The 144,179-nt window shown below is 40.8% G+C and overlaps 1 protein-coding gene and 1 long non-coding RNA gene across 17 annotated transcripts, besides 2 other annotated features; one reads left to right on the forward strand and one right to left on the reverse strand.

The window, feature by feature from the left end:
- Positions 12,080–97,757, reverse strand: ST6GAL2 (ST6 beta-galactoside alpha-2,6-sialyltransferase 2). 16 transcript variants are annotated; one of them, XM_011511999.3, is made up of 6 exons: positions 97,647–97,757; positions 53,515–54,514; positions 44,529–44,626; positions 43,045–43,146; positions 40,546–40,720; positions 12,080–17,429 (listed from the first exon to the last, which is right to left on the reverse strand). In XM_011511999.3, exons 2-6 carry the CDS (start codon positions 54,455–54,457, stop codon positions 17,158–17,160), a joined length of 1,590 nt encoding a protein of 529 aa, XP_011510301.1. In that variant the 5' UTR covers positions 54,458–54,514; positions 97,647–97,757; the 3' UTR covers positions 12,080–17,157. The 16 variants fall into 16 exon arrangements, 15 of the variants coding, with proteins under 15 accessions (XP_011510301.1, NP_115917.1, NP_001309291.1 ...); NM_032528.3 differs by lacking the exon at positions 97,647–97,757 and adding an exon at positions 97,456–97,589; NM_001322362.2 differs by lacking the exon at positions 97,647–97,757 and adding an exon at positions 97,211–97,349.
- Positions 62,299–62,904: an enhancer, noted in NCBI's record as "OCT4-NANOG-H3K4me1 hESC enhancer chr2:107468275-107468880 (GRCh37/hg19 assembly coordinates)". NCBI's record gives its function as "activates a minimal SCP1, AML or CMV promoter by ChIP-STARR-seq in primed H9 embryonic stem cells {active_cell/tissue: H9 hESC(primed)}" and the evidence as "EXISTENCE:reporter gene assay evidence [ECO:0000049][PMID:30033119]".
- Positions 97,013–105,877, forward strand: LOC124907864 (uncharacterized). The gene is made up of 2 exons (XR_007087169.1): positions 97,013–97,587; positions 103,529–105,877. It is a non-coding gene; the product is annotated as an uncharacterized LOC124907864 (long non-coding RNA).
- Positions 129,689–130,223: an enhancer, noted in NCBI's record as "OCT4-NANOG hESC enhancer chr2:107535665-107536199 (GRCh37/hg19 assembly coordinates)". NCBI's record gives its function as "activates a minimal SCP1, AML or CMV promoter by ChIP-STARR-seq in primed H9 embryonic stem cells {active_cell/tissue: H9 hESC(primed)}" and the evidence as "EXISTENCE:reporter gene assay evidence [ECO:0000049][PMID:30033119]".

Below are 144,179 nucleotides of genomic sequence, written 5' to 3' on the forward strand. Positions count from 1 at the left end.
CCCACTCACTCTTGTAAAACCCGAGGCTGACTGCTTTTTAGCCCCAGGAACACATCCTTCTATTGGAGGATTCTCTCCATCCTTGCCCATTCCCCAGTCTGAATATCTCATACTGACCTACTTGCTGGCCTCAGACATGTGAAACTGTATGAGAGCTCTGAGGTCTCACAACCCAGATTACCCAAAGTTCCCATACAATCCCCTCCACCCAGCATTTTCCTTCCTGTAGGATGTAACACCTTGCAAATAAAGACTGACACATATGTTTTAGCCTCAGAATAAAATTATTTTGTACTCCGAAAGAAAATAACCTGGATTTTGCAGAGCACTAACAATGCTGACCACAATTAGAAAGAGAAGCTTGTTCTCAACACTTTTGGGTAGGGCACAGGATATCAAAGAAGATATTTTTGATCTCCTGTAGCCTTGGAGTTTTGCTTTTGTTATTTTTCTTTGTGGGGTAAGGACTGGGAAGGGGAGGCTTTTCTCCATCAAGGCTGTTCACATATATCCAGGTATTCCTCTCTGCCATTGAAGTACTGCCTGCAAATAAAGCTTGGGGAATATAATACACTATCTTCTCACTCCTTTGGGAAAGGAATTATAGACTTGACATTTGGGCTCATGAAGTTTTTAATTTCAAATGCTGCCTTTTAGAAACTCCAGGGTCAGCTGTCCATGTCACTATTATGCTAAGTCCCCCAGGAGCTGTAGCAGTAGATTAACTCTTAACCTTCCCAGAGCTCCTTTCCACTGCCACTAGCTAGCAAAGATATAAATCAAAATGTCAAGGCTTGATCCTGCATACACATCCCATTAGCACCTGCATCCTTCTTGATAAGCATTTAATTGAGCACAATAAATGGTTTAGCACTGAATCATGGCAGATTGTACACTTGGGGTCTCCTGTAAGGTATCTGAGGAGGGAAGGAGCATGGGCAAGGCATGGGTAGTGGTTACAAGCCTGAAAGATCTTCAGTCACTTCTCAGTAATGTGCTAGAATCCACTGCCAGACTCTCACTTAAGGAGGAAACATCAAATCCAAATGGAGATTTGGGTGAATCATCTAGGCTTCTTTTGGTTGTAAGAATAAAGCTTCAGTAACAAAAAATTAATTTGTGGCCTTTCCTTTAAATGCAAAATGTCTTTCATCAACAAAAAAATAAGGTTAGAAAAATGCATGACTTGGACATAGGCACAACTATTCATGCTCCATTGGCATCAGGAGTCCCATAACCAACGTCCAAGGTCAATGAGGTGGAAATGGGGAGCCAATATTTTGTTGGCGGTTTATGGGAGGTTCCTTGATCCATGTATTCTAGTTACAGGCAAAAATGACAATATATATTGGTCTCTGGTCACATTGCTGTTAGCTTGTTGATGCTACAATTTGTAGTGATAAGGTGTATGGTAAAACCAGTGGATTCCATAGGTATAAGCTCATCACACACTTCCTGCATTATAAAATGAGTTACCTGGTCAGACTTGTCCTGTGGATGGATGAGGATGAGGCCTTCTAAAAGTCCAATAGAGGCACCAGCAGAGGTATTTCAGGCAGGGAATGTGAATCCATATTCAGAGGAAGTGATAATTCCAGGGAAGGCACATACCTTCTTCTGCCCCTACCTCTTGTGATGGGGGAGGGGGTCCAATATATCCAACCAGCTGGCCAGCTGACTGCCAGAAAGAAAGCTGCTAAATTAGAGGGCTTGGTGTCACCCTCTGCTGTGGTCAGGGTCAGCACTCAGTAGATGCTATGGCCAGGTCAGCCTTGGTGGAGGAAAGCTCGTATTTTTGAGCTCACACTTGACCATCAAACCTGCCAGTATGATCACTTCGCATGCAAGTCTAGTGGGCCCACTTTGGGGAGGTGGCAAAAAGAGTGACTGATAGCCACTCATCAGGCTACCTTATTCTGCTGTTTGATAAGAGCCACCTCTACCATAGTTGGGAAGAATTTCCGAGGTTCCCAAGTCCTCATGCTCTGACTTCAGAAAGGTCCATTCAAACACTGTTTTCCCAGAGCATTGATTTTTCACTTCCAAGTCCCTGAACATCCAGTGATGCCATTGGGCGTGACCTCTCACTCAATGTGGTTCCATACCTCTGGCCCCTCTCCTTGCAGGTATAGTGAACAAACCTGGGAGGACCCCCCTTTCCACTGCCCTTGAGGTCACTCCCCTGTGGTGCTGTAGAGCTGCAGCTGCTGGCTTTCAAAGATGCCAGCAGAACCATATGAAAATGAAGTCAAGGTTTCTTCTTCTTCTTCTTCTTCTTCTTGTTCTTCTTCTTCTTCTTCTTCTTTTCTTCTTCTTCTTCTTCTTCTTCTTCTTCTTCTTCTTCTTCTTCTTCTTCTTCTTCTTCTTCTTCTTCTTCTTTTCTTCTTCTTTCTTCTTCTTTCTTCTTCTTTCTTCTTCTTCTTTCTTCTTCTTTCTTCTTCTTTCTTCTTCTTCTTTCTTCTTCTTTCTTCTTCTTCTTCTTCTTTCCCCTGGTCACTGGGAACTTCCTGTTGGGCCACAGGTGTGAGTTGTGGTAAAGGTATCAGTGCAAGAGAAGGAGGTGCACAGAAGTTGAAGCCACTTGTTTAAGCAACTTACTTGTGCCTTTAAGCCCAATTTCCCACATAGCAGTTCAACTTGATGATGGACAGCAGCTACCATGCCCAGCTTTGTGGCTCAGTGACTTACAGCAGGGCTTCCCAATCCCTGGGCCATGGACTGGTACTGGTCTGTGGCCTGTTAGGAACCAGGTCTCACAGCAGGAGGTGAGTGGTGGGTGAGTGAGCATTATCACCTGAGCTCTGCCTCCTGTCAGACCAGCATCATCACTAAATTCTCATAGGAGCAGGAACCCTATTGTGAACCATGCAAGCGAGGGATCTAGGTTGTGCGCCCCTTACGAGAATCTAATGCCTGATGATCTGAGGTGAAACAGTTTGATCCTGAAACCATCCTACCCCCTCTCAACCACTGTTTGTGGGAAAATTGTTCAACAAAACCAGTCCCTGGTGCCAAAAATGTTGGGGACCACTGACTTAGGCAAGACGCAACTCTCAATGTGCATCTTGAGCTACATAGATGCTACCAGGGCCCAGAAGCAAGTTAGGAGCTATTTCTTAAAAGGAGAGGAGTTATATGAAGGAGTGGATGATCTTATTCCAAAATTTTAAGGGATTTCCCATATGTAATCTTCTATCAGGATCTGCTAATGCCCACCGTGGACCTGCTAGACATATGGCTCCTATGTAAGGCATCTTGCCCAGTAGGCTAGATCAGCTACAGAGCCTTCTGTAACTATGGCACCCATTCATATCTGGCAACCTGATGGGTAACTCGGGAAACAGGTTGGAACAGTATGGTCAAATAGAAATTTGACCAGGAATCTATTTCACAATCTATTTCTATACATAGTCCTCAGGTTACACTCAGTGTAAACCAATAAAATTTTGCAATTATTTTGTTGCATATTGTATTAGTCCATTCTCACACTGCTATAAAGAACTATATGAGACTGAGTAATTCATAAAGCAAAGAGGCTTAATTGACTCACAGTTCCACACACTGCACAGGAAGCATGGCTGGGGAAACCTCAGGAAACTTACAATCGTGGTGGCAGGTTGAAGGGGAAGCAAGCACATTTTCACATGGTGGCAGGAGACAGAAAGAGTGAAGAGGGGAGGGCTACACACTTCAACGACATGAGATTTGGGTGGGGACACAGAGCCAAACCATATCACATAGAGAATCTCTTTTGAGATCACATTTTATACTCCTCCCCTTAAAGTCCACAGTGAATCCATAGCTGTTATTAGACTCTAATTACAGATGTGAAAGTATTAAGAGTTGGTGAGGTGGGTCTGAGGGAGAATCGTCACCCCTTGCAAGCTAACTACTTCAGATGCAGTTATTATACAGTCTTCAAGTAAGAGGAGGCTCACCTACTCTGCTTGGGGAGAAAGGGCTACTCTGGCAGGTGGAGCTTGCTGGGACGTGGGATTCAAGGTCCTCAGAATGATAGGAACAGGATCATACTGATCCCATTCTAATCTCAGGGATGTTCTTTCCTGATTAACACTTTAACTTTACGTAAGATACCAGAAAACACTGCAATTTCAATTTGTATTATAATTTGGCTACTCGCAGGATTCAATTTTGGCCTGGTTAGTTTCCCTGAGTCCTGGTTGTTCAGCTATGAGAAATAAGGGATTTCCTGAGGACAGCCATTGAACCTCTGTATGCCTGCCTTAAGATAAGAATTTAAAGTGACAAGCATGTCACTGCCTTTTCCCCAAATCTTCGTTCCAGTGAGAAATAACCATTAAGCCCCACATTAAACCTTGGACTGTTCATTTCCGTCAGAACATTCCATGTAGCAGCTGCTCAATTTCCCGTATTTGGCCTTCTATAGGCACTTGGTTCCAGGCAACTAACTGCATTTGGGAACTTCAGTGGCTTTGCCACAACATGTCATGGGTGGTAAACATCCCATTTTCCACTGGCAATAAGGTCTCCACTACGTTCATATTTGGTCAGATCTGAGGAATCCTCTGGTAAGAAAAACTGTATCCTTCAACATTCAGATAGGGAACAGAAGCCACGCTATGCTCTCAAGGTTTAGAGGTTTTAATGTAAGGAAATAGTGGCGTGCACAAACAGTTGGAAGAACTATGAGTGAAGGCTGGGGAAGCTGCCACCAGCGATCTCAAGCTGGCACACCCGAGGGCGGTTCTTAAGTGCACCCCAGGAAGCCCCATAATTCTCCAGAACTTCTAGCAAGCTCCTGCCATTCTCCGCGTAAGAGCAATGAAGTAGGGGGGTCTCCAGAAGTTGCTGTGAAGCCACTGTGAATCACGCATCTGCTCACACCTTTGCCACCAGTTGCCTCTAGAAACTCATGGCCCTTCACTCTCTTTTATCTTTGAAATCTCCTCTGAGTGCCTCTGATTGACAGTCTTACCCAGACCCACATGGAGTGAGGATTCTGGGGAGATGGGGTGCACAGCTTCTTTACTGCAGAGTAGAGGGGACCCCAGGGTGCAGCATTGGCAACAGCTAGACAACTGCAGACTGTCATGTGTGAGAACATCTCTGCTTTTCTATGGGTGGGGAATCTTGCTCCCAATTTGGATAAAGTCATGGGAAAATGGAAATACAGTGACTTGGGCAAGGAGCAATTGGCTTGCAACGGAAGAACTGAGGGCTCACACTCAAGTGTGGTGAGCTGCTCTACAGCCACAGATCATTCCGTCCTGACGCATGTCTCTTTTCCAGGGTCACTTTGCCACCTTCTCCCTTTTACCCTCTTAGGGCTCTACCTCGAGGTCTGCTGGAAGGGAGCCACTCTGGCTCACTGGAGCCTGGGCGGCTCCATGGAGGAGAAAGGAGGGAACCCAGGCGATGGCCAGTGCCACCTGTTGGACATGTGAATGTGACCATCTTGAACCGTCCAGCCCAGCTGCCTTTCCAGCTGAACATAGCTCCTGGAGTGTGCCAGGAGAAGCAAGCAGAGAAACTGCCCAGCAAAACCTTGTGGAAGCATGAGGAATGATACATCATTCTTTTTTTGAGCCACTATGGTCTGTTGTGCCGCAAGATAACCAATATACCACAGTGGGAAAGCTCCAATACAGTGCGAAGCTGGAAAGAAGAGAATGCAGAGGGTAGCTGTACTGTTTACAACGCTCCCTCTGTTTGCTAGCTTCATTTTGTTTAGTGAGTGTGCAGATTCTGACAAGGATCATTTAGATATGTTTGACCTCGTCCTTGGAGCCATGAATCGGAGACCTCTTGACGGCAGGCACAGATCCTCTATATGGAAAAAACAAAACAAAACAGAACGAAATAAACAAAAAAAACAGGACAAGAAAAAATGTTGAAAAACATATTTACCTATATTTCTCATTTCATGAAAAAGGATTCCTGCAGTTTTCTTTAGAGAGCCTTGAAAACAAATCATCACCACAAAGACTTGGTTTTATTTCACTTCTAAAATTTAAGGAGATGAAACTTCCCTGAAAAAGCAACCATCTGCAACGTCTAGCATTCATCAGTGTTCTCCTCTATTAATTATTTAGATATACTGGGCTGGGGAGATTGAAATATAATAATAATACCACCAACAATTCATATTCACTAGGTGTCAGACTGTGTTAGATAATTTACATGCTGTGTCTAAATTAATAATTGCAATAATTCAGTGAGTAGGTACTGTCATTATCTCTACTTTACACATGAGGAAACCAAACTCAGAGAAAGTAGGTAATATACACAAGGTCACATAGCTAGTTTGGGAGGCAGGGACTGACCCATGACTTTCAAATCAATAATGTGATCCCAGGTGCTTGCCCCAAGGGCTTGGATATAGATGCAATTCTGGTCACTGGGTGCTATGCAGCCTGTGTTGCTGTGGACATTTGGGGCTCTGGCCCTCATCACACTTAGATTAAAACAATGAATAAACAAAAATCAGGATGTAGATTTTCCTTTCTGATCACTCACACCATTTATCAGAGCCCAGTTTCTTTTCACTAGACCCAAAGTCTTCCCTAATATTTTTTAAACTTGCTTTTTAAAATTTGTGATTATATTTACTGTCCTTTTAAAAATATATGTAATATAAGGTATTAGGACAAGACAGAAAGTACCCTTTTTCCCCACTGCCCAAAGATAATTATGGTTACAATTATTTTGGCATCTTTAAAGATTTTGTTTTTTTGTTTGTTTGTTTTGAGACGGAGTCTAGCTCTGTCGCCCAGGCTGGAGTTCAGTGGCCCGAGCTCGGCTCACTGCAACCTCTGCCTCCTGGGTTCAAGCGATTCTCCTGCCTCAGCCTCCTGAGTAGCTGGGACTACAGGCGCCTGCCACCACGCCTGGCTAATTTTGTATTTTTAGTAGAGACAGGTTTCACCGTGTCGCCCAGGCTGGTCTCGAACTCCTGACCTCAGGTGATCTGCCTGTCTTGGCCTCCCAAAGTGCTGGGATTACAGGCATGAGCCACTGCACCTGGCCATCTTTAAAGATTTTTAAGTCATAGAAGTATATAGGTATGACATGTACGTATATCTGTGTATAAATTTATAAGAAATATGTGTGTCTATATGAATAAGAAAGAGACTACAACATAGATACAGTTTTCTATCCTACTTGTTTCCCTTAACATTACATCATATTAGTTCCCGCATCATGCACTTTTGTTTAGACATGGCTTTAACGGCTGCATGGAACTCCCCAAGGCTTTGTTGCAGTCATTCTATGATGTTTTCTCTGAGTTAGGACATAAAAGAGCTAGAGTCTAAGACAATCTTCTTGGAAATCCCATTCATGGTGGATGTCCCCATGTTTTTGACACAGGCAAGCCTCCATCTTTATACCTGTATTCACTTTGTTCCTTACGCAAAGAAGTGGGGGGTGAACAGATTACAGACTTTGAGAAAAAGGACCTGGGCTCATATCCTGCCCTGCCACAGTGACCTTGATCAAGGAGGAGAGCCTCCTAGAGCCTCTATTTCCTTGTATATCAAATGGGGGTGATTATATCTATCTTCCAAGGATGTTGTGAGAATCAGGTAATGTTGGTGCAGCATCTGCTACATAGTGGGTGTTCAGTCTCAACATGTATGTTATTTTCTACTTTCCAGGCTTATTTTCCTTGGAGAAGGGAGACGGAGGCTAATTTTTGAAAGCGAATTATTTGTCTCGTATTGTCCATAAGTATGGCTGTTTAGTATGTCTGGTGGCTAATAGGGCTTTGTGGCAGGCTCCTTTTAACAGTCGATAACACAGTAATAGCACAACAAAGGGATCAAGGGCTACAGAGCCAGCTACCTGGATTGGCTCTACCCCTTACCAGCTCTGTAACATAGGTTATTTCTCCATGTCTCAGTTTTCTCATTTGTCAAATGCAAAATCAATGGTACTTTGTCTATAAGATTAAATACATCATTTCATGTGGTGTGATATGGCAGGACATTGGGCAGCATGAAGTGCTTAATAAATATTAGCTCTTACTATTCAACATCATCTTCCAAATCCGGTAATATACACAAGGTCACATAGCTACCATGTGTTGATTTCAGCACAGTGTGCAGAAGTCCTGCATACCATCCCAGGCTAGGCCCGAAAGTGTCCACGAGGTCCTGCTGCTCTCTCCCCATCTGGTGGCTCATGCAGAGGCTGCAGTGGGGGGCGCTGCAGCCCTCAGGCAGGGGGAAGAGCCTCAAGGTGTAGAACCTGTATCCGCATTCCCCATGTGGAAGAATGTTGGCCAAACACCCTATTGAACTATCATGGATGCACAACCCAAATCTTATATTTGGGAGTTGTTACAACAACAACTTGCTTTATTAATATAGCAATCATTTCCTCATTTGCAGGGGTAAAAACTATGATAATTGCTAAATTTTTCTCAATGTAAAGTATACCGTCCATATTTTTCTCTTAAGCGATTGGCCCCTACTGTTGTCTGCTAATGATGCCAGCAAATGACAAAACTATTAAGTCATGAATGAAGATAAATTATAAACTTGAGGAATTAATTATCATTCTTAGCTCAGAAATTTGCTTTGTTGATCTTCAGGCATACTCATGGTTATAATTACAGAATGTACCAGTACCTTAGAAGAAAATCCTGGAAACAGTCGTGGAGTGCTCTTTAAAACTAGTGCATTGCCATTGCTTCTGATGGTGCAGAAGACAATTTGGGATAGAAAAAAAATCATAGAAATTGGCCAGGCGCAGTGTCTCACACCCGTAATCCCAGCACTTTGAGAGGCTGAGGTAGGTGGATCACTTGAGGTCAGGAGTTCAAGACCAGCCTGACCAACATGGTGAAACCCCGTTTCTACTAAAAATACAAAATTAGCCAGGCGTGGTGGCACAAGCCTGTAATCCCAGCTACTTAGCAGGCTGAGGCAGGAGAATCGCTTGAACCCGGGAGGCGGAGGTTGTACTGAGCCAAGATCGCACCATTGCCCTCCAGCCTGGGAAACAAGAGTGAAACTCTGACTCAAACAAAAAAAAGAAAAAAAGGAAAAAAATCATAGAAATTAATGACTCATTCAAAAAGTGATTCGAAAGAGAATTACTGTTAAGTATAAATGTTTTGAGAATAATTTAAATGGTCAGTTTCACACATATTGTGCTTTCCTTTATATCCCTTGGTGATATGTAATGAAAAATCTATGCCTAAATAAGTCTAAAGTGCTTTTTTTTACAAACTTCGAAGTTACTATTGTTTACTGGAAATATAATGTGAGCAGACAATTTTAAATCTTCTAGTAAGCATGTTCAAAGATATAAAAAGGAATGTCAAAATTAATCTCAGTAACATGTTTTTATTTGAAGAAATATATTGAAAATATCAGTTCAACATGTACTCAATATAACAAAGTTATTGAGGTATTTTACATTCACCTTTTCATATTAAGTCTTGGAAGTCCAGCCTGTATTTTCCACTTCACACTTCAATTCAGGACTGGCCACATTTCAACTATGCCAAATTCACACGTGGCTCATGGCTACTGTGCTTCACAGTGCACACCTAAGTGGGACAGGAGACTCATGTTCTAGTTTGATTACGTTTTTATTTGTACTGGGGTGCAAAAGAATGGTGCATTTTATGCTTAGTGATGTCTTAGATTAGATGAAATAGGGTAGTTTTTACCTTGCATTGAAAAGGGGATTTAAGGTAAGAAATAAATTTAGGGAAAAATATTTGTTTCTCACACATACCTACTATGTAGTTTTTGGAAGAAAGTTGTGTGAGAATGCAATTTCTTGCACAATATTCCTAAAAATGAGTTCAGTGAGTCACCATCACTGCTAGCTCTCCGTCTACTTGGGCCCACGTGGGTGGCTGAGGTCCCTGAAATGTCTTCTTCTAGGTTTTCTAGCACCCTCCTGGGCTCTCCCATACCCCCTTTAACCTCTTCATGCCAGCGTTGTTTTAAAAACTAAAGGGCATATTGCTGTTTCTATCTCCTTTTTTTCCCATCCTTGGGATGGTAAGCCAGCAATAACAAGAAAAGACATATTTTCCAAAGTCATTGATTTTTCTTTTGCTTTGACTTTTCTGATCAGCTTCTCACGGGGTTCCTCATTCTTAAGTACTGCTTGTTTCTCCAACATGATACAATGAGCTAGGAGAGTGGCTGGGCATAGAGCTTGTGGAATGTCAATCCTTCCTGGCTGCTTTCTCTATACCACATCAGAGGCACTCTTTATATTGGGCCGTGACAATCACAGAGGCTGCCTTCTTATAACAAAATAATTGTACTTGACTGACACATACAGTTCAGAAAGACTCCGGGGCTCTGGGGATTTAGAGGACTGGAAAAGCCTCTGGAAAAGCCCAATGTTAGTCTCCATAAATTTGAAAGCACAGTTTCTCACAATATTCAAAGTGCAATGATCCTCTGTAGAATTTTTTAGTGTTAGGTCAGCATCCCAGGGCAAGGCTGCTATTAGAAGACTAACACAATGCTCCTGACCAAACGCTTTGAAGCCAGTCAGAGATTGCATGTCTGGCTCTGTCATTTCCTGGCTGTGTGTCACAGGCTGACACCTAACTGCTCTGACTTCAACTTTCCTTGGCTAATATAATACCTATTTTAGAAGGTGGTCTTATGAGGATTACATGTACATCGTCTACCACAAGACCAGCCCAAAGAGTTTTCCACAGATTGTATTCATGATCAGGAGTCAGCAAACTGTTTCTGTAAAAGGCCAGGTAGGCATGGTGGCTGCAAAGTCTCTGTTGCAACTACTCAACTCTACCCTTGTAGGGTGAAAGCAACCATAGACATGTGAATGAATGAGCATGGCTGTGTTCCAATAAAACTTTATTTACAAAAGTAGGCTGTGGGCCAGCCCGTGCTCTAGGCAATGAGGGGCTTGCAAAGATCTAGTGCAGGAGGGCGTTCTCCCTGCCACATTTTGTGCACCAGGGTCTCTTGAACATAGCACTTCAGCGCATTCAGTGGGGTTGACTGGGTATGCCTTTGGTTGTGAGGTAGTTCTGTTTCTGAGTTGATGATTTTGATACGCAAATGGTATCTGGGACCCCTGGACTTACTTTTCACTCCCTCTCACTTTAGCCTTCTCTCTCTCTCTGCTGTTCACTTCACCTCCTTCCCCTAGCTCCTGCTGTCTCTGAGTGCAACGTATCTTATACAATTCCTTTCTCTTCCTCTGAATCCTCCCGGCAGCATCTAGTGCTAATGGACACCAAGTCTTCTGTGTGTGCCCCTCAGAGTCCCTGGAGTATGCGCATGCCTGGCTTCTCCGAGAGCATGGAACAATATCCTTCCAGTGATCCACTCCAGCCCTTCCCGATCAGGGCTGGTGCAGCCATGTCTACCTTTTAATTAGCTGGAAGAAAGTGGTCATCTTGTGGGGAAAGAAACACAACAACAGCATGAAGGTGGTGAGAGTCCTCTCTGATTCAGCACAGCTGTTTGAGGTGATGGATGACTCTGAATTTCCTACCTGCTCACACTGTCCTCGCATCAAAAACCCCAAAGACTTTCTTGATTTGAGGATTTCCTCACATTCTAAACAGAAAGCGCAAATGACCGAGAATTTCTTTCCAGGAGCCTAATTAACTGATTTTCTCTTCATGTCACAAGTATGAAAATACCAAGGCCAATTTGACATTGTGGTGGGTTGTAGGTGACTCAGCTGTCTTTAGGCTTTCCTCGAATAACTTATTTATGTTTTCCAAGACTTAATGCCCTGTCAAGCTGAGGAAGAGTCTCCCAAAGCCATGCATTCATCAAAATCTTGGGTTATTAAGTCAACATCAAGATTTGTTAGCCTAAATATATGCCTTTTCCACTTGATTTCGCCACTTTCATTCTCCGGCATGTGGCCATTAATCCCTGGAAGAAAGAAACCCGCCCACCTGTGGTTTTAGGCCCAGGCTGCGTCCATATTCATGGCTGAAGGCCTGCTGCTGTTCCTTCTGTCGCCACTCAGTCTTCTAATTAGATTTCAGCTTTGCCATTTGTTTTCCTAGGGATGGATTGTTATTTTGCCACTTGCTCATTTGTATGTGTAACTTCTACGAATTAAAACAAGAAACTTCTAGACAAATGAAAACATGTTTTATTTACAAGAAAAAAGTCTGTACATTGTGTATACATAAAAATATACAAAACCAAAATAGAAAATATCCAAGTGTTAAAATGTGTACAAACACTTTTAAAATGCGACTCCTGGAAAACTTCAAGCTTTAATTAGTTTGAAGAGTACACATTTCATTTTAAAAATTATCATACAAAAGAATTCCCAAAGCTGTTAAAAAAGTTCACTGGTTTCCACTGGAAGAATTGTCTAAGTATTTCATCTAGAATAAAACAGGATTTGTTATAAATGTTAGATTTTAACACCACCAATGCAATTTCTTTGTTTCCAATCTACCTAGCAAGAAGACTATTTTCCATAGAACCAGTAAATGTTTCTTCTAATCTTTGAAAGCCATGAGCTACAGCTAAGCTTCCCTTCAAAGTTCAGTGTTAAATCAGGCTTCTGACTAGGATAAAATATTAAGGTAGTGTTCTACCTTCATAGTGCCTTTTAAATAATTCTGTCAGTCCATTTTAATGTAGCCAAGATGTGCAGAGTATGAGTGTGTGGGAAGCGGTTGGCGGAGGACTGAATTTTTTTTCTTTTAACAGAAGGACATATAACATTTGCTTCCTTCTCTCAAAATATTAGTGGTTACATAATTAAAATAAAATTTATTGTAAAGGTTTCAGTCAAAAATATTGATGAAAAAGCAATATAAAACCAACCATGTGTGTAGATATGTATATACACAATTATATAACTATATCTACATGTACACTTTTCATACTAAGAACTAGATCAATGTCTTTAATTCCTTAAATGTCATTAGCTCAAGTTTGAACAGAAACATATTACATTACTTTTTTTTTAACCAAAAGGCTTCATTCATTTAATAAAACAAGAACTTACATTTTATTTCCTTGAACGGACAGAGAAATACCTTTCATTTATCAAGTGTGTAAATAATGCCCATGTGACAGAAACATGCATAATAATCTCATAAGAGAATATCCAGAGATAAAAGACAAGTTGAAACTCAGGGACATTTTACCCAAGCAATTAATTTCCAGATGGAGTTGCCTTGATCAGTCATGTAACCACTGGGTAAGAGTTCTAAACTATCAGAAAGAGTTCTAAACTATCAGAATCAAAACAGACAATACAATAGAACATACTTGGAAGCTACCTGGCCAATAGGTTCACTCATGTCTTTCTGATAATTCCCCTGGTCCCACCTCACTCCCTTTCTCTGTCTCTTACCACAGCTAAGCAGAAATTCAACCAAGTAACTGACCACATGTACTGTGTGTTGATCTATAAGAAAAACTGGAGAGAGAACTTGAATCATGGCATTTGTGCGTATGAAATTCAATCACATACTGGCACTCATCTAAGACTGATCCCACTTAAAGCACCCAAACGGGACCTACCTAATTAATTCAGGAGATGTGTTACTGCTCAGAAGAGTCAATCAGCAGCGTAAGTATGATCTGTCCAGCAGAATTAACTGGCTCATACACATGTAAGAGAGTGACCCAGCTACTTTGATTTCCTAATTTTGAAAACGCTAATGATTATTTTAGCATTTCTTTTTTTGCAGATGCTATGGCTACAATGACTGAGGACTACTGGAGAGTCCAGGATTGATTAAGTGTCTGGCTGAGAGACCAAGAGGACCAGACACATGGGAAGTGCTGTTTCTCGAAGCTCTGCCTTCAGGCAGACAAGGAAAGACCTGGTCGTTCAAAGATGTATAAAAGCCCTCCCTTGCCCATCCAAGCCTGATGCTTACATGCAACTTTTAATTGACCATCCCTTGGTCCTGAGCACAAAGTTCTCTGTAAGAGCAGCTCTATAAGGACATAGTGAGAAAGGTCAGCTCCCTGGGACGAGCATCGGTATTCCATGAGAACACCAGGTCTGTTAAAGGTTACCCGTCTGCCTGGTGTGACTGGCTGGAGAAATAAGGTAGGGAGAATCTAGATATGGTTGAATTGTCATTGCTGCTCAAAATTTGTTTCTTTGTAACAACAACAACAACAACAACAACAACAACAACAACAACAACAACAGGTGAAATTATCTTGAAATACAAAAGAACGTCTGTTGGTCCTGAGAGTGAAAAAAGGAATCCTTAACAGCTTCAGCTTGCACCAAGAGGATTTTTTTTTATCAGCTTCCCTTCATAAGAGAGGATGGAGGATTTTGGAAGAGACAGAACCTGGGAGAAATTCAGTGAGCTGCCACTTACTGTTAACTACTCCACAGAAGAACTATATGTTTATTGGAATTCAGTAAATGTGGCATGTAAGGATTTAGTCAATGTCTGGCAAAATGCTGCCACTTAGGACCCATTTGGCTAATACTAGAAGTAGTCATCAAGTTAACTGTAACTGCCCAACATTTTCTTAGAAGCCAAAGAACTTAAACTTTTATAGAAGAACGCCCAGTCAGTACTATATTAATGTGTGTATTACATTTATTGACTGTTGAACAGAGCCTGATTCCCAAGAGTCTTTAAGGCCATAATAAATGCAAAAATTGTAACTAAATTTCCTTTGTACTCTTCAGTCTTTCTTGTAACCTCAATGAAACTGAAAGTACTATTTTAAAAGTACAATGACTACGACAAAATTCCATTTAAAAATCTTTAAAGTGTTGGGTTCTGAGGCTTTTGAACTTGAATATTTACACTGACCCCAATAAATTCTCCTCTAACCAAGTTCTCATGTCAGCCAAGGGGGATTATGCTGGATAGTAAGGATGTCTACAAGTAAATCCACTTGCAAAACTATAAAAGGAGCTTCAGGGGCATTTAATGGTCTGGAAGATCTAGAAAGATCCAAGGAGGGTAGGGAGTAATATTCATCCACCACAGCCACCTCACCCACATTCCAGAGTTGCTGAAATTATTACACACATGTAAACATAAGGACAAGACAAAGTTTTTTCAAGAAATTAGAAAGGAATGACCGGGCGCGGTGGTGGCTCACGCCTATAATCCCATCACTTTGGGAGGCCGAGGCAGGCAGATCACAAGGTCAGGAGATCGAGACCACCCTGGCTAACACGGTGAAACCCTGTCTCTACTAAAAATACAAAAAATTAGCTGGGCGTGGTGGCGGGTGCCTGTAGTCCCCAGCTACTCAGGAGGCTGAGGCAGGAGAATGGTGTGAACGTGGGAGGCAGAGCTGGCAGTGAACCAAGATCGCACCACTGCACTCTAGCCTGGGCGACAGAGCGAGAGACTGTCTCAAAAAAAAAAAAAAAAAAGAAAAGAAAAGAAATTAGAAAGGAACATGGCTTAACCATGTCTATTTAGACATAAGTTAATATATAGGACAAAGTTACCTATCCCTTCTCATTGACTTAATAACAAAACTCTCAAAATGGGCTTTTATTGGATATTATTGTGATTAAAACTTTCCAATTTCTCCTTCACTATTATAGCAAGCTATAGGAGATGTCTTGTTTTCCAGCTCCATATCTGCTGAATAGACTAACCAAACAGAAGCCTTCAGTCTCTGTAAGCCATTCTTGCTCAAGAAAGTAGTCCTGAGAACAGTCTAGAAGAAACCAATCCTGAAACAAAGAAAACTTTTCCACTAAACTCTCCTGACATTCATACATTTTGCAAGGGAGAACGCATTTAATTAAGCTGCTATTGTCATTGCAACAAGTCTTAACTGTACCATGGAGATATGTTTTGGTTATACATTGAAATAATAGCATGTTTAATTAAGGTATTACAGAATGTTTCTGTTTCACTATATTCATAGCAAAAATTTTTCAATGTATCAGTGACAGTTGAGATTAAAGAAAAAATCAACCCTGAATATAGCTAACATATTGGGATGAAAATTTCCCTCTAGCTGCCTTTCCCTCTGAAGCATCTACATATTTTCCTTGTTAATAAGCAATGCTTTCACATAAATTATTTAATTATATGGCTTTGTCATGCTGCTGACATAAAACATATCTGCAAAAGCAAGGACTGGATTCCTAAATGTCTGTAGGAAGATTTAGTGAAGATTCAGTGCTCATCACTGTGGAGTTCCCACTGGCTGATAAAAACCTGCAAGAAACCTGTATAATAAAGACAGGCGTGCATCCCTAGAAGCACAGGGTGATGGCTCCAAAATCTTTCCTTCTAGTTTGGAAGGAGCAAGGTGTCTCCCGTCTTCCCCAGCACAGCTGTGCCAATTGTCAAGTGTGTCACTGACTATGCAAAAGCTGCAGGGTAGATCTGCAGGTGAGGAGGTACAAGGCAGAAAAGCCAGAACCGGGGAGTGTCCAGGGGCACCTGCAGCCCTGTGATTCTATGTTACTTGCCAGTGATGTGCCTCCTGGTGGATGTGATACTAATGTTCCTGGTTGAAATACTGCAGGGAAACAAAGGGCCTCCTCTGTGGTGCTATATGGAATTTGGCTTTTTCTTGGACCTTTCAAGATGGATGTTTTCTGGTTTTAGAACTCTGTCTTGATGCACAGAAAGCAAAGCATTCAGTGGGCAATGGGAGGCAGAGATGAAGAATGCAACGGTTGGAAATAAAAGCCTTTGCCAGGATGTGCTGGGAATTTTTTGCTGTTAAACACATCTGAGTGATAATTTCAATGTCTGTCATAAAACCTAGGATATTTAATGATGAATGCATGTATAACTGACACACTCGATGCTGTAAATGATGTCCCTCAATTTGAATGTTTCTAAACATAAACCACTTCATATGGTCAGGAACATCACCAAAACCTGTCATTGAAACCAACCCTGATGAGGGGTACTCATGGCAGAAGAATAAGTTGTTAACATTTCTGGAGGTATCATACCCATGGTCATACATGTGTTTTCTTTCTAGCTATCCTTGGTTTTGCATCTTTCTTGAGCCTTATTTTTTTAAAAAAACCATTTCTATGTTCAAAGCAGTAATACATACTCAATGGCTTAGAAAGAGAAGGATTATCATGACCACCACTAAATTACTGTTTAAAGACTCAAAACTACACTGTCTAAAATCTATCTTCAAGTATTCTTTTGTGACTTTGAGTACAACAGTAGTACCTTATTGCACATTGATTCCCAAGAAACCCTTTTTAAGAGTGTGGAATGACTGGACTTGGTGCAGGGCAGTGCACCGCCTGGAAGCCGGGAAGAACCACCTTGCCCTTGCGATGCAAATCCCCCTGCGTGCCCATGTTCAGGCGCTGCACCAGGAGCTTCTCATAGAGTAGTGGGTGGTACGCCCCGAGGGTGCAGGCTGCGTCGTAGTACAGCTCGTGGTAGTGGCACAGCTCCGTCTGCCGCACGGATGGGATATATTCATACACGTGCACCTCTCTGCACATGGACATCATTATGAGGATTCCTGACATGAAAACCAAAAATTAGAACCTAATGAACAACTCCATGTGAGAGGGATGAGTTTTTTGGGGGAGGGGTGGTGGTGATGGGATATGACTGTGGCAAGAGACACTTACTTTTTTGTTGTTGTTGCATTTGCAATGTTATAACTTCCATTAAGTGGTGTGTATGCAGTTCATGGAGTATGGGGGCATATTAAAATGTAACACTATATATATATATATCTATTCGCTCATTTAATTTATCACTGTGGGCCTGGTAAGGAGAGATGAAAAGAAGTCAGTGAACTTGAGGGAACCACACGCTAGTGAAGGACAGATTTGCAACCCCCCAAATCAGAGTTTCCTGTATCACATTCTATACACATGTCCCATCTGGTTTGCAATGATGGGACAGTTATGTTCCAAAGAAACAAATGCCATAAAAACTAAATTATAAAATAGTTGCTTGATTATAAATTGACTATAATACAGTTGTTTGAAAACTTGTAACATAAAACTGTACAATGGATCAGCTCTTATACTATAGTTGTCTGAATGGAAAGAAATGGAGTTAAAGCGACAGAGTTTAAGATTCATATTAACAAAATTATTTTTCTCACTGAACTATCAGTGTTAAACTTTTAATTTTTTAATGTTTCAAATAATCAGCTATAACAGCTAATCATCACTGAGTACATTTTATTCTTTTTTTTTTTTTTTGAGACGGAGTCTCACTGTGTTGCTCAAGCTGGAGTGCAGTGGCGCGATCTCACTGCAAGCTCCCCCTTCCCCGATTCACGCCATTCTCCTGCCTCAGCCTCCCAAGTAGCCGGGACTACAGGCGCCCACCACCACGCCCGGCTAATATTTTGTATTTTTAGTAGAGACAGGGTTTCATTGTGTTAGCCAGGATGGTCTCAATCTCCTGACCTCCTGCTCCCCCCACCTCGGCCTCTCAAAGTGCTGGGATTACAGGCATGAGCCACCGCGCCAGGCCTGAGTACATTTTATTCTTTATCTAGACTAATGGCTTTCTTTCTTTTCTCAACACCACCATGCCACTATTAACTTGAAAGTTAAAAAAAAAGACATCTCTTTTCTGAAAGGGATGTCCCTTGTTATAAAAAACATAAAGCAGCACAGTTATTCTTGTTATAGCCAATATTTATCTGAAGATGACAGTAATATTCCCTAATTAACCAACCATGTGTGCAACACAAAAATCCCATACCAGAGGAGTCCTGTATAAGGGACACTGGGAGAGAAGAGAGAAAGGGCCTAATTTTGCTGAGGGGTTCCAGAAAGGCTGCCCAAAGGTGGAGAAGTGTGAAGCTCAAGGGGCTGCCTGGTGGACAAGGGGTAGAAGGAAACAGGAGAGGGGATACTGCTCCAGAGTCAGCAAGGATAGCTTGTGTAGTAGATGTCAGAGTCATGATATGGTATCATAGTTGAGAGTAAAACACACTCCTAACAAAGACAAGGGGATTATGCACTTCAAATTCTATGCAGTCAAGTTGCTCTCAAGAGCGATGGTCAGAACCTCAAGTTACTGGGTCAATTCCTCTTGTTTTTCTCCCAGGTCCCTCTACCAGTTTCCTTCCTTCTTCCATGGCTGCCTGGCTGCTGCCCCTCCCTTAGATCAGCCTAAAGCACTGTGATTCAGGCATTCGGGTGGCACCAATTGAGGAAAAGGAAGCAGTACCCCCCAGATGCTCGAAATGTCTGCACCCATGGAGAAACATGAGTGCAGTGGTCAAAAGTCTGCCTCCTGATTAGTAATGACTGCTCTCAAACATTTTTTCTCCCCTGTATAAAATCATATACAAGGAATTCACATGGTGAATGACATCTGCCCATGGAGAATTAAATTCTTTTATTTCCAGTCACTTGCCGACATGGTGAAATCCCATCTCTACTAAAAATACAAAAAACTAGCTGGGCATGGTGGCATGTGCCTGTAATCTTAGCTACTTGAGAGACTGAGGCAGGAGAATCACTTGAGCCTGGGAGTTGGAGGATGCAGTGAGCCAAGATTGCACCACTGGACTCCAGCCTGGGCAACAGAGCAAGACTCTGTCTCAAAACAAAACAAAACAACCCACAAAAAAACCTTAAACAAACAAGAAGTGCTCTGGTGTGAATGTTCTCTGGTGGCTGAAGTTTTCCCAGAGCCTGTGTCTGTGGAGCTGAGGACGGCTTCATGTTTTCTAATCAGGGGCTACAGACCAAGTTGCTGTGCACTGCCCAGCATTGGGGGCTCCCCATCTCCTGGGCATGACATCTGCTCTGCCAGCTCTGCACAAGGAATCACGCTGAAGGGGGTGGACTTCATCACGGGCATCATTAATCAATATATTTATTACAACACTTTGCTTGCACATGGCAGGGGGGTGGCTTCAAGAGTGTCTTTTACACAAAGTCACTGTATAACCTAGCAGTGGAACTGTACCCAGAAACCACAGTTCTTTGCTACTTGGGCATTTCTATGAGCTAATAACACAATGGCGTCCGTAAGGACTGGAGTCAGTTGTGTTGGAGTTGTGACCTTTGCAACTCTGGTTCTTAAACTGGATGGTTTTCAAAAGCCAATCTTATACTTAGGGGAGTATGTTAGCTGTGCAGTTGGTCCTCCCCATAAAGCAGTAGTCCTCAAAGTTCAGCATGGAAAAGAATGACACAGGCAGCTTGATCAAATGCAGGTTCCTGGGACTTGTCTTCATTTCCAGAAATTCAGGTTCTATTGGTTTGTGCTGGGGTCCAGGAATCTGAACTTTTAACAAGCGTTCCCTTTAGGTGAAAGGCCAGTTAGAGAAAAGTTCCAACCTATCACAGACCAATGCTTTTGTAAAATACCATAATGAGGAACTACGAGAAAAATGATCAACTATTTGGATGCCATGGCTATGTGAAATTGCTATAAGGTGTCTAAATCCTTCCATTTTCTACACGAATCTAGTTGTAGACCAGTAACACACGTTCCTGGACCAGTGCTGGTCTACTCTCCATGCTTTAAGGACCAGGTTGTTTTAACACACATATTTTTTGAAAACTGCTGAGGAATCCCTAAGTTCTCTCATAGGTAGCAAGACATTCTGCATGTTGACAGCTGATCTAGATTTGAACTGCTACCAAATCCAAGTAACTCTGGGGAGCTTCCCTATACATCCTTGCTATCCTCTTAGACTCAAAGAGCTATCAGATGCTTGAATCTGATTGTTTTTCCAGAGAAAAATTTTATCCTTGCTGCTAGTTAACCGTTAAATCGTGTTATCTGCTAAATATACAATATAGATTTTGTCATAGACTATGCAAATAGTTATGCTTTCAATATATGTAAATAGGCACACTTTTAGTATTTTCTTATATAAGTACTCTATATTTAAAAAGAACTTCTTCAGCTTCAGAAATAGAGGGATTTGTCAGTTAGCTCATGGCAGTCCAAATTGAAAGCCAATAGATCCTATGAAAGTGGGTGTTTGTCCTGAGTTTTCTGCACAGTTCTTCCTGATCTTTGCCTATCAGATAGAGATTTAGCAACAATGATTTCTCCATCTTGTTTTGTAGTCTCATGAATTGGTGGCTTCCTGAAACTATGAACCATGGCTTGGAGCATCCTAAAATTAAACAGTAGAATCTACCCTGAGTGTTTAGGCGGCAGCCAGCTGCAGCCACTGATACGGAATTGGTATGGAGGCATCTTCCAAAAAAAAGGAAAAAAATAATTTAAAACTCACTGTGGAGTAGGGCGTGCAGTGGCTCACGCCTGGAATCCCAGTACTTTGGGAGGTCAAGGCAGGTGGATCACTCAAACCCAGGAGTTTGACACCAGCCTGGACAACATGGTGAAACCCCGTCTCTACAAAAATATACAAAATATCAGCCAGGCATGGTGGCTCGTGCCTGTGGTCGCAGCTACTCAAGAGGCTGAGGTGGCAGGATCACCTTAGCCCAGAGGTTGAGGCTGCAGTGAGCCATGATTGTGCCACTGCACTCTCATGCTCACTGAGCGACAGAGTGGCATCCTGTCAAAATAAATAAATAAATAATAAAACTAGTAATAATAAAACTGTGTAATGTGAAAGGCAGACAAGGAGGTTTATGGTGCCAAAGACGTAGAATATTCTTTAACATTTTAACTTTTTTTTTCAGGCAGCATGATCAATTCATTTAGCATATGCATACTTAGTCTTTTAATTTTCTTTAAGGCTGTTGTTATACATAAATTTGAGTTTAGATTCAGACTCTGTCATATAATAAATAGTGAAAATTATTAGTATTAAATTTGATTCCATCTACATATCAATTTTCCTAAGAGTTAATAATAGTACTTAGCAATACACAAACACCTGAAGAATAAATTTCTTCATACTTTGCAAAAGAGAACTAGGTAGATGTCAATGTTTGGACATACATAACAATAGCTCTTACATGGTTCAGAATGGGGTAGGTGGGGAGTAGATACTGCAGGCAGACAGGACGGGGACAGGATTAGGGAAGAATAGAGTCTTTAAGTGCTGTTTGAGGCCTCCTCAATTAAATTCAACATCTATCAAGCTGACCACGGTACTAATCATTGGCAATTTAGAGCACCTTTCTTTAAAAAGGTAAAGATATTAAATAAAACTAAAGATTTCACCTTTAAATTTAAAGACAGTAGAAGGCCCATGACCATTCTTAGGATGGCTTGAAGAAAGTATCCTAAACGTCATACTGAGAAAAATGTTTATGAACTACCACCAGATCTCTTCTGCAATGCCCCAATGCTGAGCCTTGTCATTCACAAATGACTACCAACAGCACACAGCTCTCAAATGAACTCTGAGTCACCACCATTAAGGTCCTGTGTCAGTTCCCAACACACCCCTAGGTTCAATGATTCAATAGGAAGACCCAGAATCTAGCATAGGGTTTTACTCACGATGATGATTTATACAAAATGATACGAAGCAAAATCACCACAAGGAAGAAGTGTACAGGGTAAAAAGTCCAGGGGAACCAGGTGCGAGCTTCAAGAATCCACTCCCAGGGAGTGGCACAGGGACTGAATTCCCCCAGCAATGAGTTGTGACCACTGCTACGAACTGAATGTGTCTCCATCCCCACTCACAGGTTGAGATCCTTCCTAATCCTTAATGTGATGGTATTAGGAAGTGAGGCCTTGGGAAGTGATTAGGTCACGTGAGTGGAGCCCTCATGAATGGGATTAGCGCCTTTGTAAGAAGAGATGTTGTGGAGATGATTTCTCTCTGCAATAACACCATGTGTGGAACCAGCAAGAAGGCTCCGTCTCTGAATCAGGAAGAGAGGCCAAACTGACCAGCGCCTGCTCTCTAACGTCTCACCTCCAGAACCATGAGAGAGAAATTTCTGTTGTTTAACACATCCAGTCTATGGTATTTCTTATAGCAGCCAGAAATAATGGAGACAACAACACAAATGAAATTTTGCCAACCAGGGAAGCTTTTGAGAGACTCAGTACTCAGTGTTTCTATTTGAAACTGGTCATGTCAGCAGTCTCTGCCTGGCATGTACTAAAATTCCAGACTCTCGGAAGGAAAGCAAGTATCCAGCATAAACCACATTTCTTGCATAAACAGCACACACATAGTGAACCACGCTTATCAGTTAGAGGGGTGGGAACCTTCCCAAAAAATCCAAGTTCCCAGACATCAGCCAAGGGCCAGTCTTATAAGCAGGCCTTCCTGAGGATAAGCAGTCAAGCTGGCGGTGTTGTCTTTTCTGCCCGGATACCATATATGCACAAATTCAAAGTATCACATTACTTTGTAATCATTTCCCCATGCCAGACTGATGTGGGGAATTTACATCTGGTTATGCTAAAAATGTTATTGATTCTTTTTTTATTTCCTCTCTTATGTCTGCTCAGGACTACATAAAATGCAAGAAGAATACAAATCATCTAATAACATGCAATTCAGTAAAGGACAGCTTTTAAAAAGCATTTAAGAAACTTTTATGTTAAGTAATTTTGTTTAAGAACTACAAAAAATTAACAACTTTATCACTAATGAAAGTTTTACTGCTTTCAACATGAGGCTGGACTTTTTGATAGGCAGATCAAGATTTAGACACGTTTTAATGTATTTTTTCAAGCCAATCAAATGGGTATGGGGCCAGCTGTTTTGAATCTTTAAACAGTATGAATGTTAAGTTTCTTATATGGCCAGTTTTTTTTTTTTTTTTGAGATGGAGTCTCACTCTGTCGTCCAGGCTGGAGTGCAGTCGCGTGATCTCGGCTCACTGCAAGCTCTGATATGGCCAATTTTTACAAATGAGCCTATATGAGGGATTCATTTGAAGAAAATAAGTATTAGTATTTTCTAGGCAATTGTGACTCAAGAGGCATTCATTTGCTGAACTGTATGCTTTTAAACATCATATAACGCAAGATAATTATCAAACCATTTAAAAAGCATTTCTACTGGTTTTGATAAAATGTCATGTTATATGATTCAGCATAATAAGCAGAATGGGCACTTATTTATTTGCTCCAAAACCTGAATAAAAGGCAAACTTTAACACATGTTCAGATTATCACAAATTCTAGATGACTGAGGTTTCCTTTATACATCTTTAATTGGCATATATAGATATATTTGATGTGTTATCAGAGTCTAGTATAATCATTTAGCATTTAGCTTAATTGTGGTTATGCCAAAACTATCTTGTTTTCCACTTGGCAGAATATTTAAAATAACATCCCAAATCATTGAGAAAAACAAAATTTTCTCCTTGATGAAAATAGCCTTTCATTAAATAGCAAAATGAGCTCTGGATATAAAACAGAACATAATACAAGTAACAGGAAAACTACCAGTTTAAATCAATTCTAATAAACACTTGAACATAACTCACACATGAAGTAAATTAGCAGTTTCTAAGAGTCACCAATAGAACACTGCAGAACACTTTTCCGAATGAGGGGTGAGGGTGAAAGGCTAAGTGTATTAAATATGCCAGACTAACAGAACTCTAGGAGCTGTTTTGTGGTTTCTCCTTAAATTCAATCATAAAATGGAAAATAATGACAGCTACACTTGAGATTCTTAAAGAGATAAAAGTGACTTTTTAAGTGGTAGTTCTAGAAAATATTTGTAACTAAAAGATGGTTTGGAAATTTGAACCTGATGTAATTTAAGAAGACTCTACCACCCTAAACAAAATAGTATAATGCAAGAATAATACTGGAAGGTCAATTTTTAGCTCATTTACACTGCATTATTTGTTGTTATCACACACTCAGGATTCATTATTTACAGGAAAATACAAAAAGTTGTTCCTAACCAACAAAACTGTGACACATTTGACACGATCCTAAATATAGATGTTAAGTAGCTTATTATTTTGTGTTAATGTTCTGAGTTTGGGTGACACATTAAAAAATGAGATTCCAAAAGCCAATATAAAATGGAAAAGAAAGAAGTTATGATGTGTTTTTAAGCCTATTATTCTTGTGCATCTATAAATTGGCCTGAAATTACAGTGTTTGCACCTGTAAGCTTCAGAAATATTAGTTACAATATTACGAGTAGTGTTTGCGTTCAAAAAAAAAAAAAAGGCAAGGTGGGGGTGTTGCTGGCTTCTGCAATAAAAAGAATTGGCAATTGTACCTTAAAAAGGAGTTCCACGTCTATGTGTATGTTGGGCAGAGGCCCTGGCTACAAGGCCTGTCTGCCTGTTAACACTCAGGCTGGGAGCCGGGGTGGGTGAGGCTGGTGCCTGCTGGTGTGCCTGGATGCCCTACTGCATGCAGGTGGCAAACCCATCCAGCTGTGCATGAAGACCCCAGGTGAGATCACTCACCTATAAAAATATGTCATTACGTGGGCAAAATAGAAGCTACAGGACTCCAAGTAAATTATTCCTTATCCTCAGTCAGGCACAGTCAAAATGACTTCATTGCACTGAATAACAAGATAAAATCTCTAGTATCTGACTAGGGATGAAAGAGAGAAATGCTCTTCATATGTGAACAAGTAGCTCCCAATGGGCTGAGTGTAAGGAAGCTAATGAGATGGAGAAGTTGTTCCAAAGAAACGAGTCCTTATGGATCATCTAAATTACCCTGATTCATGTTACATCTTTTTAGTTTTAAAAATACATGTGCAGTCCAATAATAGGTGTATGAATTCCTTTATTGCTTCTCTAGAGAAGGAGATAGTACATGTAACACAATCCAATATATCTACTAGTGTACTTTCTTCTGTGAACCCAGAGGACAAATATGGAGTCTAATTAGAAACTCAACTACATAATTCTTGGGAAAGCAATATGTCAGCTCTTATCAATAATCACCAGAATGCCATACCCTTTGCACTGGCACTAATACTCCTGGGAATTTATCTTAAGGAAATAGTTTAAAGAAAAGTCTATATAGTCACTTACTGCACATAATTTGTATGAGTACATACATAGAGTAATGACTTGTCAACATAATTGTTTGATAATATCAAGCACTCTGAAACAACCAGAATATCAACAACTAAACAAAGGCATATATTATGATACACCTGTTTGATGTAATTATATGATCTCTGTAATAGCAAGGAAAACAAAAGTCTATTTTCACCTTGATTATAGGTCTTAATGAAAGAACAGTCCTTTTCTGTTTGGGAAAGAGTCTTATTTGACCTATTATACATTTTCAGATGACACGCATTACAATAACAGCAAATAGTAAACATTAGTTATTGTGTTTAGGCACATGATAATTCAAAGCTAAAGGTACTATCAGTATCTTCATTTTACAGATGAAGGAACTGGGGTTTGGAGATGCTAAGTAACTTGTTCAAGGTCATATAGCTACTCAGTGGTAGGGCCAAGACTTGATTCTGGTCTCTGTAGAATCTAAGGTCTTAGCCACAGTGCACACATAAAGTGACAGGCCAGGAGGGTGGCCACCCTTCTACATATGAGACCAGTTAAATCAAAGGTGAGAGTCTATAAGATGACATCAATCACAGCCTCCCATTCATTCATTTGTTTTTTCAATCAGGGAACACCATGCACTGTGCTGTGCTGCTTCACAGTGAGGGAGCCTTGTTCATTACAACAACGTTAAAATCTGGATGTGCTCAAGATTTGGAAGGGTATACACTAAAATAAAGTCAGGATGGCAGTACCAGAAAAGGAGGTGGAGTTATTTGGTGTTTTTAAAATTGTATAAACATTTAGTTATATTACTATTTTGCTTCTTTTTATAAGGACTGCAAAGTTCTAGGAGATTATCCCAAAAGTTGCAAAGAAAAACTAATAAAGTAAGGCAGAGTCATTCTCTTCCTTAAGGTTTGGTGAAAGCTTTGGACACATACTTATGTGAGGATAAATAGTAATTCTAAACCTCCTCAGCCTTACATACGTTAATAAAATGGGATTTGTTAAAAAGCTAGTCAGGTTTTTACTGAATTCCAAGAAATAATCTTGATACTAAAAGTCAAAACATATTTGCAAAGTTATGGTTTAAGTGTTTTGAAAAATAATTATCAATAATTGATATGCAACTTTGACTCAGGTTTCCATGATTAATTGCAGTAAATAGTCAACTCTAATAATGATTCTTCAGAATATTTTGTGAGGTGGAGTTGCTCAGTAATAACAAAAACCTGATGTTAAAAACACAGAAAACAAGATTTAAAAATATTAATTTAGAAATTTGAGAGGGCTAACTTCAGTACACATTAGTTTTAAAACCTTAATAAGGATATAGGGAGGCAGAGCAAGATGGCCGAATAGAAGCCTCCACCAATTAATTGTCCTGCCAGCAGGAACACCAAAGTCAACAACTATCCACACAAAAAAAGCATCTTCGTAAGAACCAAAAACCAGGCGAGTGATCACAGTACCTGGTTTTAATTTTCTATCACTGAAAGGAGCACTGAAGAGAGTCGGAAACTCAGTCTTACCTTGCCAACACCGTGCCTCCTCCATCCCCCAGCAGGGAGGAGAATCTGTGCACTTGTGGGGAGGGAAAGTGCAGTGACTGGGAGACTTTGCAATGGAACTCGGGGCTGCCCTGTTACAGCAGAAAGCAACACCGGGCAGAACTCAGCCAGAACCTATGGAAGGAGCATTTAGACCAGCCCTGGCCAAAGGCAAATCATCCATCCCAGTGGTCACAACCTGAGTTCTGGCAAGCCTCGCCACCAGGGGCTAAAGTGCTCCTGTGTCCTAAATAAACATCAACGGCAGTCTAGGCCACAAGGACTTCCATTCCTGGGCATGTCCTAGTGCTGTGCTGGGCTCAGAGCCAGTGGACTTGGAGGCATGTGACCTGGCGAGACACAAGCTAGGGCAGCCAAGGGAGTGCTTGCACCACTCTTCCCCCAACTCCAGGCAGCACAGGCTGCACCTCTGGAAGAGACTCCTTCCTTCCTTATCAGGAGAGGAGAGAGAAGAGTAAAGAGAACTTTGTCTTGCAACTTGGATACCAGCTCAGCCACAGTAGGATAGGGCACCAGATAGAGTCCTGAGGCCCCCATTCCAGGCCCTAGCTCCTGGCTGACATTTCTAGACACATCTGAGCCAGAAGGGAACCTGCTTCATGGAGAGAAGGACTCAGTCCTGGCAGGATCCATCATCTGCTGACTAAAGAGCTGCTGGGTCTTGAATAATTAGCAGTGGTACTCAGGCAGTACTCACTGTGGGCCTTGGGTGAGACTCAGAGCCATGTTGGCTTCAGGTGACACTCAGCATTTTCCCAGTGGTGGTGGCTACAGGGAGGGACTCCCGCTTGAAAAAAGGAAAAGGAGGAGTAAAGGGCACTTTGTCTTGCAGCAAAGGTACCAGCTTGGGCAAAGTGGGTTAGAGCACCAAGCAGGCTCCTGGGGTGCCAGATTCCAGGCGTTGGCTCTCACACAGCACTTCTTGACCTGCCCTGGGCCAGAGGGGAGCCCCCTGCCTTGAAAGGAGAATCCCAGGTCTGGTAGCATTTACCATAAGCTGACTGAAGAGTCCTTGGGCCTTAAATGTACATTGGTGGAAGCCAGGCAATACTCACTGTGAGCCTGGGCTAGTAGTGGCCATGGGAGACACCCCTCTGCTGTGAAAAGGGGAAAGAACAGTGGGGAGGACTCTGTCTTGTGCCTTGGGTGCCAGGTCAGCTGCACTAAATACAATACCAGGTAGAATCCTAAGTTTCCGACTCTAGGCCCTGGCTCCCAGATGGCATCTCAAGACCCACCTGGGGCCAGGGGGAACTCACTAGCCTGAAGGGAAGGACACAAGCTGGCTGGCTTCATCATTTGCTGATTGTAGAGCCCTAGGACATTGAGTGAACATAGGCAGTAGCCAGGCAGTGGTTACCATGGTCCTTAGGTGAGAGCCAGTGCTATGCTGGCTTCAAAACTTATCCAGTACAGTCCCAGTGATGGTGGTCACAGAGGTGCTTTTGTCCCCCCTTCCCCACTCTAGGCAGCTCAGCACAGAGGGAAAGACTCTGTTTGTTTGAGAGAAAGTGAGGGAAGAGAACAAGTCTCTGACTGGCAATCCAGAGAATTCATCTGGATCTTATCCAAGACCACCAAGGCAGTACCTCTACAAGTCTGCAAGGGCCACAGTGTTACTGGGCTTGGGGTGCCCCTTAATGCAGATACAGCTGAAGTGACCAAAAACTTAGATCATAATACCATACTCAACTCCTTTCAAAAACCTAGAAAGCCTTCTCAAAAAGGTTAGATACAAACAAGCCCAGACTGTGAAGACTACAATAATACCTAACACTTGAATGCCCAGACACCAGAAAACATCCACAAGCCTCAAAACCATCCAGGAAAATGACCTCATCAAACAAATTAAATAGGGCATCAGTGACCAATCCCACAGAGACAGAGATATGTGACCTTTGAACAGAAAATTCAAAATAGCTGTTTTGAAGAAACTCAGTGAAATTCAAGATAACAGAAAGAAGAAATTCAGAATCCTATCAGATAAATTTAACAAAGAGATTGAAATAATCAAATACAATCAGGCAGAAATTCCAGAGTTGAAAAATGCAATTGACATACCAAGGAATGCATCAGGGTCTCTTAATAGCAAAATTATTCAAGCAGAAGAAAGAATTCGTGAGCTTGAAGACAAGCTATTTGAAAATATATAGTCAGAAGGGACAAAAGTAAAAAGAATAAGAAAGAATAAAGTACACCTGCAGGATCTAGAAAATAGCCTCAAAAGGACAAACCTAAGAGCTATTTGTCTTAAAGAGGAGGTAGAGCAAGATATAGGGGTAGAAGGTTTATTCAAAGGGATAATAACAGAAAACTTCCAAAACCTAGAGAAATATACCAATATTCAAGTACAAGATTATAGAACACCAAGCAGATTTAACTTGAAAAAGAATACCTCAAGAAATTTAATAACCAAACTACCAAAGGTCAAGGATAAAGAAAGGATCCTAAAAGCAGCAAGAGAAAAAAAAAACAAATATTAATAACATACAATGGAGCTCCAATATGTTTGGTAGCAGACTTCTCAGTGGAAACCTTACAGGCCAGGAGAGAGTGGCATGACATATTTAAAGTGCAGAAGGAAAAACAAATACACTTTTATCCTAGAATAGTATATCCAGCAAAAATATCCTTCAAACATAAAGGAGAAATGAAGACTTTCCAAGACACACAAAAACTGAGCGATTTCAACAAAACTAGATATATCCAACAAGAAATGATAAAGGGAATTCTTCAATCTGAAAGAAAAGAATGTTAATGAGCAATAAGAAATCTGAAGGTACAAAAGGTACTCACTATATTAAGTACATAGAATATTATAATAATTATAGCCTGTAAACTATTCATATCTTGAGTAGAAAGACTGAAAAATGATCAAACATAATAACTATAACAACTTTTCAAGATACAGACATTAAAAAAAGATATAAAGAGAAACAACAAAAACTTAAAAAGTGGGAGGACGACACAAATGTAGAATTTTTATTGGTTTTCTCTTTATTTATGCAATTGGTTTAAAATAATGAATTGAAGATATTATTTGCCAACCTCATGGTAACCTCAAATTGAAAAACACACAACAGGTACACAAAAAGTAAAAAGCAAGAAATTAAAATACCACCAGAGAAAATCACTTTCACTAAAAGGAAGACAAGAAGGAAGGAAAGAAGAAAGAGGAGACTGCAAAAGAATCAGAAAACAACAAAATGGCAGGAGTAAGTCCTTACTTATCAATAGTAACACTGAATGTAAATGGCCTGAACTCTCCAGTCAAAAGACACAGAGTGGCTGAATGGATAACAAAACAAGACCCAATGATCTATTGCCTACAAGAAACACACTTCACCAATAAAGAGACACATAGACTGAAAATAAGGAGATAGAAAAAGACATTCCATGCTAATGGAACCCACCTCCCAACTAAAAGCAGGGGTAGCTACACTTGTATCAGATAAAATAGACTTCCAGCCAAAAACCTATAAAAAAAAGACAAAGTAGGTCATTATATAATGATAAAGGGGTCAATTTAGCAAGAAGATATAGCAATTGTAAATATATTTTGGACCCAACACTGGAGAACTCAGATCCATAAAGCAAATATTACTAGAGCTAAAGAGAGAGCTAGACCCCAAAATAATAAAGGCTGGAGACTTTAACACCCCACTTTCAGCATTGGACAGGTCATACAGACAGAAAATCAACAAAGAAACATTAGACTTAATCTGTATCACAGACCAAATGGACCTATAATTATTTACAAAACATTTCATCCAATGGCTGCAGAATACACATTCTTTTCCTCAGCACCTGGGTAATTCTCAAGGGTAGACCATATGTTAGGCCACAAAACAAGTCTTAAAAAATTTGAAAAAACTGAAATTGTATCAAGTGTATTCTCTGACTACCATGGAATAAAACTAGAATTAACAAGAGGAATTTTGGAATTAAAAAGATGAATTTTGGAAACTATATAAACACATGAAAATAAAATGGTATGTTCCTGAATGACCAGTGGTCCAGTGAAAAAATTTAGAAAAAAAATTTAAAAGTTCCTTGAAACAAATGATAGTGAAAACACAACATACCAAAACCTATGAGATAAAGCAAAAGTAGTACCAAGAGGAAAGTTTATAGCTATAAGCATCTACATAAAAAAGTAGAACAACTTCAAGTAAACAACCAAATGATGTATCTTTAAAAAGCAGAAAAGCAAGAGCAAACCAAAACCAAAATTAGTAGAAACAATAGAGATCAAGCAAAATAAATGAAATTGAAATGAAGAAAATGATACAAAGGTCAATGGAACATAAAGTTGGCTTTTTGAAAAGATAAACAAAATTGAAAAATATTTAGCCAGATAAAGATAAAAAGAAAGAAGACCCAGATAAATAAAGTTAGAGATGAAAAAGGAGACATAATACAACTGATGTCACAAAAATCCAAAGGGTCATTAGAGGCTACTATGAGCAACTATAATAGTATATATTAAATTGTATATATATTAATAGTATATAATAAATTGGAAAACCTAGAAAAAATTAATACATTCCTAGACACATACAATCTAGTAAGATTGAGTTATAAAGAAATCCAAAACCTGAACAGACCAGTAACAATTAATGAGATCAAAACTGTAATAAAGTTTCCCAGCAAAGAAAAGTCCAGGATTCAATGGCTTTACTGCTGAATTTTACCAAACATTTAAAGAAGAACTAATACCAATCTTACTCAAACCATTCTGAAAAATAAAGGAGGAGGGAATACTTCCAACCTCATTCTACAAGCCGTCCTGATACCAAAACCAGACAAAGACACATCAAAAAAGAAAACTATGGGCCAATATCTTTGATGAATATTGATTTTAAAAAATCCTCAATAAAATACTAGTAAATTGAATTCAACGACACATTAAAAAACCATTCATCACAACCAAGTGGGATTTATCCCTGGGATGCAACGATGGTTCAACATATGCAAATCAATCAATGTGATACATTAACAAAATGAAGGACAAAAAACATATAATCATTTCAACCGATGCTGAAAAAGCATTTGAAAAAATTCAACATCATTTCATGATAAAAACCTTCAAAATAGTGGGAATAAAAGGAACATAATTCAACACAATAAAAGCCATATATGACAGACCCATAGCTAGTTTCATACTGAATGGAGAAAAATTGAAAACTTTTCCTCTAAGATCTGGAATATGGCAAGGATGCCCACTTTCATCACTGTTATTCAACATAGCACTGAAAGTCCTAGCTAGAGCAATCAGAGAAGAGAAAGAAGTAAAGGGCATCTAAATTCGAATGGAAGCAGTCAAATGATCCTTGTTTGCAGACAACATGATCTTATATTTGAAAAAACCTAAAGACTCCGCCAAAAAACTATTAGAACTGATAAACATTCAGTAAAGTTGCAGGATACAAAATCAACATACAAAAATCAGTAGCATTTCTATATGCCAACAATGAACAATCTGAAAAAGAAATCAAGAAGGTAATCCCATTTACAATAACTACAAATAAAATACATGGGAATTAACCAAAGAAGTGAAAGATCTCGATAATGAAAATTATAAAACATCCATGAAAGAAGTTGAAGAGGCCACAAAAATATGGAAATATATTCCATGTTCATGGATTGGAAGAATCAATACTGTTCAAATGTCCATACTACTCAAAGCAATCCACAGATTAAATACAATCCCTATCAAAATACCAATGACATTCTTCACAGAAACAGAAAAAAAATCTTAAAATTTATATGTAATCACAAAAGACCCATTCAATAGAATGACCCAGAGTAGCCAAAACTATCCTGAGTGAAAAGAACAAAACTGGGGAAATCACATGACCTGACTTCAAATTATACTAGGTTGGTACAAAAGTAATTGTGGTTTTTGCCATTTTTGCCATGCAGTTTCTCCATTAATAAGAATCTTATTAATATTGAAGTAAGCTTGTAATGAAAGCATAGTTTAATTTCATATTAAAATGTATTTATATTATGTCAATAATGTAATTGTTCGCATGTTTTAGAATTCATTTATTGTAAGGAAAACAGAATCATTGTTATCTTTGATAAACTTTCTATGTACGTAAATTGCAAACTTCTGAAATCAGGTGTTTTTCCAACAATAAAATACTTTTGGTGAAGAGGTTCTTAGAGTTTGCTTTCTTCAATGCTAGGTCAATGTGTTCTTCAAATTTTGAAACTTATTGTTCTTTCTCTTGAAGTGGAAAAGGAAGCCCTGTTATTTTCAGATAAAACAGGAAGAATTTATTTGGTTGCAAACTAAGTATTTCTGTCCAAATCTGATTTTACTAGGAAATCTGATTTTCTTCTCCATAGGAAATAATGCACAGATCTTACAGCACCAAAGAAAAAGCTCAGCCGTGCCTATGGGGTACTAGATCAATGACAATTCTGATGTCACAATATCTCCAGGCCTACTAACCAAGAAACATTCAGACTGGTGCACTGAACAGAAGTTGTTTCTATACTCCTTTTCCCTTTAACATTTATTGCTTTCCTTTTCCCAGCAGAAAACACACACACACACACACACACACACACACACACACACACACACAGAGAGAGAGAGAGAGAGATCGAGAGAGAGAGAGAGAGAAAGATTTCCTAATCCAATAAGGCAAGAACACACGATGTATGAGCCATCAAAGAGACTACTGGTACTGGGCTAGGGGTTGCTAATGAAAGTGCAAAAAGTATGTTATGCTTTTTGAGAGGAAGGTGTTGGCTGAATGTCTTATTCCATTTGGGCTGCTGTTCCAAAATGCAATAAACTGGGTGGCTTATAAATGACAAGAATTTATTTCTCATAGTTTTAGGGGCCTGAAATTCCAAGAACAATATGCAGCAGATTCAATGTCTCGTGAGGACCCACTTACTGGTTCATTGATGGCCATCTTTCTGCTGTGTCTTCACACAGTGGAAGAGGCAAATGAGCTGTCTGGGGTCTCTTTTATAAGGGCACTAATCCTGTCCATGAGGGCAGCTCCACCTTCATGACCTAATCACCTCCCAATGGTCCCACCTCCTAATAACATCACCTTGAGGGTTAGAATTTCAACATACAAATTTTACAGGGAGAAACATTCAAGTCGACCACACCAAATTGCATCTGCCCAAATGTTAGTGAGAGAATGCCTTCCTGCAATCAATGACAGTTGGAACTTTGCTTGCTTTTTGCAAACTTATACCCCACTAATCAGTATATTCAAGAATCTGGGTCCCCACTTGATAGGAACAAACACAAATGCACTTTTAAGAAAAGGATTTACAGTTCACATTGTAATGTATGTCATTTCACAAGAAGTTTTAAGGACAAAAACTGAGTTCATTAGTAAAGCAAGTAAATTTTATAGTTATGTCTTCCAAAGAAACAAAAAGAATAATTGTATTTGTAGTTAAAACATCCAATAATGCTGGAATAGGCCAGGCAAGGTGACTCATGCCTGTAATCCCAGCACTTTGGGAGGCCAAGGTAGGCTGTTCAGGAGGTCAGGAGATCGAGACCATCCTGGCTAACATGGTGAAACCCCGTCTCTACTAAGAATACAAAAAATTAGCTGGGCACGGTGGCACGCGCCTGTAGTCCCAGCCACTCGGGGGACTGAGGCAGGAGAATTGCTTGAACCCAGGAGGCAGAGGTTGCAGTGAGCCGAGAAGGCTCCACTGCACTCCAGCCTGGATGACAGAGTGAGAGTCCGTCTCAAAACAAACAAACAAACAGAAACATCCAATACTGCTGGAATATAGGATTTAATGTTACGGAATTTCAAAAGATGAAAATATACAAAAATGTTATATTTTTAGTAATACATTACATTGTTTTAACTAAATACAAATAAAAATAATTATCCCACTTGGGATTAAAGATTGCAATAAGTACATGATTAGTAGTTATTCAAGATTCCTGTGTCCTCTACTGAGCCAAATGCATATCACCTTGCTGGTACCTCCATCAGTACGGAGCCTGTGGACTAGACTTCTAAAGTTCTTAAGATTCCAAAAAGCTGAAAGAATGGTTCTCAAAGCGTGGCCCCAGGACCAACAGTGTCAGTATCACTTGAGAACTTGTTCCAAATGCAAATTCTCACAACCTCCGGCAACTCAAAAACACTAGGGGTGGGCCCGGTAATCTGGTTTACAAAACTGTGACAGCCACCCTCCAAACTGACTCCATAATGATTCGTGCCTGCTATTCATGCCTTTGTATAGTTTCCTCCCATAACAATGGTGCTGACTTGTGTATAACAAAGATAATGTAGCAGATGTGTTAGCTTATGACATCATAAAAACATTGGGCCTTCCTCCTTGCTCTTTCTCAGATCCCCCGTTCTCTGGAAGCCAGCTGCCATGTTGTGAGGATGCCCAAGCAGTGCTATGGAGAGAGGTTCATGCAGTAAGGTCTCTTGTGCTCAGCTATGCAAGTGAGTCATCTTGGAAACACATTATCCAGCCTGAATCCAGACAGTTTCATTGTAACCTTATGAGACACTGTGAGCCAGAATCATCCAACCAATCTTCTCCCAGATTACTGACCCATGGAAATTGTGTGAGAGAATAAATGCTTATTAATCTTTTTAGTATCTAACTTTTGCTTTGCAGCAATGGTTTACTAGCATACAAACCTTTTGTTTGACTCTGACACATGCTAAATTTTGAAAAACATTGAGCTAAAACATTCATTCATTCACCAAGTAATTATTATTTGTATCTGCTATGTACCAGGCTAACAGCAGAAATACAATGATGAGCAGAACAGACACTGACCATTCCTTGATGCATCCTTTTCTTTTCCTTCGTTGGACTTATCATACTTTATAATGATTTTATTTATGTCTGTCCTGCAAATTTTGGGTGGGCAGGACCCTTGTCTGGTTTCTTCACCACCAGGTTTCTGGGGTCCAGTCCTGTGTCTGGCACACAGGAAGTGTGCAATTAATATCCACATGACAGTGACCCTTACCTTCCTTTTTCACCACCTTTCGCCTATATGAAGGATTCAGGCGCCAGTAACAAGGCCTTGAATTGCACTAATAGCACTACATTTAAGGGGCTCAGTAACTTCTCCCTGGGAATCTAACTGCCGCTGGATAATCTCCATACAAAGAAATGTCTTTCGTGTTCAAAAGAGTCAACTTTTAGAGTCTCTCTATTTCAAACATGCAGATTCCTAAGCATGTATAAAGAAAATGTATGCAGTGGATGTGTTAGCCTGTTAAATGTATGCAGTGGATGTGTTAGTCTGTTCTTGCACTGCTATAATAAAATACCTGAGACTGCGTAAATTATAAAGGAAAGAGATTTAATTGGCTCATAGTTCTGCAAGCTGTACAGGAAGCACAGTGCTGGCATCTGCTTCTGAAGAGGCCTCAGGAAGCTTTTACTCATGGTGGAAGGCAAAGTCAGAGTTGGCACTTCACATGTTGAAAGCAGGGGCAAGAGACAGAGTGGGCGGGAGGTGGTGCCACATGCTCTCAAATAACCAAATCTGTAGTCCCAGCTACTTGGGAGGCTGAGGCAGGAGAATTGCTTGAACCTGGGAGGCAGAGGTTGCAGTGAGCTGAGATCGTGCCACTGCACTCCAGCCTGAGTAACACAGCGAGACTCCGTCTCAAAAAAAAAAAAAAAAAAATCAGAAAACAACCAAATCTCACAAGAACTCACTATCATGAAGATAGCCCCAAGCCATGAAGGATCTGTCCCCATGATCCAAACACCTCCCACCAGGCCCAGGTGAATTGGGAATTACAATTCAACATGAGATCTAGGTGGGGACAAATATCCAAACTATGTCAGAGGGTTTAGAAATATAAGTAATGGCATGGGAGACTATAAGGATGAACATATCAGTAAAGGTTTCAGCCAAAAATATTGGAAAACAAAAGCACTATGAAGCCAACCATGTGTGCAGCTATGTGTATATACATGTATCTAATGAGCATATCAGTATAGGAAGTGGGGCACACTGTTTCACCTCCAGTGCAGCCCTTTGTGGATCAGAACAATCGGAGGCCAGGGACACTGCCAGGGTGATCTTTTGCGATGGTGACCGTCCTGCTGACCGGTGTACCCAGAGCTGAAGATGGGACTGTGCAAACTGAAATGATCTAATCCCTTCTAACAGCTCTTCGATGAGTTCTTTCATTCAGGAGCTGACGTTAGAGGTTAGAGCACTTGGAAACAATGAGGTGCTGAGACAACAAGTCAATACCTTCTTAACATGACCTCAGAGCATGAAGGGGGCATTTGGAGAACACTTTTTGATAGCAGAAAAAAAACCAGTCATTGATTTTTAAAATTCTTACAGCAGACAGATTGAGATATGGGTGACATCATTTTACTGCTATTTAAGGATGTTGGATAAGTTATAAAACAGATTCTGGCTCTCAGCCTATTTATGATCAAGATCAAAGAAGAGGGGCAAAGACTACTGCAGTCTCGTGAGTCATCAGAAGGTGCTGGAGTTTTTCTGAGCAGAACTCATCCAAGCTGTCTCCACTGCCCATCCTTGGTGAGGGTTCTCACATGCTTCACCATGACAAGGCACAAGGGCCACAAATAAATTTAACAACGCCAGACCACATCTTCTGTTGCCTCTTCTATCCTCGCCCACCCCCAACCCTTACCCACAGAGCACAGCCTGCCCAGTGGGAACTGAGGGATTTCTTATCAACTTGCTGTTTTTCTTTCTTTTGTGACTAGCAAAACATAACAGTGCTGTCTACATAACGTTCTGGGACAATGGAATTGTTCTCTCTCTGCACTGTCCAATATGGCAGCCATCAGGAGCACACGGTGACTCAGAATTTGAGATTGGGCTAGTGAGATTGAGAAACAAAAGGTTTCCTCTTATTCAGTTTGACATAATTGAAACATAAGTAGCCATATTGGTCAGTACAGTGTTAGAAAATAATAATGCTTATTAGTATTTCCATTTCTCATCTGTGGATATTCAGGGTCAGAGGATTAACTAACTTGCCCAAGGTCAGAAAGCTAGGAAACAGCAGAGGGGAATTCAAACTCAACCCACCCTGCACAACCTCAACTTCTTGCATCAAACTGCAGCCCCTTCTTCAGGTCAAAGAAGGCTTAAAGATAATCTTCAGCTTCTGAAACTTTAAATTCTCAGTAAATAGCTTTAAAAGGAAGCTGGCTATATATGGCATGATTTCTTTTAACAAAAACAACATAGGAAAGTACTTTTTTTCAGTTATGACTATCTAACTTGAATTTTTTAAACCCCATGTTGATAATAAGTGTATCTGACAGGCCCCTCTAACTGTGCTTTAAAACTTTTGCTCTAATCAAATATTAGCCACATGAATTCATGAGAGGGTGACAATATGAAAAAGACTTTATTAAACTTCTGTCACATCCTATTATGCTGTCTAGGCATTATTCTATCCTGTTTATCCTTTGCTGACAAACTAGATTATACTTTCTTTCCTAAATCAACAAGATCCTATGAAACCACACAAAAGATAAAGAACTTAGGATTTCAAAAGAGTGATTTGGAAACAAAGAGTGTCAAAGGCATGAGTTTAAAAGGGAGAAAAAAAGCTGAGCTTAAGGAAAATAATATGCAGTCATATTGTAAATTTTGTTTTTAAATTATATGTAAAATATTTCACATTATTACAATACCAAAACCCACTCTAAAATCTGCAAGCTTCAATTCAGGATACCTGTGTGTCCTGAATTCATAACCAAACCAATGTTATCTCCACAAATCTTTCCTTTATTCATGGGGAACTACTGTGCAGCCCAAGAAAGGAAAAGGGGTGTAAATTCATTAAAACTGGGGAAGAGAACATTACAGTTCTTTAAAGACAAAACCAATATCCTTTGGTTCTTGTATAGGTTTTAATATTGCCAAAAGGGTCTAGGATATTCCTTAATATTACCCACTCGGGTAATATCAAAGAAACAATGGGGTGATAAGCTAAAACACAGATAAAGAAATGGGGTAAAACCCAAAAACTCTGAGGATCAAAGCTAGACTGGAAAACAATGTAGGCCCAGTGTGATGCTCTTGTTATATAAAACCCATCTGTAGATGAAAGATGGCATACTCTTCGGTTAAGAGAGCTAAATGAGGTACTGGAACTAGTCTCATCAAAGCCCGCACCTACTCATAATCTTGAAACACAACACACTATCCTGTGGTCACAGATTCAGCTCCACAACCAAGCATGGCATAAGCTATGTGAACAGGCATGGGTGGTGGATTCACGATGCTGCACATTCCTGGACATGCCTCCCTCACTTCCCTCAAGAGGCGGGGGTCTATGTTTTGTCCCCTGGAATCAAGTGAGCCCTGCAGTAACTCTGGCCAATAGAATTGCACATGTGATGCTGTACCAGTTACTAGGTGTTGGCCTTAAGAAACTGGCAGTGGCAGAGAAGAATTCAAATTCTTGATTTTCTGTGTTTTCAGACATTCTCCCTAGGATCCATAAGCTGCCATTTAAGAAGTCTAATTACTTTGAGACCACCATGCAAGAAAGACTATGTGCAGGCACATGGTCAACTGTCCCAGCTGAGCTGGGCCTTTAGCCATCCCTGCAAAGGGACTGGATGGATGTGGGAGTGAAGTAATCCCACAAAGCAGCTGAATACACCAGATAACCCCCATGGATGCCATATAGAACAGAAAGAACTGCCCAGCCAGGCCTGTCCTGACCCATAAAACCATGAGAAAAATAAAACGGTTCTTGCTTTTACACCTTGGAATTTCAGAGTAGTCTGTTACACGAGTGTTTTTTTTTTCCTTAGTTAACCTACCTTCCCTCCAAAGCCACCTGTTAATGGCTCTTACTATACAGGTGGAACATGCCTAATCTGAATAACCAAAAGTTTAAATGCTCCAAAATCCAAAACTTTTTGTGTGCCTACATGGCACTCAAAGCAAAGGCTCATTGAAGCATTTTGGATTTTTGGATTAGAGATGCTCAATCGGTTAAATATCTGCAAATATTCTGAAATCTGAAAAAAAAAAATCCAAAATCAGAAATACTTCTGGTTCCAGGCATTTCAGATAAGGTATTTTCAACCTGTATAACACGACTGTATATTTGTTAAATATTAGATATCATCCTGTCTGCCCCCCAATCATTCCAATTTTTAACATAACACCTACCAATGAAACCAGAAGATGGTGGGTTTGGTTGAATCTTCTCTTTAGTGTTCTCCTGGATAATATCCCAGAGCTGCCATATAAATTTAGGATGAAGAATGTAAAATGGCTGATTTGGGTTTCTCTGACGATGCTGAATATATGGAGTGAACAGGTTGTAATCCGGTTTTTTGTACCACTAAGGAAAAAAAAATCAATGCAGTCAAGTAGAAAGAACTAAACTATGAAAGGAGACAGGGCATGGCTGGTTGATTTGAGGCAGAGGGGCCAGGCTGGGGCTAGAGGATGGGGAAAGATCATGACTCATGACATCTACAGACACTTCCTCATTGGGATGAGGGGACAAGAACAAAGACAGACCAGGGCGCTAGCCCTAGCAGATATAATGCTTTGTGCTTAAGTAAAATGAGGAAAAGGGACTAGATCACGGATCAGCATACTTCTTCCACAAAGGGCCAGATAATCAACACCTTGGGCTTTGCAGGCCATAGAGTCAGTCGTCTCTACTCAACGGTACCATCGTAGCACGGAAGCAGTCATGGACAATAAATACTGAATGGGCGTGCTGTGTTCTAAAAAAACACTATTTATTAAAACAGGTGGTGGCTAGATTTCGCCCATGGGTGTAGTTTGTTGACCCCTGGGAACTGGATCAGTGTATTTCAAATATGAGTTTTCCAAATTTCATCTACAGTAACAGAAATTGTATCGTTGCTGCTTGGGCCTGAGTTGGGGCTGGGAAGATTAACTAGGATTGATTAACAAAGGAACTTTCTAGGGTGATGGAAATATTCCAGTTTTTCATTGTGGTGGTAGATACATGAGTGTATAAATTTATCATTCATCAAAAGGTACATTTATATTTGCTTACACCATGTATGTTATTGTATGAAAAATCAATAAAGATGTTTTCTAAAAAGGAAGTTTTCAGAAGCATCTCAGCTGTAACCATGACATGGATTTGGAGAGAGTAGGGAGAAGTTCAACTCATCAAACTCCCTTTAAACAGACATCAGGGGTATATAATGGGTATATATTAAGATCACAGGAAATATTCCACTAGTGAAATGGCACTGTCACTTTAAAAGCTTTGAGAATGACTGGACCAGAGTATCTTTCATAAATGAAGCCCCAAGCCATGTGGCACTGGCAAGGGAGCAAGAGGAATGTGGGGCCAGAGGGAGAGTCGCTCCTTTACCCTCCCTCCTCTTGGGGCCTCACATGGCAGCAAAGGCCTTACAGAAAGCGGCCTTGTCACTGGGATTTTAGCACTGCTGGGTGGCCAGCTCTGTGCCCTGGGCTGAGCTGCTTCTAACAGAGGAAGAAATAAGGTCCAATAGCTAGAAACTCTCAAGTCTGTTCACAAATAGCAAGAGAGCTGTGAGAGCTTAAAACCAGGGAACCTCAGGCTGGAAAGGAAGTTGAAAAGTTCAAACACCCATCTGATGCTTGATTCTCAGCGGAGGGTACATATGAGAATCAAAGAGCCCTCTCAAAAAATATACATTGAGGCTATATATATCCTCCATTTCTGGAGATGGGGCTCTGACAGATTTTGAAAAATACTCTCCAGGTGATTTTGACTTGCACTCCTGGTCAAGAATTGTAAGTAATCATATGAGGTAAATGTCCAGCCTCAGTCTCAAGGTCAACAGTGACCAAAATGCTCCTTCTCCAGGAGCCGCTTTTATCTTGGGAGGTTACCTCTCACAGAAGCAAAGATCTTTCCCTGACACTCATCTTAAGAAGGTTGCATCCTCTCTGGTCTTGACTAAACAAGTCAAAGACGCTCATTTACAGAACTGACAGCATCTCTTACTAGGCTAAATACTATCCATCTTTTCCAGCCCTCACTGATAAACAAGCATGCTGGCTTTTCATGAAAGGTTTCACCAAAAGTAGCTGGCTGCTTGTTTAGACAGGCAATGATTTACCAGAATGTCCCAAATATAACCTGTTTGTGTTTTTATGGCTAGCAATAAACTTGTTTCAGCCCTATTGCATAAAATTCAACAGATTTAGAAGCAGAGGCCAAAGAGGAACACACTCAAGAAGAGCCTGGAACAGGCCCCATTTAAATAAAAATGAGCTGTGGATTCACAAAGTTGAGATTTTCGTGCCATCACCTTCAATTTATTTCAAAAGGTCTTCCAACTACTTGAAAGGTAATGTAGCCCTATCACAATGAAACAATTCTGAGTTTAATCAGTCAACCCTTTAGTGTAACTAGAAATTTCTGAATATTTAGATATTCTACATTTCCCCCACCCGGCTGCCCTGCCCACCGATTCTGCACAAAAGCACTTTGGCATTAGATGACTAATGCTCACAAGTGTGCTATTGTAACTGGGTATCAACGTGGTGTTCACAAACATGCATTAAATTGATATTGATGGGTACTTTCATTGTCTGTCAAAGCTTAATCCTTGCCTTGCTCTTATGATTAATTAGTCAAAGCCATTGTCTGACCGTTGGGGTGGGCAAATCCAGGGAAACACTTACCAGGTTAAGATTTGCGGAATATGGGGCAGGGTCCCAGGCCACCAAAATGACGTCTTTATACAGTGAACTGTCAATGAAGTGATGGCTGGGGTTGGTCAGAATCTGCAAACACACAGAAAAACCATTTCAAAGCCAGGGTTTGGTTTTTAAAAATTGCATTTTAAAAAGAGGTGAAAATTAAAAAGAACTGGGGCAAAAAAACAGGTGGCTCAGACGTTGTATTTTCTTCTGGGGGAGGGAGAGAGGCAGGCGTTGCATGCAGAAGCACTTAAAGAATGTTTGAGGAAATTACTTTTTTTTAAAAAAAAGCACAAGTTCTGACATTTTCACCAGCAATGTACTCATGTCTAGTGGTATTGAATCCAGATCCTGAACGATGCAACTCCCTAGCTAATTCAAGCCGCACAACCTCTTCTACAATTGCCTTCACATGTAATTTGGAGACAGAGTTGCAGGTGTGGATGAAGTGAGTTCAGAAGGAGCCTCCAGGGTGCCAGCCACAGCCTTCCCTCTGTGGCCCTACCTAGTTCTAAATGAGTTCTTCAATCTCAGCTGCCAATCATCTTTTTAAAATTATTATTTCAGGAAAAAACAACATATTATTTTCCCTCAGTTTTAAGATACTTTTTTTTTTTAACCATTATTACGATGTACTTTTTTCCTTCTCATGTTAAAGTTTCTTAGTTAGAATGTATGTTACAGATGATATGTATTCTAATTTGGTGGCATTTACCTCCTCCTTTGTAAAAAGTTGTTATTAAATGAATGGCAGATTTTACAGTCAAATGACATCTCTGAATTAAGGAAATATGGTAATTGTTTCTTACCTTGCGGCAGGCTGCCTGGTGCAGTGAACTGTGCAGAAAGCTAATCTTTTGTTCTGTAAGCAACTCACCATAAATCACTCATCACCTCACTTTTTTCTACATATTTTGAAACTCCAGAAATTGTTGTGGTTTGTTCTGAGGATAACTTTGCTATAAATTTTCAAGGCATTCTCATTAAGAACGTGAAGAAACGAGGTATTTTCATTTCCAATTAAACAATTCCTTTCCATTTTTTCAAATTTCCAAATGGCAGACTAAAGTTGCAAAGATCTCCTATGAACTCAGATTTTATACTTTGCTTTTCTCCCCTTTATCCTCTGCTTTCTTTATTGCCATTTCTTCTAAATTTAACTTTTGTCAGTTCACAAAATGCAACATGCTAAGTCTATGATTATAAATATATATATTTCTATTTCTACTGATTTTTCCTTTTAATTTTATTCATTTCCTCCTATTCATGTCATGTCTAAATTCCCATTTCTCTGCAGTTTTCTTCATTAATTTCTATTAATTATAAGATTGATAGAAATAAACAAGTACCACGGTCATAATTAACCAGGTAACTTCTCTTCACTCATCCGGTTAAACTCATTTCTCTTCACTCATCCAGTTAAACCTAAGAAACATACATCCATGAAAACACTCCATCTGTCTTACCTGCGAATTAATGATGCGTATGGTGGTTTTATTCCCAACATCTTTCTCATAACCACGTGTAGGAGCAGAGTTAAATCTCAAAACCGCATCATGAGAATCTAAGGGCACATAAGTGACAAGCTTACTTTTGTTCTCTGTAGAATCACATAATCTAGGAAAAAATGTTAAAGCAAATCTTTCAATACCTGAAGCTAATTATACATCACCAATAAAGTTAAGATATGCCCACATGATTTTCAGAGAATTTACTCTTCACTGAGAATGAGATCTTGGCTGGAGGAAACATCAATATGGATATATATAGATGTAAAATCTGTTCAATTATGGGCGAGACTGTATGATCTAAGTGATATTTAGATACTTGCTACCTTTTCAACATTCTTACAAGTGACATGCTTGATGCAGCCATTCTCCCAAAGCTTCCAATACATCTTGAGGGAGACTGTACTGGAGCAGATAAAGACACTAGAAAGCAAGGGCTGCTTTTTGGTGCTGGTGTATGCTTAAAAAGAAAGCCAGCCCTGCAAGGGCTGCTTTTTGGTGCTGGTGTATGCTTAAAAAGAAAGCCAGTCCTTAAGCAGAGATTCTGCATGTAATGTTGAAGAAAGAAAGAAAGTCAGCCCTGACTTCGACGCAGCCTTACATACTGCTGCCGATGGCAAGAAGACCTGTGTGAGAGCAACCTTAAGAGCATTCTGCATTAGCAGCAATAGCCTGCCAGACCACCATAGCCCCTGAGGATGGGTGAGATGGAGAGACCACCAATGCCACCAGCTGCCAGGGCTCTTATGTTCTATAACCACACACCGTGCTTCACCAAACTTGAACTATGAATGCAACGTAAATCTACATCTCACTTCGTTCAACTTGACAGCCCGACTTGCCCAAGTTCTCTGAATGCTGGGCTGGAAGGTCCTGGATGAAAACAAGGTACCCCTATCCTGGAGGCTGACAAGGAGGTGAACAGTGGGAGGCACAGGAAAGTGGGTTCACCTGATTTAGCATTGGGACTAGGGGATATGTTCCCTTTACAGAAGGCAGCCTATAAACATACATGCGTCTTGAAATTCCTAGAAACCAGCCTGAAGCCAGAGTCAGTGAGCAAGAAAGCAATTTTCTAAGGGCCATCTTTAGCTTTAAATATCTCATGCAGATTCCAAGCTCGGCCTGGAGCAAGGACAGTGCCTGTCTGTGAGGGAGAGGTGAAAAGAAGTATTTCTGTCATGCCCAAGGGGAGCTGCATTTATAGTCCCCGAGCCCGCACAAGTGCCTAAGGCAGCCGCCTTCTTCCCTGAGTTCCTGCTATCTGCTCCTTTGGAGTTGTCTTCTTGCTCCCCAAATAGCAGAAACTCACCATGCATGCCCCCACTAAAACAATGTTTAAAAAGGTGCCTTCACTGACAAACCCTAAACTTAAAAAAATTCAAATTCCAGCTTTAGCACCAAAATTAATTCACTTTTGGAACATGTGAATGCATAAAGCGTAGGTGGCTGTGTCATCAAAACCCTGCAATGTTCTTTTAGGGGAAATTTTGCAGGAGTTGGCAAACTATGACCTTCTGGCCAAATCTGACCTGCCACTTGTTTTAGTAAATCAAGTTCCACCATAACACAGACACACTCACTGTACATGCTGTCTATAACTGCAGAGTTGAGTTGTTGAGACAGAGACAGAGATACAGTTCACAAAACAAAAAATATCTACTACCAGGCTCTGTAAAAAAGTCTGCCAATCTCTAGGTTCAAGGGGATCTATTCTTTGTGTAAATGATGCCAAAATACATGAATGCCTCCAAGTTAAAACCAGTTCTTTACTTCACAATTTAAGGATTTGTTCATACTTTATTGAGGTAATGGATTTCTTATTTATTTTTATTGAATAATGTTTTGTCAAAAAATTCAAATAATATTTGAGGTAGAAAAACTAGATTACCCAAAACAGTAGACTCTTGAAATTTATTGATAATCCAAACACTTTTTAGGCAGATGGAATATATCTACTGATATTTACCATACTAAAAGGTAAAACGGAATTTTAAAATGTCTATTAATTTATTTTAAAACAGCTTTTTTTCAATTTAAAAAACCTCTATATTTTCAAAAACCAAAAGAATACTGAGAAGACTGGCACCGTTTTTAATGTCTGCAAGTCTCTTTAAGGTCTGGTTTTTTAGAAAGTTGGTTTCTCACATCTGCTTTTGAATTCAACTTGTTGCAATATGTTGTTTTATTTGAAGTATATGAAGGCTCAGACACACTGTTGAATTGAGAGAGCTATTTAAAGAATCCTTCCAAAGAACTGTGAATATTCTTCTTTGATACCTAACAAGACTCTACGAGGGCTAGTTTCTTAGGGTTGGTTACAATTTGGAATCTGAAACCTATCAATGAACTTTTTGTGCTCTGTTACATTAAAACTTGTGGTCTATTTTTCTCTTAAAATGGATCTTTCACTCACGCATAATTGTATAATATTGTACAATGATCAGCTGAAAACTATCAGCTAGGCATAGTTATACATAAGTTATATATATATATAATATGTTAGTCAGACATTCCAAATAGTGATGCATTTTGTTATAAAGAGTTGAAACACTGGCTGGGCATGGTGGCTCAGGCCTGTAATCCCAACACTTTGGGAGGAACAGGTGGGCGGATCATCTGAGGTTGGGAGTTCGAGACCAGCCTGACCACCATGGAGAAACCCCGTCTCTACTAAAAATACAAAAAAAAAAAAAAAAAAAAAAAATTAGCTGGGCGTGGTGGTGCATGCCTGTAATCCCAGCTACTCGGGAGGCTAAGGTAGAATTGCTTGAACCCAGGGGGCAGAGGTTGCAGTGAGCCAAGATTGCACCATTACACTACAACCTGAGCAACAGGAGCAAAATTCCATCTCAAAAAAAAAAAAAAAAAAGAATTGAAACACCACATTGATTAGTATCACCATGGAGTTCCCCAGTTTTTAAAGTCTGGAAAACTTCCAAGTTCATGGTTCAAAGCTTGAATTTTATCATTGGCAACAAATACTATCAGTTATTTTCCTAAAAGTGACAGGCTCGCTTGATTCCTTTTTGAGAATATATCTGCCAAATATCCAAGTCTGAATAATTAACGTTTCTTTTCAAGTTAAAATTGTATTTCATGAAAAAAGTGGCTAGTTCGGCTCACAGTGCAATTACCCAAGGGCTTTTCCTTTGTGAACTGGCACACATAAGTGCTTTTCTCCTATTTCCCCATGTGCCCCACTGAATCTGAAAAACACGTGTATTCAAAGGTTGAGCTTTGGGTTCTGCTGCCCTGACTTGTGCTAAGAAGCCCCTGTCTCATGCATCATTCATTGTGTTTGTACCACCAGTGCAAATGTCAACAACTGAAAGGAAAAGAACTCTGAGTATACTTACCAGAATAGTTTTTTCTCATGGACCCTCGAAAGGGTCTTGCAAAGGCTAAGGGTAAGCTTAGATCTCACTGTTCCCACTGCTAAGCTAGGGAAACCCTCTGGTTGCAGACAGTGAGAGGAGACTCCACCAGCGAGGTGACTGCAGGTGCTGGGAGGGAATCAGCCCTAAGCCAGAGAGGAAGTGTGATGCCAGCAATCCTCAATCTCAGTTCTCTCCAAACCACGCTACCCACCCCTCAGACACAGCCTACCCAAGGGCCTCAAGCGGTGGGTGCATTTCTATTATTTGACTAATAAATCTGAATTAATTGCATCACCCTTGAAAACATCCCAGCATTTAAATGCCCATTGTCTTATTGTGGAGCTGTGCTCTAAACCATCCAAGGACTTCACGAGGCACAGGGCACAGAAAGATAACGCAGTGTAATTCCTTTGGAGGTGGTATTAGTCTGCAGAGTTAAAAGGCCACCTGCATGGAGAGGGCAGGGAGGCAGGGTCATGTAGGCTTGTGGCTAGGCCCAGTGCAAGCCCTCTATGAACAGCCACTGTGAGCAGCGTGGGGTTGGGATGGAAGGGGAGGGTGCGCTGAGACTGTCTCTCACACAGACACGTTCTGTAAACGTACACCTGGCTGTGCATTCCTTGATAATGCACTGTGAGAATAGAAGCTGTCCATTCATATTTAGAAAAAAAGGAATAGGTCAGACAGCAAATACAAGGGGAAGAAAGTCAAGTTCCATTTCTGGAGAAGGCATTTCCAGGCCAGAACCATGCTGTGTTGTCCTTGAGAATGGAGCCAGACAAGTGCATCCATGGAAGGAAAATTAAAGCCCTTCAAGGAGCTGCTGGGCCAGCACCCGGTCACCGCCCTGCCCCAGGCCCCATTCACCACATCATCCCCCTCTCCTACACTGATGAGAAAATTCAAACAGCAGGAGAGCAAGCCTCCAGTCACTAGAGAATGGCCTGCCTGGGATTGGACAAAGCATCGCTTTGGGAGCTCCATCACCCTGGGAGCCCTGTTTCTCCCCAGGACCTGTAACCCTCACCTCTTGATGTACTTCCCTTGCACCCTCAAGTCCAGGCTCTGGAGTGATCTCTCTACAGTGACTATCTGCAATGGCTGCACATCATGGGCACAGGGCTGAGAGCTAGTGTTTCTGGAGACCCAGACTGGGGTTTGAATCCAGACTCTGCACATGTGACTGGAGGTACCTTCATTTCCTTATCTGTAAAATGGGAACAAAGTTATCTATCACTTAGGGTTGTAAGGTTTACAACAGTTAGCACATAAAAAGCACTTTGGGTTGGGCACAGTGGCTCACACCTGTACTTCCAGCACTTTGTGAGGCCGAGGCGAGCAGATCACTTGAGGTCAGAAGTTCAAGACCAGCCTGGCCAACATCATGAAACCCCATCTCTACTAAAAACACAAAAATTAGCCGGGTATGGTGGCGCGTGCCTGTAATCCCAGCTACTCGGGAGGCTGACGCAGGAGAATAGCTTGAGCCTGGGAAGTGGAGGTTGCAGTGAGCCAAGATTGTGCCACTACACTCCAGCCTGTGCAACAGCGGGAGACTCCATCTCAAAAAAGCAAAAAAACAAACAAACAAAAAAAACAAGAGCATTTTGAACAGGGCCTTGTCTGTACTATATAAGTGGTACCTGATTTCAATTAAGTGAAGTCTAATATTCATAGAGTGGCTTGCAAGGGCATCCAGGAAGATGATCTGCCTTCCAAGCCTGCTTCTCTCTTCTGTCCCTACGAGCCCATGTACTCCCTGTAGCTCTCACCACCTGCACAACATGCTGTTTCTCACTTCCATATGATGCTGGGCCTTCAGCTTGGTCTCCTCTCCCTGGAGCAGTCTTTACCAATCTCTTCTCTCTACCAGCCCTCAGGGGAGTTAGGAATCCGTTGTCATTTCTGCCTTGTCAGCCTACATATCTCTCTGTCCTTCTCCAACCCACAACACTGGAATTGTCTGTTTACCACTGAAGTGTGCCGGTATGGATAGTTGAGCCTGTGACCTATTCATTTTTGTGTCTAGCCTAGGATCTGGTGGAGAGTTGGTGATCAATAAATAATGCTAATTGGATGAGTATATGGACTGCTTTCTTCTTTCTTGCTTTTTTAAAAGGTAACAGGACATGTCAAATCTCAAGCCCTCTCCACCAGTCTATGCATCCCACCCCCAGTCTCTCCCTCCATGTCCCATTTCCCATGCACTTGCCAGAATTCGAGTTTCAGGTACACAGATCTTGGTTTCCCACATGAAGGCTATTACTGGTGGTTCAGAGCAGACCTTTCTGCTCTGTAACATGTTTCCACATGAATGCTAGTAGCACTGCATAGAAGCAAATTATTATTGCTTATATGCATGGATGAAAACAGATCATCTTATAACTCTAGGAAAGAATGATCCAGGTTTCCAAAACAATTAGTTTGTTTTTCAATAACACATTCACAGTGGAAGTGTTTACAACTGCTCTACTTTTCTAACCAAAACCAATTCCATTGTGTGACCCAGTTCCAACAGAAGGGTAGGGGGATGGGGGCTGCACTGCCAGTGGAGCAAACACCAGGGGGAGCGAAAGGGCAGCCAGTAAGCAAACCTGAGACTGACTGGGTCTCCCTTTGACGTCAGCATGGAGAGGGCTCCTCCTGGCAGAACATAGGTAGGGCTGATAAGCAGTGATCATCTGAGACACTTCCTAGCTCTGCCTTCAATTTTTCATAAGATCGTGATCTTTGGTAAGTCTTTTGATCTTCATTTAGCCAATTCACAAGTAGATGCTTAGCGGCCAACAAGAATTTCGCTACACCATGCCCCCAATATTCTAAGCTGCCTGAAGGAATTTGCTGCCAGAGTTTGTTTGTATTCTGCAAGCCATTCATAACTATGTGGGTTTGCTTGCATATATTCAGGTGAACAGGAAGGAGCGAGGTCGGCACCTGGCATGTACACTGCTGATGCTGAGATACCAACTTATACAAATGAAACTTTTTGTTTATACAAATTGAGCCATGCTATGGTTACATGTTCTTAAAATAGTAGATACAAAATCTGATCCAAACAACCCTAGACAAAACAATAAAGAGAATTTTAAAGAAATTTCCAGGCATGTTCTTCAGTTGTGATTCTACAGTTCTAATCATAAAGGCTCATGCAAGTGCATGCCAAATAAATTAGATTTGGATACTAGAAATTAACAAAGATATAACTGGCATTTCAAGTTTCCCAGAAACATGGACTTCTCAGCGTCTTTCACGTTCTCTTCCAAATTGTAAACAGAGTTTACAAGATTCTGGTCAGGGATATTTATGCAGAAAAAAAGAACGAGGGACTGCCCACTGACATGCAAGAGCAATCCAGATCTTCACCTCTGATGCAGAGGTGTTTAAAACAAAACCAAACCGGAAGCAAGTTACTGCCTGCTTCAAGCATAATACTTAAATTCCTTCTCCACATTATTAATATTGGCTCTCAGAAATGAGAAAGAACTGTGGTGTTATTTCACCCCGGGGACCTCTAAACCACTGCTTCTTCTTAATAAATTGCAGGCTGCTCTGCTCTGGCTTTGGCTACAAGCTTATATGACACATGGACTGTGTTATTATGAGCCTGCTGTAATGTCAGCACAGGGACACAGGTACCCCAGACCTTGATTCCAGACTCACTGTCTTGTTTTTTTTAACTTTAAAAATATTTCTCATTCAGCCTCATGCCCAAGGACTTCTGCTGAGCTGAGATCTGGGCTTCTGAGCCTGCCTACAGTGGCTTCACCCTATTCCGAGAGAACTCTGGAACATAGGCCACTCTTCAAGGACACAGAACAACTAATGGATCCGCTTAAAATGAAGACAACAAAGATTACTTATTTGCAAAGAGGGAGCAACACTCCCGGAATGTCACTTCCAGACCAGTTATGCCCTAACAACGCCTACTGTGAGAGTGTACAGGACATGATTGTTTTATATCTGGACTTGAGGCTGACGCTGTATTTGACTCACATTTGTTTTACTGCTCCTCGTACAGAATCAAGCACATATTAGGGGCTAAACACATATTTGTCAAATGAATGAGCCTAAAGGGCCAAGCTGCTTGCTGACTGGTCTAGCAGTGGAATTAGCCTGGGAAGAAGGGGGGTTCCGGGAGCAAAGGGATCTGAAACTGCTGAGGGAGAGCCCAGCTATGGCAACACAAGAGCCTGGGTATCTCTGGCAAGACAGGGTGAGAGTCTGGGGCAGGTGGGGAAATGAATGTGATCCAGCGAGGAAGGGGAATTCTGAGGAGAGCCAATGCAGGCCCATCTGGTGCAGAACCTACACCACTCTGCAGGAGGGAAACGTATTTGAACCCTGCCATGGCCCCATCAATCAAAAAAGATTAGAATTGGTATTTTACTTGAAAACTAGGAAGAAATAGTGATGGCTAATGTTGTGTGCCATCTTGGCTAGGCCACAGTGCCCAGCTGGTTGGTCAAACACTAGTCCAGATGTTGCTGGGAAGGTGTTTTTAAGATGTGATTAACAGTTAAATCACTAGACTTTGAGAAAAGCAGACGACTCTCAAAATGCAGGTGCGCTTCCTCAAGCCAGGTGAATGCTTTAAGAACAAAGACTGAAGTTTCCTAAAAAAGAAACAATTCTGCCTCAAGACAGCAACACAGAAACTCTGCCTGAGTTTCCCATCTGCTGGGCTGCACTACCTATTTCAGACTTGCCAGCCTTCACGATCATGAGAGTCAAGTCCTTAAAATAAATCTGTCTCTGTATAGACACATATCCTCCTGGTGTGAGTCTCTGGAGAACCCTGACTGATACAGGAGCTGGGAAACATGTGCTCCAGGGCTCTTGACAGGGATGTGAAGGCAGAGCCTGGCAGGGAGGGAGGAAGCCCAGGTGTTGCATGTTATTTACCATCTTGGAGAAGGTCCCTGGTAGGTGCACTGGCAGTGCCCCAAAGGTTGGATTTGCGCCAACAGTTGGGAGGCCGGAACTTATTCTCCCATGGGAAAGATGTTCCCAACAGCAGCTGGGCTCTTCTCAGAGCTCACAGTAACCAATATTATCTTCATGCACCCTGCTCTTTGGAGCTGACGCCCTGATTGGGCAGCTTCTGCTTTCTTGCCTCCTCCTCTTGTTCCCTTCCCATATTCCCACTGCAGGATGGGTTCACCGGGCTTTCAGGGGCCACAGCCTGGGGGCATATCCATGCAGACTGCGGTTTCTATGGGATACGAAGTCTGAACAGTGAGAAGGACGCCGGGGGCAAAGGGCGGCGCTTTCCTTCCACTGCCTACTGGCATCAGCTATGGGGAGGACCCTTCCTGCTCCCTAGCATTCCCCAAATCCCTGCTCTAAGAGTCTCCCGAAGAGTACTTCTGCTGTGACCCCAGGCAGACTCATTCTGTGCCAGCAATGGGAAAGCACCTGAAGAATCTCCAGCTAATATTAGGAACACCTGGTGCGGAGACCCCAGCTTGCCCCGTCAGAGATCCAGAGGCGCGCTCAGAAAGAACCGGCCCCCAGGGACACACTGGCTCAAGACAGGGCGACCTGGTCCCCCCGCTGAGACCTACCTATTTCCTCGCCCAAGGAAGAGTTGAGGATTGCGCCTGCAGACATGACGACAGCGCAGCTGCGCAGGCCGCGGGGGTGCAGCTGGCTCAGGGGCACGGCGGGCACCAGGCGCCGCCAGCCCAGCGCAGAAAAGGGCGCCTCGGTGCCGTCCAGCGTCCGCACGCGCGCGCGGCTCCGCAGCTGGCACAGCAGCTGTGCCCTGCTCAGCCCGGCCTCCCGCTTCCCGCGGAAGCGCACCCCGTGCTTGTTGGCGGTCAGGTAATCCTTCATCGCCTTCTGCAGGCGCGGGTTCAGCATTTTGGAAGAGACGTTCCCCTTCCAGAGCCGGTACAGGAAGGCCCTGGACATGGAGGAGTACAGCCTGTCGCCGTCGTCGCCCTCCTCCAACACGTGGCTCCTTCTCTGCCTCCGGTGCCTCTTCTTCACCCGCCTCCTCTGGACCTGTGCAGCCGGAAAAGCCCCCTCCCGTGGGCCTGGCTCCCCGGGGGAAGGGAATCCCAATGTCCCCTGAGTGTGGCTGTGCCACCCTGGCTGACCAGCAGCAAAAAAGTAGTCGTCATCCTCCGGGTAGAAAGCACTTTGAGATTTTCTCCCCACCTGGGATGAAAAAAACTCTTTATGTTCAAACCCATCTTGGGACTGGGCCCATTTCTGCAGGTCTCCAGGCCCCGCATGAAAGGAACCGGCTGGGTGGGCGCGGGGCAGCGCCTGGCGTGCGTCCAGGCCCCCAGGCGGGGAGGGCTCATGTGCGGCGCCCATGATGGCCCGCTGCTTCCCCTGCACCGGCAGGAGCCTCCTGGTCTCCAGGAAGGAGAGGGAGCTGGGTACAGGCTCAGCGGGGTTGCTGTCGGTGAAGTAGATGAAAATCAGCAAAAAGAGGAGCCCCCAAGCGAATATTCCGAAAAGCATTCGTTGTCTCCATTGCTTCAAGTGTGGTTTCATGGCAGGTCTCTGCGGTCAGCACCTTGTGTCTTAATGCAGATGGGTGGCAGAATGAACCTGAAAAACAGCCAGATGGCAGTTAGCCAACATGGGGCATCTGCTCAGATGCTGCTGGGGACATTCTATCTTGAGCAGTGTTTCTGTAGGTGGTGGGGTGGGGTTGTAGAAGGGGCACTAGAAACCAGAATCATCCAGGAGTTTTAGCTAAATCCAGGTGTCATATCTGTCCCCCTCCCCGCCCCCCACCTCCCACCAACCTCTGCAAAACAAGGGATCTCACCATCTCAGGTGAGTCTTTGGAGAGAGGCGATGGATGGGTGTATATTTGCAAAATCCTCCCCATGTGACTCAGGGACACGTCTGCCTTCCCACTTTGATAGACAGTAGTGCCCCTGCCCACAAGTTCCCCCTACTTCTGAGATGATAAAATTCCAATTTGATAAAGCAAAGCCAGAGAGGTAAGCATGGTTTGCCCCTTTTGTCTGCCTATCAGACCACCGAAAGCTCAGAGCTCATAGATTTTACAGCAGCGCTGCTGTGCACTTCTAAGGAGTGACAACCCTATCTGATTCTTCCTGTTCTCCCCATTCTGGAAGGCTGCCTAGAACATACCAGAAGTCCACCGATGGCACTGAATAAAGCAATGCTTCAGTGACTGTGTCTGTGGGTGAATGTTATTTCAGGGTGCCTGTTGTCTTCAACAATGTCCCCAAGACTACCCTCCTACTTCACCCTTACCGTGAACTTTTGGTGAGATAAGAGGGAAGTACATTAAAACTTGAAATAGGAGGAGAGATGGGGAGAGAGCTTGCTGATTCTAGATGAGACTCAGAGAAAGGGTAACAAAAGGGGCAGAGATGAAAAGTAAGATACAATGAAAGAGAATGAACCTCTCCTCTGTACAGCATTGCAACTAATATGTATTGCTGTGTGGGAAGCACACAGCACTTAGTACCAAAGGAAACACAAAAACATTAATAAGAAATGCTCCTAACTTCAGGAACTTAAGCAAAGTCCTGGAAAGGGAAAATAACCTAAGGTATGTTTGTGGAATAATAACTAAGCTTGCTGGAACTTCAAGCTGAGCACTAAACCAAGCACAGGCAGATATTCAATAAATATTGGCTGGGTAAATGATCTGAGCTTGTGTTTGTGTGTGCGTTTTGCAGAGGGCCTTGTGTGTCTGTGGCTATGATGGGTGTTTTGGTGGGGGTGCTGGAAGAAGAAGCAAGACCATTTGGGGAAAACATAATTGGAAAGCTATCCTCTTCCAGCTGTGGAGGGTCTGGAGTGCCTACCTGGATGTCTGGGGCACATGCTGTATAAAAAATAGGGAGAGAGTGAAGTTCTGAGAGCAAAGGAGTTATGCATTGGTTCCATGGGCTTTCAGGAGATTCCTTGGTGGCAAGTAAGGTAGAGAAGAGTGCAGGGAGGCAACACAGACTGCAAGGAAGTCGTTAGTAGAAATCAGATACTCAGAAAGTAGGGTGATTCTGAGGGGAGGGTCTGCCAGGGGAAATGTGTGACCCCCACGATCCTTCCCCAGTACAGGCTGACCAATGCCAAAACACAAAGGCATGTAGGGCATGGCTGTAATACAATGGTTGTGTTTTCACTAAAAAAGATAGGAACTGAAATCAAAATGAATGTTCCTACCTCAATGTGGTCACCTTGGGAAGTCATACAATGTCGCTGGTGGGAAAGGACGTGCTAAACTAAGAAAACTACATTCCTTTTGTGGCTCTATGGCAGGTTAAAGGTGGACACAGATTCTGTGACCCTCCACCCAGAGAGAGGCAGATTCTGTGTCTCCCCCTATTAAATAAGGACAGGCTCAATGACTGCTTGGACTAGTAGAATATGGCTGTGGTGATACTATGCCAGTTACCAGGCCCAGGTCTAGCATTTTCCACTTTCTGCCTCTCAGGACATTCACTCTGGGGGAAGCCAGACACCAGTGAAGACATATCCCTAAGCTTAGCCCAGCATGCATCGAGGAAGCCCAAGCTAGGAAAGTCCACGTGGAATGAGAGATACCCAGCCAGCCCCAAGCTGTTCCAGCCGTCCCAGCCATCCCAGCCATCCCAGCCCAGGCACCAAATGTGAAGCGCGAAGAAGTCATTCTGGATGTCCCGTCTGTTGCACTTCCCGATGACTCCATCTCCAGCCAACATCTGACTGCAACCCCATGGAAGACCGGATAGGAGAGCCGGTCTAGCCCAGTCAGTCAACGGTGAGTGATAATGATAGATTGTTGTTCTAAACCACGAAGTTATTTTTTATTTGTTTTGTTTGAGATGTGTATAGATGTGTATAAATACATTTATATACCTATATATGTATTTGTTTTAAATTTTAGATTCAGGGGTACATGTGCAGGTTTGTTACAGGGGCATATTGCATGATGCTGAGTAAACTCCTACATTTTAAGGTGATTTGTTACATCAGAAGATCACTGGAACAGGTTCTAATGGAAATGTTAAATAAGTTCCAGAAATCATCAGTAACATATACAACTATCTTATACCCATAATAATTAAAAAGAAAAATTAAGCCAAAAAGAAGAAGTCCTAAAAATGCTTCCAACAACTGCAACATTTTCAGATAAGACTCTAGCATCTCAGAGGGATTCTACAAAATGCAACATTCGCTTACATGTATAAATTGTGGCTTTTAAACTGTGTTTACTTTATTTTGTATTCACATGAGAGCAAGGCTATAGATTTTATATACAGTAATACATCAAACCTACATAGACAGAATATACTTTAACCAAGCCGGAACCACGGATGCCAAGAAGCGAGCGTAGAAGAATTAATACCCGCAGTTAGCTTACTATATATACAGGTCTGTGGTTAGCACTTGTTCTGGATTATTTTATTTGGTCTTTCCAGCATCGAATTAGATAGGAAATACTGTCATATCCATTTTCTAGATGAGGGAACTGAGTCCCAGAGCAATTAAGTAACTTGCCCAGGACCACAGAGCTAGCAAGCAGCAGATATTACATGCAAATCCATCTGCTTCATCCTATGGCTCACACCTTTCACAGTAAGTTCTGATTCCATCTGGTCATACCAACCAAGGCTACATTTTCTAAATTTACACTCCCCAAACTATCTGTGGTGAAGGGTAATTTTTCCCCCAAATTGTCACTGTGTGATATTTTAATATTTCCATTTCTGAATGTCTTGGCATTGTACAATTGCTATAAAAGTTTCTAAATGCCTGCTCTCAAGTTCTGTAAACATCTTACCAGGAACTGGTAATGAACAGTTGTGGATGTGCATTAGTCTGGGCCCACACTTTGAGTAGCACCTTCCACATGATCTGTCTAACCTGTCCACCCAGGGACAGTGCTTTGAGCTGTAATGACCAACATAAAGGTCTAGAAGGTGTTTCTAATATTTCAAGAATTCTATTAAGAAATTGCAAAATTATCCTTAATAACAGTTATTCTGTTGCATCCCATTGGGTGCACTGCAGTATAATTCTGACACTTGCTACTGGGAGTTAGTGTAGACCCCATGTGTTAAGGGCTCAGGCCTCCAGGAGACTGCCCTCGTTTCACATGCCAGCTGTGTGGATTTGCATGTAATTATCTGCTGCTTGCTAGCTCTGTGGTTCTGGGCAAGTTACTCACAAGTTACTCAAAGCCACTCACACTTTTAACTGTTCAACTACCAATCCCCAGACTCTAGGACACCCTTCAGGTTCGATAATTTGCTAACATGACTAACAGAAGTCAGGAAAGTACTAGATTTATGGCTATAGTTTTATTGTAAAGGATGCACACAGGGTGAGATCTAGGGGGGATGCAGTTCCACCCTCTTTCCCTGTGGAATCTGAGTGTATCACCCTCCCAACACATCAGTGTGTTCATGAACCAGAAGCTCCAGTGAACCCCAGAATCTAGAGTTGTTATTAGGGTTCCCATTAGATAGGCATGATTGATTAAATCACTGGCCATGTGAGTGAACTTAATCTCCAGTGCCACTCTTCTCCCTGGATGCCGGGCAGCCCAAAGTTCAAAAAGTTTGAACCCTGTAATTTCTTTTTCTCTTTCTTTTTTTTTTTTTTTTTGAGACAGAGTCTCGCTCTGTTGCCCAGGCTGCAGTGTGCGGTGGCACGATCTTGTCTCATGGCAACCTCTGCCAACCGGGTTCAAGTGATTCTCCTGCCTCAGCCTCCTGAAACCCTGCAATTTCATCTGATTGATCTTTCTGGTGATCAGAGCCCAAGCTGAAGCTATCTGGGGACAAAGTGAGTTCCCTCATTAGCAGAATGAAAACAGTCCTATCGCTAAGGAAATTCCAAAAGTTTTAGAAGTTCCATGCTGGGAATACCAAGGCTGCAGCAGCTGATTTAAAAGACAGTCTTTTTGTTTCTGACTGGTAGTCACCATTTCCTGGTTTCCCTGCACTGAGCAACAGCTCTGGTGGGCAACTAAAAAATGAGAAATGCAGGTTTCTGATTTCAGCATTTGCTCCAGAAAATGTTTTTTAAAAACAGAGGCAAAGATGAGATGTGTGCACAGTGGTGGGAAGTGAAACAACAAAAACAAAGCTTTGACCTGTTGGGAGGAGCTCAAAATCTCTGGCCTAGAGGGCTTGGGGCTGAGAGCCAGTGCCCCCCCACACCAGATAATCTAATATGACCTTGGTTTGACGAGTCAAGAAGCCGCAGGAACTTGAGCTGAGAAAGTGAACTTGGGAAATTTCATGGCAGGATTCAAATTATCAGATGTAAAATTAAATAATTCAAAATTAAAATAATTCAAACTTAAAGCTATTGGAACTCAAAATTATCTTGAGCCTTGGGAGGAATGTGGCTATGTAGCCTGCGTCAGACAGCTGCAACTTCTGCCTTTTTGTTCCTGCAAATAATTAGAAAGACCAAGCAGCGCCAGAGATAAGACCCTCTCAGATCACTGCACCTCCTCATGGAATAATAAAGTATTCTTGCTTAAAATGGAACAATCTGTAACCAATCAAACAGCTGTGGCATATATACCTGGTCTTGTATGGAAAATGCTGTGATTCTGCTGGAACTTCTCTGACTCTGCCTATATAATCGAAACTTTAACTTCTCCGTTTTGGAAACACTGACCCCATTCATCTGCAGTTGGTGCTTTCCCAGGTGGCCAGCCTCAAGCTTTGCGCTCAAATAAACTCTGTACTTAATCATATTTCCTGAACCTCATTATTTAAGGTTGACACAGATGTAAACTGAAAATAAATTCCTAAGCGCCTCAACTGACCCAACAGACCCCCTCATGGCCAGATGGACCCCAGAGAAACATGAAAAACTGAATTTCCAGTCATGACTGGAAGGGAGGTCAGACAGGCCTCCATATATTCCCTCTCCCTTTGATATGTGGACACAACTGACCAGGATTAATATTAACATAGACATCATAAGCTGACCAAACTCTTTGTGGCGATAAGATGCCAAATTCCAACCTGACTCTGGTATAGCATCACGTGACAGTTAGAAGACCCTGAAGGAAATCAAAATATTTTACCCCAAAATATATTTCTTTGACATATGTTGAAATGGCCATGCAAAGCTGTCTTTTGTGGGGGAAATTTGCATTGGTAGAGCATCTCCATTAATGCAGCCTACCTTTCCCCTTCTAGGCCTTTCCTGGACCTAGGAGAGATTAAATGTGAGTGTAACACCTTTAAGTTCCCAAAAGAGACATGTACCATCTATCCTCTCTGAAGGACACTACCTATGAGGCGTCATCTCTATAACAAGAATCTTGGCTTCCACAACCCCTCTTAACTCAAGCATTTATTTCTATTGACTTCAAGCCTTGAGACAAAGCTTAACTCTTTCAACCAACTGCCAATCAGAAAATCTTTGAATGTACCTACGACTTATAAACCCGCATTTCAAAATATCCCACCACTTTAGGCTAAACCAATGCACACCTTTCATGTATTGATTAATGATTTTATCTACAATGCCTGTCTCCCTAAAGTGTGTAAAACCAACCTGTGACCCAGTTGCCTCGGGCACACGTTCTCAGGACTTCCTAAGACCATAAGCCTGGGCCATGGTCACTCACATTGGCTCAGGTTTAAATATTTTACAGGGCTTTTGTGTTTTTCTCTGCATCAACACAGACATAGCCTCCATTATATGAAAACGCCTAGTTTCTACCCAGAAGAAACTACCCTTGTTTGTCATGGGGAGATGACATATGGGAAAGGAAGGGAGAAGAATGAGAGGATGTCAGAGGACACAAATAAAGAGAAGAAGCACCTGGCAGGATAGAGGGGGCTGCGTTGGTGCCAGGACCCTGTGGCAGAGTTTGCTCTCTCTGCCCGCTGTGCTGGGAAGTAGAAAGAGGCAGGATTTGTGAGGCTCTCTGAGCATCTTTAAAGGAGTATTACAATGCAAAGAATGAAGACTCTTCATTAGGTGGAGCTTAAGTGGCTCCTAATGCACAAGAATAATAGGAAGGAGTGGATTTGCTGCACTGCCTCAATTTGTGATTAGGTCTCAACTTTTAATAATCCAAAAGCCTCCACTGCAGCCTCTGGAGCTGCAAACCTTCTGCTGCCAATTGAGAGAACATTCTCCAAAATGATTAAGTCTCAAGGCAATGTCAAATCCTCTGCTAGCAAAATGCTACAGAAATCACGATCTGCATCATGGGTCTCAGTCATCAGCATATCTGTAACAAATCCAGGTTAGAGAGAGGCAAGGGACATCATCAATGTTACAGCCCTGGATCATCGTTTTCCTTGAAATGACCATAAGCCTAATAGGAAGGCTCGGCTAAGCAAGAGAAAACACATCTTTTCCTCTGATATAGTATATCTGAAATATTATAATTATACAACTTAAAGAAAGTCGTCGGTAATACTCACTGCCATATCCCATCATTAGCTGGTGTGATATAAATGACATCGGGGGATATAAGAGGCCCACCAGGCAAATCATCTGTCCCCAGGCACCAATGGGACAGTGCTCCTTAATCACACCTTCACATGTGCTTTGTCTACGATGGTTTAAGTGACTGGGGCTGTCGAGTTCTTGCCAGTTTTCCCCTGGGAAGAGCACTGGCAAGATTATACTCATACTGGATTGGGTGTGACTTTCTTTTCCTTTCCACTGCAATTCTAACATTATTACCTGGCAATGCAAAGGTCTGAATTCCCAGTGGATGTTCTCTGCCTATTTGGACTACTTTTTTCTATTTCCATTCTTTCTCCCTGTTCTCTGCCCTTTCTGGCCAGGCCTCTAGGGAACTTCTATTTTTAGAGGCAAAATCAAAAGTGCCTCACTGCTGGAAATCACGGTGATTGTTCCACTTGCTTAGGAAGGTCAGTGCCCACATCTTAAATACTAATGCCCAAACAAAGACACGAGTCACATTTCTTAGGGATAGTTAAAGTAGCACAAAAGAGTGTTTAAATTCTCCTTCAAATTCTTCTGAGAGAAATGACATTTTCCAAAAGGCACAATTTATTACGAGTTGTCAGATAAAACTATGAAATGTAAACGCTGCCACAGAGGAACATTACACTGCAGCTTAAGGTTAATGCAGCTAACTTCTTATTTTGTTCAAGGGCAAAGAGAAGTTAATTCTAGGTCTTACCACTTTAACGATGTCCCTCTTAAGCCTTGTGGTTGACAAGCTTTATTGCCCATTTTCTTGACTGGAGAGTGTTTTTCTTTCTTTTTTTTTTTTTTTTCACATTTTGATTGATGTGTCTGCTATTAATTGCCAGCTGGCCAAGTTTTCTGTGGGTCTGAGACACACTCACGTCCTTTTTTTGTGTCAAAGAGTTGTCTGGACTAATGCTAAGTCTAAGTATTTATTTTAATGTTGAAATAATAAAGAAGATTTAGCATGTGAGCTGTGGTGAGATACTCGTGTATCTTAATGGCCTTCAGCAGTCATTTTCTTTCGAGAATCATTTTTTCTAAAATTAGCTCCCGTCACATATCCAAGAAAACATCCAGTCTGCAGCAAAGAGGAAGATACCTCCCTCAGCTGGAATTCTTTTATCTCTTAACACCCTTATTGGCACTTTTTACAAATGGGCCCTTCTCTTTTCTTTGCTTTTGGTAAATGTGAGAAAGTCTCCAGACTGCTAAAGGCAGAACACCAAAGAGGCACTCCCTTATTCATTATCCCTCTAGTTTCTGCCCATTCTTAAGCTAATGTCCAGAAGAACAGAAAGAAAAAGGTCGGCCAGGTCAGCGGAGCCTGTGGTAGCGGGAGGACATCCCCCTCTCTAAGGAGTACAGTCCTGCGGGATTGCCAAGTCCTTGCCTCCTCAGAAGGGCAGCCCCCCTGCAGGCAGTGCCCCCTCCTTGTGATGGCGCTGTTTGACACCAGAATGCATGGAGCAATCCCACCTGCTAGGAAGGGCACTGCTAGGGCTGGCCGACCCAGTGACCTCGCTTGGTTGAGGCATAAGTTTAAAACACTGGCGGCTGGGCTTCCGGATAATGTAAAATTCAGATGTTTGAGTAACCCACAATGGGGATGCCTGTAAGGTTCCCGAAGGTGGGGACTACATCTTATTCATTCTTGTATTCCCACCAACCAACATGGGCTGGCCTGTGGAAGGTTCCCAGTAAATACTCCTGCAATCAATGAATGTCTGAAATTAAGAAAATAAGTGGGGGGAATGTACTGCAATGGCATTGCCTGACCAGGGGCTGTTGGTTGGTTCAGGAGGGGAAGGGTTCCTCATTTACTGTGCTGCTCAGCCTGGCAGAGGTGTCTGGGTGGCTCCAGGCAAAATCATGGTTAGGCTGTTGTAGGGTTAGGCCTGAGTCATTAACAGCAGTCGTGGCAGGAGTCAGGGGGCTGGTGGGTGCACGAGCAGCGAAGGTATCCCAGGCTGCCACTGGCCAAATGCCTGTGCTGTGCTGGGCACTGTATCTAGCACCTCACTCACATTGTCTCGATTCCTCGTCTCAGTTTAATCTTGACAACAAATTCCTTAGTAAACATTATTTGTCTCCTTAGGCCTATGAAAGCTCCGAGTGGTTCCCTTCTGGTTTACTGTCCCAAAGCCCCTGTCTTTTTTTCACTAGAACACGAAGCCAGAAAAAATTGCTGGGGTCAACTCAAGCACCAGCCTTAAAATTTTAATAAGATTTATTTTTCCTTTTGGCCACAAAGTACTATGTCTAATTTCACTCCAGCTCCCTACATTTAGCAGAACAAGTGATCCTCTGACATCCGTATCTTTGTTTGCTGGAGTAAATGATGTTCCCAGTTAGGCTTTACAATCCATACTTTCCCATGCCCCGCCTTCGTCAGAGATAGCTTAGTTTTTGGACAACTGCCAGGCGGATTTTGCCTAGGCAGAATGGGCTACCAATTTACTAACATTTCCAAAGAGACTACAGGTGTTAGGCCCATGGTTGCAGGGGTTTTCTACCTCGGTAGGAAGGCAAAACAGTTCTGCCTTTGCTGTTGCATGGTCCCAGGACTGCTGAATAAATGACAAGCAATATGGATTAAAGTAAGCCTGGAAGGCTTCAAGCAAGAGGAGGTCCAGAGCTGGACGTCGAAGGATGCACAGGTATGGAGGAGAATCAGTGATTTCAAGCCAGTGGAATGCCTGGGCCCAGTGTGCCAGGGATGAGAATGTGTATGCTGGACAGACTCATGTGAGCTGGGGCTGGACAAGGGTGAGCTGCTCTTAGAAGATGATACCATTATCTTTCTGGGTCAGGTCATTCCAGCAGTACAGGGTTTTTGCTCAAGAGACAGGGCAGATGGGAACTAGTTTAAAAGGCAAAGATTCACATATGTGAGCCACTCTGGGCATCTCCCAGTTGAGGAAGGGGGAGGTGGAAATGATTCCAGACGTCTATCAGTGATTGTGCAGAGACACAACACAAGCTGCCTACTAGTTAGGGTCTGCTGGCTTCCAGAAACAGCATTCATCTGCTTTGGACTCAGTGGCCTGTTTGTTTTACAATAATTAGCATTCAAATATTTATACTTCATACCAGAAATGTGCCAAGGCTCATGACTGGAGCTGTAAATTCGCTTCAGTCCTGATGGCTAATACTAAGAAGATGGAAGATGTATACCTGCCATTGGGACTTGAAAGGTTAGGTGAACTCCTAAAATGTGAAGTGGGCTTTGAGGTAAAAGCACAGGTGGCCAGCAGATGGCTTTTACAAGGAGGCTTCTGTACCAGCAGAGGCCACATTTCTTTCAGCGGGTGTTACAGAGTGAGATAGATAATGCCACCTATTCTGAGGAGTAAAGGCCATGCACGGTTGACCAGAAAGCCCTGTTGGCACCTGCATAATTTTGGATAAGCCTTAATTTCGGATAAGCCTCAGTTTCATCAAATGTGAGTTGTAAGATCATCACTGCTTTATGAGATGAATGAATAAAGTAATGTGCTTAGCACTGTGCCTGGCCCAAAAAGAGAGCACAATATTTTTCAGTCCAAGTTTTGAAATTCTGTAAAAGTGGAAAAGGTGGCATAACACACATGGATTTCACTCTATATTAGTGTATTGTATTGTATGATATAAGCATATATTATACTAAATAATTTAATATCTATTACATACAGTAATTTAATTTATATGTTGCATTATATGTATTATAATACACCATATTGGTGCCATGTGTATAAACTTGATGGTTTCCCAGGAGGCACCTCTCTTTAACTGACAATAAACTAACACGCCCCGGTTTAGATAAACACGAGTGTCTGACTCAAGCTAATAAGCACAGAATAAGGCCTGCCTAAATAGTTGTGACTGTCATTAGTGTACCCATCATTAAGTAACCTGAGTGTTTTTACTTGCAAAAATGTTATTTATGGCTTATTTTATTGTATAAAGTGGCTAATGAAGTATTCTCTCATGTTTTCATGTTTCATGTTTCTCAAATCCTTTTTTAAAAATATAAATAAATATACTTTAAGGAATTTTTTATTATTTTTTCCAAAAAAAAAAAAAGACCTCTCTCTAGTGTCTCAGTCATAAAAAGTAACCCTGTCAGGGACTGAATACCTGACAAATGTCTTCTAATGGGTTCACTGTGTTAATGAGCTTATTATAATTTATGCTGCTATAATTCAGCAAATATTTATTAAGTCTATCATAAGGTGGCATATATAGCACATGATACCTTGCCCCTGGAGAAGTGACTTCATTCTTGGGAAGTATTTAAATGCTTGAGTAACAAGCATGAACGAAAGGATACTATAGATTCAAATTCCAGAATCTCTCTTCAGTCCAGACCAGTGAGGCCTCTCACAAGAACCCAGGGAAGAAAGGGTGCTTAGGGGCACCCATTCAGAGGACTGCAAAGGCCCCACATGGCATTTGTTTCTCTCTTTGGAAATGGTGTTTTACGTGGTAAGAGCTACACTTAAAAAGATAAAGCAAAGCTAAATCTCTTAGCTCCATCTCTGTGGGTAAACTTCCTGTGTAACAGTTGAGAGAACAATAGAGGCTGCAAAACAAACATACAGAACTAGGCCATTTATGTAAAATGTTTAAACACATAATATAAATCACCTAGTAGCTACCTCTGAGGACGGAGGAAAGGGGTTTGGATGAGTGAGAGAGGGGATGCCTGCTTCATTACTAAAGTATTCCTTCCTTATAAAGAAAAAATTGGAAGTAAATATGGCAAAATATTAATATGTGTTACATCTAGGTACATAAACTCTTATTATATTAGTTTTTCTATTTTACCACATATTTAAAGTATTTAATAATTTTAAACAATGAAAATTTATAAAAGTAAAGTTGTAATAAAAGTTGTAAAAAGTTCTAAAATAAGACAAATCATTTATATTTACATCTCTGTTTCCAAATCAATCCCCTTAAGTGACAATTCTTGCTGATCTGGTAACACAAAACATACATCTAACATTTTACACGGAACTCCAGATTTAGTTAAAGCTTTCTTCTGGTCTTGACATGACCAGTCAAGACAAGAATTACTGAATGCTATAATGCTTTATGAAAGCTTCACAGAGTGCTGAGCTTCCGGTGGAACAACGATTACAATCCTGACTTTTACTATCCATGTAAACTTGGACAGGTTTCTTTACCTCTTTGCACCTTGGCTGCATCTTCTGTAAAATGAAGAGCATCCCAACCTCACAGAGTTGTCATAGAATAACATATTTTAAAAGAGAAAATGCAAATAAACTATAACTCCCATAAACAATAGATACGTAAAAATCCCAGCTCTGCTGTGTGCCTGCAGGCTGAGCTAAGCACTCATGTATTCCATCTTGGCTCCTAACTGCCTAGGATAATGGCATCTCTCCTCTTTCCATGTTGAGGGACAACCCAAGGGTAACAACCCTGGCTTCTCACTCCACCTTTTAATCCTTCCCACAGAAAAGGAGTCCCCAGTCCACTGAGAGACACGGATCATGGTGTGAGTCTCTGTAGACCCAAACTGTCCCTCAAATGGGTTTGTTCAAGATCTAGACTTGAGTGTGGAAGGGAAAAGGGAGGATTGGCTACCCAAATTGTTGCTCATCTCCAGGACAAAAGCTTCACCTGGCTTTTTCACTAATACCCTTGAGATTTTACCCTCCTCTGTTTGACATTCGTGGCACCAACTATGGTGTTGAGCAGTTACCATTTCAGTTTCCTTCACATCCTATGATTGAGGAGCTATGATCAAGCCCATTTTATGGATGAGAAAAATGAGTGACAGCAAGGTATTAATTACTTAAAAGCACTGCTTGTTACTGTGTGGTGAAGCTAGGACAGGACCTGGTATCTTTGAAGGCAGTCAAAATAAGGACATTTGACAATGACATCTGCTCTCATCACCTCCCAGTGTTGTTGAAAATAACCAAGAAAAAATGCATTGGCAAGAACATTTTGAATTTAGATATTCTACCAATTTGTTCAATTTTCATGACATGAGGAACAGTCAATATTTAGATTTAATAATATGCCACAGGAATCTGGGTCAATTTTTGGTTTCATAAAATAAGTGTAAATGAAAAGATGATCCTGGTATACACAAAAATCACCTTGGCAGATGCAGAGGTGCCAGTGAAAGTCATAGACAGGTAAGCATTTTTCTGGGCATGTGCAGATGGAAGCTGTTTGCTTTGCAAGGCTTTGTAAAGGCTGTGGTAGAGTAGTATCGACATTACTTAAGTTTTATTTTTGAGGATGGAATTTTAAGACCTTATTCAAAGAAAATGCCAAGTTGCTAAGGACCTAACATCTTGCTTTTTATGATGGGATACATTATCCATAGAAGTGACTGGAAAAGCCAGCCATGAGGTGTTGATTTTAATAGAAGACTTGGGCTGAGAGAAACTCATTAATTTTTATATTAGAACACATAATACGGCCAGGCACCGTGGCTCATGCCTGTAATCCCAGCACTTTGGGAGGCCAAGGTGGGAGGATCATCTAAGGTCAGGAGTTTGAGACCAGCCTGGTCAACATGCTGAAACCCTGTCTCTACCAAAAAATACAAAAATTAGCTGGGTGTGGTGGCAGATGCCTGTAATCTCAGCTACTCGGGAGGCTGAGGCAGGAGAATTGCTTAAATCCAGGAGGCTGAGGTTGCAGTGAGCTGAGATTGTGCCACTGCACTCCAGCCTGGGCAACACAGCAAGACCCCATCTCAAAAACAAAACAAAACAAAACCAAAAAAAACCACACACATATACACACATGTTCTGGAGTCAAATATAAAATCAACTTGAATATTTAATACAAAATATGGCCCTTCAAAGAAATTTCTTAGTGTAGGGTTTTCAGCTCTGCCCTCTGATCATCTTGACCTGAGTGTTCTCTGTCCGTAGAGTGGCCTCTTTGGGCAGGTGTGAGCAGCACGGCCGAAGGAGGTTGTGGGGTGACACTCAAGAACAATGCCTCGCTGCTGACAAGAATAACCTACACACAGGTCAGGTGTTTTCTCTCCAGTCTACTTGTCCAGTGCTCACTTTTCAATGCCAGTAAGAAAGATACTACTAGATTATGAGCAATTTCTGAATATTACAAAATAATTTTTGAGGTTTCTACCTCTGAGGACTAGCTTGCTGTCACATCTTCTTCTTAACAATAAACTCCAGTCATGGCCAGTGAGTCACTGTTCCCTTGTGAACAGCAGCATAAAAGCTTTTTTGTATATGTGTGCATGTGTACACATGAGCACAGAACTGATCATGCACTACACATTCACCTACTTTACTCATTTTACTTTTTTATTCACTTTACTCATGTTTTTTACTCACTTTACTCATTTTGCAGACATTGGAGCACCTGCTCTGTATTGAAGTCTAGGTAAAAATGCTGAACAAATCAAAAAGAACTTCTCCTGCACTCAGCTGACAGTAATGTGGCAAAGAGAGAAATTACACAAATTCTTCAGGATACTGTGTAGTTTTACTTGACTTTTTTCCATTCCCTTTTACCCTACAACCTTCCTCCATTCACAGTGATAAACACAAGACTCCCCAGCCCTAAAGGATAATTGGGGCAAAGGAATCAGAGGAGAGTAATGTCAATTCTTGGCTTTTAAGTTCAAAAGCTGTGTTTCAAGGAGTGAAGAAGGAAGGTCAAAAAATGGAAAGAATACTTGCTAAGCCAGTTTCCTTTTGGCCAAGGGAAGATAAAAATTATCTCTGGGCTGATGGAAAACAAGAGTGGGAGTTGAAGTAGATGAGTTAGATACCAGCAAGCGTCTCCAAAGAGGATTCCCATATCCTGTCAACACCAAACCCTCTTGGGCTAGCACCAAGAGGAAGAGGACACTAGAGCCCTAGGTAAGTTTGGGGATTGAATGTAGAAGGGATCGTGATCCACTCTGCACCTCTGCATCTTAGATGTGAGGATCTTGCAGGAATTCCCCACCCCACTGGAAATGGAAGCACTGTGATGAATGTGTGAGCCAGAGTTGTCTGTGCTCAGAATGGCAAGGGAGGACAGCCAGATGGGCCCCAAAAAAGGAAAAATCTGCACAACTAAAGAAGAAGGTGTGCAGGCATGGGAGTGGGGGCAGGCAGCAGATGGCAGCACACGTTGTAATGCTTCACAAAGCAGGAGACCAGGCTGGCTGCCAATGCTGCGACAGTACAACATATGTGCAAGTGGATGCTAACTAAGGACTAGACAATCTTCCTGATGTCATGAGGCTGTCTATGCCCCCAGGAGTTAGAGGGAGAATAAAGAACCTATGTTTACAATGTCAACTTTATTTAATCACCTAAAAGGGTTGGCTGAATTGACAGTAAAACTTCCCTGTTCTCAGTGGAATGGGGTCTCAAAATATAGCCTAAGTTGAACTTAGTTAAAGTTCCATTTTTTGAATACTTTTGGAAGTGGATGGAAAATACACATCTGCTACACATATGCATAGTTATAATTGTGCTGTGTTCTCTATATACTGATGTTGATATCTATACCCTTGGTTTCTCCCCTGGACTGCAGATCCACATAATCAATAAACTATGTGATATCGCCACTTAAATGTGTTCTGAGAATCTCAAACTTAATGTCCAAACAAATATTTGTTATTCTTCTTTCCTTCCTTAGTCTTCCCCATCCCGTAAATAGCATGGCCAGTCACTCAGTTGCCCAGGTCTAAAACTCTGGTGTTTTTCTTGATTCCTTTTTCCACTTACAACCACATCCAATCCCAACCACCAGCAAACCCAGATAACCCTAACTCCAAAACACATCTAGACTCTGACAACGCATTGCCTTCTGTACTGCCCCCATGTGGACCTAGTCGCCTCTCACCTGAACTATGAAGAACTTCTGAACTGGTTTCCCTGCTTCTATCCTGTCTTTCCTCTGTAGATGCTCCATGCAGCAGTCGGAGTGACACTTTTCAAATGGAACTTTAACATGGCCAATTCCTGTGCTCAACCCTCCATTATTCTTCCTTATACTTCAAATTAAAAAAAAAAATTACCCTTTGCCGTGGCCTACAAGGCTGTGTTCCTGCTTGTCTCTCTGCTCTCCTCTTACCCATTGCTCCTTGCTCCCTCCTACCCGACCCCTTGCTGCCCCTGAGTCAGCTCACACAGCTCCTGGCCATTTGCTTGGGCCCTTCCCTCTGCCTGGGACAAGCCTGCTCTAGAACCCGGCTTGGCTTCCTCCTAGTTTTGTTGAAGTCTTAGCTCAAATGCCACCTATTTAGTAAGGGTTTCCCTCCAGCATGTTTGCATCCCTTTCTCTCTACCTCTCTTGGACATCTTTGTTTGGATTTTTGGTACTGATGCCACTGGATATGCTTATTTGTTTACTGCCTTTCTTCTCTAGTGAGCTCTAAGCTCCTGCAGGGTGATCTGTCTTTCTGGCTGACCATGCATCCTCAGAGCCTGGAACAGTGCCTGGCATACAGTAAGTACTCAGTCAGTCCAGGAAGGAGATTGAGGAGGAAATGCTTAAGGTGCTGTGGTGAGACAAAAGACTTAGGGCATAATTTCAATGGGGGAGCCTGGGAAGGTCTTTTGCAGGCAGAAAAATTTAAGCAGGGAACAAATGGCTAGTGAGGGGTTAGGTACTTGGGGATGGAGTACATCTCACATGGAGGAAACAAGAGCTGCAAAGGGCAGGGCAGCTGAGAGCTGTACACCACGTACTGCAACACGGGCAGGTACATGGCTGTATCACAGGTCCTCTTTATAAAGATCAAACCACTTGTTACTGACTCCATAAACACTCCATATCCATTGTGATATGGAAAGAAGCTTCTATGAAATAGACTAACAACTTTTGAAATATAATTTTAATGTTTTTATCACGTCTAATTACATGAATAAGGTGCAATGGGCTTCAGCATCCCCATCCCAGATCACTAAAGGCCTTCCCTCACAAATGGTTTTGGCTAAAACTCAACCATATACAATGGATATGGAAACTTAGAAGTATGTCTGAAAGTTTATTTTGTGTTGCATGGAACTAGAAAAAGAGAAAAGTGAAAACAGTAACATAGTTATACCCTCCCTGCTTTGATTGACTGCACAAAACTTTTGCTGCCTTCAGCAGTTTTACAGTCTAACACACTTAGGAGGCACCCCCGCCAAATGCCGGAAACCTGAATCTGCTCTTGAAATGTCAGTGATAAAAATTAAAAGAAGAGTAGAAGAGTGAGACCCTAATTGTGGCTAAATCATCAGACTATGAACATAAAACTAACTAGGATGACACAGGAAAATAGCACAGCAAAGGGGAAGAAAAACACCATCTAAAAATTGTGTGTCTCTGAGATGACACCAAGAATCACAAAGCCTGAGGAATTCTGCTTTAATATCCATATTAAACAAGTAATCTGTTTATCTTCTCATCTCAGCCCATCCTGGCCCTTTTTCCTTACTGCCCTAACCTCTCTTTGACCTATAGAAATCTCTTTCTCCCAATTTGTGAATAAGTCATGGCATATAAACTGCCAACCTATCCCTTGATGAGAATACCCATTTTTATATTTAATTGTGTGTCTGTGTGTGTGGATTAGACATTTATTATATATCCAGGCACTGTGCTAGATGGTGGGGATTAAAAAGACAATACAACATGTTCTTATCTTCCATGATCCTATAATTTAGTGGAAATAACTGGTGAAGTCTTCATTGTGCCTGTGTCAGCCAAGAATATTTCATTACTAAATAAAATAGATGTTCATTTATTCTTTCTTTTTTTTCTTTTTTTCTTTTTTTTTTTGAGACAGGGTCTCACTCTGTCACCCAGGCTGGAGTGCAGTGGCCGTGATCTCGGCTAACTTCAACCTGTGTCTCCCAGGTTCAAGCGATTCTCCCACCTCAGCCTCCCGAATAGCCGGGATTCCAGGTGTCCGCCACCAAGCCTGGCTAATTTTTGTATTTTTTGATGGAGATGGGGTTTTACCGTGTTGGCCAGGCTGGTCTTGAACTCCTGACCTCAAGTGATCTGCCCGCCTTTGGCCTCCCAAAGCACTGGGATTACAGGCATGAGCCACCAATCCATTCATTCTTACTGGCATCCAACCTCATTCATTCTTATTTCATACTCTTATGTAAATATACAAATGGAATTACAATAAGGGTATCTGCAACTAATTTCCACGCTGATTAAATGACAGTTTTGTATCACAAAAGAAAGCACTAATCAATCATTTATTCACTCAACAAACATCTCTTGAAGCCACACAGTCAGACATGAAATTACGAGTGATCATTCCGTATATGATATGCAGCTTAAATGAAATGCTAATGCTGCTGCACCAGAGTCGTGAAGCAGTACCAATCTTTATGTTGCCTCTCACTCCAGTGTGCTTTTGCTCATTTTATTTCTGCTCTTGGCAAGATTTAAATAAAGGCTTTTTTTCTTTGCTCTACAAATGTTTGCAGCAGCTATATTACACTGACTTAACACAGCATTAACTACAGTACAAATACATACTCCCTAGATTGCTTTTCGAGAAAGGAAAATGTTTATGATCTCTATCAAACAAACACTGAATTCATCAGTCTGAAATTTATTTAAAGTGTCAGATGAATTTGACAAAAATCTATACCTAGAATTCATTTCTGAACAGCGTAGGCTTATTACTTTGATTTCGAAGAAAAAAAATACCCTAAAAATGTTCTGGCTCTCTCAGAATGTAAAGTTCAAGTTAAGGCATGTATGGCTACTATGGGTTTGCACTGAATTATGTGAAGAAAAAAAAAAAGCATTTCTGTCTTGGTTGCTTAACTCAGAGTAAAATCATTAGTCCCAATTCTGCAATAAAACAAAATATCAGTCTAAGTGAAAACAAGTAAGAAGCATGGGCTGAGAGGATTTTACTTTTATTAGGCTTTACTTTATGACCCAGGCACCAACCTGAGGCAGGGCATAGAAAAAACATTTCTAGACAGGGACAGGGCAAATCAGCCAAGAAAATGACTAAATGCTGGAGAAAACAAGTCATTGAGCTATTTTAAATCTAATTAATTTGATAAAATATGTTTCTATTTTTCCCAACCTAAAAATAAATGATTACAATAATAGAATCATGAGTGCATTGCTTATAATGTAAATGTCTTTTTTTTTTTTCTATTAGAAAAGCTAAAGAACATGGTATTCCTGGGGATATTTTTCTCCCTTGGTGGTTTGCCATCATGTGCGTTACAGCTGGGACAGGCCTTACAAGGACTCCAAATTTCTTTCTACAAATGAGGAGCCCGTGGTCTGGAGAAACGAGGCGAGTTACCTATGGTTACAAAGCTAGCTGGAGGCAGACACAGAATGAGAGGACAGGTTGCCTGGCTCACGTTTGCTCTCTTGTTCTCTGTCATTAAGTGATGGAAAGGGACCGAAATACTTAACAACCTACAGAAATCTATTCCACTCACGATATGCTCCTTGTCATCCAATGATACAGAACAGATTGGATCATGGATTTTTGCTTCTTGAGTGTTTTGGAGTTCTGTAGCTAAACAGGATGCTGCAGAAACTGGGAATGAGGAATCTCAAGAACAAAACTACACACTGTAAAGCGTGTAGAATCATTCCAACGGGGTTCAAAATATTTTGGGGGAGCACAGGTGACCCCCCCGTCTAACGCACAATGTTTCTGAGGCTGGTTCCAGAGCAGACCATGATGAAGTGGCACCTGTAGAACGTGTAGGCAGTAGCCACTATGGGGCACTGTGCAACCAAGGAAATACACCTGCAAAACACTGAGAAATCCGGGTCCTCCGTTTGCTAAAGGTAGGACCTGGCACTACTTAATTAACCTCTCCCATCCCCAGTTCTCCCAACTGTAAAATAAGAAGAGTAATTAACTGCTCTGAACATCTCACAAGGTAATTGTGGGGATCGATAGAGACTGGGTATAAAAGGTGATGTGGAGCTAGGAAGAGATATTATTATCATTACATGCATGTTCTTTCCTCTTACTTGGGAAGACAGCACAGAAGCTACAAAACAATATTATTTCTGGAAGTGTGGTGCCTGGTGCTGCCTCAGAACCTCTAAGGAGGTGTGTTTAAAACGCAACTACCTGGGTTCTATCCCAGACTCACTGAAACGAAATCTGGGTGGGCATGGCCCATGATCCTGTCATGTCAAAACTTTCCTTTGGATTGCATGTCCCTAGGACTGCACTAGAAGGGATCCAGGGAGTAAAAGCCAGAGGAGGCTGGGAAGATGGGCAACCGCATTCCACAGAAACAATGTTCAACCCACTGGCTGGAATCTCCAAACTACCCACAGATGTCTGCCTGATCACAATCCTGTAATTCTTGTTACCTCTACCAAAACCAACCTCTCTCCCTGCAGCCCTGGAGACTACAGGCACTGCCAGACACACACCTGCAAGCCTATGCAAGGGTTGTTTTCTTAAGCCTCCTGCTCTGATGGCCCTTGGTCTTCTCCCCTGTTCCTGCAACACTTCATAGGTAACTATTCCTCCCTGGGTAGAACCTTTCCATGACCAGTGATTGGCACATTTTACTTTCAGCGTGTGATGTACAAATACTTGAATGAAAGACAGAACATGGAATTCATTATACTCACAAAAATCTTACTATAGCATTTAACATTATTCTTTTTGCAAAATGTATTCACATTTCCCATTCGAGAAGGCAAAGATAATAAGCATTTGAGTAACAAATACCTGGATTCAGATACATTTCCAACATAAGTTTTTTTCATTTATTAGCTGTATCAACTTGGGCAGGTTATTACACCTCAGATCAGTTTCTTCAACTGGAAGACAGATGTAATATCATACAACCTAGCCCGCCTTCAGGAAGATTTTAATTGGGCTCCACAGGAAAGGCAATTAATGTATCGCCAGGCACAGATGCTCAAAGAATCTTCATTCTCTTCTTGTCCTTTTCCCTTTTCACACTTTCTAATGGGTTCTCTAATAGTCTGCAATAGCCACAGCTTTTAACAAATCTTCCAAAAGGAACTCCGACAGTAAATTTGATTCCTACTCAGTAGTGTGCTATTAAATGTTTTACAATAATCTCTCAGGGAGGGGGAGTGGAGGAAGAACCCTGATTGTTAGTGTTTGCCCATTCTATGGTGTAAACGCTTCCACTATAGCCAATTTCAAACTACCAATGGGATGTTACTGAACGGAACTGGGATGCGATGTGCAAGAGCTCATCATTGTATGAGTATTTCCACCACACAGATACAATAAAAGTAAATAACTTCCGAGAGCGCAGATAATATGAAATAAATTGCAAAATGAAATAAAAGAATCAGAAAGTGATGAGTGTGAAGTATTTGCCATCTTTGCTTTTAAACTGGCTCATAAATCTCCTGAAAAGGTACAAGCCAACTCCAGCACACTACTGTATCTTACTCCATCAAGAAAACTCTGCCCTTAGAAGGGTACTAATTGCAGGCATTTCAGCCTACCTAGAGAGCTTTATTTATGCAGGACCCTTTAAACAGATGCAGAGAGCACATGCTTAGAGTTTCTACAGGGGTGAAATGTGGCTACAAAACAGTATGTGTCTACGTGATACTGACGTGCTGTACATGTGCATCAGTTCTGCTAGGGAAGAGCCTTGTCTGGGGAGAAAGAAAGCTGTACAGTGCTTAACACATGAAAACACCCGGTCAGCAGGTAACAGTAACAGGTAGTAAGCAATAGCAAAATTCGTTACACCTCTTCTCTCCATCTCATCCTTATTACGAACATTTATTTATGTGGCTTAACTTTTACCTTAGGTCCATCCTCGTTGTAAGACACTAAGCCATGATGTAACAATTTTTAGGGCCCATGTCAGACATGTGTGACACTCTCACTTTAGACACAAGGAAACAAAGGTACAGAGGAGGAAAGCAAGTTGCCCACACTTAAAGGGATGTGGGACTGGAATTCAGGCCTTATACTTTTATAAAATGGATTAGTTCTCCAAAGCCTTTTGGCTACTATGTTTCATTTGCTTATTCATTTGTACACTGTTTTCAAGAGATAATAAAATATATTTGTGACTTATAAAATTTTGTTTGCAGCCTGCTCAGTTCCAGAGGTGACATTTAATGACCCTGACTTGCATTTGCATTAGGTTGTCTTTACCACAATAGAGCCATCACATTGGAAAACTTGCTCAGCAGTAGAAGTGGCAGGAATTAACTTTTATTAAAGGCTTATTAGGTACCAAGAATATTAGTAATAAATTATAAAGATGGCTTCATTTAAACAGAAGAACAACCTACGAGTTAGGTAATATTATGGCCTCAATTTTATGATGAAGAAATGAAGACTCCTTGAGGTTAAGAATCCATCAGAAGTTTCTAGGGCTGGCTTGCTGGGCATGTGACTGTGCAGTCATGTGGGACCCGACACCCAGAAGAGCCACACTTGTTTTAATGTTCTCCTGCCACTGGCCTGAAGTTCTCAATAACTCTGTCTTTGACTTTGTGTGCTATACCTGAAGTCAGATGGGAGAGAGTGGAACGATGAAGCAGGCATGGGTCATATGTGTGCCACATCCTGTCCATCGTTCCTTGCTGCCCACTTAAAGTTGTCTAACATTCATGATGCCTCATGAGCACAGGACTCTGGTGAGGTCACAATGCTTGGGAGTTCAGCAGGACTCAAAACGAGTGCAAGGTGAGTATGGTACCTCTACGACAAGTGGAGGATCCCACAGCTCCCAGAGGCCATGCTTTCTGTCAGAACCAGAACTAGCTTCAAACACAAAAGTAAGGCAATTGTACTTTAAGAAACACAACCGACCAAGGCCCCTATCATGTCCTTTCTTATTTCCTTATATTGGCCAAACACTTGTGCTCCAAATGGTGACACAGAAGGAAATCCCTGCCTTATTCATCAGGAAGCTGAAGGTAGAATGTGTTGGTAAAACACGCATGTATCAAGAAGTAAAATAAAAACAACAGAATTAGTTTTTGGCAGTGTTTCCTCTGTTCTGGTCAGAAAGAAATACATAGGAATGTAACAGCTATGAAATACAAATTGTGTAACTTCAGTGATTATGCAAACAAGTTAAATGCTTTTAAATTTGCATTTAAAACTGGCATTGCACGAGTTAACAATAACAGAAAAAAACATACCAATAATTACATTTTTAATTTTTCTTTACTTGGAACATTAAAAATACTGTGACAATTCAAGAGGCAAGGAAGAGAAGGGAAAGGAGGGCAGGGAAGCAGTGGGAAGGAAAGGGCAAAACATTTTGTTTTAGTACCTTGGAGGGCACTTCTTTCCTGTTTTTTGAATAAATGGCTCCACATTCTAATTTCGCACAGGGTCCCACAGCCAGCCCTGGCTGTCACACAACGTGGAAGCATCAGAGTCAGTATCTGAATCCAAACTGACTCCAAAGCTCCTTTGCTTTGACCCCATTTTATTCAGCCTTTTATTTTAAACAACACGGCTCTTCAGTTTCAGAAAATTTTTGTCATGATTCCACTGTTGGCAATCTGGACATGTGACAATTGTTTATCCCTCTTCCTTTTTCTTAAGTTTTTCCCCTTTCTCTGAATCATTTCAGCTGTGCTTTCTCCATTCATTGAACAAGTATTCACTCTGTGCCAGGGACATCTAACTCTGTTACCCGGTGGTGCATCGGCAAAGCCTATGATTTTGGAGACAACAAAGGCGAAGTCATTTCTAAGAACCTCAGAAATCCCAAATGACGAGGTTTATGCAACTTCAAAGTCCTTCTGCTTTTTTTTTCCTCCTAATACTTGATTACCTCTCTAAGCAGAGGCTGCACTTCATGCAGGTCTAATCTTTCAGGGCACAGTGTGGTTAGGAACCCACCCCCAGCCCGACCCCCGCCGCCAAAATGAGCACTGGTTGTAAGTAGGCATTCAGTTTCAAAGAGGGTTTGTTCCACTGAACACCAACTGTGGATTAGAAGCAGCAGATTAAAATTCTGTTTGCTTGTGTCCCGTGGAGGACTCAAAGTCAGGGGATTTCTATCCAGGACTTTCTTTCTTTTCTTCCTCAACCTCTCCCTCCCCCCACAAAAGCCACTGTCTGGGTTGTAAGTTAAATCAATCATAAGTCATCTCAAAGAATAAGGTATTATTATATAAGAAGGTAAGGCAAGAGCGAAACTAACAAACAAAACCCTATGCCACTTACGCTGCTTAAGAAAGAGCCAAAAAATGTACTAGACATGACGCCAATTCTATTTCTTTTAATTCTTCTGTTGTGTCCTAATGATACTAGCCACAAATACTACCTTTGAGCCCAGCACAGTTGTGCTGGCTGGCAATTTAAAATACTGTTTGTCAAAAGGAACCAGATCATTTACGCTCACTTTACAGGGGAAGGAACGGAAGCCTGGAATACGGTTAATTTTTTTCATGGTTTGTTAAAACAGAAGGAAAAGAAAGAAGGAAAGAAAAAGGTAACTCATACAAATCCCCGGCAAGGTGCAGGGCCTGGAATTTGAGACTAAATCTGTGGACTCCAAAGCCCCAGTCTCTCCTCACAGGCTGCCCTCTACAGCTTACAAAGTGCATTCATGCACCGCGCATCTCAGTGCCATATGGATGTCAGATTAAATGTCCAATGCTGACCTCAGTTTTACTGAAAATAAACTCTTCATAGGTCATAAATTTTTAGAACCGGCCATAATAAACTAAATATCTGTGTACAAGTCCCAAAGCAAAGATCGCTGCACCGGAAGCCTCTAGCAGTGCTTCAAACATGCTTGCTGCTAATACTTAGAACTGCCGTTATCAGAGACAGAGATGGGAGATGAGAAAGAAACAGATTGGGAGACTAGAAACTGAAGAATGCCAAGGAGAGAATCCAGTATGACAAAACTGTCATCAATCTACCATCTGTGTAGAGTTTGGGGGTTTCAGAGACAACATCATAGGTCAACTTGCTTTTCAAATGTCTGAAATTGTGCCCCCACATGTGTGAATTGTGGCTAGACAGCATGAATCACGGAGTGCAATACAAAAAAGAAAAAGAAAAAAAAACCACTTATGAAATGCATCATTGAGGGAGTGTCATTACATTCTGCTCTAAGCTGGTGGTAAGATTCAAAGTAGACTGGTGGTGGGCCATTGCTAGGTTGTAATAAAGCCACATCTATGGTGAAAGGAGTTTCTTTTATTTAACAAACATCTATGGAAGACATCTGCTAACCACTGGGGATACAAAGGCAAATGAGATGAGCTCCCATATCTTAAGAACTGGTGGCAGGGGAGGGGTGGTGGGCTTTGGAGGGGATTTGGGGAGTGGTGAACAGAATATTCCACAAGTACAAGACAGATACTCCAGGAGAGGAAGGCCTGGAAGGGAGCTGCAGACTCCCTAGAATTCTTCATTTGGAGGGGAGGGGCACCTTTCAAACAGGTACAACCAATGGGGAAAGGGGTGTGGGCCTCTGGCAGCTTCCTTGTGCACAGAGCTTGTCTTCTTCCATTGAGATATTTGGACAAAAACCAAACTAGGGCTACTCTGTCAATTTTCTGCAGCAAACTGTAACACATCTTGTTTCATCCTTTCATCTTCTCCCGCAGGAACTTCAAAATATCGACCGCCCTTTAAACTCAGGGATAACTGCTCCCATCCTAGGAAGCCCGCAATTTGGAAATGGGGCAAAGAGGCTCCAGCTCCCACCCAGTCAGGGAGGGCATGGGCTGACTGTTTACAAAGTGCAGACGCCCCCTCCTGCTGCTGCTTTTGCTCTCTGGGCAGAAGCAGGGCCTTCAAAGCTGTCAGTCAGACCTTTGAGAACATGAAAGAACCCTGGGGAGGGAAGAAAGGGTTTGTTTGTTTTTAAGCTCTTCTCATTAAGTTGACTGATAGGGAGGCTCACACACAACAGTGGGGGGCATCCAAGTCTAATGTTTAAGCCTAGACAGCTCCAAGGGGACACCTGTTGGCTGTTCTCCCTCGCACCTGCCCAGGTGGCTGGGCCTCCGACTGTCCTCTCTGCACCTCACCCCTTCCTGACACCAAGCAGGACTGAACAGAGGGCCCTGCCCACAAGGCACCTGACCTTTGAGCCAGGGAGACAGCCAATCCTAAATTGTGGAGACTGCGATGAGGCTAGCCACTGCGCTGTGCCACTTTCCACTTCAGTGGTGTGACGGACCAACACAACTAATGAAGGTGACGTACCTGGGGTCTGTCTGCAAGATGGCCAGTGAGAGGAGGGTGGGAAAGCCAGCTCTGTACAGGCAGTCACCTGGGGGATGGGGGGCGCTACAGTCTGCTGCTTTTTGCACAGGAATCATCTGATACCCACAGAATGAGATTCTTCCCACCCTTCATTGGCCAGAGAGAGTCCTGGAATTGTGCAGAGCCCCCAGCCTGATGCTAGCCTTCTTTTTCCTGGACACCAAGAGACAGCCTTTCTTCCCAAAAATGAATAAAGATAGTTATTTTGATGTATAAACTGAATGTTTAATAGTAATTCACTAAGAGGGTGAAAAACGTGAAAACTTCCAGTTAGCTCGGATAGTCATGAAATGTAAACAGGTAAACCCAGGCCACTTCTTCTTGTTAGATCCATATTATTTATTACCAGTTTTCTAGGAAGCCACAAAATTGTGTTTACTTTCATTGCCTGAGAGTACACGTTCTCAAGGAATATAAATCAGTTGAAAAAGCAATCTAACAAATAAACAAGCAGAACACCAAACTCATTACCAAAGGTGTGCCCAGGCCAAGTTCATCTCTTCTCCCAAAAGCTTGAGATCCTTTCAAATCCAGTGCCAATATCCAATGATTATGGGTTTCCTGAAGAGTGCAACATTCTTCAGGTTCACAGGTTGGTTTGGGCACAGGATGAGGGCTTCCTAGACATTAACATTCCGGAATACAGTCACAGACCTTTCTAACCACATCCAGTCATCTAAAAACTTCTCCAGGACAACAATATAATTAAAAAGTGCAGAGAAACCAACCAGCAATGTAAACCCTATTAAGATGGCATAGCACGGCTCATAAGGAAAATGAAAAGGGCTTGGGGGTGTGCGGGGATCTAAGATCATTAAGCAAAGTGAAAGAATTTTAACAGATTTTTAAATTTAATATAGTCATGCCATGCTAATGACAGAGACACATTCTGAGAAATGCATCCTTGGGCAATTTCATCGTTGTATGAAATCACAGCATGTACTCACAAAAAATCTAGATGGTACAGCCTACTGCACACCTAGGCAATGTGGTATGGCCTATTGCTTTGCTCCTAGGCTGCAAACGTGTACAGCATGTCACTGTACTGCATACTAGGCAATTGTGACACAATGGTATTTGTGTCTAAACATATCTAAACATAGGAAAAGTACAGTAAAAATATGGTATAAAAGATTTAAAAATGGTACAGCTGTATAGGACACTTATCATAAATGGAACTTCCATGACTAGAAGTTGCTCTGGGTGAGTCAGTCAGTGGTGAGTGGATGTGAAGGTCTTAGGACATTACTACTTGCTACTGTAGACTTTATAAACACTGTTCACTTAGGCAAAGTGTAAGTTTACATGAAATTTACAAAAAAAATGGTTTTCTTTCTTCAATAATAAATCTTAGCTTAAGATTAGTAATTTAGCTTAGTAACTTTTTAACTGTATAAACTTTTTATTTTCTTAGAACTTTGGACTCTTTTGTAACACTTAGCTTAAAACACAAACACATTGTACAGCTGTACAAAATATCTTTATATTTATTCTATAAGCATTTTTCTATGCTTAAATTATTTTATTTTTCATTTTTTAAATTTTTTTGTTAAAAGCTAAGACACAAACCCACAAATTAGCCTAGGCCTACACAGGGTCATGGTCATCAACATCACTGTCTTCCACCTCCCACATCTTGTCCCACTGGAAGGTCTTCAGGGGCAGTAACACGCATGGAACTGCCATCACCTATGAAAGCAACGCCTTCTTCTGGAATCCTCCTGAAGGACCTGCCTGGGGCTGTTTTACAGGTAACTTTCTTTTTTATTAATTAGAAGGAATACACTCTAAAAGAACGATAGAAGTATAGTACAGTAAAATACACAAACCAGTAACACATTTATTACCATTACTTTATTGTTTATAATCATTATCAAGTATTATGCCCTGTATATAATTGTATGTGATAGACTTTTCTATGACTGGCATATAGTAGGTTTGTTTATACCAGCATCATCACTAAAATACACGTAATGCAGTAATGCACACTGCAGTACAACCTTACAACAGCTACAAGTCTCTAAGAGATTGGAATTTTGCAGCTCCATTATAATCTCAGGAGACCCCTGTGTTATATGTCGTCTGTCACTGACTGAATGTTGTATGTGGCACTTGACTGTATACTATCTGAAATAACAGCAATGCTGAAGTGCTCTAGGAACCAACTTAGGTTCCTAATAGAAGATCAAGTTTTCTTCTTTGCCTGGTGCATGAGTCCAGGGCCAAACCTGAGTTTGTGCTTATGTTGTGGAAATCAGGAACAGCCTCAGGCAGTGGTGGGGACTGCCAAGCTGACACAGTCAGAATAACAACCACTAACAGTCAGCATCCATGAAGTCACTGAAGTCCTTTTAAGTTGCTTATGAAGGTGACTTAAAATGATTTCCATGGATGTGAGGACATCCACACTTAGGCTCTTCTTTCCTCACTTGTACGAGAGGTCCCTGTGTCTAACGTAAATGGAGAAGTGACATCATTTATTCAAATGCCCCACATACATCCTTTTGTTATTTATTTATTTATTTATTATTATTATTTTGAGATGGAGTTTCGCTCTCGTCACCCAGGGTGGAGTGCAGTGGCATGATCTCGGCTCACTGCACTCCCGGGTTCAAGAGGTTCTCCTGCCTCAGCCTCCTGAGTAGCTGGGATTACAGGCGCCCGCCACCACACCCAGCTGATTTTTTGTATTTTTAGTAGAGACAAGGTTCCTTTTGTTTTAAACTTCATGTGCTTTCATTACATCCTGTGAAGTTCTATTTAATACTGAAGATCACTTAATGTTCCTAACTTCAATCGCTGGTAATTTTTTTTTATTTCGATTCTAGTACAGGTTCAGAGTAAGGAAAAGAGTCCTTTTAATTAACTGACATGTGCCAGGCATTCCCTTGATTTTAGCCTTGCCTTTGGGAGGTTGCAAAATTTCAAAAAACAAAATAAAACTAAACAAAACGCTCACTCAGAAGGATGTGAGTCTGGGAAGAAATTCTGAAAATATACAAAGTTCCACATAAATTCTAATGACCCCAAATGCTCACTAACCCTTCATCTCTCTCCGTAGATGTCCCCAGCCCTGTGGCCATCTCCTGCAGGGAGCGATGGCAGAATGAGGTTGTGGCCATGCATCTGATACACACAGGTAGGGGACAGCACAGCAGCTTCCTGGGCTTTAAGCTAAAGGTGTGTGTTAGTTTCTCCATCTGCAATGGGGTTGGGCTAAACCCAAGATCAAGGCCCTGCATTTATAATTCTTCATGGACAACTGATGTTGTATACTCCCCCTGGGGCAGAAGTACCTTTTTCAAATTTCATAGATGATTCTTGGGCAGGCAGCATAATAACAAAACACTGCTGAGCCCATTCGTTCTGGAACGGCCTTATTATCACACCAGGTGCTGAAAATGTATATAGTTCTAATTGTAGGATTTGACAACATTTATGAATCCAAGACAAAGTGCTTTTATAAATTCTCCATGGACAGATCCAACCCAATATATTTACTAATTATTTACTGATTACACATGTCCATTAGTTCCGAATGCTTTGCTGAAGGAAGAAACAAAGATGCTGAATGCTATTTTTAATCATTTTCAACAGAAATGAGAATTTCAGGTTTTCTCTGTGAGATTCACAAGTGGCACAAAAATTATGAGGTTGAATGGTTTAGCAGTGATTTCCTAACATTGCTAGTAAATGTGTTTCTCCAAAGTGATTAGTGGCAACTCTGAAGTATAAGACAGTGTATGTGCAGAATGGCCCATCTGGGCCATGGTCTCTTGTCCTTAGAGAATGTTCTGTTTATAAATAGATCACTAGAATTTGAGGAGCTCTATTCATGGAGATTCAACTTGAAGAAAGAGGGAAAAAATCCAACCTACTCTCTTTTGTTTTAGAAATCACATTTAGGGAGTGGACAGCCATCCTTTCAGTCTAATAGGACTCTTAGATCCATCCATTTGACATAGATTTATGAAGAACCTCCAGGGCTCAGTACCACACAACATGCTCGATAGCTGGCACACGGAGTTCTGGAGGCTGCCTGCAAGGAACTTACAGTTTAGCAGGGATGGGAAGGGAGCAAAGTCAATTATAACAGAGTAGCAAGTGTAGCAACAGAGAAATGATGCTGTGCTGCAAGTAGGGACCATTAAATCATGTTAGGTGTGTGTGTGTCAGAAAAGGCTTGCTGGTAAGTTAATGGGAGTTGGTGGAAGTTAGGGGTTGGGAGGCGGGCAGAAGGAGAGGGAAGGAACCAAGTCCATAATAATCGGGTCAAGGAGAGATCCTGAAGGTAGTTGTGGCTAAGAGGGGAGTAGGAAAGTGGAGACCATGAGCTTGGATCCAAGCCAGAAGCACATGATGTTCTAAAAATGGCAGTGTTCGGTATGCAATGGACGACGACTGGGGAATCTAAGGAGAAGAGAATGCAGCACAATCGAGCTTAAGGTTTGGAAGGAGGACTCTTGGCCAAAGCGGAAAGGGATGGGTATGCAGGAGGGGCAAGAGTGTATGGAGACATCTGTAAAATAAATTCTAATATAAAATGCTCTGTTAGCTATAAGCAGTGCACTGCTTCCCCTCAATTTTTTTCTTAAAGAGTATGATAAACAGGTGATGCTGAAGCCCAAGAAACACTTCACCCTCTAGAAACTGTATATGTCACTGTTTCCATAAGGGCAGAGACTGTGGACAAGCACATGAAGCATAAACACATATTTTCAAGCCACTTAAATAGTGTGTGCCCAAGGGCACATTATAGACAAGCCAGCATTTGCAGCAGCAGGTAGCAGAGGCAGCTTCCTCTTCAGGAAACAGACACCAAATCATTAGAACCTTAACGCTGTGTCAACTTTGGCTGCCAAATATGCAGCTCCATACCAAATGGTACCATTTACATCTGGCTCTGTATCTAAGCCAACTTCTTTGGCTTTAAGAAAATTCTGAATTTATACAATATAATATGAGTACATCTGATTTTCATTAGGCAGTCTGCCTGTTCTCCTTTTTCACTTTTGAAATCACATTTATATTTCTTATTCTCTTCCGTTCTACTAAATTTTAAGATATCACTTTACTTTTTTTGTTTCTTTTTTTTTTTTTTTTGAAATGGGGTCCCACCCATTTGGTCATCCAGCCTGGAATGCAGGGTGTGATCTCAGCTCACTGCAACCTCCGCCTCCCAGGATCAAGCAATGCCCCCAACCTCAGCCTCCAGAGTAACTGGGACCACAGGTGAGTGCCACCACTCTTGGCTAATTTTTGCTATTTTTGGTAGAGATGGGGTTTCGCCATGTTGCCCAGGCTGGTCTTGAACTCCTGAGCTCAGGCAATCCACTCATTTTGTCCTCCCAAAGTGCTGGGATTACAGGCGTGAGCCACTGCACCCAGCCCATTCCACTTTTTCTTTATATTCCTTTGAACTTTAGTTTTTGGTATCATGGACACATCTCTCAAAGCTGGTCAGCACACTCCAAGTACAGACCAGCAACTGATGGGGTACGGGAAAGGCCTGGATTGGGTTTTTATATTTACATTCATTGTTTCCAAATTGCAATGCAGAATTTCTGTATAAGAACAAAACTACAAGGAATCTATATGACTTTAATCTTCCATGTCCTGATGAACTTTTCCTGATGAGCTAGTTCTTTAAAACATCTCCTAAGAGAATCTAATTATATTATGTAGAAAAGCTTCTAAAACTGACCATATAGGAAGCTTCCATATTATAATTGGGATAGAAATATATCATCTAGAAACAACAGAGATTCCTTGGGCTAAGAGTCCTATATCAATGTCCACTTGCAATATTAAATTTTTTCCAAATTCACAATTCAGAGGCTACAAGTTAAATGCCAAATAAAATTAAACTCAGTTAGTAGATTTCTTTTTTTGTAAATAGATGAGGTCTCGTTCTGTCCCCAGGCTGAAATGCACTGGAACAATCATAGCTCACTGCAATCTTGAACTCCTCTAGGCTCAAGAGATCCTCCTGCCTTAACCTCCTGAGAAGCTGAGATTAAAAGTGCAAGTCACCATGCCTGGACACAAATTTCATTTTTAAAGTGTGTTTTTTTTCATATAAATATTATATGTCCAGCATTATTTTTAATAAACTGGAATATTTTAAAATACATCTTCAAGATTTAGAGTAAAATGTACTGGCTTGTACTACATTTTAAAATTTACTTTTGGTCTTCTGGTTATAGTCTACTGAAGGAAGATCTAAAGCACTGAACAAATGGCAAAACTAAGCTCTTCTGTTATAGCAATCCTGGGGTTTTTATAACAAAATGAACTTCAGACAGCATGAAAGTTTCAATGATGAACAAATATTGAACTTTTGTATTTTAATAGCACAACCAATACTTCATTCCTGGTTAACTTTACCTTATTTTTTAAAAAAGATAAATTGTTTAAAAGTTATTTTGTTTAAACTTTAAGTATAAACTGGTGAGCAGGTGACACAAAACTAATCTACTCTGATATAAATCAGAATAGTGAGTACCCATTGGGGGACAGTGACCAGAAGAGGGCATCAGGAGGCTTCTGGGGTCCTGGTAAGAATTGCTTCTTGATGTGCTGGTTATATAGGTATATTCAATTTATGAAAATTCATCAAACCATACGCATGCTCTGTGCAAGTTGGCACTGGCAAAAGATTTAATAATTAATTTTTTCATGTAGCAATTTTCTGGTTAAGGTATACAGCTGAAGAAAACAAGACAGATAGGGTAACTGCATAAAAGCCGGAGTAAACCTGTGCCTTGGAGGTAGCAGGCGCCACAGCTTCCTCCCTCCGCATGTGGACAGAAGCAGCACATTGGTGAGAAAGACATGTGCTTAGAGAGGCAGAAAATGAGGAAGAGAAACGTTCAGGACTCCAAAGAGTCTATTTAGAGGAAAAAAAAGGTGGTAGGTGGGGGAAAGTAAAGATGACATGTTTCTTTGTACCATTTTCTCCTCCCACATTCCATTTGACATCATGCAGAGATGTTCATTTGACATTTCTGGGTTGAAGACTATGAGGGGAATGCATCCCATGGACCAGTGGTTACTGACTACAATACCACCTTCAGAAAGTTTAGGAAATCCTCTTATGGCCTTCTGTGATTTTCAAGTTGGGGATATAGCCAAGATGGCTTCTTGCAGACCTTCGATCCCAGAAGGTGGTTTGGGGGCAATATTCCACCTCAGTCTTTTGTACCTGAAGTTGATGAACTCTGACATGTGAGATTACATGGAGCTGACAATGTCACATGAAAGTAAATCTGGATTAAAATATTACATATACATGTATATACACACGATAGAAGGCCTGCGAGCTCCACACCTTCGTTGTGTGCAATGATGTCACTCGCCCAAGCGTCTGAACACATCAGCACCTATGAGCTTCTTTTGGTAAAATTTAGTATCTACCTCCCATTCTACCATCATAAACAATGGGGCCTGTGACTTAGTCTCTATTTCTCCCCCACCTTAGAGACTGTCAGTACCAAATGAAGAAAATTTTATTTTGAAGTACACAGTTGAACATGCCAAGAGGCTTAACCACATCTCTATAAAAATATTTGGTTGGCACCTACACAAGATAAACAAGAGTGCTCAAATACCTTACTGCATTCATTAATCCTTATTTTCTACCCACCATATATACATAAAACAAACAAACAAAAACAGGTGTGAGCACCTTCCTACAATTCTGTTCCCTACAACCTCTCCACACACACAAATCTGAATGTTACTTAAAGGAGAAACAAACCAATCAATATGGGTATGCCTTTCAGTTCAGTGAGGAACAGTTCTAAGGAACAGCCTTGTGACCAAGGTCCTACTGTCTGGGTTGAGCAGGGACCTGAAGGGCTGCACCCTGGTGCCTGGCTGGAGGTTGTGCCCACCACCCTGAAAATTCAGTGGCTATTGCTTAGGTGCTGGATGCACACAGTAATTCCCAAACCAAATCTGTACGCCCGTCACAGTTAACCCTCTGCATCCGCAGGTTCCACATCCACAGATGCCACCCACCACGACTCAAAAACATTTGGAAAAACAAATAAATACGAATACAACAATAAAATACCAATAAAAATACAGTATAGGCTGGCATAGTGGCTCATGCCTGTAGTCCCAGCACTTTGGGGGTTGAGGCGGGAGGATCGCTACAGACCAGAAGTTCAAGACCAGCCTGGGCAACAGAGTGAGACCCTGTCTCTCCAAAAAATTTTAAAAAGTAACCAGGTGTGGTGGTGCCCACCTGTAATCCCAGTTACTCAGGAGGCTGAGTGGGGAGGATTGTCTGAGCCCAAGAAATTGACGCTGAGGTGAGCCATGATTGCACCACTGTACTCCAGCCTAGGCAACAGAGTGAGACCCTGATTGTAAAAGACAAAGACCAGGCTGAGCGTGGTGGCATGTGCCTGTAATCCCAACATTTTTGGAGGCCAAGGTAGGAGGATCACTTGAGTCCAGGAATTCAAGACCAGCCTGGAGAGAACAGTAAGACCCCTATCTCTCAAATAGAAATAAAAAAACAAAACCAGCGTAACTGTTTAGATAGAATCTACATTGTATTAGGTACTATAAGTAACCTAGAAACAATTGATTTAAAATATACAGGAGAATCTGCCTAGGTTATGCAAAGATACTATGCCATTTTATATCAGGGACTTGAGCATCCATGGATTAGGGTATCCATGGAGAATACTGGAACCAATCCCCTAAGGATACTGAGGGATGACTATATTTCTACATCATAAACCCACCTCTCATTTTCAACACAGTGTGGTAAGAACAAGATTGAGCTAATTCGGGCAATTGAAAGACAGGGATCGACATGGAGTAAAATGAGTTTGTTTAGTTTTACCTGTAAGACACACACATTAAGCACTTGATTATACTCATGGGCTTCCAAATTATAATTGGGATAGATACACACCATCTAGAAACAACCAAGGTTCCTTAGGCCAGGAGTCCTTCCATTACCCCTTAAGAGGCACATTGTGTAATACAGTCTAAAGCTTTCCTTTCACCCACTTCTGGTTCTACATCGAATACCGTGCTTAACAGTCATGAGACAATACTGAAAAAATGCCAAACAAAAAAAATTAACCCTGCCTCTTCTGTGTATGTATCCAATGGTGATATATGGGGTATTAGTGGGATATGATGATAATACAGCATGATGTGTTTTAACTCTGTGGGGCAAAGTGTAGAGTGAAGCAAGTAACAAATGTTTAGATTTAACTTACGGAAGCAATCACATTATTTTAAAGCCATACCTTTCTGACACTTTCCTACTACTATCAATTCAACTTTGGAAACTCTCCCACCTCAAATAGTTAATGAAATAACCTACTTAAAGGCACCCCATGAATGTTATTCTAACATATCAAGTATTGACTCAGGCCAATTACTTAATTAGTTCAACTTTCCCAGCTACTAATTTTGAACATCAGGCAGAAGAATGTTTTTTAACTACCCTGTCACTCAGAGGGGGTAAGCTGCCCTTTAAACAACAGAAATTATAGACCAATTATATATATATCTATTATAGACCAATTATATACGTATCTAATGTATATAATAGAAATTATATATTAGACCAATTATATATTATTATATAGACCAATTATATATTATTATATAGACCAATTATATATTATTATATATACATATAGACCAACTATATACTATTATACGTATAGATCAATTATATAGACAAATTATATACTATTATATATAGATAATTAATCTATATATAATCTATAAACTATAATATATACATTATACATATAGACCTATATATACATATAGACCAATTATATACTATTATACTTACAGACCAATTATATACTATTATATATATACATATAGACCAATTACATACTATTATATACACATATAGACCAATTATATACTATTATAGACCAATTATATACATACCTAATGTATATAATAAAATTATAGACCAATTATATACATATCTATACATATATTGACATACTTTTAAAAGAAAACCATATTACACTTGTCTATTTCCCATTTATTCATAAATTATTTAAAATTTACCTTAGAAATTAGAGCATATAATTTTCTTTTAAAATAACTCTTAGGCTTATGGTTTTAATTATTTTGCCTATGTCTATAGTGATTAAAAGACACTATAATTCAGGGCAATTCCAAATAGTCACCTGCTTTCCAGAAAAAAGATTGAATAACCTATAGTATTTGGTGAACTTCTGGCTGACCTAAAACATCTCAAGTGGTTCATCTCTGTCATCACAGAGAACAGCTAACCAATATGTAGGATTCCAGTCATCAGCCTGGGGCCAGGTTCCCCGAAGGACCTGCCTGAGAAGACAATCTCAAAAGTTAGTCTCAACAGTCAAATGCATTCTGCATTTCACCAAAGGGACCAAGGGAGTAGAGGTTCTTGCATGTTGAGCATGATGTCTGCTATTGTCATAAAGAACATTTACACAAACATTCACATTCACATATATGTACACACATAAGTATGTTTTCCATATGTATCCTATTTATAATAAACTAAGAGAAAGTTTAAATCTTAAACATTTTTGTTGGTTTCTCACAAGCCATGTAATTTGGAAGATAAAATTTTCCCAGAGATAAGCCACATAGGAAAAAGAATGTTCTTCCTTCAGTTGGAAGGGCTAGGCTCTTGTCCTGACTTTGTTAGTCAATAGCCATGAATCCCAACAATTAATGCTGAAGTATCCTAATTCAAGTTCCCACTCCTGATTGCTGATGTAACAACACATAATGCAGGAATTTATTCCTCTGGTACCTACTTGCAAGTGTGTGAATGTGTCTGTGTGTGTATGTGTGCACATGTGTTCTTTTGAAAGACATTCCTCTTTTTCATATGAAAATTTCTTTTATTTATTTCTTTATTTTCTGAGATAGGGTCTCACTCTGTCACCCAGGCTGGAGTGCAACAGAGTGATCATGACTCACTGCAGCCTCAAACTCCAGGGCTCAGGTGATTCTCCCAACTCAGCCTCCTGAGTAGCTGGGACTACAGGTGCATGCCCTCACACCTAGCTAATTTTTGAAAATTTTTTTGTAGTTATGGGGGTCTTGTTATGTTGCCCAGGCTAGTCTTAAACTCCTGGGCTCAAGCAATCGCCTGCATCAGCCTCCCAAAGTGTTGGGATTATAGGCACTGCACCAGGCCCATACAGAGATTTCTAATGGGGTATAGTTTCCCTAATTTTAAAATATAATTTACATAGCAAGATCCCTCTTCTAACAGTACAAACAAATCCATTCATTTAATCCTAAATGTACAGTTCCATTTTGTAACTGGGTTAGCTCTATCATTTAGAAAACAAATCCCATATTAACTGTACTTTTTTCTACCCATTTGAGGTCAGTGGCACAATTATGGGTTTTTGGCACATAGCAATATACTTACATTTCAGAAAAGTCATCATTACACTTTCAAAGAAGCTACTTTTACATTTTACTTCTGAATAATGAAAGCTATTGGATTATCTAAGAGACTTACCCTTTCCCATATTTAATTTAAAGCTAAGTCATTTTAGAAACCACAATTACCAACATGCAAGAACCTCTACTTGAAAAATTTGTAGAATTTGAACATGGAAAACCAATTGTTTTAAATTTAATAAAGCATTTTTCTCTCGGGCTCAAACAGTAGAAGCAGCCCAGAGTAGAACTTAGTGTGAATTATAAACTTCTGAAAACAAAGACTTATAATCAAGATATTGCAGAGTTTTTCTTTACAGTGTATTCTCTAATGCTTTAGCCAATGTATTTTTAAATGTCCCAGGAGACTACTTTTTGAACTTGCTCTCCTTACCAACCCAGTAACTCAAAGCAGATGGATCATTTTCTTGAATCTTAGCCTAAATTTTTCCTTGGAAATTTCACTTGATATGACATGCTTCGTATCAGCCCAAATTTCATTCTAATAATGACTGCCTGGATATTCCACATTTCATAGCCCATTTTTAAGTTGCAGCTTAAAACCTTTTCTGCTTCCAGGTTCTGATGAACACATGCTTTCTGTATACATGGGCTCCCTGACATCCTCTTCCATCATATACAATCTTCCCCATCCAGCAGGCTCAGCCTGATTTGAGGACATGAAAACTGATAGTCTTAGTTGGTCTCTGGCCCCACACAATTACAGGAGTTGTCATTCTTGTTTTCCTCTGTTGAGGGGATCTCAGTCTAATAGCATGGGTTTTGGACACCCAGACACAGGTTCAAATCCCAGTTCTGCCAAGGCACTTTACCTTCCTGAGGTTCAGTCTTCTCGCCTGTAAAATGGGCACAATGATACCTCCCAGGATTGTGGCTAAAGTACACTTTGATAATCTGTGCAAAGCAAATGGCAGGATGTAGTACATCATAAGTGCAAATTAGTTACTATTATTATTCTTTGAATTACTACCATCTCCTGAGGCTGCACAGGAATTAGCTTTTAAGTATGCCACAACTTACAATTATCAGTTTTGTGGAATCTCACACCAGAAGACATGTGGGAAAGGATTTAATATAAGCCTTCCTTTTCCAGCCTTGGAAACTGAGCTCTGATAAGGCTGTCTTTCTCCAGTGCTGGTCGCTGCAGAAGCACTGGCCAATAGCTTTCCTTTGCTCTCTAAGAAAGTCCAGTGCAAAACTACAAACCTAGCCTTCACATGCTTCTAGCTTTGTAAAGCCACTGCATGCCTTCAATTTGGACTTCTTCCCTAGACAAGACCACAGAGGGCAGCAGAAGCCAGGATGGCACAGAACAGTTCCGTCCAGATAGAAGTCCTCCGCAGTGGGCAGCATGCCTCTGATGTCATTTCCATACACAGAACAATTCTCCCAACCAACCAGTAGGCCCTGGGTACTGTGGGATAATCAGGAACCTGCAGGTGGCAAAGTGAAGATAATAGTCACAACTGCTGGGACCCTGCTTTCACCAGGGCTAGGACCAATGCTGGAGCTGGACCAGATCACCAACTCCTGCAAAGCCTTAGGACTGCCCAGGTCATACTTCATCCCCTTTAAATGTATTTCACCTGTGGACTAGGTAGATGCCAAGTATTTTGAATTGCAACTGTTCCCCTATCAATTCAATGGGAGGGGTGGGAGGTGGCTGGGACCAAGCAAGGGTAAATTTCAAATTTTGTAAGGGGCATAATAAATCCGTGTTTCTCTAACACTGATATCTTCGCATTGTGTACTTAATAACATTTAGAAAGAAATTTCTCAAAAGTTGGAAGGAGAGCTTTCGGAAAAATGGTAGGTATATTAAACTGAAAATGTGGTAATCCACTAACAGTGGCTGGTCATCTACAGCCCATTCAGTGTTTGGCATTGATATCAAAAATTGGTGTAAGAACATTGAAAATTTCTGTGCAAATATGCATCTGTGTTTCCCTTCCACTTTCCAAAATTAGTATATAATTATATGCAATTGTTACTTTTATAGTCATTTGGGAATTTCATCCCATTTTTTTTAAGGGATGAGATTTCAGATTTCAATGCTTAGAAAATCAAAGCTTAACATACACCTGCCATGAGGGTACTATCTGATTCCCTTAGACATTTATGCATGCTGAATTAAGTACTTAATTTAATTTAAGCAATTAAATTTTAAGATCATATTACAGAAAATCCAGGAAAAGAAAAAACTCAATCAATCAGGAATAACACAATACATTTAAAGAGCAAATGCATTAACAAAGACTGTCCTTATTATCATGCATAAGATATTTTTATTCAAAGTCTCACCCATGAGGTAGCAATCTGCAAACTAATTAAGAGCTTCCCAGAGGACAAATATCTCCAAGTTTTTGGAAAGGAACCTATCATTTATTTACCTAAGAAGGAGTGGCAGAAGCCTAGAAATCAGTTTGTCTTTCAGAAAAGATTTAATCATTTGAGAAATGCTTGGATAAATTCTAAACCTGGAGGGTAAAATTTCAGTCAGTATCAGTATAAGCAATAGACCAGAGCCTCACACACTGAAATCATCTCAGAAAGAAGAGAAACTCGGGGGTGGGGGGGTGGAACCTCCAGAAACAAGCACGTACAGGAATTTTTTCAGCAGTCCCTTCGCTATTTAATCTTTGCTGGCTGGATTGGCCACAACTCCCTAGACTCAACTTATGTCTTCACCCCACAGAGTAAACCTTTTCCCTCTTAATTATCCTCATCAGAAACTCAACACAGATAACTGCCCTCTTCTGCATAATAAATCATTCACATATTTTCAAATGTTAAATTGTCTCAACTTTGAATCCTCTAGTCTAAAAATCCTGAATTTTGTATCCTTGCTTCCTAGATCCTGTGCACCACATAGCAAACTCACCAAATGTTGGTCCTTGCTCTGACCTCACTCTTTCCAGGAGTATCCATCCAAAGCCTCTCTAAACTGTGGAGCTCAGTACTCCATATAAAGCAGTGACTCCTATCACAATCTCTACAAGACATTTAACTCAAAACTCCAGAAGCTTTCACAGCACCAAGCAAAAATGTAAGATGCTACCATTTGTATCTATTGCGGCAAAAATTGGATAGAGTGCCTTTTTAACTTTGCAGTAAAATTCAAGGCACTTCACCTATTATTTTAGACTTTCATCAGTTTTGAGCACAATATCCATTCACCTTTGCCAACAGTTTCTTTTAATGCATTAGTACAAAATTCCTCAAGTGGTATATAAAAATTTTGGTTGTCAGTTCCAGAAAAATAATGGGGGAAGGAGAGTGGGTAAAAACAGGTTCAAGGCCACACATCAGTTTTCCTTTTAAAAAAAGTTTTAACCCTAAATTTGCAGCGCATATATATATATATATATATATATATATACATACACACACACACATATATACATATGTGTATGTATATACATATACATCATATATATATAGCACTTCACTTTATTGGAATTCTTCCTTGGTCATAAATTATATTTCAAGTTGGCAAAAAATGTTGATCAGAATTTCAAAAAAGGGAAGCATCAAAGTAACCAGCATGGGGTTTTTCAAGTGTGCAGAAAGTTCTCTAAATACAAAATGTGCTTCCAGCCCACCAAAGACCCCCCTCACCCAAGCAGGCAGTCCTCGGCGAGGAGGGTCAGCATGCCCCTTTATGGTCAGAACGGCAGTGGTGCAAAAGACAATGATTTCAACCAAATATGGTTTGCCTCTCGCCAAATTTTTCGCATGTCCAATAAAAATAAGTTCACAAAAATCCAGCCAAGCATTACTTTCCCCCCAAAAGTGCTTCTCAGATTACAAAACAGCTTTGAAAGTTCAGCCTGACAAAACAAATATGGTACTAGGAGGAGAGACCTGGAAGGCAATCACAAAAAGTCTCATTTAAATTCCTGGAAAGCACAGCTTCTCCAAACACAGCTATTCAGCTCTTTGGAAGGCAGCACTTGCGGGAGCCATTGAGTTTAACTTCACTCAGTCCCCCAACACAGAACCGGCAAATCCGAATGAGATGGACGTCACACTCCCTACTCAAAAGAATGCATCAAATATCCACTCCGTAACACCGCGGAAAGTAAACCCAAAAGCGGAGTTTGCCGCCTGCCAACTACATAAGAATTAACACTCGGGTATTTAGGATTCTAAAGATCCCTACTACCCCAAACATTATAGCCACAGAGAACCAGAAATGAACAGAACACACTTTAACCTTTAAGAAGTGCAGTTTTGTACGGGGGTTGGCTGAAGAAAGACAAAAATCTTCACTCCCTTCCAGAGCCAAAAGAGCCAAAATAAAAGATCACCTTTACTGAGCCACAGGGGCACAACTGTATCCGCCCGTCCCCAAAGCGCAAGCCGTCCTCCCGTTCGCTTCTCCAGAATTTCCTGCTTTTCCCCAAACCACCTTCAACATTCCCCACACACGGGTCTCGCTCCTAAACACGGAGTGTAACTCCGCGCACAGCAGCGCGGAGGCTGCAGCGCCACCAAGAAAGGCGTCGCCAACCCTTACCCAGTGCCCTCCCTTACCAGCCTTCTTCCCACGCCGCGCCTCGAAGCGCACGACACCGTGGTGCTCGGTGCTCCCCCTGGCAGCGCGGCACTGGAGTCCAAGGCGTGCGTGTCACATTTTATTCCCCGGCAGCCGCTCGGGTGCGCGCGCTACGCGCTCCCACACTCACGCTGGCGCCCGCTAGAGCTGGGACCCTGGCCGGGGTCCCCGACTCACGCCGCGGAACTTGGGGGCTGCAGAAGGCGAGTGCGCGGCGGGAGTCGTCCTGCCGCAGGCTCGAGTCCTCCTCCTGCCACCGTGGGGTCTCGGAGCTGCCCCGCGCTCCCGTCCCAGGCGGCCTGCGGGATCACCTCTCCGGGGCCAGCGCTGCTCCGCGCCGGCGGCAGCTGCAAGCGCGGGCGGCGGGGCACAGCGGGTGGCTCGGCCTCAAAGCCGGCGGGAGGCTACGCTCAGCCCCGCGCTGCACGCCTCATTGTTTCGGGCAGCGCGGCGGCGGCTCCCGCGGCCAGAGGAACCGCGGCCCCGAGCCCCGGGGAGAGGCGGCGGTTCCCGGCCCACGCACCGAGGCTGCGCCGCGCCCCGCCCCCGAGCTCCGCTCGCCCCAGAGCCCCCTCCCTCTCCGCGATCCCTTTCATCCTTCCCGCTCCAGGCTCACCTAGCTGGCGGGAGCCGGGCACTGGGAAGTTGGGCTGCCCCCTCCCCGCGCCCCCGGCCCGGCAGCTCGGCCCGCCGGCGAGCGCAGGCGGGGCGCTCCCTGGCTGCGCGCGGATTTCTGCTTGTCGCGGAGAGTGACTGCAGACTTGGGCTGCGTGGGGCGGTGCGGGGCAGCACGGCTGCCTAAAAAGGCGTGTTTCTCCCCGGCCGCCGCCTCCATCCAGCCCTAGTTCTTCCGAAGGTTACCTGCACAGTACCCGCCTGGCACCGCGCCTGGACACCTCCGGGGCACTCGGGTCCCGGGCGGCGGCAGGAATGCAGGAATGCGCACAGGCTGTGGGCGGCCAGGAGGGAGTCCCGGCGCCTGCCCCGGCGGAAGTGAGTCTTTGTGTACCCTGTCCAACACCTCCCCCCGCCAGCGCGGAAGGCCGGGCTACCTGCGCGCCTGGCAGCGCCTGGCAGCCGGCTGGGTGGGGCGCAGGGGAGCGCAGCATCCTCCCCGGCTCGCTAGCTCCCTTTGTTCATCTCGCTCAACCAGGCTCCGCACTGCCGCCTGGCCCTCGCTCCCAGAGCTTCTCTAAGGATATGGGATGGACTTGGGAGCGGGCCACCTTTCATTTGGGAAGGGTAGCTCGCCAAGTCCGGTGACGGTGCTCCCTGGAGACCCCCACCTGCCCGCCCCTCCACACTGCCGGTCCCCAACCCCAAGAGGGACGGAAAGTTCTTGGGGTAGAAGCCGGCGGGACAAGTGGTTGAAGCAGCCTCCGGAGCCAGTGGGCGGCTGCGAGCTGGGCAGCTGGAGCCTGCGGGCGGGGCCGCGGGGAGGTGCCCATCGAGTGTCGGTCTGGTCGCGTGCGGAATGTCCACTTGTCACCGCGGCCCTTGCGTTTTCTCGAGACGGCGGCAGCTGGTCCTAGGACCCCAAACCGCGCCGCCCTTTGTTTGCTGGTAAATACTCTCCTGTGAACTTCAGCGTGTCTCTCCGCGCGCACTCCTGGCATTGGGTGCCCCACCCCGCTGGTTCTCTCGCGGACCCAAAGAGCTGTTCAGGTGTAGGGGAATCCCAGGTAGATGGATAATATTGCTAAGGTTGGGCCCATCTCAGGGGGACTGGTTAGTCACCCCTCACCCCACCCCACACCCTCAGTCGCTAGAAGGACACACGTTTTGGAGACAGAGATCTGCCATTAAATGTATTATTTAAAAATCCGCAAATACTTTTATTCAAGTAATTTAGACTTTTTTTTTAGGGGGGAAAAAGCAATTAACTGGCTACCCAATTCATTCAGCATTCATTAGTGCCTACCTTAGCCTGGAACTCTGAGCTAGACAGTGGGCGCCCAGAACTCCCTCAAAGAGTTTACAGAAATGTAAAACAGCACGGGAATTAAACTAAAATCGAGTGGGTATAATGCACTGTGTTCAAACAAAAGTGTGGGCCGAAAACGCTTACTCAGTATTTCCCCAATTGTATTAATTATGTCTGACACATGGAATTCTGCGGAACTGCCTGAATGAACAATGTGTTACACAGATATTTTTTAAAAAAAGAAAAATTATGGCCGGGCGCGGTGGCTCACGCCTGTAATCCCAGCACTTTGGGAGGCCGAGGCGGGTGGATCATGAGGTCAGGAGATCGAGACCATCCTGGCTAACAAGGTGAAACCCCGTCTCTACTAAAAATACAAAAAATTAGCCGGGCGCGGTGGCAGGCGCCTGTAGTCCCAGCTACTCGGGAGGCTGAGGCAGGAGAATGGCGTGAACCCGGGAAGCGGAGCTTGCAGTGAGCCGAGATTGCGCCACTGCAGTCCGCAGTCCGGCCTGGGCGACAGAGCGAGACTCCGTCTCAAAAAAAAAAAAAAAAAAAAAAAAAAAAAAAAGAAAAATTATATTTTATAAATGTGAAATACATACAGTGTGGTTAAAAGTGACCAAAACAAAACAGAAACAAACAACCTGATAGAGACCCATAGCTGGTGGGGATAGAGAAAGGAAATACTGCAGAAAGACTCACCTTCTTAATAGTAGAGGGGCGCAGAGGGGGTTGCAAAGTCTGTGGGCTTCTGTTTCTCTTCTGTATAATGGATGTAATAGTACCTACCTTCAGCCTGGCGCGGTGGCTCACACCTGTAATCCCAGTACTTTGGGAGGCCGAGGCGGGCGGATCACGAGGTCAGGAGTTCGAGACCAGCCTGGCCATAATGTTGAAACCTGTCTCTACTAAAAATACAAAAATGAACCGGGCGTGGTGGCAAGCGCCAGTAGTCCCAGCTACTCGAGAGGCTGAGGCAGGAGAATCGCTTGAACCTGGGAGGCGGAGGTTGCAGTGAGCCAAGCTGGTGCCACTGCACTCCAGCCTGGGTGACAGAGAGAGACTCCCTCTCAAAAAAAAAAAAAAAAAAAAAATTATATAGTATCTATCTTCAAGGTTTGTTGTAAGTAGAGAGCATGTGTTAAAAGCATCTCCCCCAGTGCCTGACATGTTATACCTAATAAATTGTAGTAATTAATAAATGACAGTGGCCATTATTAAAACACTTTACCTTGAAACAGAAAAAATTGTACACTTTTTATAGTGTATATATATCTTATACACTTACTATCCTTTCTGCGTAAATACTGCCAAAGTTGATATCTTAAAGAAATTTTAATGAGTTAAATAAAAGTGTCCAAATAACAGTCAACTTTATAGAAGTAGAAAAACTACCATCTTAAGGCAAATATGCAAATTACTGTTGTAAAACTTTAAGTGGATTGAGTTCATTACTTATGATCAAGGTAGTAAATACACAGTCACTAAACCGACTTAAATCTATTGCTTCCCAAAGGAACCACAAAGCCAGTTTATATACAGGAAGCTATATGCTGATGATTGCTTCTGTCAAAGTGTAATGGTAAATAAAATATTTTGGCACCCTTTAGTTTAATTACTCAGAGACACAAGGAGCAGATTATTTAATTATTTTATTGGTCTGTAGATTCATGAGGAATTCCTGAGTACCTCTGGCACTATAATATTATTTTCCTTACAAAATCATCAATAACAACAAAGCACAATAAACTTATTCCTACAGATAGGCAGCATTCAGAAATCCACTTGCTGTTATCCATTTGCTCATAATAATATGAATTTCCTTTCTTTCTTTTTTTAAATTCAGGGTTCCTCAATTCTCCTTTTCTCACCCTGTGTTAACTAACCAGCTGAGCTTTCACAGGGACAATTCCTTCCTGTTTCAGGAACTTGAAGCACATCATGAACAATCAACCAAATCAGGAAGCTCAGTTACTCAGCTGAGAAGCATTCAGGTGGGACAGGGATGAAGAATAAATATCTTCTAACTCCACCATTGGTGAATCTGGGCTATTTTATTTCTCTTACCTATTGTTCATATAAATATATTTTTCTCCCATTCATTATGCCACTCAAATTTCACAATAAAACTATAGATTATTTTACAGATGGGAAAACTCACCGATAGAAACTTTCAGGACCACTTTCTCTAAACAAGTTGCCTTCGTTTTCTGATTTACCTGAGATTTTCCATCTGTAGCATTGCAAAAACACATTGATTTCTTCCCTTGCTTGAGAAATTAGTACCTCAGAAAGGAAAATCTATATCTGGGCTCCTCCTATTTAATCAGTGAAACGAATTTTCATGTGGCCGATCAGTATTTAAAAAAAAAAGAATTTCAGATTCTTGCTTTTTGGAACCCATTATCCACTGACAAGATCAGGTAGAAACATTTGTTTCCTAGCCAACCCATAGATTTTTTTAAAAAAGTAGTTCCCTTTGTCTTTGGAAATGTTCATAAGGAAATAGACCACCATTAGAAAAAAAATGCTTCAGGTATTTGCATATGTATAGGAGACAAAATCCTCGGCCAGCAGGAGCTTCTTCTACCTTTCTGTCAGTGTTTTCAGGTGGAGAGAAAAACATTATTTTTTAGCATCAGATATAGGAATGATGCCATTTTCAGTATCTGCAGTAGGAACAATAAAACCAAAATGCAACTGGTTACCCTTAGGCTTGCTGACACCCGCGCTAGTCTGTGGGCTGCCGTCCAGGAAATAGAGGCTGGCCTCAGAGGCGGGGTCCTGGGGCCACAACCTGACCTCAGCTGGCAATGAGCTGTACCAGACAGAGCAATAGAAAAACATGTCAGTATGTGAAAGAAACTATCCTTTCCTAAACTTCTCCTTGCAGCCCACTATCCAATATTAAAAAGACAGAACTGAAAGTTGGATCTCTGGGTTTTAGTCCTGACTTTGTCCCTTTAGTGATGTTATTTGAACTTTCTGAGTCCAAAGAACCTCATCAGCAATAGAGACAAACATCATCAGGTAGCTGCACACAAGAATCTGAGTTCATATCCAAGCTTACAGACATTCACCAAACCACAGCACTTCACAGTTTATGTAAAGACTTTTCTATCCATTATCTCATTGGATTTCTCCAGACTCTGAATGATGAAGTGCAGAGATGAGGGAATTAAGGATAAGGGTGTATAGGCCAGATAGAGGTAGCCTTGCCACTTCTTAATTCTATGGTAATAATAATTACATCTAATCATTAATATTTTAAGGTCTATATTCTAAATCCTTTGTAAGCATTAACTCATTTAATCCTCATAACAGGTTTTATTTTAATTTCTTTCACATTTAACTTTTTATTTTGAAATACTTTCTGATTTACAGAAAAACTAGATAAATAATACCAATTGTCCATATTTCCCAAATATCACCACTTTACTGTGTTTGCTTTATCATTCCTCAACTGTTTTATGTTTCCTCCTGAACTGTCAGAAAGCAAGTAACATACAACATACCCCTTTAACCCTAAATACTTCATTTTGTGTTTCCTAAGAACCGGAACATTGTCTTATGTAACAAGAGTGCAGTTATCATAATTAAGGAAATAGCATAATTAGGGAAATAGATAATACTACTATTATCTAATCTCAGAGTTTATTAAAATTTCACCAATTATCCAACTAATGTCCTTTAAGCAAAAAACAAAGAAGAAACCCCACATTCCATTCAGGATCCAATCCAGAATCATGTGTTCTAGTTAGCTGTCATGTTTCTTTAGCCTATTTAATCTGAAACAGTTCCTCTGTGTACTGGTTACATGATATTAACATTTTTGCAGAATTCAAACTATTTGTTTTGTTAAATGTTCCTCAGTTTGGGCTCATCTGTTGTTTCCCCCATGATCAGAGTTAGATTAAATTTAGGTTATGCTTTTTGTCCTGTATCTTTATCTTTTTCACCAGGAAGGCTACAGAGTGTTACGTTCCTCTCAGTGCATGCTTTGCAAAAGGCCCATTATGTTTATTTGTTCCAGGCCTGGGTGAGGTTAACTGGTTACTTGGTTAAGGTGGTACCTACCAGTTTTCCCCACTGTGAAGTTATTAGTCATTCCTTTCAAATTAAAAGGTAATGTATGTGGACATACTTGGAGGCTGTCTCAAAGAGGAACAGAAGGTGAGGAACAGTCACTGCTAGTTTTAGCCACCATTTATGGTTCCACCTGCAACGCTGGTGATTTTCTACTTTCATTGCTCCTTTGCACTTTGTGGTTAGTGTTTTGCAATAAAAAGGAGTGTTTTTTTTTTCTTTTCTTTTCTTTTTTTTTTTGAGACAGAGTCTTGCTCTGTCACCCAGGCTGGAGAGCAGTGGCACGATCTTGGCTCACTGCAACCTCCCACCTCCTGGGTTCAAGTGATTCTCCTGCCTCAGCCTCCCAAGTAGCTGGGATTATAGGCACACATGCACCACCACGCCCAACTAATTTTTGTATTTTTAGTAGAGATGGGGTTTCACCATGTTGGCCAGACTGGTCTTGAACTCCTGACCTCAAGTAATCCACCTGCCTCAGCCTCCCAAAGTGCTGGGATTACAGGTGTGTGCCACTGTGCCCCCACCATGTGCAAGGGCTTTCTGTCACCTTCCTTTAAAGAGGAGTTCAGTTCTAGAATTTGTGGATATAGATGTTAATAATGGAACAGGTGCCTGCTCTTACTGTCTAGTATATTTTCCAGGCAACAGAGTAAGCCAAACATACCCCCCTAACCAATCACACAGGAGGCCCTACTTCTAGTTAGTCACTTCCAGCTCCTCCACACCAACAGCCTCCAATCAGGGCACACCTGGAGCCTTCCCTCCCCTCTTTCCACCAAGAAGCTTTCCCACTCCTCTGCCTGCCTTTGAGTCTCTGCCAACACAGGTGATGGTGGCCAACTCCCTTGCTATGGCAAGCTCTGAACAAACACCCTTCGTTTGTTCTTATTTCAGTGGTTTTTGTTTATTTCCACACAGGCAGAAGGGAGACAAATCAGAAAGTTACCAGAAGGACACCTAACTCCACTCCAAGACCTTGAGGAGGCTTTGAAGATGGACTGAAGAGTAGTCAAGAATTTTCCATTTTAAAAATAGTGCTAAGAGAACAAACAGCTCATATGTGATGTTTCTTTGATTACCTTTTCAAAGATCTCTCCCTAACAAGCTAGCAATATAATTAATTAAAACCCACCTCAACTGCTGGGTAATTTTCCCTTGATTAGCCCTGCAATTTGTTATACATCTCTCACAAAACCCTAATCACTCTAAGGTGGAGCAGCCTGTACTGACGCACAATTGCAGCAGAGTTGAAAACACCATTCCATTTCAGAAGTCTAAATCCTACAGCAATTTAATTTTTTTTCAGTCAATGATAGAACTGGTATAAAATAGCTTTAGTTATAGAAACTAATGGAAAATAATGACGCTAATATAAGAGATATCAGAAGCATGAATACAAAGTAGAAACTTTGGACTAATTTTTTTTTCAAAAACCTTACACAGTTTTTTAAAAGTAGTACTAGATTGCCTCATATTTCTCTTGTTCAGCTCAAGTTATTCCCCCCAGTATATTTCTAGGTCTCCAACACAGCTTAAAATCAATACATGCTTCCCAAGAGTATTCTTACATGATTGGGTTGATCATAAGTTATATATTAAATAGCACAATTTAGATAGCCATAAATGTCTTTTTTATTGTTGTTGTTGTTTTGAGACGGAGTCTTGCTCTGTCACCCAGGCTGGAGTGCAGTGGTGTGATCTCAGCTCACTGCAAGCTCCACCTCTCAGGTTCATGCCATTCTCCCGCTTCAACCTCCCTAGTAGCTGGTATTACAGGAGCCCACCACCACGCCCGGCTAATTTTGTTTTTGTATTTTTAGTAGAGATGGAGTTTCACCATGTTAGCCAGGATGGTCTCGATCTCCTGACCTCGTGATCTACCACCTTGGCCTCCCAAAGTGTTGGGATTACAGGCATGAGCCACCACGCCTGGCCTAGATATCCATAAATTTCTTAATTCAAAAAATAAACAAAACTGAAAAAAATACCAAAGTAAACTGCATTACATTACATGCAAGAAATAATTTTTAAATTTTTGAGTGACTTGGCTAGGGGAACTAATTATCTTGTGACATGTAGAAATATGAGAGGGAAAGAATCAATTTCTTCTACCCTTTCAGTTCAGCTTAACTTATGGTGGCAGTATTGATGAGACATAATGAATAATTTGTTCTGAAAAGGTTAGCACTTTTTAAAATGTGCCCTTTTTTTCTAGTTTACATGCTGATATAGTTTGGATGTTGTCCCCTCTGAATCTCATGTTGAAATTTAATCCTCAGTGGTAGAGGTGGGGCCTGGTGGGAAGTTTTTGGGTCATGGGGACAGATACCTCTTGTTGAGTGCTGTCTTCTGATAGTGAGTGAATTCTCAAGAGATCTGGTTGTTTAGAAGTGTGCGGCATCTTCCCCAACTCTCTCTCGTGCTCCTGGTCTGGCCGTGTGATGCACCCACCCTGCTTAACCTTCTCTCATGAGTAAAAGCTCCCTGAAGCTTCCCCAGAAGCTGAGCAGATGCTGACGCCAGGCTTCTACAGCCTGCAGAATCGCAAGCCAGTAAACCTCTTTTGTTTATAAATTGCCCAGCCTCAGGCATTTATTTATAGCAATGCAAGGATGGTCTGACACACGTGGGTGGTGGAGGATGCTCCGGATGCTCCTATCTATGAGTCATTGAGAGATGATAAGAGGAAAAATACATATAAGTTCATGATTTTCCTACTGTTGAGAATGGTAACGTCCATGGAAGAATGCTCTAGAAGGCACAGTCCAAAGATGTCAGCATGGGCTGGCCACATGCAGGCAGGTTCTTGGGGCCACAGGCCTCTATGTGTGGCCAGGGGCTCTGGGGGTGCTCAAGGCCCTGTCCAAAGGGCTGGTGGAGTCAGATGTATTATTTTTGTAATACTACTAAGTGTCATTTGCCTTTTTCACTCGCTATCTCTCGTGAGGCAACGTGGATTTTCTTGAGGTTGTAGCATGTGATACTGCAGCAGAGTGACTGCACATGCAGCCATGAGGATCTACCTGTTTTTTAAGCCAGACATTAAAACAGTTTGCAAAAGTGAGAAATGATGTGATTCATCTCATGAGATTTTAAAAAATAGAGTGACTTTTCCAGCAAAATATGTGCTTTCAGTTAGCATGTGCAGTATTCCTCCCTTAAACTTGGTTTTTGTTTTGGAGGTTTTAGTTACCTGCAGAAATGGTCCATCACTGTCTGAAAATAGTCAATGGAAAATTCCAGAAATAAAAAATTTCTAAGTGTTAAGTTGTGCACTGTTCTAAGTGGTGTGATGAAATCTTTGCTGTACCACTCTGTCTTGCCCAGGATGTGAATCCTCCCTTTGTCCAATGGGTCCATGTTTGTCTCTGCCACCCACCCCCTGGTCACTCAGCTGTTTCAGCGATCAGATACACCGTCTGAGTATTGTGGTATTTGTGTGCAAGAAACCATTATTTTACTTCATAATGGCCCCAAAGGACAAGAGTGGTGATGCTGGCAATTTGGATATGCCAAAGAGAAAGCTGTAAATTTCTTCCTTTAAGCAAAAGCGAAAGTTTCTGACTTACTGAGAAAAAAATTAGATGCTGAGGTTGCTAAGATCTGCAGTAAGAATGAATCTTCTATCCATGAAATTTCAATGAAGAAAAAAATTGTACTGGCTTTACTGTCACATCTCAAACTGCAGAAGTTATGGCCACAGTGAGTGCTAGGGGCTTAGTTAAGGTGAAAAGCTCATTAAATTTGTGGGTGGAAGACACAAAGGGAAACGCTGAGACTGACAGCTATCCGGTTCTGTATTTTCCTTGGTTTCAGGCATCCACTGGGGGTGTTGAAACAGATGCCCCACCAGGAAGGCGAGGCTACTGTAATAGCTTATTTTTGTTATTTTTAAATGAATTATTTTTAAAATTTCCCAGTTTTGATTTCAAGTACAATACGTATCAATAGATAAAGCTGATAAGGCCCACACAAATAAAAGTTCTTTGGGGGCCAGGAGCGGTGGCTCATGCCTGTAATCCCAGCACTTTGGGAGGCTGAGGCAGGTGGATCTCTTGAGGCCAAGAATTTGAGACCAGTCTGGCCAACATGGCGAAATCCTTGCTGAAGAGGTGAATGAGAAAATCCCACAAGATCAAGCCCCTGGATATCAGGAGAAGAAGGAATAACAAGAAGCAATGATAATAGGGGTGAGCTATTTATTAAATATTAAGGCAGTAAATACTTTTAAAGTGTAATTACATATATTCTTTGACATCTCTTTCCCTGCTTGAATCAATAATAGCGAGGATGTCATCTGTTGTGTTCTGTGTTCTGTAAATATTTGTTAGGCGAATGCCGAATGATCAGTGCTAGCTCTGCCTCTTCACCTGACATTCATGAGGTAGCTTCCATCTAAGTACACTGTCCTCTTGCTTGTAAAAACTGGCTGCCCTTACTTTAGTTTCTTTCCCTCAACCTACCCTGCAAATGGAGGCTTCCCTCAGCAGGGATGCTCAGCTCCTCAGCGGGGCAGCAGGATACCAGCCTGCTCCTGAGATGATGTCTCCCTGTCTGTTGGGGGGGGGCACCTGCTGACCTCTTCTGAAGGCCAGATCAAGAGTGTGTCTGCCCACTGGGTACCTAGAACTCCTCAGGCTTTGACTGTGGCCAAACTCATTACCCAAGCCCACACTCACGCCAACCTCCTTCTCCCCTAGTAAGCCCTGTCTCTGTGTTTAATGGGCAGTGTTTGCAATCCAGAAGGAAGGCCGGTGTTAACTGTTACCCATGTGTGCTCATTATAGAAAAGTTGCATGGGTACCTTTACCAATGGGCATAGGTTTGACTTAATAAGGCTTGACTTGAAAACAAAATCTGAAAATAGCCTGGAATGTATAGGAATGGGCCCCTGAAACTAAAATTAACAATATTCCATGTCTTCAGCATGGAATATGGTTTGGCATTGATAGAAAATGAAACAGTGATGGACATCAGCAATGATGTTAGAGATCAGCTAACATGCAGACTAAACTGAGTTTTAATTTATCCACAGCTCACAGGAGTGAAAAGAATACAAAAGGCAGGTCAGGATGTAGCTTAGCTAATAGCATCATCTTCCACCTAGGTGCCCAATCTAAGAAGCCAGGAGTCAGAGGATATGTATACATCACTTTATTTCTAATAGCTAACTAAATCCTTTGGATCTTGTATTCACATAATCTATTTAATATATTCTTTTATTTATTTATTTTTTTGAGACAGAGTCTCACTGTGTCAACGAGGCTGGAGTGTAGTGGCACGATCTCGGCTCACTGCAACCTCCACCTCCCAGGTTCAAGCAATTCTTCTGCCTCAGCCTGCTGAGTAGCTGGGATTACAGGCCCCCACCACCATGCCTGGCTAGGTTTGGATTTTTAGTAGAGATGGGGTTTTGCCATGTTGGTTGTCCAGGATGGTCTCGAATGCCTGACCTCAGGTTATCCACCAACCTCGGCCTCCCAAAGTGCTGGGATTACAAGTGTGAGCCACTATATCCAGCCAATTTAATATATTCTTGAAAAGAATATTTTCCTAATGCTTTGGGTAAGTTTCTTATTCAACTTGCACTAAAATTATTATATGGGCCAGTCTCCCTAACTATAATTTCTCCTCAATTCAATCCACCCCTCATGGCCACCATATTATGCTCCTAAAACATAAAAATAATACACACACACACACACACACACACACACACACACACACACACGAGTTTATCTATCTCTATGCATAGAAATATCTATGTATAAGCTTATCTATGTACAGATTTACCAATCCACTCTCTCCTCTTTAAAACTTTCTTTGAATCTGTGAGCTTCAGAACAAAAACTAAACACTTTCAAGATGGTATTCATTTGCTAGTTCAAAATTCATTTTCCAGCCACATTTTTGCCATTTCTTATAATTTTTCCATATTGGAAAAATAACCGTATTGGTTATCTCTTAAACAGAATACAATTGATCCTTGACCGCTGCAGGCATTATGGTGCTGAAACCCTGTGCAGTTGAAAATCCACATATAACTTTTAACTCCCCTAAAACTTAACTACTAATGGCTTCCTATGGACTGGATGCCTCACCGATAATATAAGCTGTTAACTAACTCATATTTTATATGTTATATGCATTATGAACAGTACTATAATAAGCAAGCTACAGAAAAGAAAATGTTATGAAGAAAGTCATGAAAAAGAGAAAATGTATTTACTATTGATTAAGTGGAAGTGGATCATCCTAACAGTCTTCATCCTCGGCATCCTCACGATGAGTAGGCTGAGGAGGAGGAAGAGAAGGTATTGGTCTTTCTGTCTCAGGAACAGTGGAGGCGGAGGAGTTGGAGGAGGCAAGTGGAAGGGGAGGCAGGAGAGGCAAGCACACTCCACTTGTAACTTTTTCAAAAAAATTTTAAAGTTCTGGGGTACATGTGCAGGATGTGCAGGTTTGTTACACAGGTAAATGTGTGCCATGGTGGTTTGCTGCATCTATCAACCCATCATCTAGGTATTGAAGCCAGCATGCATTAGCTCTTTTCTCTAATGCCCTCCCTTGAAAGGCCCCTGGGAGTGTTGTTCCCCTCCCTGTGTCCATGTGTTTTCATTGTTCAGCTCCCACTTTATAAATGAGAAGATGCGGTGTTTGGTTTTCTGTTCCTGTCTTAGTTTGCTGAGAATAATGGCCTCCAGCCTCATCCACGTCCCTGCAAAGATGCATGCATGTGTATGTTCATTGCAGCACTATTCACAATAGCAAAGACATGGAATCGACCCAAATGCCCATCAGTGATAGACTGGATAATGAAAATGTTGTACATACACACCATGGAATACAATGCAGCCACTTGTAACTTTTATTGAAAAAAATTCATGTATACGTGGACCCGTGCATTTCAAATCTATGTTGTTCATTGGCCAACGGCGTTTAATTTCACTCTGGCTTTATACATTCTTTAATTAGACCCACAGTTCCCAAACAGTGTGCTGAGGTGCCCAGGAAGTCACAGCAAATTTACTAAGATTCTGCAGGATAGTTTACATTTCCATGGGAAACACAGAATACGCAATTTTCCTGTGGGATAATGTAACTTGCCAGTCTCATCATTAGAGCATGCAATATTTGTATTAATGATGTTATATCTTCTTGAAATTGTGTTTCCAGTGATTGCTCTTATTAAACATATGTAAAAAGCACAGTGGAACCAGAAATGAAGGTGGCAGTTCTCAATATGATTCTGCATTTGAGAACGTGTGTAGCACTCAGCAAGAACACACATTCTTAAGCAATTTGGGATATTTAAGATGAAGTGAAGGCATGTTTTTTCCTTCAATTTATATGTACTGTTTTTCAAATAACTACAATTAATTCTCATTATCTGCAGTAGTTATGTTCCATAAAGTCACCCCAGACAGTGAATTAGCAAATACTGAACTATTATTCCTAAGGGAAATACAGGAGTGGTTCCTGCAAGCTTCTGACCACAACAGTTTCATCAGCCAACCAATACATAACCTTGCTTTATGTGAGCTTCTGTTTAAAAACACCTTGTTTTATTTATAGTGGATTTATTAATATAGAACTTTTGGCCAACAGCACAGTAATGTAACTCCTGCCTGAACAAAGAATATCTAACAAATATATGTTCTCTGTAAGTTACATCACAGCCTTCCTGAGCTTAGGGACACTAGAAAGCACTCCAATACTATGTTTTGGTTCATTTTAAACAGCAAATTCACTAACATAAAGCACAAAAAAATGAGAGAAATGTGGCACCAAACCACAGAAAGGACATTCACTTCAACAGGAAGACAGAGCAACGTGTTGTCACCTCTGCTGGGAACATGTGGCTCAAGTGACTCAAAATGTTCACCATCTTGTGCATGTCCCTGAGTGACTTGAAAAAGCACTGTGAGGCTTGGTCTTGGGGTTACCAACACGTAGCAAGTAGGCAAACAATGAGGATCCTCTGTAAGTTGTCAAAACAGATACTTTTTAAATTGTGCGAACTTAACTAATGATTAAATGGAGCTATGCTATTAGACATTTCTTTTGGCTTAGATGCACCTTGAAGCATTTCTGAGACGCTAGAGGTCATGGTAAACTAAGTTTGAGGAACTTTCATTTAAACCTGTCTCCTCCCCAAGTTATGTATATCTCAGTTTTCTTTCCCAACCCAATGGAGCTATCCCTTCTTGACATTGGCCACTTCCCCTTTTGGCTTCCGTACCGTAACAGCTGCCTCTATCATGAGACTGGTAACTCTCTGAAATCCAAGCAAGTATTTCCTTGTTTGCCCACCTTTCTTGCTCCCCACTAGGTCACAATGTCCTAGCATCATCAACCCTAACAAGTGGAATTTTGCAAGCTCGTTTTCTGGTTCCTTATCGCTAGACACTTTGCATTGTCTCAGTCTTGCCCATTTTATTTCCAGGATTCCTGAATTTGGAGGAAGGAGGGAAGGGTAGGATCTCATTTGTGTTCGAAAAGCTTTCATGTGCTTCAGTCCTTGCTGAGCATTGTTTGCCCTTCAAGCCGTCGGTGTCTCCTTTGCGTCCTGGGGTTGGCACCACGGTTTGAGAGTGCTGCTTGCTGTTGTCTCAGTACACCAAAGGTGCTCCAAGCAGCATCCTCACCTATGGACTTCATCCGTCTTCCAAAAGTACACCATTTTTTTTTTAAATTATACTTTAAGTTTTAGGGTACATGTGCACATTGTGCAGGTTAGTTACATATGTATACATGTACCATGCTGGTGCGCTGCACCCACTAACTGGTCATCTAGCATTAGGTATATCTCCCAATGCTATCCCTCCCCCTCCCCCCACCCCACAACAGTCCCCAGAGTGTGACGTTCCCCTTCCTGTGTCCATGTGATCTCATTGTTCAATTCCCACCTATGAGTGAGAATATGCGGTGTTTGGTTTTTTGTTCTTGCAATAGTTTACTGAGAATGATGATTTCCAATTTCATCCATGTCCCTACAAAGGACATGAACTCATCATTTTTTTATGGCTGCATAGTATTCCATGGTGTATATGTGCCACATTTTCTTAATCCAGTCTATCATTGTTGGACATTTGGGTTGGTTCCAAGTCTTTGTTATTGTGAATAATGCCACAATAAACATACGTGTGCATGTGTCTTTATAGCAGCATGATTTATAGTCCTTTGGGTATATACCCAGTAATGGGATGGCTGGGCCAAATGGTATTTCTAGTTCTAGATCCCTGAGGAATCGCCACACTGACTTCCACAATGGCTGAACTAGTTTACAGTCCCACCAACAGTGTAAAAGTGTTCCTATTTCTCCACATCCTCTCCAGCACCTGTTGTTTCCTGACATTTTAATGATTGCCATTCTAACTGGTGTGAGATGGTATCTCATTGTGGTTTTGATTTGCATTTCTCTGATGGCCAGTGATGATGAGCATTTTTTCATGTGTTTTTTGGCTGCATAAATGTCTTCTTTTGAGAAGTGTCTGTTCATGTCCTTCGCCCACTTTTTGATAGGGTTGTTTGTTTTTTTCTTGTAAATTTGTTTGAGTTCATTGTAGATTCTGGATATTAGCCCTTTGTCAGATGAGTAGGTTGCGAAAATTTTCTCCCATTCTGTAGGTTGCCTGTTCACTCTGATGGTAGTTTCTTTTGCTGTGCAGAAGCTCTTTAGTTTAATTAGATCCCATTTGTCAATTTTGTCTTTTGTTGCCATTGCTTTTGGTGTTTTAGACATGAAGTCTTTGCCCATGCCTATGTCCTGAATGGTAATGCCTAGGTTTTCTTCTAGGGTTTTTATGGTTTTAGGTCTAACGTTTAAGTCTTTAATCCATCTTGAATTGATTTTTGTATAAGGTGTAAGGAAGGGATCCAGTTTCAGCTTTCTACATATGGCTAGCCAGTTTTCCCAGCACCATTTATTAAATATGGAATCCTTTCCCCATTGCTTGTTTTTCTCAGGTTTGTCAAAGATCAGATAGTTGTAGATATGCAGCGTTATTTCTGAAGGCTCTGTTCTGTTCCATTGATCTATATCTCTGTTTTGTTACCAGTACCATGCTGTTTTGGTTACTGTAGCCTTGTAGTATAGTTTGAAGTCAGGTAGCATGATGCCTCCAGCTTTGTTCTTTTGGATTAGGATTGACTTGGTGATGCGGGCTCTTAAAACTACACCATTTTTATGGAAACCTGGTAGGGCCTTGGCCTCTCTCCTCCCTTGAAACAGGAGATTTCTCTGTACTGTATAAAAAAGGGCTCATCCAAAGACATTACTAAGAGAAAATGCAATTCACAGAATGGAAGAAGACACTTGCAACATTTACAAATGAAGAAGCACAGCAGCTCTATAGAAAATAAGCAAGATTGAGCAGGTGACTCACAAAAGAGGACATGCAGATGACCCACAAACCTGAAATGATGTTCAACCTCCTTTGTAATCAGAGATATGAAAATTAAATCTGTAATTATTTTCCATAACAGAATTCTTAAAATTTAATAAAAGACTGATGATACCAATAATTATAAATATTGTCACTGTATTATTTCTATTTATCCCAATCTGCAAGCATTCCAAAGTCCTTCAACCATAAAACATAAATAAAATATGATATATCCATATGTGGAATATTATACAATAATAAAAATAAGTAAACTATAGCTACATGCAACAACATAGGTGAGTCTCACAAACATAATGTTGAGTGAAATAGTTCAGACAAAGGACAAAGAATGCATGTCCTTTGAGCATTGCTGGATCATTTTACATTCCCACCAACAATGTATGATTGATCCATTTTCTCTGTATCCTTGCCAGCATTTGGTATTGTCCCCATTTTTAATTTTAGTTGCTCTGGTACATGTGTTCAGATATATCATCATGGTCGTAATTTACATTTTCCTAATGGTTACTTACGTTGAACATCTGCTCATGTGAGTATTTGCCATTCATATATCTCTTCATGTTGTTAGACATTTTTTAATTGGATTATGTTTTTAATGTCGATTTCTGAGAGTTTTTTTATACAGTATAGATTAGACTTTTGTTAAATATGAAATTTACAAATATTACTTTGTCTTTTCATTTTAACAGGGTCTTTTGCAGAGCAAAAGTTTGAAATATTGTTGTAGTCCACTGTGTCAATATTTTTCTGTTATAAATTATGTTTTTAGTGTTATATCTTAGAACTATTCACCAAGACCCAGGTCCCAAAGATGTTATCTACTGTCTTCTAAAAAGTTTAATTGTTTTATGTTTACCATTTAAATCTACATTGAGTCAGGTTTGAGGCTTAGGTCTAGGTTCAGCTTTTGCCAATAGATAGCCAATCGCTCTAGCACCGATTGTTAGAAAGACTAGCCTTCCTTCATATAAATGCGTTTATGCCTTTGTTATTAGTTGGTCATAATTGCATAGAGCTATTTGTAGGTCTTTAATCTGAACCATGGATCTCTGTGTCATTACTACCCCAGTCCTACACAGTCTTGATTACTGTAGCTTTCTAAGTTTTAAAATTGGGTTAAATGATTCCTCCCACTTTATTTTCAGAATTGTTTTAGTTATTTTATCTAGTTTCTTTGTCTTTCCACATAAGTTTTAAAATAATGGTGTCTATATCTACAGAAATTATTCCTGGGATTTTGATAGGAATTTTGTTAAATGCATTTGTCAATTTGGAGGAAATTGACTTCTTGACTCTATTGAGTCTTCTAATCCATAAATTTGGTATGCCTCTCCATTTATTATCTGCTTTGATTTCTTTCATCAGTATTTTGTAGTTTTCAGCATACAACTCCTGTACAGGTTTTAGATTTATTTCTAAGAATTTAATCCGCATGTTCATTGCTAATATATAAACATACAATGTATGCCTGTATGTCAATCTTGTATCGTGCAAACTCATTGAGTTCACTTATTAGTTCTACGAGTTTCTTTGTAGATTATTTTGGGTATTTTCTACATAGACTATCATGAAAGTTGTAAATATGGGCAGTATTATTTCTTCTTTATAATCTGTTTATCTTTTATTTCCTTTTTTGTCTTGTTGCTCTGTCTAGAACTTCTAGTAGTATGTTGAATAGCAGTGTTAATAGTGGAAATCCATGCCTTTTCCTGGTGGTAAGGGCAAAGAATGGACTCTTTCACCACTATGTATGATATTAGCTGTAGGTTTTTAGAAATGTTCTTTATGAAGTTGAGGAAGTTATTCTTTATTCATTGCTTTCTGTATTGTCAGTATTTGTTATTAATGAGTGTTATATTTGACTGTCAATTCTGTATCAATTGATATGATCACGTGATTTTGCTTCTTTAACCTGTTAATATAGTGGATTACATTGATTGCTTTTTGCATATTGAACCAGTCTTGCATCTCTAGAATAAACCCTACTTGGTCATGACATAAAGGCCTACCTTGTCTTTATAATATCGACACTTCTATTTGCTAATATTATATTAAGAATTGTCACATCTATATTATTAAGGGATATTGGACTGTGGTTTTGTTTGTTTTGTTTCGTATTTAGGTCTTTAACCTGAATCAAAAGAGAAGCGATTCCTTCTCTTTTTTTTTTTTTTTTTTGGAATATGTTGTGTAGAATGGTGTTAATTCTTTTTAAAACATCTATTAGAATTCTCCATTCCCCTTTGAGCCTGGAGATTTTAATTGAATAAAAATTACAAATTCAATTCCTTTATAGTTGTAGGGCAATTCACATCTACTGTTTCACATTGAGTGGGTTGTGATAGTTTGTATTTTTTGAGAAATAGGTTCATTTCATCTCAGTTGTCAAAATTATATGTGTAGACCTCTCCATAGTATTGTATTTTTTAGTTCTAAACATTTTTTTCTGGCTCTTCTTTATATCTTCAAATCTTTTCTGAGATTTTTCCATATTAAAAATTTGTTTTAAGTCTTTTTATAATTGGCCATTGAAGCATTTTTATCATGGCTTCTTTGAATCCTTGTCAGATATTTCTCACATTGATTTCATCTTCGTGTTGGTGTCTATTGCCTTTTCTCATTTAGTTTGAGATCTTCTTAGTGTTTTGTATGACAAGAGATTTTTTTATTGAAACTTGAGAGTTTTGACTAATATAAGATTCAGGATCTTATTTAAATTCTGTGTTTCAGAAGGGCCCATCTAACACCATTCCATTGGGGAAAAGTGACTGACAGTTGGTTACTCTCAAGGTGGTGGAGAAAGCCCCAGTTCTTCATTTGGCTCTGTTGATAGCTGGGGTCAGGGTCAGACTCCCTGGTGTTGTTGGGTAGGGAGAAAGTTTAGGTATTCACCTAGTCCCCCCGACCCCCCCATACCGCCTTGGTACCCTGGCATATTATCCTTTCTAGGTATATTAAAAATGATAGATCTGAAAGTATTTATCTGTCAACAATTAATCGTAAGGCAAGAAGGAAAATATGAATTTAGACCAGATAACTATTCTGGCTGACGCTTTTTTGAAATAATGAGAGCGCACTTCAACAGAGAAGGCTTTGGAAATGCAAAGCCAGAAGTCATTTAGGCAGAAGAGAGGTTCTTCCTACAGACAACTTTTCCAACCCCCTTAGTTTGGTTTCCCCAGAAGCAGACCTTGAGACAAGCATGTGCTTGTTTGGAGGTGATCTCAGGAAACACTAATAGGAAGGAAAAGGAAGGCAGGAAAGAAAGACAGCCAAAAAGGAGTGCACCGTGAGGCAAATGACCAACCTGGGCATTGGAGCTCGATCTTGCTGAGATGCTGTGGGTACCAGCACGGTACGCATAGCTCAGAATGTGGAGGAGCTGGGGTGTGGATGCACGATTTTCTGTTCCTGTTAGGAGGAATGCTTCAGAACAGCTGGGGTATGGATGCATGAGTCTCTGTTCAAGGGCTGCCTGGGGATGAACGGGGTTTTACCAAGCTGGAGTGACAGGACTCCAGCTGCCAGAGAATGTTCCCTGGCACAAAGATGAAATAATGGCATTTGGGCCAGGCGCGGTGGCTCACGACTGTAATCCCAGAACTTTGGGAGGCCGAGGCAGGTGAATCATGAGGTCAGAAGTTCAAGACCAGCCTGGCCAAGGTGGTGAGACCCTCATCTTTACTAAAAAATACAAAAATTAGCCAGGCGTGATGGTGGGTGCCTGTAATCTCAGCTATTCGGGAGGGTGAGGCAGAGAATTGCTTGAACTCAGGAGGCGGAGGTTGCAGTGACTGTCTCAAAAAAAGAAAAAAAAAAAAAGGAATAATGGCATTTGGAAGTCAGCCTGGTGCACTACAGTGGCAAAGCCTGATGCAGGGTGGGCACTGTACCACAGCATCAGCAACATTACCTAGATGGTACCTGTAATGCTCCACTGCCACATTTTGGTAGTCAGCATAAAATACCTGGATTTTAAAAAATGCCTCCTTTGGCTGCATCCTTCCTCCATGATTTTTGTTTCTCTGTATGATGGGAGCATTGTTTAGGAGGAATGCTTCAGCATCTCCACTCCCCTTTGTGAGAACTTTCCCTGTCCCAGTCTTCTTCAAGAGCATCCCCGTGCTCTCAAGAACCCCACGCTTAATCTCTTTATATAGCATTGGACAAATCCATGCTGAAATGATAGCAATTGAGTGTGTTATCACTGCAGGCTGAGTTGCATTCTGAGAGGAGAATGAGGATCTAATGGCATTTCAGGCATCTGAGCCTTTGAGAGTGGCTGCCTGTTGTGGGGTGGGAGGGAGATGCCAGCTTCGATTTTTTCTGGCTTTGATAACAGACATAAGCAACTGCAAATGGGTCGCCACCTACAGCTGTTCTGGAAGTAGTCCACATCTGGCTTCAACTTAAGGACAAGCAGTGCCTCTCTGAAGATTTGATTTGGCAGGTGAGCAATATGGATGATTAAATTAATACTTAGGACCTGGTGTTCTAAAGCAAATGCCTGGGAGGCAGAGCTCTATCCTTCCTGAGCCACTGAAGGTTGTGGGGAAAATAATTTAACACTTCAGTTCTTCATCAAGAGATTGGAAAAAATATGAACCACCACACAGGGGCATTGTAAGAATCAATTAAAATATAATTGTTTAATTTTCCCTACAATCACATAGGATGATTTCCTTGCTGGGGACCCTATGATGCTTTGTAAGAGGGAGGTACCATTTCTGCTCCTTGGTTGCTGCAAGCCTTAGAAACATGTAAACATATGAAGAAATGTATGGAAGAGACTGTGTCCCCTATTTCCTAAAGAGTAACAGCAACTTTACCCTTTCTGCATGTTTTATCTTAGCCTGAAATGTAAGATTATGGAATCTGACAAGGAACACCCTTTTAAATGCCATAAGTGTATCTGTCAAAATACTCGCATGGTTAGAAACATCTTACCCTATATAAGAAGTCTGAAATTTATTTAAAGATAAAGATTCTCTTTTAAATTCTCTTTATCTGCTACCTCTAATGGCAGTCAAAAATGACATGGATTTTCACTTAAGAAATAGAATTCAAAGCCAATCAGTGAAACCAAGCCAGGACTTTCCCCAAATCTGGCTTAGCTTGAAAGAAAATATTTTTGGATAAACACCAAACATTTTATTGAATTTTCTTTTAATGTTAGACCAAGAATTAACACAAACAGGAAGATGGTTTTAGGTATATACCTCCTAAAGCCAAAGTTTTGAGGTATATAGCTCCTAAAGCCAAAGTTTTGAATGATTCAGCAAACCATGGTTTTTATGCAGCATTTGTATCAGTTTTCCCCTGGAAAACTGTGCAGGGAAGTGTGGAGTGGCAAAAACAAGAGCTAACACAATGTCTTAAAACAGGTCTCTGCTAGGAATTTTAGTGGCAAGGATTGAGTCAGTGGCCAAAGAAAGAGTGAAGACAAAATTGCCACAAAACCGTTGGCTTAAAATAATAGAAATTTACTTCCTCCCAGTTTTCATGACCAGAAGCCCAAAATCAAGCTTTTGGTAAGATGACCCCCTCTGAAGACCCTATTAGGGAGAATCTTCTCTTGCCCCTTTCAGCTTCTGGTGGCTCCAGGTATTCCTTGGTTTAGGCTGTATCACTCCTGTCTCTGCCTTAATCTTCACAAAGCATTCTGTATCTCTAGGTCTCTCTCCTCTGTGTGTCTCTTATGAAGTCATTGGATTTATGGCCCACCTGGATAATCTAGGGTGATTTCATCTTGCAATCCTTAATTCCATCTGCAAATGCCCTTTGCCCAAACTATGTCACAGTTATAGGTTCCAAGGGTTAGGACTTGAACATATCTTTTTAGGGACCATCATTCAATTCACTTCAGCACTTTTTTTTTAGATATACTTCCCAGAATTAAAGTTGTAATAACAGTAGGCTATATTGGAAAAGCAAACATCTTTCATTCTCTATTTATATTTTCCCTTTCCAGCATTTCTGCTCTCTGAAAAAAACATTACTAATCCACTTAAAGATTTGCAAATTCCTCTAAAGATTTCCAAATGCCCACTGTTCTCTGCTAGTGCAAGAAGCTTCCTCCACATGGCAGGGGACAGGGCTTCAAGAATTGAGGTCACCTTCTCATTTGGTCACCTCCACAACTGCAGAGATCAGAGGCCTCTGGTCACCTCCCACCCCTGGTCAGCTCCAGACAGACCTATCAGGTGTGAAGATCTTGATTGGCAAGACCAAGGTCCTGGGACCATCTATCTCAGCCTGAGCGGGGAAGTGTGGAGTGGCAAAAACAAGAGCTAACACAATGTCTTAAAACAGGTCTCTGCTAGGAATTTTAGTGGCAAGGATTGAGTCAGTGGCCAAAGAAAGAGTGAAGACAAAGAATATTTCACCGGCTGACCAAAAAATCAAACTTCCAAAATGGGTGCATTTCTCTTTTCCACTATTGAGGTCCCTGTTTTCTTGGTATGTCTAGACAGCCTGATGAGTATTCTTTTTTGTGTGTGTGACAGTGGCCACTCCAGGCCACCCCAGACTGCCCTTTTCAAATGGAATAACTGTAATGCCACACAACCCTTTCGTGACTGGGTTGCCCAGGGAGCTTGTCTATACCAGAGTGGCTAAAATTATGTCTTTATCAGCTTAACTGTAAATGTCAGAGTTGGCATGCTGCATTCTGGTTGCAGACCTCTGTGTCTTCTGACTTTTCCAAGGGAGGGCCAACACCTGGTGAACTTTCAGGATTCATGCTTCTCATTCCCATTCAGGTTGAAAACTGATTGTTTTCCACAAACATCCTGGCACCCCCTACTCTTCCCTCCTCTCTTACTATGTGGTCTCTGCACACACGAGCTCCCCTTCACCTTCCGCCATGAGTGGAAGCAGCTTGAAGCTCTCACCAGAAGCAGATGCTGGTGCCTTGCTTCTTGTACAGTCTGTAGAACCATTAGTCAAATAAACCTCTTTTCTTTATAAATTACCCACCCTAAGGTAATCCTTTATAGCAACACAGATGCACTAAGATGGAAGTCTTCCTTGTCCCATCAAATATGGCTAAGAGTTTGGGTTCACACTTTACAAAAATGGCTGCTACGAGTCAACTCCTGATCTGAGGAAAATGATGGGCAGGTTGTTTTTTGTGGGATGGGCAGATACCTTAAAAAATGTCTGCTGGGGTAGAGGTTCCAAGATGGCTGAATAGGAAGAGCTCCAGTCTGCAGTTACCAGCATGAGTGACATAGAAGATGGGTGATTTCTGCATTTCCAACTGAGCTTTGAAGAGAGTAGTGGTTCCCCCAGCACAGAGTCTGAGATCTGAGAATGGACCGTCTGCCTCAAGTGGGTCCCTGACTCCCGAGTAGCCTAACTGGGAGACACCTTCCAGTAGGGGCCAACTGACACCTCATACAGCTGTGTGCCCCTCTGAGACGAAGATTCCAGAGGAAGGATCAGGCAGCAACATCTGCTGTTCTGCAATATTTGCTGTTCTGCAGCCTCCGCTGATGATACCCAGGCAAACAGGGTCTGGAGTGGACCTCCAGCAAACTCCAACAAAACTGCAGCTGAGGGTCCTAACTGTTAGAAGGAAAACTAACAAACAGAAAGGACATCCACACCAAAACCCCATCTGTACCTCACCATCATCAAAGACCAAAGGTAGATAAAACCACAAAGATGGAGAGAAACCAGAGCAGAAAAGCTGAAAATTCTAAAAATCAGAGTGCCTCTTCTCCTCCAAAGGAATGCAGCTTCTTGCCAGCAATGGAACAAAGCTGGACGGAGAATGACTTTGACGAATTGAGACAAGAAGGCTTCAGACGAACGTTAATAACAAACTTCTCCTAGCTAAAGGAGGATATTTGAACCCATCGCAAAGAAGCTAAAAACCTTGAAAAAAGATTAGACAAATGGCTAACTAGAATAAACAGTGTAGAGAAGTCCTTATATGACCTGATGGAGCTGAAAACCATGGCATGAGAACTATGTGACGCATGCACAAGCTTCAGTAGCTGATTTGATCAAGTGGAAGAAAGAGTATCAGTGATTGAAGATCAAATGAAAGAAATGAAGTGAGAAGAGAAATTTAGAGAAAAGAGAGTAAAAAGAAATGAACAAAGCCTCCAAGAAATATGAGACTGTGTGAAAAGACCAAATCTATGTCTGATTGGTGTACCTGAAAGTGACGGGGAGAATGGAACCAAGTTGGAAAACACTCTGCAGGATATTATCCAGGAGAACTTCCCCAGTCTAGCAGGGCAGGCCAACATTCAAATTCAGGAAATACAGAGAATGCCACAAAGATACTCCTTGAGAAGAGCAACTCCAAGACACATAATTGTCAGATTCACCAAAGTTGAAATGAAGGAAAAAATGTTAAGGGCAGCTGGACAGAAAGGTCTGGTTACCCACAAAGGGAAGCCCATCAGACTAACAGCAGATATCTCGGCAGAAACTCTACAAGCCAGAAGACAGTGGGGGCCAATATTTAACATTCTTAGAGAAAATAATTTTCAACCCAGAATTTCATATTCAGCCAAACTAAGCTTCATAAGTGAAGGAGAAATAAAATCCTTTACAGACAAGCAAATGCTGAGAGATTTTGTCACCACCAGGCCTGCCTTACAAGAGCTCCTGAAGGAAGCACTAAACATGGAAAGAAAAAGCCAGTACCAGCCACTGCAAAAACATGCCAAATTGTAAAGACCATCAATGCTAGGAAGAAACTACATCGATTAACAAGCAAAATAACCAGCTAACATCATAATGACAGGATCAAATTCACACATAACAATATTAACCTTAAATGTAAATGGGCTAAATGCTCCAATTAGAAGGCAAAGACTGGCAAATTGGATAAAGTGTCAAGACCCATCATTGTTCTGTATTCAGGAGATCCGTCTCACATGCAGAGACACACATAGGCTCAAAATAAAGGGATAGAAGAAGATCTACCAAGCAAATGGAAAACAAAAAAAAGCAGGGGTTGCAATCTTAGTCTCTGATAAAACAGACTTTAAACCAACAAACATCAAAAGAGACAAGGCCATTACATAATGGTAAAGGGATCAATTCAACAAGAAGAGCTTACTATCCTAAATATATATGCACCCAATACAGGAGCACCCAGATTCATAAAGCAAGTCCTTAGAGACCTACAAAGAGACTTAGACTCCCACACAGTAATAATGGGAGACTTTAACACCCCCACTGTCAACATTAGACAGATCCACTAGTCAGAAAGTTAACAAGGATATCTAGGAATTGAACTCAGCTCTGCACCAAGCGGACCTAATAGACATCTACAGAACTCTCCACCCCAAATCAACTGAATATACATTCTTCTCAGCACCACATTGCACTTATGCCAAAATTGACCACATAGTTGGAAGTAAAGCACTCCTCAGCAAATGTAAAAGAACAGAAATTATAACAAACTGTCTCTCTGACCACAGTGTAATCAAACTAGAACTCAGGATTAAGAAACTCACTAAAAACCACTCAACTACATGGAAACTGAACAACCTGCTCCTGAATGACTACTGGGTACAAAACAAAACGAAGGCAGAAATAAAGATGTTCTTTGAAACCAATAACAATGAAGACACAACATACCAGAATCTCTGGGACACATTTAAAGCAGTTTGTAGAGGGAAATTTATAGCACTAAATGCCCCCAAGAGAAAGCAGGAAAGATCTAAAATTGGCACCCTAACATCACAATGAAAAGAACTAGAGAAGCAAGAGCAAACACATTCAAAAGCTAGCAGAAGGCAAGAAATAACTAAAATCAGAGCAGAACTGAAGGAGATAGAGACACAAAAACCCTTCAAAAAATCAGTGAATCCAGGAGCAGGTTTTTTGTAAATATCAACAAAATTGATAGACCGCTGGCAAGACTAATAAAGAAGAAAAGAGAGAAGAATCAAATAGACACAATAAAAAATGATAAAGGGGATATCACCACTGATCCCACAGAAATACAAACTACCATCAGAGAATACTATAAACACCTCTATGCAAATAAACTAGAAAATTTAGAAGAAATGGATAAATTCCTGTACACATACACCCTCCCAAGACTAATCCAGGAAGAAGTTGAATCCCTGAATAGACCAATCACAGGCTCTGAAATTGAGGCAATAATTAATAGCCTACCAACCAAAAAAAGTCCAGGACCAGATAGATTCACATCCAATTTCTACCAGAGGTATAAAGAGGAGCTGGTACCATTCCTTCTGAAACTATTCCAATCAATAGAAAAGAAGTGAATCCTCCCTAATTCATTTTATGAGGCCAACATCATCCTGATACCAAAGCCTGGCAGAGACACAACAAAAAAGAGACCAATATCCCTGATGAACATCGATGTAAAAATCCCCAATAAAATACTGGCAAACAGGATCCAGCAGCACATCAAAAAGCATATCCACCACGATCAAGTGGGCTTCATCCCTGGGATGCAAGTGTGGTTCAACATACGCAAATCAATAGACGTAATCCATCATATAAACAGAACCAAAGACAAAACCACACGATTATCTCAACAGATGTAGAAAAGGCCTTCGACAAGATTCAACAGTCCTTCATGCTAAAAACTCTCAATAAACTAAGTATTGATGGGATGTATCTCAAAATAATAAGAGCTATCTATGACAAACCCACAGCCAATATCATACTGAATGGGCAAAAACTGGAAGCATTCCCTTTGAAAACTGGCACAAGACAGGGATGCCCTCTCTCACCACTCCTATTCAACATTGTGTTGCAAGTTCTGGCCAGGGCAATCAGGCAGAAGAAAGAAATAAAGGGTATTCAATTAGGAAAAGAGGAAGTCAAATTGCCCCTGTTTGCAGATGACATGAAACCTAAATGCAATGGGTGTAACTGAATCCCAGGGTGGCAAGGGCCAAGTGGGGGCTGCACTCAACCATCAAAGGCAAGGTGAGCATGATTAAGGCAACGGACAGTAGAGTCAAGGCAGCAAGCAGAAGGGTTTGACTACTGCAGACTTAGGGCATGGGCTAGCTGATGATGGTGTTCCTAGAACCAAAATAGATAGCAAGCCTACTAAATGTTTACTTGATCTGTATAAGCAGAAAGTTCTAGGTCAAGTGAACAAAAGTCTAACCTAAACTATAAAAATAGAAGTCACTCAATTGATTACAGACTTGAGTCAGTTTACAGACCTAGAACCTCTTGGATGAAGGGGAGGCTGCGTTGCATCCTGTTGAGGAAGGACCCTTATATACCACCAAACATTTATATTGTTAATCTTTCTCCTATCTTTCTTTCAGTTTTTTATTAGGGTAACAGTGCATTGGCGAAAAGGAAATAATCAGTTATTTTGGGAGCTGCTGGACCCTGGCTCTGAACTGACACTAATTCTAGGAGACCCAAGCATCACTATGGTCTATCATTCAGAGCAGGGGCTTACGGAGGTCAGGGGATCAATGCAGTTTTAGCTCAGATATATTTCAGCGTAGGCCCAATGGGTCCCCAAATTCATCTTGTGGTTATTTCACCAGTTCTGGAAAGCATGATTTGAATACATTTAATCAGCAGCTGGCAGAATCCCCACATTGGTTCCCTGAGCTATGGTGTGAGGGTTATTACGATGGAAAAGGCCAAGTGGAAGCCACTAAAACAACCTCTGCCTAGAGAAATAGTAAACCAAAAGCAATATCACATTCCTGGAGGGTCTGTGGAGATTAGTGCCACCATCAAGGACTTGAAAGATGCAGGGGTGGTGATTTCCACCACATCCCCATGTAATTCTCCTATTTGGCCTATGCAGAAGACAGATGGATCTTGGAGAATGACAGTGGATTATTGTAAGCTTAACCAGGTGGTGACTCCAATTGCAGCTGCTACGCCAGATGTGGTTACATTGTTTGAGCAAATTAACACATTTCCTGGTGCCGGATATGTAGCTATTGATCTGGCAAATCCCTTTTTCTTCATCCCTGTCCATAAGATCCACCATAAGCAGTTAGCCTTAGGGGTTTATCAGCTCGCTAGCCCTGTGTCATAAGTTAGTTCACAGAGATTATGATCACCTTTCCCTTCCCTGAGATATAACATTGTTCATGACATTGATGACATTATGCTGACTGGACCTAGTGAGCAAGAAGTAGCAACTACTCTAGACAAATTGGTGAGATATTTGCATGCTGAAGGATGCAAAATAAATCTGATAAAAATTCAGAGGGCTTCTACCTCAGTGAAATTTCTGGAGGTCCAGTGGTGTGGGGCACCTTGAGATATCCCCTCTAAGGTAAATGATAAGTTGTTGCATCTGGCCCCTCTAAAACACACACACACACACACACACACACACACACACACACACACACACAGACAAACAATAGGCACAAAGCCTAGGGAGCCTCTTGGGATTTTGAAAGCAATGTAATTCTCATTTAGATATGTTGCTGTGGCCCTTTTATTGAGTGAACCAGAAAGTTGCTAGTGTTTGCTAGTGGGTCACTAGGGGTAATGGTGAGCGGTGGGACCCAGAACAGAAGAAAGCTGTACAACAGGTCCAGGCTGCTGTACAAGTTGCTCTACTGCTTGGGCCATATGATCCAGCAGATCCAGTGGTGGTTGAAGCATCAGTAGCAGATAGGCAGGCTGTTTGGCACCTTTGGCAGGTCCCTAAAGGTGAATCACAGTGCACAGATAACTATTCTTCTATTGAGAAGCAGCTCTTGGCTTGCTACTGGGCCTTAGTGGAGACTGAACATTTAACCATTGACCATGGAGTTACTATGGGACATGTCCTGCCCATCATGAACCAGTGCAATCTGATCCACTAAGCCATTAAGTTTGACAGGCACAGCAACAGTCAAATAGAAGTGGTATATATAAGGCTGAACTCAAGCAGGCCCTGAAGGCACAGGTAATTTACATGAAAAAGTAGCCCAAGTACCCATGGCCCCACTCCTGCTATACTGCCCTCACTCTCCTAACCTGCATCTATGGCCTCATGGGAGTTCTTTTGGATCCATTTGCAGAGGAAGAGAGGACTCAGGCTTGGTTTACAGATGGGGCTTCACAACATACGGGCACCAACTGGAAGTGGAAAACTGTAGCACTACAGCCTGTCTCTGGGACGTTCCTGAACAGTGGTGAAGGAAAATTCTCCCAGTGGGCAGAACTTTGAGCAGTGCGCCTGATTGCTCACTTTGCTTGGAAAGAGAAAGAACCAAAAGTACAATTATGTGCTAATTCATGGGCTGTGGCCAGTGGTTTGGCTGGATGGTCAAGAATTTGGAAAGAACGTGATTAGAAAACTTGGCAACAAAGAAATTTCAAAAAGAGCTATATGGATAGATGTCTCTGAATTTGGCAAAAATATGGAGACATTTGCGTGCCATGACTTCAGCCGAGGATTTTAATAAAGTGGATAGGACAACCCATTCTGTGGATACCAGTCAGCCTCTTTCTCCAGCCACTCTAGTCATCACTCAATGAGCTCATGAAAAAAGTGGCCATGGTGGCAGGGGTGGAGATGATGCATGGACTCAGCGACATGGACTTTCATTTACCAAGGCCAGTCTGGCTATGGCCACCACTGAGTGCCCAATCTGCCAGCAAAAGTGATCACACTGAGTCCCTCACATGGCACCATTCCTTGGGGTGATCAGCCACATACTTGGTGGTGGATTGATTACGTTGGACCATTTCATCATGTAAGGGGCAGCAATTTGCCCTTATTGGATTCAATATTTATTCTGGATAAAGATTTGCCTTCCTTGTATGCACTGCTTTGGCCAAAACTACCATCCGTGGACTTACAAAATGCCGTATCTGCTGTCATGGTATTCCACCCAGCATTGCTTCTGATAAATGACTGAGTTCACAGCAAAAGAAGTGTAGTGATGGGCCCAAGCTCATGGAATCTACCAGTCTCACCATGTTCTCTGCCATCCTGAAACAGCTGGTTTGATAGCATGTTGGCATGGCCTTTTGAAGACTCAGTATGGTGCCAGCAAGGTGGCAATGCCTTGCAGGGCTGGAGCAATATTGTCCAGGAGGCTGTGTATGCTCTGAATCGGCAACAATGTATCATCCTGTTTCTCTCATATCCAAGATTCACAGGTCTAGAAATCAAGGGACAGAAATGGGAGTAGCACCACTCGCCATTACCCCTAGTAACCCACTAGCAAAATTTTTGCCTTCTCTCCTCATGACTTTATTCTCTGCTGATCTAGAGAACTTATTTCCAAAGGAAGAAATCCTTCCACCAGGAAACACAAAAATGATTCCACTGAACTGGAAGTTGACTGCCAGCCAGCCACTTTGGACTCCTTATACCTCTCAATTAGCAGGCAAAGAAGAAAGTTACTGCGCTCACAGGAGGGACTGATCCTGACTACTCCACAGTGGAGGTTAGGAAGAACATGTCTGGAGTTCAGGAGATCCCCTAGGGCATCTCTGAGTATCGCAATGCCTTGTGATTAAAATCAGTAGGAATTGACAATAGCCCAATTCAGAATCCGAATGGACCAGACTTTTCAGGAGTGAAGGTTTGAGTCACCCCACCAGCTAAAGCACCATGGCCAGCTGAGGTGCTTGCTGAAGGTAAAGAGAATATGAAATGCCAGTCTGAGCAACACAGTGAGATCCTGGCTCTACAAAAACTACAAAAATTAGCCAGGCATGGTGGTGTGTGCCTGTAATCCCAGCTACTCAGGAGGCTGAAGTGGGGGGAACATTTGAACCCAGGAGGTAGAGGTTGCAGTGAGCCGCGATCATGCTACTCCACTCTAGCCTGGGTGACAGAGGAAAACCCTGTCTCAAAAAAAAAAAAAAAAGAGAGAGAGAGAGAAAGAGAATATGAAATGAATAGTGGAAGAATGTGGTATGAATACCATCTATGTATAAGTAATCTTTTACAAAAATGAGGACTGTAATTTTTATGAGTAGGTTCTCTGTATTTTGTTATAAATGTGTGTGTGTGTGTGTTTGTGTGTGTGTGTGTATACAGTCATGTGTTGTTTAATGAGGGAGTATGTTCTGAGAAATGCATTGTTGGGCAATTTTGTCATTGTGTGAACATCATAGAGTGAACTTAGACACATGTAGATGGTACAGCCTGTTATACACCTAGGCTACGTGGTATAGTCTATTGCTCCCATGCTACAAACCTGTACAGCATGTTACTGTACTAAATACTGTAGGCAACTGTAACACAATGGGAAGTATATGGTAATCTTATGGGACCATCATTATATGTGTGGCTCATCACTGACTGAAACAGAATTATGTGGCACATGAGTATATACATATACATACATATATAACAAATACCTTTGTTTTCTCCCCTCTCTTTTCCCCTTATCCGGTAACATAAGTTGTATTGGCTTTTTATCATAGTATATAAGTTATAAGATATCGAGAAGAGTAAACATCATCAAGAACATCAAAAAAGGACTTTTAATCCTTTTTGAGGAAAGCAGTTAGTGCACTCAGGGTAGGTTGAAGTATGACCGTTTTTGTGTTTATTAGGAGGTTACGTGCGGTTTAAAGAGATGCATGTGAGTGCCAAGTTGACAAGTTTAGACTTGTAGTGGATAATTTTCTGTGTCAACTTGGAGGGTGTTTTTGGATGAGGTTAATACTTAAATAAGTGAACTTTAAATAACCAAATTGTCCTCCACAATGTGTGTCAGTCTTATCCAATCAGTTGGAGGCTTGAATAGAAAAATAAAAAGATACCTCCCCCTCCCCCCAGCAAGGGGAAATTCTCTATCAGATTGCCTTCAGACTGGAAGCTCATCATTGGCTCCTCTGAGTTTCCACCGTATTGGCCCAGACTGCATATGTTGTAACCCCCTGCCTTCATAATCATGTAAGGCAATTCTTTCTAATAAGTCTCGATGCACATCCCCATTTTTCTGTTTCACTGGAGAATCCTGACTAATAGGCCAGATGACTCGAACGTCAGGAGAAATTTAATAGTCAATAGTTGAAAACAATTATGGTCAGTCCATTCTTCTTACCAGAGATGGCTGTAGGAATGCAAATATATTTCTGCCCATTCCTACAGCAATCACGGATAAGAGAAATAGAATAACGATAATTGCAAAATTTAAAACTATAAAACTTCTGAAAGATAACAGGAGAAAATCGAGGTGGCCTTGCGTTTCTTGTTGACTTTTTAGATACAACACCAAAAGCATGATATGTGAAATTTAAAAAAATGAATAAGTTGGATTTGATTAAAATGAAAAAGTTTAGCTCTGTGAAAGACACTGTAAAGAGAATGAGAAGACATCCATGGCCTGGGAGAAAATCTCTGCAAAACACATATCAGATGAAGGATGGGTATCCAAAATATTCATAGAACTCTTAAAACTCAGCAATAAAAGAACAAACAACCCAACTTTTAAATGGGCCTAACATCTGAACAGAATTCAATACTGATAGTAGCGGTGCTGGGACTCTCTAAAAAGCATTCCTTCATTATTAAAAGGTGGCATGAAGAAGGACCATTCTCTTTCTAGGTCTTGGATGTTGCTATGTGAAGATAGGATGCTTCACCTTGCTTCAGCCTTCTTGCAGCCGTGGAAGGGACAAGTGAGGTGGTAAAAGTCAAATAGCAGAACAAGAAGTGGAGGAAACCTGAGTCCTTGGGGCAGTTGTGATTCTCAGCCAATTGTCAAACTTCTTTGCACCTGGACTTCTCATTTTATGGCATAGTAAATCTGTTTATTGTTTAAGCTAAATGGCTCAAAGCATTCTGACTCAGTTTTTTTTTTTTAATTGCTTGTGCTGCTTGGATTTTAACAGTTAAGTTAGAAAAGCATTATAATTGTCACACAGCAGCAGGTTCAGAGATGGTGCCCTGGGTTTACTTTCAACCCCCAAATCCTCTTTGGTGAAACGATTCTGGGCACAATTCTCTCACCATTCTCCTGATTTATTTACAAATGAGGACACTGGATGATATTGTTAACCTTTGGTGATGCTAACTAAAGTTCTTTACTTGGCCTTGATTTACTTGCTAACTAAAGTACTTTACTTGGCCCGGTTGATGATAGTGAGCTGAAATAGTCTACCTTTTCCAGGTAAACAAGCCCACATGAATTCCTGTTCTCAGCTTTATGTGAATCGTGAAAAATGTGAGGATGACATAAATACCTGAAAGTCATTTTCGCTTAGTGTAAATCTGAAAGGGAAGTCAGGGCACTATAATGAAATATGCTTTTTTTTTTTCTAAAAGGTCAAACAAAAAGATCTCATCCTTAAAAAGAAGGAACTTATATTAATATATTATAGTGTAAGACACATGCACAGTAAATATTAGAGCACTGCCTGCTAACATTTAAAAATGTATGAGTTGTCAAGATCATGGTGAGTAAAGTAAGAACAAAAATCCCTCTCTTCTGTTGATTTTCCTGTGTCTTTTTTCAATTTATTCAGTACTGTTAATAATTGAGTAAAGGAGCTCTTACTGCTGAGCTGTATGAGGACAGGGAGAGGAAGGAGAGATGAGATGAAATTATGTGTGGTCATGAGATTGCTCGTAGATGCATTTATATGTAGTACCCTTGAAAACAACCCATAGCAAATGTCCAGGACCCAAAGGGACAGAGGCTCAGTCTGATGAGACACAAATGGAGCACCTTTGAGGAGTCCTTCTTCTAACTTGGTGTACTTTAATCTTTTATTTTCTTGGGGGTGTGTGTAACAGGATGCTCTAATTCCATTATTGGAGACAGAATTTTATGCTTGTTTATGCCCCTGGATACATTAAACAGGAGAGAAATATATGGACATCTAGGAGTGAGAGAGTGTAAAGCTGGCCCTTGTGGGCAGAAACAGATGACAAATTCATGGACAGTATGTTTGTTTTTAAAATGAATGATTTTTAAAGTTCTGCAATGCTTAAATTAAGATATAGACTATAGTATACAAACACATGTGGAAGAACATATGAATGCCAAGGGGGACTTCTAAAACTAGGGGTCTTCGTAGGAATAGATGACACGTGGGTAGCATGGAGCCACAGAGCTCGAAGAGACATGTATTCTCATCTTTGCTTTCTTTACAAATTAATTAATTAATTAATTTTATCTAATAGACTTTATTATTTAGAGCAGTTTTAGGTTTACAGAAAAATTGAGCAGAAAGTACAGAGTTTCCATGCACCTCATCCTCTCTTCAATGTTCTCTATTACTAACATTATGCATTAGTGTGGCATATTTGCTACAATTAATAAACATGGATACAATACCGTTAACTAAAGTCCACAGTTAACATTAAGTGTTGCATATTCTATGGGTTTCAGCAAATTCATAATGTCACATAGCCACCATTATAATAATGGCTTCATGGATCTAAATATCCCCCATGCTCCACCCATTTATTCCTCTTCACCTTCCCCTAACCTCTAGCAACTACTAATTTTAAAAATGTTTTTTTTTGCCAGGCATGGTGGCGCGTGCCTATAGTCACGGCTACTCGGGAGGCTGAGGTGGGGAAATCGCTTGAGTTTGAGGCTGCAGTGAGCCATGATCGTGCCACTGCACTACAGCCTGGGCAACAGAGTGAGACCTTTTCTCAGAAAAAAAAAAGGGTTATTTTTATATGATAAAAAACACATAACATAAAATTTGCTGTCTTAACTGTTTTTAAGTGTGCAGTTCCATAGTGAAGTATGTTCACACTGTTGTGAAATAGCTCTCCGGGACTTTTTCCTCTTGCAGAACTGAAACTCTATATCCATTAAACAACTCCCTATTTTCTTTCCCCCCAACTCCTGAAAAATCACCATTCTACTTTCTGTCTCCATGGATTTGGTTACTTTAGGTACCTCATATGAATGGGATCATACAGTATTTGTCTTTTTGTGACACAAATATTTCACTTAGTATAATGTCTTTGCGTGTGGGGGGAAACTCTACCTTTTAGGGTCCTAGTGAGTCTAAGAATTAAATTGACAGGAGACAGATTAACAGAAGAAAAGCATGCAAATATATCTAATACAAGTTTTAAGTGGTACAGGAGCATTCATAAAGAAATGAAGACTCAAAGAAGCAGTTAGAGTCAGTTACTTATAACCTAAGTAAGACAAAGAATAGTAAGCTGCAAAGATGTGATAAAGCAAAGGGGATTGTGGTAGGAAATTTAACTGGGTGGAGAAACTGCTAGGAAGATAAAGTTTAGTTTAACAAGGCTTGTTTGTACAAAATTCTTTCTGCCTCAATTTTCTCATCCTTGATGATAAGAATGTTGCTTTTTCTTTAGCGTAGGGAGGACAAATTTCAGTGGGAATTTCTTCTTCTGCTTTTAAGAAACAGCAAAAAAGTCAGAGTGATTGTTTTGCACCTGCCATTTTGAAAGTGCCTTTAATGTAAGTAGTAAATATGCCAGAGTGGTATGTTTGTCACTCCTTCATCCTCAAGGTTCATCCATGTTGTAGCATGTGACAAGATTTTCTTCTTTTTACAGGCTGAATAGTGTTACCTTGTACATATATGCCACGTTTTAAAATCCATTCATCCAACAATGGACACTAGGTTGCTTCCACCTGTTGGCTATTGTGAATAATGCTGCTATTAACATTGGCGTGCAACTATCTCTTCGAGACCCTGCTTTCATTTCTTTTTGAATATTTATGCAGAAGTGAGATTGCTGGATTCTATTTTTCACTTTTTGAAAAACCCTCATACTCTTTCCTACAGTGGTTGCACCATTTTATAATCCCAACAGCAGCACACAGCTTCCATCTTCTCCACGTCCCCACCAACACTTGTCATTTTCTTTCTTTCTTTCTTTTTTTGGTATTAGCCATCCTAATGAGTGTGAGATGATAGCTGGTGCTTTCTATTGCAATTCTGTGATGATTAGTGATGTTGAATATCTTCTCATGTGCTTGTTGGCCATTTTTGTATCATCTTTGGAAAACTGTTGATTCAAGTCTTGCCTGTTGTTTAACAAGTTTATTTGATTTTTTTGTTGTTGTTGAGTTGCAGCAGTTCTTTTCATATTCTGGGTATTAACCCCTTATCAAATATATGATTTATAAGTACTTTTTCCCATTCTAGGTTTCCTTTTCACTCTGTTGATTGTGTCTTTTGATTCATGAAATTTTTTGTTCAATGTAGTCTCATTTGTCTATTGTTACAATTGTGGCTTGTGTTTTTGGTGTCATATCTAAGAAATTATTTCCAAATCCAATGTGATGAAGCTTTTGCCTTATGCTTTTTTCTAGGTGACTTATAGTTTTGGGCCTTATAGTTGCTATGATTCGAGTATTTGTCCCCCAGAATTCATGTGTTGGAAGCTTGATTCCCAATGCAGCGTTCTTGGGAGGTAGGACCTACTGAGACGTGTTTGGCTTATGGGGTTGGGTCACTTATGAGTGGATTACTATTGTTACCCTGAAAGTCAGTTGTTATAAAGCAAGTCTGTCCCACATGCTTCTGGTCTTTCACATGCTCTCACTCACCCTTCTGCTTTTCTGCCATGTTATGGTGCAGCATGAAAGCCCTCACCAAAAGCCAGAACAAGGCCCTTAGGCCTTCAAGCTTCCTGAATCATGAGCCAAACTTCTTTTCTTTATAAATAACCTAATCTGTGCTATTCTTTCATAGCAACCTACACTAAGCACATATTTAGGCCTTTAATTCATTGTGAGTTGGATTTTGTATGTGGAGTAAGATAAGTTCCACTTTTATTCTTTAGCATGTAGATTTCCAGTTTGTACAGCATCTTTTGTTGAAAAGACTGTCCTTTCCCCATTTAGTGGTCTTGGCACTCTTGTTGAAGATTAGTTGACCATGTACGCATAGATTTATTTCTATGCTCTTTATTCCATTAATTTTTATGTCTGTCTTTTTGTCAATGCCACATGGTTTTGGTCATGGTAGACTTGTACTATGTTTTCAAATAAAAAATTGTGAGTTTTCCAACGTTGTTCTGCTTTTTCAAAATTGTTTTGGCTATTTAGGGTCACTTTAGGTTCTACATGAGTTTTAATATGATTTTTTTCTATTTCTGCAGCAAAAATACTAATGGGATTTTAATAGGAATCACATTGAATCTGTAGACTGCCTTGGGTCATGTTGACATTTAACAATATTAAGTCTTTCAATTCATGTGTATGGGATGGGTTTTCCATTCATTCTTTTCTTTCATTATTTTCAGCAATGTTTTGTAATTTTTAGTGTACAAGCTTTTCATCTCCTCGGTTAAGTTTATTCCCAAGTATTTTAATCTTTTTGTTACTACTGTAAATGGGATTTTTTCTTAATTTTCTTCTCAGATTGTTCATTGTTAGTGTGTAGAAGCACAACTGATTCTTGCATGTTAACTTTGTTTTCTGCTACTGTGCTGAATTTGTTTCTTGGTTCTAACAGTTTTTTGTGTGGATTCTTTAGTGTTTTCAACATATAAGATTATGTCATCCTCTTGATTTTACTTTTTTTTTATTTGGATGGCTTTTATTTCTTATTCTTGACTAATTGGCCTGAATAGGACTTTCAGGACTCTATTGAGTAAAAGTAATGAGAGCAGGCATCCTTGTCTTATTCCTGATTTTAGAGGAAAGGCTTTTAATCTTGCACCATTGAGTGTAATGTTAGCTGTGGGCTTTTCATACATGGACTTTATTATGTTGAGGTAGTTTCCTTCTGTTTTTAGTTTCTTGAGTATTTTTATCATGAAAGGATATTGAATTTTGTTAAGCGCCTTTGTTGTATCAATTGAGATAATCATGTGGTTTTGTCTTTCATTCTGTTAATGTAGTGTAATACATGGATGGATTTTCACATGTTAAAACATCCTTGCATTGTGGGAAGAAACTCTACTTGCTCAAGGTGTATAATCCTTTTAATATGCTATTCGATGTGATATGCTAGTATTTCATTGAGGATTTTTGTTTCAGTATGTACTAGGAATATTAGTTTATTGTTTTCTTGTCAGATAGTACTAGTCCTGTGACTTTGAAGTTCTTTCAAATTAATGCTTTGACTACTATAGATTTTTTGTCTTTCCATGTAAACTTTAGAATCAGCTTGTTGATATCCACAAAGTAACTTGCTGTGATTTTGATTGAGAATGCATTTAGTCTGCAGATCATATTGGGAAGAGCTAATATCTTGACACTATTGAGTCTTCCTATCAGTGAACATTGGATACATCTCCATTTATTTAGATCTTTGACTTCTTTCATCACAGTTTTAAAGTTTTCCTCATGTAGCTCTTATCCATATTTTGTTAGATTTACACCCATTTCATTTTTTGGTGCTAATGTAAGTGGTATTGTGTTTTTAATTTTAAATTCTAATTGTTCATTGTTGGTTTGTAAGAAAGCAATTGGTTTTTGTATACTAACCTTGTAATCTGCAACCTTGCTACAATCACCTTTTAGTTCCAAAAGTTTTTATTTTGTTTTTGTTAGCTCTTGGGAAATTTCCACATAGCTAATTATGTCATCTGCAAACAAAGGCAGTTTATTTATTTCTTCCCAATCTTTATGACTTTTTAAATGTTTTTATTTCATTAGCTAGGGCTTACAAATGATATTGTGTAGAAGTGATGAGAGTGAGCATCCTCACCTCATTACTCATCTTAGGAGAAAAGTTTCTAGTTTCTCATCATTAAAATATAATATTAGATCTAAGTTTTTGTAGAGGTACTTATCAAGTTGAAGAAGTTCACTTCTATTTCTAGTTTTTCTGAGTTTTATTTATTTTTTATAAATAGATTTTAAATTTTGTCAAATGCTTTTTCTTAATCTATTGATATTATGATTTTTCTTTTTTAGTTAGTTGATATGATGAATTATATTAATTGATTTCGAATGCTGAACCAGTCTTGCATACCTGGAATAAATCTCACTTGGTCGTGGTATACAATTCTTTTTATATATTCTTGGATTCAACTTGCTAATGTTTCACTGAGGACTTTTGTGTCTATATTCATCAGATATTGGTCTGTAGTTTTCATTCTTTGTAATGTCTTTGTGAGGTTCTAGTACGATGGTAATGCTAGACTCTCAGAATGAGTTAGAAAATATTCTCTCTCCTATTTTCTGAAACAGATGTAGAGAATTGGTATCATTTCGTTCTTAAATGTTTCACACACCTAATCAGTGAGGCACCATCGGGGCATAAAGTTTTGTTTTTGGAAGGTTATTAATTATTAATTTAATTTCACATATATATATAGCTAGATAGATATTTGACTATCTTTTTCTCCTTGCATGAGTTTTGGTATATTGTGTCTTTCAAGGAATTGGTCCATTTCATGTCAGTTATCAAATTTATAAGCATGGAGCCATTCAAAATATTTACTTTTTTCATTGTCTACGGGATCAATAGAGATCCCTATTTTATTGTTGATATTAATAATTCATATCTTTGCTCTTTTTTCATGGTTGGCATGGTTAGAAATTTATTAGTTTTATTGATCTTTTTGAAGGATTGGCTTTTGGTTTCATTGACTTATTTTCCAATTGTTTTCAATGCCAATTATTTCTGCTTTAATTTTAATCTTTTTCTCTTGCATTTTTTGATTTAATTTTATATGTTTTTCTATTTCCATATATATATTAAATCTCCCTAATATATGCATTTAATGCTGTTTCTCTCTAAAATAACTGCTTTTTGTGCATCTCACATATTTTGATAAGTAATATTTTTATTTAATTTAGTTTAGAATATTTTTAAAATTTCTCTAGAGAATTCTTTGACCCATGTGTTAGTTAGAAGTGGTTTGTTTAACTTCCAAATATTTTGGGATTTTTTTTTTTTTTACCTATTTCATTGATTTCTAGTTTAATCCCATTGTATTCTTACAGCACACTTTTTATGATTTCTATTCTTTTAAATGTGTTGTGTGTTATAAGATGCCCTCTATCTTGGTGAATGTTCCATGTGAGCTTGAGAAGAATAAGCATTCTGATGTTGATGAAGTATTCTACAAATGTCAAATAAACACCACAGATTGATAGTGTTGTTCAGTTCAACTATATTGGGGGAAACTGCCCCCATTATTTCAACGTAGGTTATTTCTATTTTCCATAAGTGTCGGCCAACTGAGAAATAAAGAGAGACAGTACAAAGAGAGGAATTTTACAGCTGGGCCACCAGGGGTGACATCACATGTTGGTAAGACCATGATGCCTGCCTGAGTCTCAGACCAGCAAGTTTTCATTAAGGGTTTCAAAAGGGGAGGGGGTGTAAGAACAGGGAGTAGGTACAAAGATCACATGCTTCAACGGGCAAAAAGCAGAACCACTAATAAGGGTCTAACAAAGATCACATGCTCCTGAGGGAACAGAACAAAGGGCAAAAGCAGAACCACTGATAAGGGTCTATGTTCAGTGGCACGTATTGTCTTGATAAACATCTTAAACAACAGAAAACAGGGTTTGAGAGCAGAGAACTGGTCTGATCACAAATTTACCAGGTTGGGGTTTCCCAACCCCAGTAAGCCTGAGGCTTCTGCAGGAGACCAGGGCTTATTTCAGTCCTTATCTCAACTGCACAAGACAGACATTCCCAGAGTGGCCGTTTATAGACCTCCCCCCAGGAATGCATTCCTTTCCCAGGGTATTAATATTAATATTCCTTGCTAGGAAAAGAATTAAGCAATATCTTTCCTACTTGCATGTCGCAAGAAGAAAAATATGGCTCTTTTTGCCCAACCCCACAGGAAATCAGACCTTATGGTTGTCTTCCCTTGTTCCATAAAAATTGCTATTATTCTGTCCTTTTTCAAGGTGCACTGATTTCATATTGTTCAAACATACATGTTTTACAATCAATTTGCACAGTTAACACAATTATTACAGTGGTCCTGAGGTGACATACATCCTCAGCTTACGAAGATAACAGAATTAAGAGATTAAAGTAAAGACAGGCATAATAAATTATAAAAGTATTATTTGGGAACTGATAACTGTCCATATTAATATGAAATCTTCACAATTTATGTTCCTCTGCTGCAGCTCCAGCCGGTCCCTCTGTTCGGGGTCCCTGCCTTCCCATAACACAACTACATGGTTACTGATTGTTTGCCTGCTGGATTTGTCAATTAATGATAGAGGTATCCTAAATTTTTAACTACAATAGTAGTGTGTCTATTTTTCCTATAGTTCTATCATTTTTGGTCTCACTTATGTAACACTCTTATTGGGTACATATACAGTAAGAATTGTAATGTCTTTAGAGAATTGACTACTTTGTCAATATATAATTCTCTTTTTTATCTCTGATAATTTTTCTTGCTTTGATGGCTGCTTTGTCTGAAATTAATATAAATATCCTAGCTTTGTTTTGATTAGCATTCACATAGTACATCTTCTTTATCTTTTTTCACTTTATCTGTATCTTTATATTTAAAGTGGATTTTTTTGTAGAAACATATAGTTTTTTTAATCTACTCTAACAGACTGTATTTTAATTGGTATATTTAGATTATTCACATTTAAAGTGATCATAGATATAGTTGGATTAATATCTACCATATTATAACTGTTTTTTCTTTGGTGCACTTATATTTTATTTCTTTCCTTTTGGTCTTCCACTGTTTTTCTGCCTTCTCTGGCTTTAAATGAGCATTTATATGGCTCTATTTTATCTTTTCTCTTAGCATATCAAATATACTTCTTTAAAGAAATTAGTGTTTGTTTTAGTGTTGGCATATACAACTAATATATACAATATACAACTAATTTACATCCACTTTCAAGTAACACTATACCACTTCATGGTCACTGTAAGTACCTTATAACAGAGTATTCTTAATTTTTCCTTCCTATTTCTTATGACATTTCTATCACTCATTTAAATTATCTATAGGCTATTACCACCAGTCTTAGATCAGCTAAGGCTAAGAAAAATAGGTTTTATTTTAACTTTTTATTTCTCAGTGATCTTTTATGTAGATCTGAGTTTCTAACCTGTATCATTTTCTTTCTCTCTGAACATTTTAACATTTTTTTGCATAATAGGTCTACTGGCAACAAATTCTTTCAATTTTTGTTTCCCTAAGAAAGTCTTTATTTCCCCTTCACATTGACAAAAATTTTGGGAACTATTGAAAAGTTTGCTGGATATAGAATTCTAGATTAGTGGGTTTTTATCTTCCAATGCTTTAAATATTTTACTCCACTCTCTTATTACTTGCATTGTTTCTGAAAATAAGACTGATGTAATTCTTAATTCTGGTCCTTTATAGGTGAAGTGTTTTGATTTCCCCTTTCTGCTTTCTGGCTTCTTTCTAGCTTTTTATTTGTCTTCAATTTTCTGCAGCTTCAATATGAGATGTCCTGATGTAAATGTTTGTGTGTGTTTATTTTGCTTGGGGTTCTCTGAACTTCCTGTGTATCTGTGGTACAATGTCTGTTTTTAATTTTGGAAAATGCTCAGACATTGTTACTTCAAATACTTCTGTTTTTTTCTGTCTTTATTATCTTTCTGATACTATTATTATGCATATATTATTCCTTTTGTAATTGTCCCAACCTTCTTAATTTTTTTCTGTTTATTTCATTTTTTCTCTTTATTTTTCTATTTGAGAAATTTATATTGACATATCTTTAAGATCACTGGCACTTTCTTTGGCAGTATCTACTCACTGATGAGCCTAATAAAAAGAATTTTCAGTTTCTATTATAGTGTTTCGATTTCCTTTTGATTCTTTCTTAGAGTTCTCATCTTTCTGCTTATATTACCTATCCATTCTTGCATGTTCTCCACTTTTTCCATTATATCCCTTAGCATATCAATCATTGGAACTTTAATTTCCCAGTCTGATAACTCCAAAATCTCTGCTCTATTGGAGTCTGCTGTGATGCTTTCTCTATCTCTTCAGACTGTGTTTTTTCCCTGTGAGCATGATTTATAATTTTTGTTGAATGTCAGACATGTTATATTCAGTAAAGGAACTCAAGTAAATAGATCTTGAGTGTGAGGTTTCATGTTTATCTGACTAGGTGTAAGGCTGTGTTTACTGGGTTTCCCCAGACACTCCTTCTTAAATAGGGTTTTAGAGAGGCTTTCAGTTCTTTTAGCTATAGTCTTGTTATTATAAATGAGCCCTTTATAGGTAGTGTAAAGTGTTTGGTGAAGAGGAGATGTTCTGTAGTCTTCTGACAAGGTCTCAGGTTTTTCACGAGACTGTGCCCCTGAGCTGTTACCTTCATGAATGCTGTTCAGCTCCCTCCCCACTTTACTTCCCTTTTATTAGAGCTTTGTGAATCCCAAATCACTTAGGCTTTGGTAAAATAGTTTTCCTTGAGGGCAAACATCATAAGGAGGTCAAAATTTTGAGCATATTTCGAAATGGTTACTTTTCCTCTCCCCCTGACAGAAGCAAGAGGGGAGATTTTGTTTGTTTGTTTGTTTGTTTTACCAATCTTTATTCTGAGAACCTGATGAGTTTCCTGAAACTAAAACTGATAAATATGTAGGGTCTCACCATTGATCTCTAAAGCTCACAATCCAATGGGTGGGATAGAGATGGAAAGAAATAATTGCAATATAGTGAGCTAAACAAACACTTCGTAAAAGGAGGGTATGATTTGAATCTGTCTTAGGAATAGTGAGTCTTATATCTGAGTAAAAACAGGGTGGGTGAGATGGAAATTTGGGAGAGGGATGAAGGCCTCTCCCTCCATCCAGGCCATGGTATGGTATAAGCCCATGCAAAATAGTAAAATACTTCATAGTAAAATATTGCTTGCATGTTAAACATGTTTTTCCAACTGTGACATCATTAGAAGGCTGATATTTAAAACAAGAAAAAGCATATTCTTATTCTCTGTCAGACCCTTATTTGCCTCTAGCCCAATGTTACCATGACAGTTAACTTCCCATGTAGCACTCAAGTGGCAGGTCAAGTGCTATGTCCTATATGAGGTGCTTTCCTGATGCTGCACCCCATTTAATTAAAACAACCATTTTTAAGACATTGTAATTGCTGGTTTACACATGGACAAGGGTCCATGTTTTGCTCAATGGACCCTTACCTCCTCTCTGGCAAGGAGCTTGCTTTTTCATCTCAGCATCTCTGATACCTAACCAAGACCTTACCATGATACTTACTCAAAAATGAACACATAGCGTGGTGCTTACTGCCACGTGTGATGCAGGACTTCAGTCTCACAGCGTAAGTCCAGTCTATCTTGTTTAGTGGCTGTGTGACTTTAGGCAAGTTAATTAACCTTTCTGACTTTCAGTTTTCTAAATAGAAACAAAAAATAAAATACAGAAATTTAATACACATGAAGCACTTAGTGCAGTGTTTATTTGCACAATGAACTTTCCATAAGGGATAGCTATTTCTAATTATTATTTGGTGAATAAGCAAAGGGTGATCTCCTGGCAGAATACTTTAGATGGAGGCCGTCACAGATTTCCAGGGACATATACAATGTGTTATGCTTTCTAGCACACTGTAAGAATATCTGCTTTGGCTACATGCAGTGGCTCACACCTGTAATCCCAGCACTTTGGGAGGCTGAGGTGGGTGGATCACCTGAGATCAAGAGTTCAAGACCAGCCTGGCCAACATGGTGAAACCCCGTCTCTACTAAAAATACAAAAATTAGTCAGGCATTGTGGCGGGCACCTCTAGTCCCAGCTATTTGGGAGGCTGAGGCAGGAGAATGGCTTGAACCCAGGAGGCAGAGGTTGCAGTGAGCCTAGATCATGCCACTGCACTCCAGCCTAGGTGACAGAGCTAGACTCCATCTCAAACAAAACAAAACAAAACAAAAAACAAAACAAAAAACAAGAGCACCTGTTTCACACAGATTCCTGTTTCCCTAAGGTAGGTTGATTCAGGTAGGTTAACCTCGCTGGGTCTCAAGTCCCTCATCTTTTAAATGGGGGTCATTTAATTGGTTGCCATGAGGACTAAATGAATAAATATCAATATTAAGTGCTTCGAACAGTCACTCTCTAAGTCATAGCTACTATTATTAGTAGTATTATTAGCAGTAATAGTAGCAGTACAAACTATACCCTGCAGTTGTTTTCAGGCTTACTTAAATGGGTAAATGTATGTGAAATATTTGGCCCCATGCAGGCATAGAGAGATCTCATTAGATGTTAACTGTTAGCCTCTCTTTGGTGGTGCACCCATTCTATTTCTTAAAAGCAGCACCTTGGGAGGAGGCTCTCTGCCTCCCATCTTCTCTGCTAGGGGATACATCAGCCCCAAGAACATCCTCTCCCTCACTCTCCCACTCCTCTCTAAGTGATTTCATTCTGTACATGAGACACTGTGATTTTTATGTGAGAAGCACAAAGCATCTTTCATAGAATTTTAGCTTCAAAGACAACATCAAAAGGTTGTGTTTGATGTTTCCGAAGGCAGCATTTCACTTCATGACTATTCAACGACAGGTGATTTGACTGATTTTTCTTTGTCAGTGTTCACCCAGATGTTTGGCACAGCTTGACAAGGAGAGTGTCTGAGCGCTGCTCTTCTGTCGTTGTCAAGAGCCATTTGGGAATATACTTGAAATCCAACAACAAAGATACACTCCTCCTCAGCTTTTCTGTTCACTATATGGTCATATCAGTATCCTTGAATGACAAACACACTCCAGCATTCATCCTGATGGTAACTTACATCATGTGAGTCATGAGTTCAAGGAAAGTCTAATCTGCGGCATTCTAATCTGAACTCCAAACAGCCCTGGAGATTATTATCCAGTAATGTTATTTCCTTACTTCCCTTCTCTATATTCTAGGTATTATAGGAGGCTATAAAAGAAGATAAAAATGAGATAACTAAAAAAAATAAAATGAAGAAACAAAAATAAAAAATAACTAGAATGAGGTAATAAAGTTGAAACTTTAAATGTGTTCACAAAGTGGTGGTTAAAAAAAATACAAAACACCAACCCAAATAGACAAGTGGGTGTTTTTTTGTTATTGTTGTTGCCTCTTGTGCTCAAAGTTGTCTGTCTCTATTTGGTACAATGAGGCAAAATCACAGTTAAAGAGTAAATGCAAATATCACAATTTCTGACTTCATTTAGCCTCACTGCATTTACCAAAGCTGTGTATAACATCTTGCCTATTCAAAATATAACATATGGACCATGTGGGTGAGAGTGCTAAAAGAGCCTTCATTTGTGCAGTCTTTGACTGGGGAGGCTTCAAAACAACCTGAATGTTAAGTTGCTATTTTAAAAAAAGAGATAAAATTTTGACTTTTAAAAACCATTGAAAAGAAAGGAAAAGATACCATAGGTGAAGAGTTTCCTAATGTCTGCAGGGAAGGTTAATGGAGACCTCTGGGAGAGCAGGAGTATTCTGAGGTGCCCCTGCCACAAGAGGGCTCCCTGGGGGCGGGGGTGGGTACAGAGTCAGTGAGAAGTCTCCAGAGCAGGAGGGTGCAGGCTTGGAAGCGTTTGAATTCTAACAAAGAATGTGTTTGAACTATTGAGGTGTGTATATATGCTTTCGTGTGTGTGTGTGTGTGTGTGTATGTGTGTGTGTGTTTGCAAGAAAACCCCTCCTGATTAGCATCATTTTGTTTGCAACAAAACCCCTCTTTACTAGCATCTCAAAAAGAAAAGTTCCAGTAGTACAACTGGGAATCTAGCATTTGCTTCTGCATTGCTTCTATAAAGTTGCATTCTTCAAAAAGGAACTCCTTTTCAGTTTAGGTCAAAATAGATTGGAGAACAAACTAACTTTCAGAGATATTTTAGTGAATTTTGGGCCAGTTATATAACAGTTGTATTTGTGTGTCTGTGTGTGTGTGTGTTTGCAAGAAAAATCCTCATGCTTCTTTGTAGTAGAATCTGTATCAAGGAAGACCATGGATAGGAAAGGAAAAATTTTAGAAATCTACCAGAAGTGGAGTACATGGCAAGTTGTATGAATGTTATATTTTAAAAGTTCAATCTCTCACTAGTGAGAATTTGCAAAGTAGGACTTTTAAACACCTTTCAAATGTGTTTAAATAAAAATAGTCTGATTCATTATAGAAAACTGTATTTTTTATTTTAGAAATAGCTAGAACTATTTTAATATGAAATCTTCTTTATTTAAATATGTGCAACTTGTTGCATTTTGTATAGATAATGAATAGAATTTCAATGTAGTTGTTAAATTAATTCCTGAGAGTTTCATTTCATCATATACGTTTTCCTTCCAATCTTTGGGTGACAAATTTCAAGGTCTAA

Source organism: Homo sapiens, chromosome 2, assembly GCF_000001405.40.
Source record: "Homo sapiens chromosome 2, GRCh38.p14 Primary Assembly".
Taxonomy (NCBI): Eukaryota; Metazoa; Chordata; class Mammalia; order Primates; family Hominidae; genus Homo; species Homo sapiens.

Excerpts from the sequence above, each read along its gene's own strand:
- ST6GAL2 (XM_011511999.3), bottom strand. The coding sequence starts at position 54,457 with ATGAAACCACACTTGAAGCAATGGAGACAACGAATGCTTTTCGGAATA. Across the intron at positions 44,627-53,514 it reads TTCCTTGGGCGAGGAAATAG|ATTCTCATGATGCGGTTTTG; the intron begins GTAGGTCTCAGC and ends ATGTGCCCTTAG. Across the intron at positions 17,430-40,545 it reads ACCATCTTCTGGTTTCATTG|GAATCCTCATAATGATGTCC; the intron begins GTAGGTGTTATG and ends TTTTCATGTCAG.